Source organism: Phragmites australis, chromosome 10, assembly GCF_958298935.1.
Source record: "Phragmites australis chromosome 10, lpPhrAust1.1, whole genome shotgun sequence".
Classification (NCBI taxonomy): Eukaryota; Viridiplantae; Streptophyta; class Magnoliopsida; order Poales; family Poaceae; genus Phragmites; species Phragmites australis.
In genome coordinates this window covers 22,067,562-22,211,740 of record NC_084930.1, presented here as the reverse complement: position 1 = coordinate 22,211,740, position 144,179 = coordinate 22,067,562, and the positions used below count along the sequence as shown (strand labels likewise).

Here is a 144,179-nt window from a genome sequence, read left to right as displayed (position 1 = left end):
TTTTATCAAAATAACATTTTTTGAAAAGTATAATATACATTAAATAATTAATGGACATGTTAGAAGAGATTAGACATCTAATAATATAAGATTCTGCCAACTATATAAAGCATGTATCACCTTTTACTTTTAACTATTTACCTATAGACCCACTTGTCATACTTTTTTCTCGGGCCTTATGCGGGAGACGGGGACGAGGGTAGAGGAACGTGCCCACCCCCGCTCTACCCGATGGGGGAACACCTACTCCCATTAACAGCTCGTGGGGTAAAAAATTCCCTATCTCCATCTTCTAATAGAGAAGTTCCCCGACGAGAAGTGGGAAATAAGGCCCCATGGCTATCCTTGGTCAGAGATTCAAGACTGGTTGTAGCGTAGTTGTACCACCCAATCGTAAGCATAGCATTTTCCCTTTTCTTCTAGTTAAAAAACTTTTAATCAATTCATTAAATCTTTTGAATTTCTCAAAAACTGACATATCGAATAGACAGCTCCCGCACTAGGCTGCACACTGTCAAATAACCCATTGCGACCTCTTTGCATCCTTCGCCCAAGCCCACAACAGAGTGACACACTACAAAGAGAGGGTAATCTAAGGGGGTGAGCGCAATCTCATAGGTGAAGAGAGATCACGAAGGTGAATAAACTACGTTGGTAGCAAGGGGTGCTCAAGAAGTTTAGTTGCATGGTCAACATGTTTCCAGGGTTACAACGGTGAGCTTTTCAGGCGATGGCTAGGAGTGGTTTTGGAGGCAAGGCATGCCATTGTGGCGGGCGGTACAATTTCCATGTAAATGGGAGTGATAACACAGAGTCGGGCTTGCGTTTGACACCTATTTGGGGTATTTGGGGTGCTCAAATACTGGGGCATACTTGACATAGAGCTCTTACTCTATGAACCCATTTAGGAATGCACTTTTGACATCCATTTAGTACAGCTTGAAATCTTAAGATGCTAAAAATGCAAGAATGATCCTAATGGCTTCTAGTCTAGCTACCGGTGCAAAGATTTCTCCAAAGTCTATCCCCTCTATTAAAACCTTGAGTTACAAGTCTAGTCTTGTTTCTCACTACAAATCGATCCCCCTCCTGTTTGTTTTTGAAATCCCATTTGGTGCCTTTGATGTGAACATTTGGGGGGTGGTTCTATAAGGACCCAAACATGGCATCTCAAAGTTTTCTAGTTATTCATGAATAGCATTTACCCAATTTGAATCAGAAAGAGCATATCCGACATCGTGAGGCTCAAAAGAAATAACGAATGCATAATCAGTGAAATAAGCATGATGAGCAGATTTGGATCTTGTTACCCTCTTATGAAGGTCACAGATCATCTATTGAGGGGGATGTATCCGCTGAGTGTGCCAAGGGGCCTCGCATAGTGAGACCACCTCCCCCTCAAATGTAGCTAGTGCAGGCTAAAAAATAGCTGAAGTTGAAGTAGAGACTGTATGACCCTTTGCTGGTGTAGAACAAGTAGGAGCCAGCTCGGGAGTAGGTGTGATGGAAGGAAGTAGAGGATCATCCTCATCATCACTGAGAGCTAGAAGATCACCATCTATGAAGATGCTATCACCAATCTCTTCGTCACCTGTACACTCGAAGGCAGAACTAGCACATGGGGTTGATTCATCAAAAGTCACATCACAAGATTACATGATGGTGTTAGTGTCAAGATTATAAACCCTGTAAGAATGACTATGAAGAGAATAACCCAAGAGAATCCCATCGGAAGAGTACAACTCGAACATGTCAAGATTGCCATGCTTTAGGATGAAACACCGACATCCAAAAAATCTTAAGTGAGAAATTGAAGGGATCGGTGACGTCCTAAGAGTAAGAGGGGGGGGGGGGGGTGAATTATGACACATAGAACTATTTCAGCTCTAAAAACAACACAAGATAAACTTGCACCAATTTATATCTAAATATGCTTTAGATTTATCTAGTGTGTCTACTCTACTAATCAAAGCGCCTTGCAACCTATCAAATAATATAGATTGCAAGTAAGTAAATACGGAAACGTAAATAAGATAGAGAGAGCAAACTCGGCACAAGGATTTTTTTCTCGTGGTATCGATGGCATGAATGTCACACCTAGTCCACGTTGAAGCTCCACAAAGGATATGCTCTCAGTCATAGCTTTTGAGCCACCAAGTCACAAAGACAAGGCCTCCACCTGGATGAGCCATCAAGTCACCAAGGCAAGGTCTCACTACTAGCCTCTTTTTCGGTTCCTCGCCACTGTGATCACTTTGGAGTTTGAGCCAGCAAGGCAAGGGTCTCTGCGTCCTCGTATATGCTTCTCGTCACCGCTCCACACCAAGTCGGAGGGTCAACAAGCTTGAGTAACTTTGGCTCAAATTGCCGGCGAGTCACCAAGATTCCAAGGCGTCGGTGTACCAAGAGGTACAAGCTTAGATCACTCCTTGATCCACTCTCTAGGCATCAATCACCTAGAAACACACTCTCTAGTCCCATAAGCATTAATTACTCTCTAATAATGTGCTTAATCGCCTTGGATGATCACTTTAAGCACTTTGGTGGCTTGGACGTCTTCTCAGGTATATATGAGTTTCTCTAGACTCCTGTTGCACGCCACACTTTCAAATGACTGAGTGGAGGGGTATTTATAGCCTCAAACCCACGCACAAGCCGTTAACCCAACGATTCTAAAAAGCTGTTAACACCGGATGATCTGGTTAGAACATTAGTACTAACACCGGATCATTCAGTGAGTACAGTTTCACAAACTAGCCGTTGGAACCCTATTCAAGCCACTGTGAACACCAGACACTCTGGTGCATACTCCTTCTTCATCATTGGTCTTTCCGGTGAGTTATCTGAGCCATCTGAGCCTCTGCATCTCCTCCATACAAATTGCTCTGGTGAAGCCTCCGGTGTGCACATATTCATCACTGGACTATCCGGTGGGTTGACTTCAGCCAACCGACCCAATGCAACACTCTCTGGAAATATTACTCCGGTGTACTCATGACTTCATCACCAGACCATCTGCTAGCTTGAGCTTCGCCTGCCTCTTTGTACTATTCATTATTCGGTGTAATTGTTTGTTGTACTCTTGCTTCATCACCGGATTATCTTATGCATTCAAAATATTCTGCCTGGAACCAAATGCTCCAGTGTGTACTGCTTGTCGAACATCGGATCATCCGGTCAGTTGATCTTCAACTCCAACTCTTGAAATTGCCTCTGCTGGAATTGCTCCGATACTTCTGCCCATTTGACACTGGACCATCCGATGAGGCAAATCTGCCTTTGTCTATATGCACTATTCATTATCCAGTGTGTGCAACATATTCAACACCGGACCATCCGGTGAGAACAAAACTCTTGGGACTTCTCCAATTCAACCAAACTTTGTCCATGCTTCAGTGGCTTCTTCATGTATTACGTCCATGAGACCTACTAACATATATTTTTGACAAACATGTTAGTCCCATTGACTATGTTGTCATTAATCATCAAAATCACAAATATAACCTAATAGGACCATTTTCCCAACAATCTCCCTCTTTTTGGTGATTGATGACAACACAATCAAAGTAAATGGCAAATAACAAATGATACTAAATGTAAAGATCATAAATGAGCATAAAGTCTTACCATATTGCTTGGATGCATATTCTTACCAATTAGTCCCCCTTTGTTGTGGCTCTCCCTTTCTCCATTGCCACTATCTCCCTTGATCGACCTATGCAAGAGCTTCTCTTTTGTCGATCTAGGCGCCTTATGTTGCTTCTGGCTTCTTTTTCTTCTCTCCCTTTATCAACTTCGGTATTCCTAGACCATCTTGCTTGTTGCTACAATCTCCATTACCTTGTTACTTACTTCTTGCTTTGGTCGTCCAAATTCTCCTCCTTTATCAATAATCCCCAAAAAGGACTATATGTACATGTTGAACTCAAAGAGAAAAATATTAGAGCTTATGGGAGAGAGCTTCAAAAATCATGATCCAATTGAAAGTATACCACTTGAATGGATATCACTACAAATGAATGATACATATTTTAGGGTATGATACCAAATGTAAGCTATGAAAGCATATGGATCGTAATTTATGAAAATCACATAATATAGTCTAAAATCCCCCAATATGTGTGCAGACATATGATGAGAATAAAACATATGCACAAAGAAATAATATGTGAAGATAGGAAGTTTAAGCTATATTATGCATGGAGGTTGCTCATAGATAAAAGAGAAAAACAAGCAACCTACCATATGAGACTTACATTAGGTATTGCAATAAATTAAAATAAGCACATGCAATCCTAGATGATGTAAAAAGAGCTACGACAAATGAAGGAATTTTGCATCTAGCTTCATTACCTCTTCTACCTTTCGATGGAGATTTGGGTATATGATGTTCATGATCTTCATCAATACGCCCAATCTTATACACTTAGCTTCTTTGCTTGAATGTTTACTTCATCTTGTGAGCCAATTCTCCAAATCCCCATAGTCGCTTCGGGGCTTCAGGTCTTCTTTGGAACCCAAACCTATTGGAGCCCCTTCCATGTTGGTGATGACTTCTTTGGACACCCAAATAGGTTGGTTTCACCTCCGGTCCTTCTTCCTAATAATGTGTGCAATCACTTTGCTATTTTTCTTCTTCTTGAGCTTGTAGTAGTTGCTCTTTATCTTATTCTTGTAGTTAGGCTTGGTGTAGAGGTTGAAGGTCTTGTTGAAGAGGTTCGTCATCTTCTTATTCTCCTTGATCTCCTTCTTCACTTACTTGCATTGGAAGGACTTGTGGCCTTCTTGATGGCATTTGAAGCATGTCACGGTTGACCCTTCCGTAAGCTTCTTCACCATGGAATCACAGTTATCTTGAGGAGGTTGGACATGTTCCTTGCCCTTTAATCTTGCCAAGTGCTTCTTGAGCTTCTCTATTTCTTGCTTAAGCTCATCATTTTCTTGTGCAATGTGGTTATTATATGATTCTACAATAACATTCCCAACATAAATCTCATTGCGAAGGGGTGAGCTAGATAAATCAATTAAATCATCACAAGAAGTGAAAGAATCTACCTTATGATTGTAATTAAATAGAAAGGTAGATAGCTTTAAAGGGACCTTAGTTTGAGATTTAATGCACTCAAATTTAGCTTTAAGCTCATTATGCTCCTTGTTTAGAAAATTAAATTTGCTCAATAATTGTTCAAAATTAGAAACAAAGGTAGCATGAATGTCATTAAGTGTATTAAATTTCTTAAGCTCTTTTGTTTGTTTCTTAAGGGCCCTTTTTTGCTTATTGATCAAATAAAAGAGTTCATCATAGGACAGAGAATCCTCATCGAATTCATCATCACTTACATCGCTATTCATACCTTTGGTCATAAGACACTCGTGAGATGACTTGCGCGATGACGACTTGTGTGATGATGTCTGTGAGGAAGAGCTTTTCTTGGATGGGAGGATGGTGAAACTTTCATTACTTGAGCTTGATTCTTCATCGTCGCTTACCCATCTTCCTATGCTTGCAAATGCTTTAGCTGCTCCCCTTGTCTCCATCTTGTTCTTGGTCATTTTCTTCTCCTTCTTGATATGATCAATTATTTTGACCAAGTCTTTCATGGAGATTGGGTGATCAATCTTGGTATTGATCTTCTTAATGTTCTGCTCCACTTGTGAGATGAGCTTGGCGACTTCGAGATCCATCTTTTCATCGCTTGAGGTGCTTTGCTCATCTTCTTCGTAGCTCTCTTCATCTACATCTTCATCATCTTTACTTGAGCTTGACTCTTGCTCTTGTTTCCTCATCCTTGCCTTCATGTGTTGACATTGAGCTTGCTTGCTTGTGAGAGCAAAGTTCTTGTCATCGGATGAGGAAGAAGCTTCCATCCCCATGTTCATTGTTATCTCATAGGTGGTGATCTTGCCGAGCACATGACTTGGAGTCATCTTTTTGATGTCGTTGTTGTCGTAGATGATGGAGACGATCAACTTGTAGTTTGGAAGAAGATATTGAAGTATTCTTCTCACCACTTGATCATCTTCAATTGGGCCTAATCCATTGATCTCATTAACAACAAAATTCAAATGTGAGTACATATCATTAGACTTTCATGGGGTAGTTGCTTGATGCCATTAAGCTTAGTAACAAGCACATGATATTTCTCATTGTGCACATCCTTTGTGCCTTCATGTATTTCAATGAGACTATTCCAAATATCATGTGCATTGGTGAGAGAATAAATACGATTAAATGCATCAACACATATAGATGATAAAAGGATACTCTTTGCCATTACATTTAATTGCCTCTCCTTATTTGTGATACGTTGTCTCATCCCTTCCTCGGTGACTCTCCAAATATCTAAGCCTCTAGCTTGCAAATAATAAGACATTAGAATTTTCTAATGTGGAAAATTTGTGCCATCAAAAAGTGGAGCACGATGGGAATCCATCCCAACCCTGGACGTCCTAAGAGGGGGAGGGGGGTGAATTAGGACACTTAGAACTATTTTGGCTCCAAAAACAACACAAGAAAAACCTATATCAATTTCTATCTAAATGTGCTCTATCTTTATCTATTGTGTCTACTCTATCGATCAAAGCTCATTGCAACCTATCTAAGAAGGTAAATTGCAAGTAAGTAAATACGGAAACGTAAATAAGGTAGAGAGAGCTAACTCAACACAAGGATTTTTTCCTGTGATATCGATGACATGAATGCCACCACTAGTCCACGTTGGAGCTCCACAAAGGATATGCTCCCAGTTGGCTCCCGGTCACAGCTCTTGAGCCACCATGTCACAAAGACAAGGCCTCCACCCGGATGAGCCACCAAGCCACCAAGGCAAGGTCTCACAACTAGCGTCTCTTTCAGTTCCTCGCCGCCATGATCACTTCGGAGCTTAAGCCACCAAGGCAAGGGTCTCCGCATCCCTGTACACACTTCTCGTCGCCGCTCCACACAAAGTCGGATGGTCAACAAGCTTGAGCAACTCCGGCTCAAGTTATCGGTGAGTCATCAAGACTCCAAGGCGCCGATATACCAAGTGGTACAAGATTGGATCACTCCTTGATCCACTCTCTAGGCAACAATCACATAGCAACACACTGTTTAGGCCTATAAGCACTAATCACTCTCTAATGATATGTTTAATCACCTTGGATAATCACTTTAAGCACTATGGTGGCTTGGATGTCTTCTCAGGTGTATATGAACTTCTCTAGACTCCAGCTACATGCCACACTTTCAAATGACTGAGTGAAGGGGTATTTAGAGACTCAAACCCGTGCACTAACCGTTAACCCAACAACTCTGAAAAGTTGTTAACACTAGATGATCCAGTGGGAATAGTAGACTAACACCAGATTATCCTATGAGTACACTCTCACAAACTAGCCATTGGAACCCCACTCAAGCCACTGTGAACACTGACACTCTATTGTATACTCCTTCTTCATCATCGGTCTTTCCGGTGAGTTATCTGAGCCATTCGAGCCTCTGCATCTCCTCTATACAAATTGCTCCGGTGAAGCCTCCGGTGTGCACATCTTCATCACCAGACTATCCGGTGGGTTGTCTTCAGCCAACTGACCCAATGCAACACTCTCTGGAAATATTACTCCAGTGTACTCATGAATTCATCACCGGACCATCCGATGGCTTGAGCTTCGCCTGCCTCTTTGTACTGTTCATTGTCCTGTGTAATTGTCTGTTGTACTCTTGCTTCATCACCAGAGTATCTGATGCCTTCAAAATCTTTTGCCTGGAACCAAGTGCTCCAGTGTGTATTGCTTATCGAACACCGGATCATCTGGTCAGGTTATCTTCAACTCCAACTCTTAAAACTGCCTCTGTTGTAATTGCTCCGATGCTTTTGCCCATTTGACACCGGACCATCCGATGAGGCAAAACTGCCTCTGTCTGTATGCACTGTTCCTTGTCTGGTGTGTGCAACATATTCTACACCGGACCATCCGGTGAGAACAAAACTCTTGTGACTTCTCCAATTCAACCAAACTTTATCCATGAGACCTACTAACATATATTCTTGACAAACATGTTAGTCCCATTGACTATGTTGTCATTAATCACCAAAATCACAAACATAGCCTAATAGGACCATTTTCCCTACAGAAACCTTCGGCTTCCTCCCAAAACACAACTCGTAAGAAGTCAAATTCGAGATCGAGCGCAAAAAAATCCGATTTGAGATATAACAAGCGGTGTTAATGGCCTTGGCCCAAAAGTTTCTAGGTGTCCAATGCTCATCGAGCATCATCCTAACCATGTTCACCAAAGTATGATTCTTCCTTCCAACCAAACCATTCTGCTGAGGAACGTGTGGGGTAGAAAATTAATGCTCAATGCCATGTTCAGGGCAGAAAGCATCAAAGGGATAGTTCTAGAATTTGGTGCCATTATCAGTGCGAATTGCTGTCAATGCACTGAGGAATTCTTTGAACAATCTTAAAGTTAAGCTCTGAAAATATGAGAACACTTTATCCTTACTCACAAGAAAGAACACCCAAGAGTAGCGAGAGAAATCATCAACAATAACAAGTACATATCACTTATCACCCGCCGAACGAACCCCGGGAAGGACTAACAATGTTCATGTGGAGAAGTTCTCCTGGTCGTTCAGTCATCACCAGATTGACTGGTGGGTGGGAGGCAACAACCATCTTGCCATGCCGACAATAAGCACAAACAAGGTTCTTCTCAAACTTGAGTTTGGGCATTCCTCGGATCTGGCCTAGGGCATTCAAATGAGTAAGCAAATCAAAACTCATGTGCCCTAGTCTCCTATGCCACATCCAAAGCTCAGAAGAAGGTTGAGCAATCAGACAACAAGAAGAACCAAGACACTCAGAGAAATCAGCTCCAAAAACTCTCCCAATTCTAGAAATCTTACAAATCAAAGCGTCCGAAGAATCAAGAACTCGATAAGTATCGCAGTTGAAACACACTTCAAGTCCTCATCCAATAACTGAGATACATAAAGCAAATTGTATCCCAGATAGTCCACCAACGTCACATCTTTGAGAGTGAAACTCTCATTCACCTTTACAATATCTTTGGCTTTCACCCTTCCTTTCTGATCATCCCCAAAAGTGATGTACTCATGTCACGTCGTCCGGGTGAGGCTGGAGAACCATGATGCATCTTCGGTCATATGACGTGAACAACCGGAGTCGATGAGCCACTTATTCTCCAGGCCTTCGCTTGCCACCTACATATGACAAGAATAATAGGTGGATGGCTCAGTACTGGGGTTAAACAAAACCTTTTGGAAATTCAGTACTGAGTCATCCGCCTTGAAGCAGTAAAGGTAGGTGCATGCAAATCAACACAAGTGTGTTGAGGGTGAGTACCACGATAGGGAAAACGTGGTCCACCATAGCGCTGTTACTCGAAGTACCTCACATGTGAACCAAAGCTATATGAATCATGATAAGATCCACGCTAGGCACCACCTCTAGGAGGAAACTGAGAAGCACAAAAACCTATGGGAAAGGGCGAGAAGCAAGCTCATGTACACAAAAAAAGGGGCAGTACATGTACCAAGTACTTCACTCCCACTCATGCTGCTCATCCCTCCTATGACGAAAGCAAAACTCAACAAGGTAACTCTCTCTCTGGCAGTAGGTGCAATGGTAACATCTCTAAAAAATTGGACTACCGATCACTCTAGACTCTCTCATAGGAACTTTCATGTTTGGCTGTGGAGCTCTCTTGGGTTGTGGTGTGGCTTTCTTCTTTGTGGGATGTGGAGTGGGTTTCTTGATGAGTTGTGGTGTGGCATTGATTTTGGACTTCTCAGCTTTTAGGGTAGTAGGTGAGGTGGAAACTGTCTTACTGTCCAAGTTGTAAGCCACCCTCTCAAAGCCCAACCCCAAGGCTAAACCTACCTTATCTACGCACATGTGGTTTTGGCCAAAATCAAGTTCATTTTGCTCTTGCCTTCTGAGCATTTCTCCAAGGGAGAAAGGAGATACTCATTCTCGGCCATGAGCTTCTCAACTTACTCTCTAACCCAACTGAGCTTGTCCTTAAGGGTGATGTAGGTGGAACAGTTTGGTTGCACACTCTCACCCCTCTCCAATCTAGACTCTAGCTCCTTTATGCGCCTGGATTTTACATCAACATTCTTTGAGAGAAAAGGGCAATTCTCGCAAGTTCATAACAGAGTAGGTCTAGACTCCTCAAGAAGCTTCTTCTCGGCAAGCTCACTCATGACCATAAGGCAACTATGATACTCCTCATCGCTGGCTCTACACTTAAGCAACTAAAGCTCAAAAGATGAACACTCTAGCCCAGACTTGAGTTCCTTAACCTCCCTAACCTACTTCTTGAGAAACCTATCCTGGCTAACAAGCGCATCATTCAAGGTATCGATCTGAATAGAAAACTGGTCGTAGAAAGGTGACACCTCAGAAGAGTCAAGCTCGGGGTCACTGTCGTTCTCGTCCACCATGAAGCAAAGACCGATGAAGTCCTTTGTCTTCTTCTTGTTCTTCATGGGCTGCTCCTCCTCCTTTGAGCCCTCTTCCTCACTTGAGGAAGTGTCGACATCGCTGAGCACTGCCACAAATGCTCTTGAAGCCGCCTTGGCCAACTTCTTGGCCATCTTGTTACGGTTCTTGAAGAAGGGCTTCTTAGACTTCTTGTGCTTATCGTGATCTTGGTTACGGTCTTCCCTCTTCTTGAGCCTAGGGTAGTCCGCCTTGAAGTGGGTGGTGTCACCACACTCAAAATAGGTCCAAGAACTACCCCTCTTCCGGTCTCGGTAGTTGTTGTAGAAGTTGGTGAACTTCTTCACAATTAGTGTAAGATCCTCATTTGTAAGGCACATCCACCTGCTCCTCTATAATAGAGACCAAAGAAGGTAAAGAAAATCCACCAGTTAAGGGGTTAGCACAAGAAACACCAACTCCAGATTGACTACCACCGCTAGGTCCTGAAACCAACACCATGTTCAGAGACAGGGGGTTTCCTAGGCCTATCCAAGCCGTGTTGGCTATCTCAGTGGATTTGAGATTGCTGAAGAGTTCATCACAAGTCAATATGTTATAATTAGATGAATCTTTAATACTCGAGATCTTCACTTCCCATATGATACGATCAAGAGCATAGGGAAGTTTGATTGCAATCTCATGATCAGAGTAGGGCAAAACACTAGTGGATCTAAAGTTGCTAACAATTCTATAAAATCTAGCAAACATAGCATCCAAAGATTCTCTAGGTCCTTGCACGAACATATGATATTCTTCGTTGTACGTGCTCTGGTGTTGAGCCTTGATTTGGTTAATGCCCTCATGGAAGACACTAAGAGTAGTCCAAATTTCTCGTGCAATCCAGAGGTGCTAGACTCTGTCAAACTCATTACGACTCAATCTTGTGAACAATATATTTCGAGCCTTGCTGTTGGCTTCATATTTTCAATTTGGACCTGAGTAGTACGAGCAGCAGGGATCTCATAGTTGGAGTCTATATCCTCCTATATTGCACTTCCTTGGTTTAGAAGATAAGCCTCCATGCACACCTTCTAATAAGAAAAGTCATGAACTTTAAAGAGCAAAATCTTCCCATGTCTCTCCATTGTCGTCTACGGATCACAAAACTTGTTAGAGTCAACAAGTGATCAAACCAGCTCTGGTACCAATTATAGGATCGAGAATAGTGACTAGAGGGGGTGAATACGTGCCTAAATAAATATCTTATGAAATTGATGGCCTTCTCCTATTCTATAACCTAATGCACCTCAAAAGCACAAACGGAAGCAAGAAGGATAAGAATACTATTGGGCGAATATAGACCTGCCTAAGGATAAGGGTTGACGATCACTATCAAAGGTCCCTCCGGAGCCTTCGGCCTCCGGACTCTCAGCAGGAGGCCTGGCCCTCAGAGGCTGTAGATCCCTTCGGACCACCTCTTCGGCACATACATGGCCTTCCGAAGACTCGGAGCTACAGCAAGTCCCTCCAGAACCTTCAGCCTCCAGACTCTAAGTAGGAGGCCTGGCCCTCAGAAGTTGTGGACCCCTTCGGACCACCTCTCCGGCACATACGTGGCCTTCCGAAGACTTAGAGCTACAACAAGTCCCTCCGGAGCCTTCGGCCTCTGGACTCTTAGGAGAAGTCCTAGCCCTTAGAGGCTGCGGACCCCTTCGGGCCACCCCTCCGGTGGCCATGCGACCTTCCGAAGCCTAAAGATGCAGCCGACCTCCGGACATAAAATTAGGGAAGAAAAGGACACCCCCTGCAGCCAACCCCGACGTGAGGTGATGGGCGATTAATGCTAGTGCAAGTGGTGCTTATCCTAACTCCCCAATGCGATAAAAGTCATCCTGACACCCCCGGCAGTAGGGCGCTGGGCCGCAATTGGCAACCGGCTCACCCCTCAGGGGGCAGGTACCACAATAGTTACCACGGTAGATATTTATTTTCTATGTAGGGTAAAAAGTAGTTATCCAGGATAAAGATCAGTAATTCGGCCAGGTCCTAGATATTTGTACATCGTGATAACTTGTACACTAAGCTACGTACCACCCTATAAATAGAGGGTAGTGGTCATCTGGGAAGAGGAGGTCACAAGGAGAACGCTCAAGGCAACACACAGTACACAAAGGTGCCCAAACGCTAAACCACGCTATGATACTCCCCCCACACCGATCCATTTTTCTACTATCAATACATTTGTGGTGTTCCTTCCTCTCAAACTTCTTCTCCAAGCTTGAGTCTCCTCCTTAGAAGAAACTCTTGCCGTACTTGCTGGGGCAAGACGAACCCTTGCTCCAACACTAAACCTCTGGAAAAAGGAGAATCCTCCAAAACCTCCGCAAGACGGAGAGTCTTACCAAACCTCTGCAAAAATAGAGAGACTTCCAAAACCTCCGCAAGACGGAGAGTCTTACCAAACCTCCACCAAAACGGAGAGCCTTCCAAAACCTTTGCAAGACAAAGAGCCTTCCACAAAACCTCTGCCAACACGGAGAGCCTTACAAAACTCTACAAAAACAGAGAGTCTTCCAAAACCTCTGCAAAATGGAGATGTTTCGAAAACCTCCGTAAAGAGGGGATGTTTTAAAACCTTGTCACCGATAGCATAGCCTTGGTGGCGGAGAGGTCTTAAAGACCTATCATCTAAAAACCCTCCGGCATGTAGAAGGCAGTGCCTCCATGCCGGACAGGCATATTCCCTCCTCCATCTTTAAGGTCTAGCTAACCTACGTGGTGGAGAGACAAATACCGCTCTGGCATCTTGAAGGTATAGCCTCCGTGCCGGACAGGCATATACCCTTTGCCATCTTTAAGGCCTAGCTAACCTACGTGGTGGAGAGATAAAAAAACCCTATGGCATCTTGAAGGCAAAACCTCCGTGCTGAAGAGGTATAACTCTCTACGCATAAAAATGTGTGGGCCTCTCTACGCACAAAAAATGTGTGGGCCACTTATTCATACATCATACATACATACACTCATACATCATATGTACATACATATCTACGTACATATACATATGCTTACAGGTGGTACAACCGTCTTAGAAGCTTCCCTGCCTTGGCTAAGGCCATGACAACAGCGCTAATAGAACGCGCCCTCCGCCTGCTCGCGACCAAAAGGTGTAAGGGGGGCCGGGGAGTCAGGGAGCCAGAAGGCTCGGTCGATCCTGCACAGGTTGCAGAATTTTGCTATTTCCTGTTAGAGCACATTATGTTCAAAAGCAAAACCCTCTGGTATCTTGAAGGTAAACGCCTCCGTGCCGGAGAAGTGTGAAACCCACTAGCCTCCGAGAGGCACAACCAATGGATCAAAGGGGTATAAATCCTCCTCCCCACAGGAAGAGGTATGGCCCACATGACTCAAACATGTATGGTAAAAGGTAAAATCATTACCCTACAGTCTCATCTATGACACGACTCATACATCATTTATAAAGACTATGCTGATATTAAGCAAAAGTCCACTCTGTGTGGTACGAGAAATAGAACGGAATCCCGAAACTATTCATTACAGAGGCACAATTTTCTAACACACCGTCGCTAGGCTTCGAACGGATTACCTCTGGAGTCAGGCAGCAGCTAAGGTCCAAGGGGGTCGAGGACCACCTCTCCCGTCTTGCCTTCGGCTTCGCCTCCGACACACTGTAGCTAGGCTCCGGACGGAATACCTTCGAAGTCGGGCAGCGACTAAGGGCCGAGGGAGTCGAGGACCACCTTATAACACCCTAATTTTCAATTTTTTGAAATAGTAAATAATTTTTTTTGTTAAAATTAGAGGTGTTAAGTTTAGTGTTGGAAACCCTAGGAGAAAAGTTTAATTTCTAAATAATATAATCTATCTAGGTTATATTGTTTTGTTGCATTCATGCTAGAGTAGATGCATTAGAGTTTTATGTGTGGAAATGAATTTTTGAAAACCTTAGGGCGCGTCGTTTAATTTTGGAAAAGATTTGAAAATGCTTCATTAAAAGAAAATCCAAATTTCCTTCCTGGGCCGAATCTCTCTTCCTTTTCTCTTTTCCTTCTTTTTCTGTGCGGCCCGCTCCTTTCTCCTTATTGGGCCGAGCCCGCGTCGCTTGTTCCCGCCTCTTGCCTGGGCATTCATTTTTGTATTTCTTTCTGTTAAAATGAAATAGCTCTCTTGTTTCATCATTTGAACACGCCGCGTTTTACTGGGAAGGATCGAACCATGGGCGTCCCGGCCCAGCAGGCCGCCCCTCCCTCCGCTCAGCTTCGCCTTTGCGTTTTTGCCACACCACTGATAGGTGGGCCCCGCCTGTCAGCTTCATCTTCGACCCGAGCCCGGGCTTCGACCAAGTCCGCATCGCGCCCGACGCGTCGTCACCTCTCGACAAAATCTTAACGAACCCGCCGAATCTGAGTTGTTTTCTGCGTATATCTGTTTCCTCGTCTATATAGGCCAGCCCCTCTCTTCGAACGGTTCTTCGCCTCAAATCGAGCAGCCTCGAGATCCGCCGCTGCCCGCCATTGTTGTGCTGTGGCCAAGATCGCCGCCGCGCCGTTCGAGTGCCGTTCAGCTGCACCTAAGCCACCCAGAAGACTCGCTGGCCCTCCTCGAAGCTAGTGTCACCCTCGCCTTTGCCTCTTGGCCGCCGGAACTGCCTCCCCATCGAGATCTGAGGTCCCTCGCTGCCTCCGTCGTCACCGACCTACTTCCTGAGCCGTGTTGCCCTCGGTAAGGCCCCAATCGGACTCGCCGTGTTCCCCTTACTGTATTCTACCGTTCATCGTCGTTTTCTGAACCCGACGATATTGCCCTCGTGATTCCCTCGACTCTGTCGTGTTCATTCTCTCTGGCAGCCCCACTAGCCTCAGCCGTCAGATCTCATCTCAGCGGTTTAGATTAGATCTAGATGTACCCCTTCGGTAGCCTATAGCACGTTGCAATGTGTCATACTTGAATCCAGTCAGCCCAGGCTTGCCACATCATCCTTCCATGTCAGCATATTCGCTGATGTAATAGTTCAGTCAGCCAGCCACGTCAGCCATCCTTATACCAGTAAGTCAATTTATTTTAATTCGGGAAAATAGCCAATTTTGCAAATAAGCCCCTGAACTTTTTTGCATTCACCTATAAGCCCTTGTCTTTTTACATCTGAGACCCTAAAAATTTTCATATTTTCAAACAAGTCCCTCTATTTTTACAAAAAAGCCCATAAATTTTCTTTTTAATTCAAATAGGTCCTTTTCTTTTTCAGATTTAATCCAAAACTTGTCTTTAGCGTAACTTTCTCGTTCTAGCTTTGATTTAGGTGATTTTTACGCTCACGTGTTCGTAACAGTGTGTACTATCTTTTAGTGCCTTTTTCATAGATGTTAGATATCGTTTGGTATACTGTTCTTAGTTGGTTTTGTTGTGTATTTTTCCAGCGTGTTTCAAGAGCAGACAAGGAGCAGTTTGAGAATCTCCAGGACCAAGTATTTGAAGAGTTTGAATAGCAAGTTGGAAGAGGCAAGTGTCCTTGAACATTTTGATCCTAGTTTTCAAATGCTTTCTTTATTTCAAACATGCATGTTGTTAATTCTGAATCCTATTTACTTATAGTACCCTGTTTCATATATTTCCTTGTCGCCTAGTTGTTAGTAATGGTTATGATGGGTAGTTATGCTCAGCTTTGCACAAGGGGATGGCAGGGTTAATTGTTAAACATGACTAAGGAACTATGCAACTATGAGTTTGGAATACTAGTGATGGTATAGCAACATGAAACCTTAGGCCTTGAGCAAAGTAGTGTTTTTGATGATGATGGTTATGTGGTTGGCTTAGTGTTTGATTGAGTGACCTAAGGACCGGTTTGTGGAGCGACAACCCAAGAAATATCGTACCAATCACGAGACCTAGTATGGAACAGGCTTGGCCTATTAATTAGTGGATTCTGATTTTTGTGCATGCCAAACAGAAGTGTGGATGTGTGGGGATGGCTAAGGCCAGAACCATTTGGTTAGTGGTATGAGATATGTAGTGGAAGGGAAGGGTGAAAACTTTTTGGAAACTACAAAGCGCAAAAGGGGGCTTCTAGGTGAGGCAAAAACCACTTTTGACGGCGGTAAAACCTAGCGGGCATGCACATAATGGATGAAACTTTGTTACAGCTTTGAAGTGACTTTTCGGGCGACACACCACTGGCGTGTGTTAAATGTTTCATGGATACGGCAACAAGGAAAATCACAACTCATGGGGAAAGCTGGACAAACTTTGCAGAGTGTAAAATCTAATATATCAACTGTGCTCACGGTTATGAGAGACGTAGATCCTCACATGATTAGTTGGATGGGTTTGATTTGGTTCGGTTGGTTTGGGAACCTGATGTGGGATTCAGTTGGTTGGGAAACATGTGGATATGTTTCTAGGAGTTGAAAGTCTAGAGATGATTCACCTAGTTAAATAGGATACTTTTATAACTCTTCGTTAGCATAGTCGGCATTTATACAAATCTAACCTGTTATAGCCTGTTCATTTATATAAGCTTGAATGTCATTTTTTTCCCACACTTGTGGAGTACTTCATGTACTCACACTTGCTATTTCCATCCAAATGTCCTTCAAGCGCTGCTCAGACAATGAAGGAGATCCAGACTTCTACGTCGATGGAGATGAAGATTGCTAGACTGGTGGACCCCCGTCAATTGCCTGTGGAAGTTGGAGCTTCGCTGTGTTTAGTTTGTGTGCTTTAGTTAAAGACTTTGAGGTCTATCTATTTTGTTTAAGTTATAAACGTTGTAATAATGGCAGTGTGTGTGATACACTGGTGAAGTCACTGCATGTATGGAACTTGATCCTGGAATGTATGTAGTTTACATCTGGTTTTGTTCCTTTATAAAACCGGGTGTGACAGAGGTGGTATCTGAGCTGTGTTGACCGTAGGACACCAGCCTAGTTAGAATGGTGGAGTCTTAAGGATTATTTTTGTTAAGAAAACTATTTCCGAAAACTCTACCTTGACTTTTCTGTGATTTCCTTGGCTTATTCTATTTAAACCCTATTACTGACTCTTGTTGTCCTCTTCAAAATGTTGTAGATGGCCCAGTCCCATAACACTGCATACAAGAGCATTGGTGCTCGTCTCCCTGCTCAACTATTGACCCCGACCCGTGCTATGGCTTTTTCTAGGCCGTAGCCACCCCATGTTCAGCGTTGGAGCCATGTCTACCACTCTGATGGACGCCGTGCAGGATGGTTCGCCGCCAAACTTTGGGAGATACTTCACAGTCTGGGATCTGAGAAGGCACCTGTGTACGCAGGAGTAAAAACTGAGTATGCCGATGCTCCTCCTGAGTGGAAAGTCAAAGTGGAGATCTTCGGTTCGCTACCAGAGCATGGAGCCTACGAAGTGACGAGCATCCACCACGCCATCTCACCAAGAGCTACCTTCGAGGCTAGAATTTGTGACGTCGCATGCCAAGCCCTTCTGATCCTCTGCCACTACCACAGTGAAGACCTGATCTTCACTCAATTCAACCATTACCCTCAGTGCATTAGTGGCTTCAGCGACATCACCGCTACACTCGTCATTGCAGAAGGCACTACCAGGCTTGGAGAGCAGACCGTCCTGGCCTTGGAGCTGAGTCGGGAGTTGGATTGTACCACTGAGGAGTTGTAGTATGTCAGAGGCAAGCTAGCTCAGGTGCAGAGTGAGCTACGCAAAAAGAAGCGTCACCACTCGGATTGCTGGGAATCTTCTTCTTCTGACTCTGAGTCTGAGGAAAAGACTCCGCATTCCCCGCACCATCTTCAAGCTTGTCATTTCCCAGCACCAGCACCTTGAAGCTTCAGTAGAATTATGTGTCATTTAGGAGGTTATCCTATAGTTGTTATGAGTCGTTAGAATCGTGTGCCAGTTTGTGAGTTAGTTGAGTTTGGTGGTGTGCTATGTAATGATTTGGATCTTTGTTTGCGTGAGTGATGTATTGTAAAGAGCTTCTTAACGAATGCATCCTTATAATAATAGTAATATATTGGTTAGTTTGGGAGTCTATCTCTGTCTTTTTTCTGTCTGTTCTTGCTTCTGTTGTTCTACATATTTCCTTGTTTCCTCATCTTCCTGCACCTACCTCAGATGGTGAACCAAAGGAACCGCGCCAACGCTAATGGCAATGCTTGTGATGGACAAGGCAATGATAATTCCCCTCCACCGCCACAGCCTTCCCTCGAGCAGCTTTTGGCAGTGCAAACTCAGATTCTACAAGGAGTGGCCTGGACCATGGCCCAAATGCAACGGAATCCCCTCGCCGCCACCCCTGCACCACCACAGCAACCTCGTGATAGGCTCAGATAATTCCAAAGGACCAAGCCACATACCTTCTCTTATGCTGTTGAACCTATGGACGCTCATGATTGGCTCAAGGTCATTGAGAAGAAACTTTCAGTCGCTCAGTGCAACACCAGGGAGAAGGTTTTGTTCTTCTCACACCAGCTGATGGGACCTGTCGTATACTGGTGGGATGCCTATATCGCTTCTCATGAAGAAACTTACAGCATCAACTGGCAGGAGTTCAAGATTGCTTTCCGTGCTCATCATGTACCCCAAGGAGCTATCAAGATGAAGAGAAAGTAATTCCTATCACTCAAGCAAGGAGGAATGATTGTGAGTGAGTACATTACTAGATTCATTCAGTTGTCCCGGTATGCACCGGAAGATGTAGATACTAATGAGAAGAAGCAAGAATGTTTCTTGAAAGGACTGAATGATGGACTGCAGTATTCTCTGGCTTCTCGTGATTTCAAGAATTTCCAGGCCCTTATAGATCCTGCTCTTATCCTGGAGCATAAGAGAAACAACATTGAGTGTAAGCGCAAGATGGACCGCCCAGGTCAGTCAGGCAGCAACACCAGGCCCCATTATGACACTTCTCAGTTTGGATCTATGAATCGTTTTGATCAGTAGTACAATCAACCCAGGACCCAGTCTACAAATCAGAGCTCATCCAGGAATGCAGGACAGTACCAGTGCTCCAACTTTCAAGCGCCCCGCATTTCAAGTCAGATCCCTTAAAGGAACAACAACATTGGCAACAACACTCAAGCCTCTGCCAAAGGAAAACCTTGTTTCAATTGTGGAGTAGAGGAACATTTTGCTTTCCAATGCCCTCATAAGCGTCCAAATCATCCACCCGCCCAAGGAGCAAACCAGTAGAACCGCAATGGGAATCAGCCCCAGAATCAAGCAAAGCAGAATGATGCTAGAGGCCGTGTGAACCATGTGGCAGTTGATGAAGCTCAAGATGCCTCAGATGTTATGATTGGTATGTTGCTTATCAACTCTAACCTTGCTACAGTGTTATTTGATTCTGGAGCATCGCATTCTTTTATATCAACCAAGTCTGTGGCAAGATATAATCTACCTATATCTCTTATGAAGCATAGAGTGGTTGTTAGCTCCCTGGGTGGAGAAATGAAAGCAAGGCATGTATGCCATAACCTTAGTATTAAGATAAGGGGGGTAGATTTTCCAGCAAACCTTATCATTTTAGAATTCGAAGGGATAGATATCATACTAGGAATGGATTGGTTAACCAAATTCAATGGAATTATCGACTGTGCAAGAAGAGTCATTTGTCTGTCTGCTAAAGAAGGAAAAGAAGTGGAACACATTGCAAAAGTATCGCCAATGGCTAGAGGAATAATCAATTAAGCTAATGGAACCCCAATCGAGAGCATTCCAGTTATTTGCGAATATCTGGATGTTTTTTCAGAAGATTTGCCAGGTATGCCACCTGACCATAACATCGAGTTTGTTATAGAGCTAGTACTTGGTACAGCTCCTGTATATAAAAGGCCGTATAGAATGGCTGCTAACCAGCTAGCAGAACTTAAGGAACAATTGCAAGAGTTGTTAGACAAAGGTTATATCCGACCTAGTTCGTCACGATGGAGTGCAATAGCAATTTTTGTACCCAAGAAGGATGGACCCAAATGATGTGTATAGATTATCGAGCCTTGAATGAGGTGACCATCAAGAATAAATACCCTCTTCCCATAATCGATGACTTATTTGATCAGCTTAGAGCTGCATATGTGTTCTCTAAGATCGGTCTTCGCTTAGGATATCATTAGTTGAAGATTCGAGCATCAGACATCCCTAAAACCGCTTTCATAACCCGTTATGGATTATATGAGTATACGGTTATGTCTTTTGGATTGGCCAACACCCTTGCCTACTTTATGTATCTGATGAACAAGGTGTTTATGGAGTTCTTGGATAAGTTTGTTGTAGTCTTTATTGCTGACATCCTAGTTTTCTCAAGGAATAAAGAGGAACATGCAGAACATCTGAGATTGGTTCTACAGAAGCTTAGGGATAATAAGTTGTATGCTAAGTTGAGCAAATGTGAGTTTTGGCTAGATCAAGTTTCTTTTCTTGGTCATATCATCTCCACCGAAGGAATAGCAGTTGACCCAAGGAAGGTGGAAGATGTTTTGAATTGGAAGTCTCCCCAGAATGTCTCCGAGATCTATAGTTTCCTAGGATTAGTAGGTTACTACCGCCGGTTCATAGAAGGTTTCTCCAAGATTGCAAAGCCCATCACAAGATTACTTGAGAAAGGTCAAATGTTTAAATGGACCCCTGCTTGTGAGGCAAGTTTTGAAGAGTTGAAGAAAAGATTAACATTTGCGCCAGTACTAGTCATGCCAGATACACAGAAGCTGTTCTTAATTTATTGTGACGCCTCTCGTCAAGGATTAGGATGTGTTCTTATGCAAGAAGGCCATGTTGTAGCCTATGCATCAAGGCAATTGAGGAAGCATGAGGAACACTACCTAACACATGATTTAGAGTTAGCCGCTGTGGTACATGAACTCAAGATATGGAGACACTATTTGATTAGAAAAAGGTGTGAGATATATTCGGATCATAAGAGTTTAAAGTATATCTTTACTCAGCCAAATCTCAACCTCATGCAGCGAAGATGGTTAGAGCGTATAAAGGATTATGACTTGGGAATCAACTATCATCCCGGAAAGACGAATGTAGTTGCTAATGCTTTGAGTAGAAAGACTGATCTCAGAATAATGACCGTACAAGATAGACGACCCGAGTTATGCAAAGATTTTGAGAGCCTCAATCTTGGATTGGTAAACAACACAGAAGCTGTGGTAATGGAAGTCGATTCAACATTGGAGCAAGAAATTCATAAAGGACAACTCGAGGATGAGAAGATTATGGAAATCAAGCAGCGTATTAAGGAGGGTAAAGCCCTAGGTTTTACCGAGGATAAGAATGGAACGGTATGCTTTGAGAAACGAATCTGTGTTCCGAATATCAAATCTATCGAGGAAACTATACTTCAAGAAGCGCATGAGTCTGCGTATTCTATTCATCCCAAAAGCACCAAGATGTATTAAGATCTAAAGGATCGATATTGGTGGTATGGAATGAAGAAAGAAATTACAGAATATGTAGCAATATGTGATATATGTCAGAGGTCAAAGCTGAACATCAGAGATCCACTGGATTACTTCAATCTTTGAAGATACCAGAATGAAATGGGAAGAAATTAATATGGATTTTATCATTGGATTGCCCCGAACTTATTTTGGTTATAGTGGATCGTTTGACAAAGGTTGCTCATTTCATCCAAGTCAAGACCACATACACAAGACCTAGACTTGCTGAGTTGTATATTGCCAGAATTGTGTGTTTGCATGGAGTACCCAAGAGCATAGTGTCCGATAGAGGAAGCTAGTTCACCTCCAGGTTTTGGCAAAAACTACATGAGTCATTGGATACTCGGTTAAACTTCAGTTCAACATATCATCCGCAGACCGATGGTCAAACCGAGAGAGTAAATCAAATTTTGGAAGATATGTTGAGAGTTTGTGCATTGAAAAATAAGACTAGTAGGGAAAAAAATCTTCCCTATGCAGAGTTCTTCTACAACAATAGTTATCAGACTAGTTTGAAGATGTCGCCGTTTGAAGCGTTGTATGGAGAAAATGTAGGACACCATTGTACTGGAATGAGACTGGCGAAAGTCAAGTGTTTGGCCCATAAATTCTAAGAGAAGCAGAAAGGCAAGTTCGTGAGTTGAATTTTGAAGCAGATGATTTCGTATACCTTCGGGTTTCACCGATTAGAGGTTTTCGCAGATTTAAAGTCAAAAGAAAACTTGCACCCAGATTTATCGGACCTTTTAAGGTGTTGGAAAAATGTGAAGAAGTAGCATATCAATTCTAGCTACCACCTCAGTTAGCAGATGTTCATGATGTTTTTCACGTATCTCAGCTAAAGAAATGCCTACGAGTTCCTGAAGAGCAAATGCCCCTAGAGGAAATAGAAGTTGGAGAAGATCTCACCTACATGGTGTTGGTGATATGCCCTAGAGGCGGTTGAGTTTGCGGATTGGATCTGCTAATGGGCTTTAATATTGATTAAAGGACCATTAGGGTTTAGAGTCATAATGGGCTTTAATGTTGATTAAAGGCCCATTAGCGTGCTCTATATAAGAATAGGCAGGGGCCAAGGCGCATTGAGTTTTTAGAAACCCTGGCCGCATCCTATTCCCGAACTCCCTTCGAAACCCTAGCCGGGCGCGCGGTGCTAGCACACCGGCGCACGGCGATTCCATCCTTGTACGTGTGGATACCGTAGAGGCGCTGCTACTATTGCGGTGCTGATCTGCTCGGGAGTACTCGGGACGTACCCGCGAGTACTCGGAAGGTGCTCGGGACGTGCTCGGGACGAGGTTGACGATCGACTACTTGACACGCACGACGTTGGATTGGTCTGCTCCAACTCTTCTTCCGCTGCACTGCTCGTCAAGTGGTAACGATTCATGATCCCCTACTCGCATGGCTTCCTGGTTGAATGCGGTAGAGAAAATTTATTTTATGCTAGCGTAGCCTACCCGCAACCCTTCACATGGAGTATCCTATCAAGATTCTAGAGACGTCAGAGAGAATCACCAGTAATTGAAGGATCCGTATGTGCAAGGTGCAGTGGAGACATCATTCCAAAAAAGAAGCAACCTGGGAAAGAGAATCAGGCCTGGAAGTCGAGTTTTCGCAGCTCTTCTCCGATTCTTCCAAATCTCGAGGGCGAGATCATCTTAAGGGGGGTAGGTTTGTAACACCCTATTTTTCAATTTTTGGAAATAGTAAATAATTTTTGTTGTTAGAATTAGAGGTGTTAAGTTTAGTGTTAGAAACCCAAGGAGGAAAGTTTAATTTCTAAACAATATAATCAATCTAGGTTATATTGTTTTGTCGCATTCATGCTGGAGTAGATGCATTATAGTTTTATGTGTGGAAATGAATTTTTGAAAACCTCGAGGCGTGTCCTTTAATTTTGGAAAAGATTTGAAAATGCTTCATTAAAAGAAAATCCAAATTTCCTTCCTGGGCCGAATCTCTCTTCCTTTTCTCTTTTTCCTTCTTTTTCCGTGCGGCCTGCTCCTTTCTCCTTCCTGGGTCAAGCCCCGCACCGCTCCTTCCCACCTCCCGCTTGTGCCGCACACGCGTCTTGACCCAACAGGCCGCCCCTCCCTCCGCTCAACTTCGCCTCCGCCCGAAGACGCCCCGCACCTTTGCGTTTTTGCTGCGCCACTAACAGGTGGGCCCCACCTGTCAGCTTTGTCTCCAACCCGAGCTCGGGCTCTGGCCAAGTCTGTATCACGCCCGACGCTATGGTGTGGCCTTCTTATATCTATGCTATGCGAATTATCAGCTGAAGAAGGTTCAGGTGGGCAGGGAGGAGTGTGTCGTTTCGTATGATGGAGCAATGACTAGAGTGATTTTTTGTACCTTGCAGCGGTTGAGGTGCCTGCGAAGGCCCAACAAAATTGATGGAGCAATGACTAGACTGATTTTTTGTACTACCATAGGCCTAAAGGGTTGAAGATGTCCTCCACTGCCAAAGAAATTCTCTTCCGAAGAAGGTCGACTGTGGATTTCACAGATATTGTTCAGACAAGGATCCAGACCATCGTGCTAATTTCACAAAACCTCTGCATTCGTGACCTCGTCGAGGAGTACTATGCACCTGAAGCTAGTCCACTCTCCTTTGGATGGAAATTTGATAAACCACCTTTGGAGTCCTGAAGTGTGCTCCAGGATTTCAAGATTCATCTCAAAGGTACATCGGGTAAACCCAGATATGCCATTCAATATGGCTTTTGGTGAATTATTTGAAGAGCTTATTCTTTTATTCAAGGTTTGCTAACGACCTTTTCGTGAAGGCTTCCTCCACGTAGGCTCTCCTTGAGCTCAGGGACGCACTCCTGAAAACACTAGTCGAGTCGATGTCCATAAACTGCACCCCCTGCTATCCTGTTGGACCATCTCTTCATGATACAGATGAAGGTTATGCTTCATGTATTTATTTTTCACTACTGCTTCACCAGTATTAACTTATCCATTTATTTTTGCACAAAAGGCTCTAGTTCTAGCACGAGGTTCCCAAACGATCATCGCCAACTTCAGAGCATAGCTTGATGAGGCTATAACCAAGCACCTGCAAGCTGAGGAGGGGATGAAGTACCTTCGGGCCTACCTCGAGGAGGAGCGCAACTTTGGCTCACTTCAAAGGGTGCCCTTGAGAAGGAGAAGAAAAGGAAATTCACTTCTAACGATGGCCTCAAAGGGGAAAGGAAGCAAAGGCACGTTTCTAATACTACTCTTGAGGCAAAGAAGGAGAGGTGGTGTGACTTGGAGGCCACCCTCGAAGGGGAGAAGACAACTCAGGAGCATGATAAGATAGCCTGTGATGAGGAGTTGGATGGTCTTACAAGGATGCTCATACCACCTCAGTCATGGTGTTCAAGAGGCTCCACGAACTAGGTACCCTCGGGTGGATTGACACTCCTACCCTTACAGCTGAAGCTGATCACCGGGTGCCCTCGGGCGGATCGACCATGCCATCGCCTTTCTGAAGGTTAGTGTGTGAACTTTTGGTGACTTCTATGCCGAGGCATCCATCAAGGCCACCCTTACTGCTCTGAAAGTTGTTGATTGTCCTCACGCTGAAGCTCTTGGCACCCCAAGTTATCAAGTCCCAACAAGAACTATCATGAAGGCTGCAAGTCAAGGGGTAAAGATGGTTGCCCGCACCTTCTTCTAGAAGTACTGGTGCTCCCATGGTTGGGCCGAAGCCTTTGTTGGTGTCCATAATTGTGGAGTCAGTTCCTCGGCCTCGATGGTGGCTGCACCCTATGTGTCGTGGGGTGGAGACACGGAGGAAGGGGGTCAATGCATAGGAGTCAACATTGGCAAAGCTCAGGATTGAATTTCTAACCCTGGTTCCACCAATGTTTTAATTAGGTCTTAGGATAGGTCGTAAGCCAAGGCTTATGCTTTGATTTTGTAATAACTCTTGTCCTCATTAGATTTTATGTAAGGCATACTTTTGGTAATGGAACAAGCTTTTGTTGGTCCTACCCCTTATTTTGCTTCTTCGCTCTTTCAGCATTTCTAATGCACCATCGGCCTGCCCTCGTCCTATTTTTAGGTGGGAGAAGACCCTATCATTGAGCGCTGGCCCAAAGAGGATTGTACAGGATGCAATGCCTTTGAATATGGAGTACAAACGTCTGTATATGCTTTGCACGACATGGTGAAGATTTTTACTTTGGCATCCCAATGAGGACTTCGAAGATAATTACTGCGAGTGGATGTCTATTAAGGATGCCCGCAACATCGAGGTTCAAGAATTCTAGGCAACTTTTGATGATTCAGTTTTAGAAGCCCAAAGGAAATGTAGGGGTGTTCAGCTTTTTTCAGAGGTAGAGCTCCTGATTCCTAAGGAGAAGCATACTAAGAAAGATAGCCAAGCCACACCTGGCATTTTTGCTAAAGCCTCATCCTTTGAGTCCCTTCAGTCCAGGGGTTGGTCCGACAAGGGAGTGGACCCCGAAGCTTCCTTTGATGCTAGGCATGGCTTTGCCTCCCAATTAGCGTGTAGCTGTAAATATAGGGAGATGTTCTCTGACGATCCTTTGGGATCATTGGCTGATCCCCTTGGTTCTTCATAATGTTATGACATTATCTGCTTGAATAATATGTTGGTAATTCTCTCCATGGCATGCCCCACTCGTTTCCTTTGTTTTTAGCAAGGTATCCGACTACGACAGCACCTCGGGTCATCAGCAGTTATGTGTTATCCATCCTCGTGGCTTCAACATTTGTGGCTGCTTTTCTTGCATGATTGCTCTCGTGATGTGATTCCTTGGATCCCATCTATCTGGGAATTTGAAGTGTCCTTCTTTCAAGGTCCCTAGAAATGAAATGTTTTTGAGGTTTGGGTTCCACACCTTCGATCATGACCCTCTGCTAGTATGGGTGAATCCTCAAATGCGGCCTTTTGGGGCCCTAAGGCTCAATCGGCTTTAGGAGTCGAGCCCATACGTGGGCGACGACCCTCCATTAGCATAGGTGAGTCCTTGGACATCAGCCCTTTAGAGCTTTTGGGCTCGGCCGGCTTTAGGAGGAGTGGAGCCCATACGTGAGTGAAGACCCTCTGTTGATATGAGAGAGTCCTTGGACATCAGCCCTTCGGAGCACTTGGGCTCGGCCGACTTTAGGAGGAGTCGAGGCCATACGAGGGTGATGACCCTCCATTGATATGGGTGTGTCCTTGGACCTTAGCCCTTCAGAGCCCATGGGCTTGGTTGACTTTAGGAGGAGTCGAGCCCATACGTGGGCAACGAACCTCCTTTGATATGGGCGAGTCCTTATACCTTAGCCCTTCGGAGCCTTTGGGTTTGACCGGCTTTAGAAGGAATCGAGCCCATACGTGTGCCCCGACACTACGTTGATATGGGTGAGTCCTTGGACATTAGCCCTTCAGAGCCCTTGGGCTTGGCCAACTTAGGAGGAGTTGAGCCCATATGTGTGCAACGACCCTTCGTTGATATGGGCGAGTCCTTGGACATCATCCCTTTAGAACCCTTGGGTTCGGCCAGCTTTAGGAGGAGTCGAGCCCATATGTGGGTGATGACCATCTATTGATATGGGTGAGTCCTTAAACATCATCCCTATGGGAGCCCTTAGACTCTACCCTCTTTTGTTACAGGTGAGCCCTTAAGTATCAACCCTCCGGGGGCCTTAGGCTCGTCCAGTTTTTCGAGATGTAGAGTCCTTACATCTCTTCTGCCATAGGTGAGTCCTCAGATAATCACCTGTTATCGCATGAAGAAGAAATGTGTATTCTTTTTTTGGGGAATTCATTTTCATTCCTCTAGGGATTACATAAGGAGTCTTCCTCGTTAAAAACCTTGCACCCCATGGTGGGGCTTCCCCTACTAGGAAAAGAGTACTGCTCTGAAGATACTTGTGCATTCTTGTAGAAAAGTAAAGTTCCTAGCTAACCCTAAGGTATATAAGGGATGGTCCTTAGACCTAGTACCTGCGTAGCAAATCCACATTTCATGTGTGAGTCAGTGTTTCACCCTCTAGAGTAGCTAGGCTACATGTGCCTAGCCTTCATGATTCCTTCACAATGAATGGGTTGTCCCATTTAGACTGGAGCTTCCCCACTGCTTTGTGGTTTAGCTTGCGTCGATGTACTAGGTCTCCGGTCCGATAGGTTGTGCTGGTGACCTTTTTGTCGACCCGACGTCTCATCTCCTCTTGGTATTTTGCAAGGTTCACTGTGGCCACCAAGCAAGACTCCTCCACGAGGTCCTTTGATAAGGCTTCGTCCCCAGGGTCGGTGCACAAGACTCTGAGTGACTTAACCCAAGCCTCCTCCGGGGTCACCGCCTTGTCCCCAAGCATTAATCAAAAAGTAATGAAACTCGGATGTTGAGTAAGTGTCATGCGAAAGGACCACAAAACCTTTGGCAACTCCTCTACACATCTACCCTTAGGTAGCCCAACTAGTCGCTTGGCCACTGCTACTGAGATACCTCCGTTGGCCCTCTCTACTGCTCCATTGGACTGCGGATGGCCAACTGACGTGAAGCACAACTTAGTCCCCAAGCCATCATAGAAATTTCTAAATAGTGTGGAATCAAACTACGTCCCTTTATCAAGGGTCACTTCTCTAGGGAACCTGAAGTAGCACACAATGTTTTGCCAAAAGAAGCACTGAATGTTCTTTCCTATGATTCGGGAAAGTGGAGCAGCTTCGAGCCACTTAGAGAAATAGTCCACCACCACTACCGTGTATTGCAGGTCCCCTGGCACTCAAGGAAAAGGCCTGATGATATCGATACCCCATCGCACTAGCGGCCAGACCAGGGCAATGGGCTAGAGAGCATATTGCTGAAGGCGTGACTGCCTTCCCATCCATTGGCATCTTAGACATGTGTGAACTAGAGCCTCTGCGTTTGAAGTTGTTGTGGGCTAGTAAAAACCTTATCGTAATGCCTTCACCACAAGGGTCCTTGGTCCTGTGTGAGATCCGCACAATCCATGATGTATTCCCTTGAGCAGCTCCGCGCCTTCGGCCTTCAACACGCATTGGAGCAAGTGTGCGCACACCCCCCTTGTAGAGTACTCTGTCAATGATTTGGTACTTCATTTTTGGGTAGTGCTTAGCTTGCAAGTATGCAAACAAGGGCTCCCACCATTCTTGTTCTACTATCACAGTGATGTTGGCCGGTACTTCATGTTTCCCTGTCGTTGGGGTTTCGAGGACCTCAAAGAAGACTTTTGAGGGCAATGGGGTGACTTGGGCTGCATCCTTCGCCAGGGCATCTACCTCCTATTTCTCTCCCCTCGGTATGGACTTCAACACAAAATCCATGAAGTACTTCTGCATTTTGATGACCATCTGGAAGTACTAGGTAAAATTTAAGTTCTTCGCCTGATAGGTCTTGTCCACTTGGCATACCATGAGTTGTGAGTCCGTCTTTACCACAATGTTCTTAGCTCCATGGGCCTTCACCTTTTGAAGGCCCAATAGAATTGCCTCATACTCTACGATGTAGTTCATGGTGTCGAACTAAAGTTTGCCACATAGAACATCTTTGAACCCCCGGGTGATGTGAGCACAGCAGCCGCACCTGCACCCAAGAGTCCCTAGGGTCCATCGGTGTGTGTGGTCTATATTTGGTCGAGCTATGGCTCCTTCAACTCTTTTGCTCCAGGTGTCTAGTCAGTGATGAAGTTTACTAGTGCTTATGATTTTATGGTTGTGCAGGCCTTGAAGGTGATGCACAGCGGGGAAAGCTCAGCGACCCATTTACTGATACACCCGGTGGCATTGCAGTTCAAGAAGACCTCTTTCAGGGGATACACGGTTGGTATTGTGATTGGATGGGTTGTGAAGTAGTGTTTCAACATCCAGGAGTCCATGACCATAGCGTAAGCCATCTTCTCTAGCTTCGAGTACTACTCCTTCGCACCGTTCAGTGCCTCAAAGATGAAATAAATTGGTACTTGTGGTAGGCCACCCTTCATCTTTCTTCTCCATGACCAAAACAACATTTAATGTTGAAGGTGATGTAGCAACATACAGTAACAATAAATTTCTAGGTTCTGGGCTGGCCGAAGTAGTCAATTTCAACAAGTGGCCTTTTAGGGCTTCAAAGGATGCATGTTGTCCATCCGTCCATTTGAAGGAGTCCGACCCTCAGGGGACCCAAAGAAATATCATGCACTTCTCCACAAATTGGGTGATGAAGCGGTTCAACGAGGTCATCCTCCCCGCTAACCGCTCCATGTCCTTGATAGACCTCAAAGGATTCATGTCAATGATATCCTGCATCTTCTCTTGGTTTTGCTTCATCCCTCTACGAGACACTAAACATCCCAGTAGCTGGCCCAAGCAGATACCAAAAACACACTTTTCTTGATTCAGCGCAGACCCACCTTCCTAAGATTGGCAAAAGTCTCCTTCAAATCGGTTTCACAGTCCCCTTCACATTGTCTTCATACCACATTATGGTCCAGCTGGGTATGAAGCACTTTGCTCACTAATCTTGCGAAGGTAGCCTTAGCATTGCATAGACCAAAAGGCATTTGGATGTAACAATAGGTTCCCGAAGGCGTGATTAAGCTCATCTTTTCCTCATCCTCTTCGGCCATCTAGACTTGGTGGTATTCGGAATATGCATTGAGGAAGTTCATTTAACCGGGCGGTGACATCAACCAATTGGTATATTCTAGCTAATGGGACGTCATCCTTCGGGCACGCCTTGTTCAGATTGGTGAAGTCTATGAACATGCGCCACTTGCCGTTATTCTTCTTCATCTGCACGGGGTTCGCTAACCATTCTGAGTGCATGACCTTGTGAATCACCCCAATTTCCAGAAGCTTCTTGATCTCCTCCCTCGCATCCTCCTAATGATCACAGACATCTTTTGAAGCTTCTGCTTCTGAGGTTTTACCTCCAGGATCACATTCAAATGGTGCTCTATTAGTTCTCTTGGCACACCTAAAAATCTTGAGGTGACCAAGTGAAAATATCCTTGTTGCCTCGAAGGGTAGCCAGCAACTTTGCCTCTTGCTCAGGTGGCAGCTTGGCGCCTATATGCACGCACCTATTGCTATTGTCAGGGTGTAGCAAGATCCGCTTGATGTTAATTTTGGGCTTGGCCCTCGGTAGCACGCTCTCCTGTTCCTTCATGTCTGCTCTAGACAATATGTGCACCTTTCACTGACCCAGAGCGTAGCCATGCTCTATCCTACGAGCTGTAACCTGGTCCCCCAAATAGAGATGATACCCTCCGGGCTGAACATTTTCATACATAGATAACCATGATGTACTACTACATCAAATTTGGACAGCATCTCCCGCCCAGTGATGCCATTGTACTAGTAAGGCACATCCACCACATCAACCAGAATATCCTCCAGCCACACTCCTCTCCCCGTGGAGAAGGATACTAGGAGCAATATCCTTCCAAGAGATTTGATGGGCCTTCCCCCGAAACCTTGTAATGGGGTTCCAGTCGGCTGCAGGAGGCTCCTAGGAATTCCCATATGATCAAATGCCTCTACGAATCGGAGGTCAACGGAACTCCCTCCATCCATCATTATCTTGTGTATCTTTGATCCTGATACATCCATGGAAACAATGAAGGCATCCATATGGGGGTAATCATGAACTTGGAGATCTTCCTGAGAGAAGGTAATTGGTTGGTGCGACCATCAAGACTTGATCATCGAGGAATTGGTTCCCCATGGTTGACCCTGCGCACGTACTCCCTTCGCTGCCTCTTAGACTCGAAGTCGTAACAAGCACCCCTAGTGATGGCCAGCATCATGCTCCTAGCTCCTTCCACATTCTCGACAGACCTTGTTACTTTAGAAGGCGCCTTGATAGCCATCCTGGGAGGGGATGACGACAATTTAGGCACCTACGAGTGGCGCGAGGAAGGGGCTCTGAAGGCCTTGTCGTGCGGCATCTATCACTGTGTCATCACTGAGGCCCTTCGCTTGGCACTTCACTCGCATGAAATGCCAGGTGAACTCCTTCAAGCGCTCACCCTCCTTATGTTTCACTATGAACATATCTCCGATAGTGACCGGGGCCACATAGTTGCTCTGGAAGTGAAAAGCGCCTCCTGAAGCTACTCCTATGAGAATATTGTCCTCACAGGGAGGGAGGTATACCATGAGAGCGCAATTCCCTTAATAGCTTAGACAAAAGCCTTAGCCATAGTTGCCTCGTCTCCCCCCCCCCCCACCCACAGACTCCACTCTAGCCTCAAAGCTCATCACGAACTCCTTAGGATCAGTCTCACCATTGTATAATTGCAGCCGAGGCATCTTGAACCCAGACAACTATGACCGCATTTGTAGGCTTGCGGATAGTGGGGAAGCTTGATCCACTATTTGTAGTCGATGAGGTTCCTTTGATCCTCAGTGATGAGTTAGCTTTGGGTCCCTGCTGTCGCTGAGTCCCCCGAAAGGCTCCTACTGAGAGGAGATGGACTGATAAAGGGACCTGAGTTCTTCACATAGCTCTTGAATTTGCTTAATGGCCTCCTCCACCTGTTGTCGGGACCACGCAGTGTTGCCTTTGTGAGCTCCTGCTCAGTGGTCCCCTAGGGCATGTGGGGTAGCCAAGTGCTTCTCCCGAATATCAGGTGCGACTGCTCGACTATCTTGGGTGCCCAAAACAGTACTGAAGGATCGAGATGTCACCTAGAGGGGGTGAAATGGTGTTCCTAAAAAATTAAAAACTTTGCAGCGTATTAAACAGAATCCGGAAACTCTAGATTCAATCTGGAACTTCCGGTTTTATCCAGAAGTTCCGAGCTCAACCTGGATAATCCGGTCATAGTGAGTAAATTCGAAAATGAACAATGCCTGGGGACTTCGAGTTGATTCTAAATGTTAACACAAGTTATAAAAGATGTAGTGAGTACATTCCACAAGACACCTGCAACAACAAACACATAGCCGTGTAGATTGGGGCAAATTGCCCAAAAGTCAACTAGAATGCGAACGAACACAAGAACACAAGAAAGTGAGCAAGGAGAAAAGTGATTTGTTTCCCAAAGTTTGGATCGAACCCTTTTCCTCATCGAGTGACCATGAAGATCAAGCTCGGCTTACTCAATTGTCCTCTTTCCTTGTGGAGGTGAGGAAATGCCTTCACAAACATACCGCAGCACTCCACAAGCTTGGGTGCTCATCGGGTGATGCCTAGCCGTTAGGAGGATGAACCTCCAAGAGTAACAAATGTGATGTCGATGTGGCTTGACGATGTCTTTCATGTGCTCAAAGATGGGAATGTTGTACACTAGAACTCAATCTCAAATCCCTCACCAATCTCTCAAAATATATCAAGAATTTCAAGCAAAGAGAGTGGGAGAGTTCTAAATGTGCTTTAAAAGCTTTTGGCTCAAGGTGGGTCAGCACCCCCTGGGTGAACGGGTGAGGGGGGTATTTATACCCAACCCCCAGAAACTAGCCATTATAATGCTCTCTGGCTCAATCCAGAATATATGAATTGCCATGAGAATATCTGAATTGCCTTGGCTCAAACCCTACTAACGTAACAAAATCTGTAGGTTTCGGAGATATCCTGAACTTCTAGGTTCAAGAAATTAATACTACTCGAAAGCCCCAACCAGAGATAATCCAAAACTTCCGGAAGTCTATAATCCGAAGGTTCCAGAATTATCCGAAACTTCCAGGTCCAGAAAAAAAAAGACTCACCCAAGACCCTATCCAGAGAGAGCCCGAAGGTTCCGGCTATCCAAAACTTTCAAAATAGAATAGAACTTCTGGGTTCAATCATTACACTAGAATTTCTCTGTATTCATGGGGTCTTTTGTGTCTCTCACAAATAGGCTAAAAGGCACTTTGAGCACTAAAACATCTTCAAGTGTATCTAAACGCATCTCTCTTGATAGTGCAGCATGCATATACTCAAATTCAAAAAATAAAAGATAATTTTAAATTTATTGAGTATCCACAAGCCGCTTCTCTTTTCCTTTTTAAGGGACTCTAGCATCATTTAACACTTCATGAGACTGACTTGTTCATAAATTCATTAAATATCATTAGTCCCTTAATCCAAAACCCACATAGGGGGTTTAGATGCACTTTCAATATCTCCCTTTTTGGTGTTTGAAGACAACATGATTAGAGCTTACAAATGGTAATTGAATTAAAGATTTTGAATCCTTCGATATATGGTGAGCTCCCCCTAAATGTATACATTGATTAAAATATGAATTTGGCATCAAATGCACATATTTAAAAGATTTTTGCAAGAGCTTCCCCCATACTTTAGCATTCATGGGGTGCAACTAGTGTGAGTGACCAAATATAATCGTGATCCATATGACAAGATACATCACGCAATGAAAGATAAAACCAACATTATACCATAGAGTAAGATAAAGATCTCACACTAACATAATTAGGACTTACAAATGTAAAGTTCAACTACTAAGAAGCACACCACATAGTTTATCAAATATTACAATAAAGTCTTACGTGTCCAACCTCACAAGAAAATGATAGTAACTGAATATGATAAAGATAGCATTATCTCCCCCTTCAGCATCAAGTCACCAAAAATAGAAAGAGAAACACATGACTAGGAAGATCAATCGTTGTCCTGCTCATAGTCCTCATGTTCGTTGCTTCATTCTTCTTCCTCTTCTTCAGAAGATTGGGCACCCTCATGCGATGTTCTGGCACCTTTTACAGCAGTTTGGGTAGCATCATACCAAGCCTATGGGTCCTCAAACACCTCGGGCTCACTCTAATCCTCAGATACAACTGGAGAACAGGTGCCCAAGTGGAGATGAATATCCTTTTCCTCATCTCAATCTTCTTCAACTTAGCATTGGTGCTTACTTTGTATTCTCGAATCTTCACATCATTACTCTTACACATGCTAAAGCTGACCTTGAGCGTAGCACGGATCGACGATGAAGAAGATGAGGACCGACAAGGAGGAGAAGAATCCCTCCTAGGTGCTGCTTGAGAGGAAGGCATAGATGTTGATTGGGATGAGGATATGGTGCTCACCAATCTGATCCTTAATGGCTCATGCTTTACTTCCTTGAAAAATTATTTCTTTGTCAATTTTTCAACCATGAACATAATATAGGGAGCATAAGCACAATTCTTTATTTGGGTGTGGGAGGTCGTATGAATCTTTTCCCAAATAAAATCAACCACACTTGTAATCGATTGAACACCTGTGGCATCACCACTTTTGGGAGCTAGACTAGTATGGAACAAAAGATTAAGATACTTGCAAAATGGCCTCATGCCCTTGGTTGTTCCATACACCACTTCACCAAGATGATTATCATACATGAAATCAACCTCATTGGTGGAAAGTTGCTCCTCATTATGAATCTTTGACTTGCAAGTGTCACGAACATCAAACCCAAATAAGTGACTAAAAGCACTATATTTGATCTTCCAACCCAAATACCTTTCACCTTTAATCATCCGATGCATGGTTTGGTTGGTTTCATGGTCATAGTGAAGTGTAGCGTAGAATTGGGTAATCACTTCAACAATCCAATCGTACTTTAGAGCCATGATCTTCTTGACCTTTTTCTGCTCACAAGCAGTTATGACCTCATTGAAGATTGGGTCATTCTTCTTGGCCATATACTCCCAATCTATCGATTGCATGGGTGTGACGGGCTTCTTCTTTGGAAGGATCACATTTTTATAGAGATCACATTGAAAGTTATTCCAAAAACATGAATCTAAAACATTCTTCTCATACTTAAAAGGATACGCATATCTTTCCTTCTTGCATTTTCCTAACTTGTCTGAGTAGTTTATCACTTTCCCGCCCAATGCACTTGAACTTGAAGTTGCATTGAATGGCTTGCATTCAAGGTGGCAACATACTCCTCTGCTTGCTGCTCTTCAGCCTCTTCCATCCCTTCATCTTCATCATTGGAGTCATTTGTTATCTCCTTTTCCTTCCTACTACCTCTAACAGCTGCTTTCTTCCCTCTCTGTGGTGGTAGAGCACCACCACAAGGCACATTGGTGGTATGAGCAAGCTCATTAATATGAATGCCCCCCGTGCGTGACTCGGGTCGTTTTTGGACGTCCTTGTAGACTCCTTGCTTTACACGACCAGTTGGAGATACAAACATTAGATCACCATGTCACACCCTGATTTCCGGATTTCTCAAATTTCTAAAATTTTCCAAGATTTGATTATAGGTTGAATAATTAGAATAGGAAAAGTCTTAATTTCTAAATTTAAATTCAAATTTGAATTAGGATTATTATTTGTTTGAATGCATTCATGTTGAGAATAAGTATATATGTTTTATTTGGATTTTGTTGGATTTTATTTGAGTTCTTTTGGATTTATTTGAATTTTTTAAGCTAAAAAAAGTTTTATTTCCAAAATGTCAAAATATTTTATTTGGCTTCTAAATAATTTCAAAAGCTTGGTGGAATTTTTCTAGAATTTTAGGTTTCATTTGATGTCTTATTTGGATTTTATTCTCTTCTAGAAGTTCCAAAACAAAATAGAAACCCTAACATATTTCCTAAAATCCAGCTAGCCCGGCCCAACCCTCTCTTTCTTTTGGTCAGCCCGTCTCTTCCTCTCTTTTCTCTCTAGCCCAGTCCAGCTGTTCTGCCTCAGCCCAACTCCACATCACCTCTCTGGGCCCGTTCTTCTTTCGCCAGCCTACCTAGCCCATCCTTTTCCCGAGCTGAGTCGGCCTACCATTCTCTAACTCAGCCTGGGTCACCAACCCGAGTTCCCAGCCTGTTGCTGCTCTCACCTGTCCTCCCGCCTGGGCCACGCTATCGGCCCAGCTCACCTCCCTCCAACCCGCACCGAAGACGCCCCGCATCTGATCCACCTTTGCCCGCTGTCTATGTCTTCGTTCCGGACTCACCCTGCGCCATCGTGACCGAAACAAAAATCGTCACCGCCCTAGAGTCCTAAACCGCCTCGAGCCTTTTCCGCCCGCCTATAAAGTCCCCCGTCGCCCTCTATGTTTCCCATCAAGCGAAACCGCCGCCTCCCAAGTCAATCTCGCCCAGTCACCAAGCTCTAGCTCCGTTGGCTACCATTGATGCTCCTCGATGAGCTCATCTAACTGTGTTTCCCCTCACAATTTGCCGACAACAAACCATCCTAGAGCTTCGCCATGTTCCGACTCTCTTAAATTCATTAAGTCAATTAGAGCTTTAGCTCATTCAAAATTCATCATCATGGAGCAAACACTGATTTTCAAAATCAAGAGTAATCTAGCAAGAAAATCTAAAAACAAATGAAATGTAGATGAAATTACTAACTTTGTAGCACCTAGGTCACATGAATTCTTCCAAATTTTGAAGCCTCGCCACGCAATGTCGACACAAAGAGCCCCTGTCGAGTAGAACAAAGCTATTTTTTGTTTTGCTCCGGCTTAGGGATGGACAAGTGATTATATGATGTTACACATCACTATCGGTACTAGGCACTAGTAGACAGTGCTTCATCATTGTCGGTTCTAGAAAAAAACTGGTAGTGATAACAGAAGTATCATTATCGATCCATGACACCAATCGACAATATTGTATCACTGTGGTTCTAGGAAGTGGGTGTCGTTGTCCTTTCTTAACGGCTCAGTGATTGATCGACTGTTGGAGCTTGTGAACCAAGAATGATACCTTATCATTGCCAGTTATTTTTGAACCAACTGTGAAAAGGTGCATGAATGACTCATTCTGTAGTAGTGCAAGATGATAAGGATGAAAGAAGAGTCAAGGTCAAGTGAAGAAGAAGAAGAAGAAGAAGAAGAAGATGATGATGATGATGATGATGATGATGATGATGATGATGATGGTGATGATGATGATGATGATGACGACGACGAAGAAGAAGATGAAGATGATCAATATGACATAAGTGAAGATGAAGTTGAACCAAAAGTCATCAGTATCATTGAGAAATTGGATAAGTACATGAAGAAGATCAAATCCAAGGGATATCCAATTTCAATCAATGAGCTAGCCTTTAATGCAAGAAAACCCAAGAATACTTGCTTTGAGTGTGGAGAAATGAAGCATTTTGCCATTAATTGTCTAAGAAAATCCAAGAAGAAGAATAGGGGCAAGCTCAAGAAAGAGAAGAAAAGAAGAGAAATGAAGAAGGAAGGCATATGCATGCATAAGGGAGTTGGTGGATCTAGAGTCAAGCCCAACCTCAAGTGATTGTGAACAACATAGCAAGATGGTTGCACACTCCATCGAGAAGATGACTTTATCCACTTCATCATCATCTCATAAGTGCCTCAAGGCCAAAGATAATGAAAGTGATATAAGTGATGATTACTCCAATTTTGAATCTGAATCTCCCGCATATGATGAGCTTGTTAAGATAATTCATGAGCAAAAAAAGACCTTAGCAAAGTTAACTAAAAGGTTTGAGATCCTTAGATAAATTTATGCTCCATTTGTTTCTAATTATGAAGATTTAGTTAGTAAATACAACTTGCTTAATAAGGAGCATGAAGATTTTAGTGTAAAATTTAAGGATCTTGAGCAATAACCTAAGGCCTCCAAGAAACCATCCATTTATCTTTTTCATGTTAAATCCAAAACATATTATTGTAATGATTTAATTGATATATCATGCTTATGTACTTGCAATAAAAATATTTGTGTTGAGACTAATCTTACAAGTGAGAACAACGAGCTTAAGTAAGAAATAGAGAAGCTCAAGAAGGACTTAGAAGAAATGAAGCAAAGCAATGTCAAACATCCTCAAGATATTGGTGGACATGGGCAAGAGCCTGAGTTGGCAGTTCATGGGAGTAGCTCAAGGCAAGGGAAATGGTCCACCAAGAAGAAGCTTGCGAAGGGAGCAAATATGACTTGCTATCTTTGCCATGAAGAATGCCACAAGTCCTATCAATGCAAGTAACTCAAGAAGGTGACGAAGAAGAACACCTCCAACACCTACATCAAGACCAACCACAAGAACAAGAATAAGGGAACCTCCTACATCCCCAAGAAGATGATCAATGACAAGGTGGTGGCTTATAAGGTTGGTAAGCAAGACCGGGGGTGGAATTCACTTATTTGGGTACCCAAGGACATCATCTTCAACAACATGAAGGGGTTCCAAAGGCAACTTCAGTCTGTGAGACTTGGGAGGATTTGAAAACTTAGCTCACAAGATGAAGTGTAGGTTCAAGCTAAGAAATCAAGTACAACAATCGAGCGTATTGATGAAATCATTAATAATTATATGCCCAAATCCTCCATATAAAAGTAAAATAGGTAACTAGATTTAATTCCATGCATTTGTTTCTTAGTTCTATAAATATTTAGGATTGCAAGAGCATGTATATTCTTCTTGCTATATGCATTTAATTGTTGTATTTATAATTCAGCATTATTTTCCTTTATGGAATCCCTACTTGTCTCACTCATATGGTAGGTTGCTATGCGTTAATTCTTATTCTTGAGCAATCTACATGCTTTATTAGTTGTAAGCTAGTTTGTGTCATATTTGTTTAATTCAAATGCTTGATGCGCTTGCAGGTTTGCTGAACAGTGAGCAGACTAGATGATGGAGGAAAGAGCATTTTAAGGATTTCATGTTTACCAGCAGCAAGGTTAGAAGTTTGGTTACAGACCGTGTTTGGGTTCTATGGCATGGAAAATGTGTCTTAGCAAGATGTATAATTTAGTGTTCTTAATTTGAACTGGAGAGCTTGGATGTACTCTGATGCACTGAAGTGTTATGTCGACATATCTTCATGAATATTGCAATTAATGGGGTCACTAAGAATATCAAAAGCATGTTATGATGTCATCTTTCAGAGCTTGTCCACCAAATTGTTCGCTGAGCAAAGGATGTCTACAACTAATAATAAACTCAGAGCGTTTGACTTTTACAATAGATTTTAACATCATCGAAAAAGTAGTGTGATAAGCATCCTTACTATAGTATATGCTATACTTCTTAGACAAGATGGATATACATCATCATCTTTATATTAGTTGGTTCACTTTGTGCGGAAAATAAAATATTCCGTGTAACAGTTTGAGAGCCATTACAACGTACAAGTATTTAACTAGTAATTTTAAAAAGAAAGTATATATATGGTGTGGGGGCATGCGATATTCTCTACGAATGTGATAGTGAAACAGAAATGAGCTAGTTAACACTCATGTCCTTACTGGTTATTACTATTATTCCCTCTATTCAGAAATAAAAGGTATATTTTTTTAGCCTTGGTCTTTAAAGTTGGATTTTGATTAAGGTTTTGTTACAAAATATATTATTTATAGCTACAAAATATATATAATGTGAAATCATTTTAAATTGTGAATTTAGTTGTATGATTTTTATCCACTAGACATTCTAATAATTTGATTTAATATTAGTTAAAATACATAAAATTCAACTTTTTAAAAAAATATACATATTATTTCCGAACAAGAAGTAACTTCTACTGCACTTTTGTCAGAAAAAAATGTTCTTTACCCCTAATGTCAGGTGTCAAAGTGGAATTTTTATTTTTAGCCTTTTTTAAAAATATTTTTTACATATAAACCCTCAAGAAAATAATGTCCAGAAATAGATCCTTCGCATGGTGCCATGACATGTGGCGTCGTTGGTACACATCACAACGCCTTGATATTTGGCGCCGTTATATTCCATATAAAATATGGGCTAGATCGGTTGAGATTACGTGACAACTCACGACACCAAATGTTATGGCGCCGTAGTTAATTAACATGGCGCCCTCACGTTTGATGGTCTTCTATGGAGTAAAAAAATTCAGAGTAAAGAGATTGTCAGGCGCAAATTTATTTCTGAGCATTGCAGCAGCCACTCAGCCATTATGCATGGGCTTGCTTGTTTTACGTTCTATCTATTCCATCCATCAATTGGTCCATGCATCCATACATATTTACTGTTTGCTTGCAGCTGTAACAGTGTTATGTCAATCGATCGCTAGCTCTCGCACGCATGAATGGAATACTGTCACACCCAATTTTAAAAAGGGATAAATTGAGATGTAAATCACATATATGTCAGGATCAAGTTTTATACATGCAGCAACTTCATCAGTATATCACATACAGTGTTATTATTACAACGTTTAACTTGAATATAAATAGAAATATCTCAAAGTCTTAAACAAAAGCTGACCTAACCTAGAGTATCCGGTGAACTCCGGAGACTCCGGCCATCATTTCAAAACAGGCTCAAAACAGTGTCAGAACTAGCTGTTACAGTTCTGTTGAACTGACCCGGTGTATTCGGTGTACACCGGAGACTTCGGGTGGCACTTAGACGCCACAGAGAATAGACCCGGAGACTTGCCGGAGTCTCTGGTCTCTCTAGATACTGGAGTATCCGGTGAACCCCGGAGACTCTGATATATTTAAGATAAATTCGAACCGAGACTCTCTAGCAAAGTATCTCTCGGAGACTCTGGCCAAAAGCATCAAGCACTGGAGTATCCGGTGAACACTGGAGACTCCGGACATTTAAAATTAAATCGGAACCAAGACTCTCTAGCGGAGTCTCACTCGAAGACTCCAGCCAAAAGCACTAACTACCGGAGTATCCGGTGAACACCGGAGACTCCGGACATTTTAAAATTAAATCGAAACCGAGACTCTCTGGCGGAGTCTCACTCGGAGACTCCGGCCAAAAACACTAAGTACCGGAGTATCTGGTGTACACCGGAGACTCCGGACTCAGAACACTTTAACCTATTTCCCGGTGTTCGTGGGTGAATGTGTCTCTCAACATTTGGTTCTAAAAGGTTACTTTGAGCACTGAGACACCATCAAAACTATCAATTACCTTGAGAGTATAGCTTTCCTAAACTCAATTTCAAAGATAAAATCAAATTAAATCCTATTGAGTACTACAAACCGCTTCTCTTTTCTTTTTGAGGAACGCCTCGTATAACTTCACCAATGAAACTAAAACATGTTCATAGCTTCAATAAACTCATTAGTCTCTTAATCGTTTTGTCATCAATAAGCCAAAACCCACTTAAGGGTCCTAGATGCACTTTCAATCTCCCCCTTTTTGGTGATTGATGACAACACGATTAAAGCTTACAAGAGATAATTGAATTTAAAGATTTTGAATTCTAGAATATACGGTGAACTCCCCCTAAATGCGTGCATTGATTAAGAATTTGGTTTGAAATCAAATGCACATATTTACAAGAAAATTTTGCAAGAGCTCCCCCTATATCTTAGGATCCATGAGGTGCAAGTTTGTGTGAACATGAATATCCATGATGCATATGGCAAGATATATCACTCAATCTAAGATAGAGAGAAACAAACATTACAACACAAACTTGACATGCATCACACTAACATAAATTATCTTACAAATTTAAAGTTGCCAAAAGCACACCACACAGTTTATCACAATTATTACATATGTCTTAATGTCCAACGGAGATGAAACGATACAAAGCTGAAACTAAACTAGCTGACCCGGAGTATCCGGCCTACCCCGGATACTCCGGTAAGGAGCAGACAACAGAAAAACTGACTTCTCTCCCCCTTTGGCATCAAACACCAAAAAGAGAAGAGAAGCACAATGAAAAGCTACTCATTTCCTGCCTGATAAATCTCATCTCCATCATCATCGTCCCCGCTACCATCACTGTCACCATCATTGGAGGAACTCCCTCCATAGACCTCTTCCTCGTCAGATGAGTCAACAATGTGTTGGGCTTGTGAGCTCTCGGCAGCAGCTTGGGCTTCATCATACAATACCCAAGGGTTTTCAAACTCAACTTGTGCACTTTCTTCTTCTTCGGAAGCGATTGGAGAACAAGGCGGCTGAAGATTCATAGATGCATACATAGCTTTTTGCCTCTTCTCCATCTTCTTTAATCTTGCATTTTGCTCTTTAATTTGTATCGCATTGTGAGTAAAAACATTGAAAATAGCCTTGAGAGCACTTTTGATGAAGGAATATCCACGAGAGGGAGCACGTCTTGAAGCGGTCTTCCTAACACTCGGGGGAACACGAGGTGGAGAAGGTGATGGAGAGGGAGCCTTAATGCTCAATGGCCTCATCTGATAAGGCTCATGTTTGATCTCTTTAACAAAGGTTTTCTTGGTTACTCTCTCAATCAAGAACATGATATAGGGATCATATCCACAACTCTTTATAGGAGATTTAGATGTGAAAATAACATTAGGACATTAAGACTAATCATCAACAATTACAAAGAAATATTTGTTACCGCCAATGCTTATGTAGGTGATTAGACCGAATAAATCCATGTGAAGAAGCTCCAATGGCCTTGTGATCGTCATCACATTTTTGGTGGGGTGAGGTGCTCCAATTTGCTTCCCGGCTTGATATGCACTACAAATTCTATCTTTCTTAAAAGAGACATTTGTTAGTCCTAGAATGTGCTCTCCTTGAGAAGTTTGGATAAATTCCTCATGCCAACATGAGCTAGTCGGTGATACCATAACCAACCCATGCTAGACTTAGCCATCAAGCAAGTTTTAGGCTTCACTTCATCCATTGAGAAATCAACGAGATAAAGTTTACCCTTCAACTTGCCAGTGAAAGCTATTGAGGAGTCCTCCCTTCTAGAGACGGTCACACCCTCATTAGTAAAAAGGCAATTGTAACCCATCTCACATAATTGTGACACGGACAACAAATTATAACTAAGAGCTTTAACTAGCAAAACATTTACGATAGAGTTATCATTGGAAATAGCAATTTTACCTAGACCAATTACCTCTCCTTTGTCATCATCTCCAAATGTGATATTTTCATGTGAACCACAATTTTCTTCAAATGAGGTAAACATGCTCTTCTCTCCGGTCATGTGATTTGTGCAACCGCTATTGATCACCCAACTTGATCCACTGGAGGAATAAGCCTTGCAACCTTTAGCCATGAAGCACTTGGGGGAGTCGTCGTTGCTCATTTCACCAAATAATGATTTTGTTGGTGTAGACTTTCGAATGGCGATTGTGGCAACCCCTTCATCATCGGAGTCAGAATCGGAATTGCAATCCCACTCCTCTCTAATGTGTGCTTGACCCGAGTACTTCTTCTTGTGGGTCTTGTACTTGTCTTTCTTGAATGGCTTGCTTTTCTTTTCTTATTTGTCTTTACCCTTCTTCTTGTTGGGGCAATCTTCAATGAAGTGGCCAACTTCTTCACATTCATAGCATGCCCTCTTGGATGTTCTTCTCTTGGGTATATCTCTCTTGTATTTGTCATAGCCACTCTTCTTCATGAATTTCTTGAACCTCTTCACGAAGAATGCCATTGCTTCATCTTCGGAGCTCTCATCTTCACTTGAGCTAGATTCTTGAACTTGTTTGCTCTTACTTGCCTTGAATGAAATCTCCTTGTTCTTGGAGGTGGAGCTTAGCTTGGCATGGCTCTTTACTTCATTTGCTTCTTCTTCCATGAGCTCATGTGCAAGAATCCTCCCGAGCATATCACTCTGTGTGAGCCTCTTGTAATCTCTTCTTTCTTGGAGGAGTGTCACCAAAATGGGATTTCTAGGTGCAAAAGCTCCAAGTAGTCTCTTCACCACCTTGTGATCATCAATATCTTCACTCCCAAGCCCTCTTAGCTTGTTCACAAGCACCATCATTCTATCATACATAGCTTGAGGAGTCTCGTCATCCTCCATGATAAACCTTCCCAACTTGCCTTCTAACAATTCAATCTTGGACTCTCTCATGCTTGTGGTGCCTTCATGAGCAACTTGGAGAGTGTCCCATATTTGCTTGGCCTCCTCAAGCCCATCAGCCTTATTGAATTCCTCAAGGCTCAAGGCACCAAGTAATACACTTGCGGCTTGTGCATTGCGATGAAGATTTTGCTCTTGTTCCGGAGTGAGCTCTTGGTCTTCATCCGACAACTTAAAACATGTGCAAACAATCTTTCAAACACTTGGATGAAGAGATATTAGATGCAATTTTATTTTGTGCCTCCAAGCGGCATAATGTGTACCATCAAAATATGGTGCACGCCCGGAAGGCACGGAGATATAAGAATTAAAAGAATTTAAACAATCGTAATTGAAAGGTATTTCATTTCCCTTACCAATACCACTACCTTTGCCGTTCTTCGACAGATCATCTATGGGAGACTTCGGGCTCCCGTCGTCTTTCGAACCTTTTGCCCCGGATGTGGACATCAAGAAACCTCCAAGTGGTGAAGCCTTGTAGGAGGGTTGGCTCTGATACCAATTGAATGTACTTGATGTCGCCTAGAGGGGGTGAATAGTTGTTTCTGAAATTTAAAATCTCAGCAACGGATTAACAGTGTATGGATACTCCGGTGAAGTTCAGATACTCCGGTGTCAGGAGTATCCTGTCTTATCCGAATTATCCGGCTTATACAGGATTGCAAAAACGAAATGAATCTAAGAAAGTCTACTAGAGTCTAAGTGTTACCACAGGTTCTACTAGATGTAAAATGACCTTATCAACAATACCTTGCAGTAAAACACTTAGACTCTATGAGAACTAGTAAAACTTGCACAAAAATTAAAGGAGACAAAGGATTTATCCTGAAGTTCGGCCACCTTACTAAGAAGCGCCTACGTCTCCGTTGACGAGCTCACAAAGAGCCTTCAACCCTATCCTCTCCTAGCGACCACAAAGATCAAGCTAGGTTTTCTTACTCAATTCAACGGGTGATTACAAATTTCCCGTGGCACTTCACAATTCTTGGATGCTCTACGGGCGACGCCTTGCCACCTAGGAGCACGAGGCTCTAAGAGAAAAAGATCACAAATGAATGCTTGACGACGAACTCAATGCTCAAAGAATAGATTTTGGTTCAACAACTCAAGTCTCTCTTCCAAACCCTATCTCTCAATTCTTGCAACAATCTAAGCACTAGAGAGGTTTGGAGGGGCTCTTGAATGCTTTGGGAGGCTTTGTCAAAGAGTAGATCAGCAGCAATAGCAAACATTCAATGCAAAGAGGTGAGGAGGTATTTATAGCTATCCCTCAAAAACTAGTCGTTACTGTTCTGGTTGACCTAACCGTGAGTATCTGGTGAACAGCAAAGACTCCGGCCATCATTTCAAAAGGGGCTCAGAACAGTGTCAAAACTAGCTATTACAGTTCTGTTGAACTGACTTGGAGTATCCGGTGTACACCGGAGACTCCGGGTGGCACTTAGACACCACACAGAATAGACCCGGAGACTTGCCGGACTCTCCGGTCTCTCCAGATACCGGAGTATCCGGTTAACCCCGGAGACTTTGATATATTTAAGATAAATTTGAACCGAGACTCTCTGGCGGAGTATCTCTCGGAGACTCCGGCCAAAAGCATCAAGCACTGGAGTATCCGAACATTTAAAATTAAATCGGAACCAAGACTCTCTGGCGGAGTCTAACTCGTAGACTCCGGCCGAAAACACTAACTACCGGAGTATCCGGTGAACACCGGAGACTCTGAACATTTTAAAATTAAATCAAAACTGAGACTCTCTCGCGGAGTCTCACTCGGAGACTCCGGTCGAAAACACTAAGTATCGGAGTATCTGGTGTACACCGGAGACACCAGACTCAGAACACTTTAGCCTATTTCCTTGTGTCCGTAGGTGAATATGTCTCTCAACATTTGGTTCTAAGAGGTTACTTTGAGCACTAAGACACCATCAAAACTATTAATTGCATCCCTTTTGATAGTATGGCTTTCCTAAACTCAATTTCAAAGATAAAATGAAATTAAATCCTATTGAGTACTATTAATCGCTTCTCTTTTCTTTTTGAGGGACGCCAGTATAACTTCACCAATGAAACTAAAACATGTTCATAGCTTCAATAAATTAATTAGTCCCTTAATCGTTTTGTTATCAATAAGCTAAAACCTACTTATGGGGCCTAGATGCACTTTCACCATCCACTACCCATCCCATACCACTAACCAAATGGTTCGGGCCTTTGCCGTCCCCACACATCCACTCTTCCGTTTGGCACATGCAAAACTGGGATCCACTAATTAATAGGTCAGGCATATCCCATACTAGGTCTCATGGTTGGTACGATATTTCTTGGGTTGTCGCTCCACAAACCGGTCTTTACTTAGGTTGCTTGAGCAAATACTGAGCTAACAACATAACCATCAACATCAACAACACTACTTTGCTCAAGGCCTAAGGTTCCATGTTTCTATACTATCACTAGTATTTCCAACTCATAGTTGCATAGTTCATTAGTCATATTTAATCATTAACCCTTCCATCCCCTTGTGGAAAGCTAAGCATAACTACCCATCATATCCATTGTTAACAATTAGGCGACAAGGAATTATATGGAACAAGATACTATAAGTACACAGGATTTAGAATTAATAGCACGCATGTTTGAAGTAAAGAACGCATTTAAAAACTGGGATCAAAATGTTCATGGACCTTGCCTCTTCCAACTTGCGGCTCAGACTCTTCAAATACTTGGTCCTGGAGATTCTCAAATAGCTCCTCGTCTACTCTCGAAACAAACTAGAAAAACACACAACAAAACTAACTAAGAACAGTACATCAATAGTAGTTAACATCTGAGAAAAATGTACTAAACAATAGTACATGCTGCTACGAACGCAGGGGCATGAAAATTGTCTAAATCGGAGCTAGAACGAGAAAGATATGCTAAAAGCAAGTATTAGGGTTGTTCTGAAAAAGAAAAGGACCTATTTTGGATAAAACAGAAAGGTTAGGGGCCTTTTTGTAAAATCAAAGGGACCTAAAAGTAATTTTATAAAATTTTAGAGATTTAAGTGTAAAAAGATAGGGCTCTTTTGTAATTACAGAGAAGTTTAGGGACTAAACTATAAAATACATGGGCTTTTGGTAAATTCAGAAAGGTCCAGGGGCATTATTACAAAATTGACCTTTTTCCCGAATTAGAATAATTAGGAATAATGACTGGATAAAGGGCTTACTGACGTGGCAGACACGTCAATGGTTTGGATGACGTGGCCGGCTGAGGTGGACAATGACGCGGCTCTGGGGCAGCTGACTGCATTAAGGGGGCCACGTGGCAGCACGTGATTGGCTCGGGCGAAGGGGTATTTTGGATCTAATCGCAACCATCTAGCTCCGATCCGAGGAATGAGATTCTGGGGAGAGTTTAACCGGCCGACGGCGGAGTGGACTTGGCGGCAGGAGAGAACCCGCGGTGGCGGGCTCGCTAGAGAGAGGTGGAAACCTCATCGCAAAGAATGGATGACGACGGCGAGTGGTGCAAAATACTCAGGAGAATGAGAGCTTACCGAGCGCGGCGCGGTCTGGGAAGGTGGTCGACGGCGAGAGGGGTGGTGGCGACGCACGGTTGCCCGTTGGGGACGGAGCTCCGGTAGCTGGGACGTGATGAGGAGCGGTGGAGTTAGCTCCTGGCAAGCACGTGGTCCCGAATTTGCGCTCGAATGCAGTGGAGAGGCGGCGGTCGACGAGCTTGACCGAGAGCAATAATGGCGGCGGCAACGGATTGGCGTGGGCGAAATAGATGGAAAAGAGAGGAGGGGGCTCGCACTAATATAGGCAGAGGTACACGCGGGCGACCAAATTCGGTTGGGGTTTGTTTGGATTCGGTCAAGAGGCGGCGTTCAGTCGAGCAGGATGCGGACTCGACCAAAGCCCGAGCTCAGGTCGGAGACGATAACTGACAGGCAGGCCCCACACGTCAACAGCGCTGAGAGGTAGCAGGCGCGGGCAAGGAGGGCAAGTGGCAAGCATCGCGCCACTGGGCCGAGCACGACTGCGGCCCACGTGGGTGGGGAGGCGGAAGGGAGAAACGAAGCGGGGCTCAGCCCAGGAGAGAAAGAAGGGTTGGGCCGCCGGGAAAAGAGAGAAAAAGAGAAAGGAGGAGAGATTCGGCCTAGGAGAGAAAAAGGATTTTTCTTTTAAAGAATCCCTTTTTAAATCTATTTTCTACATTAAACGACGTGCCTCAAAGTTTTCAAAAATTCATTTTCACACATAAAACTTTAGTGCATCTACTCCAGCATGAATGCAACACCAAAAATATAACCGAGGGCAAAATTCAATTAATTTTTTTAGAAAATAGGTTTTACCCTAATTTGTAGATTTAAACCCTACCAAAAACAATTCTAGCAAAATTTTGGGGAATTAAAAACCAAGGAGTTACAAATGCAACTACATGTACGGGGAAGCGCATTGCAGTGTAAACGTGCATATATATAGGATTGCAGGATCATGTTAACTTTTAGCTGTTTGTCTTTACAATTGGCATCTATTTAATTTCATACAATGCTTAGTTGTTTCATTCATATGGTAGGTTTGATGCAAATTTAATTGATCCAAGTTCAAGCGCTTGAGAAGTAAATCATTTACAATTCGGCAATATAGATCATCATTCAATGATATATATTTGAAGGCTTGACACCGAATCTTTCTATCAGCACTTTTGTTTGGATCCTTCAATTAATCAATAAAAGGTCTTCTCCAATCCTTAGATTCGACCAATGTCGATGTATTGGGTAAGGGGGTGCCCTGTCAAGGGGGCCCACATCACCATTGTGGGGCCGGCAGTAGCTATCCTCGGAACTACGGCCTCACCACGTGACTAGGGCAGGGCTCACATGATCAGCCCTTTGGTCATAGTAAGTGACTCTGCAACCAACCCTGGCTGGTTGTAAGGCAGGTACTCACCTAATCTATCAAATCTCATTTAATACCATCCACTCAAGTGTGTTTTCCTTCCTCAAGCAATCCCTTTTGGCGGGCATGGTTGTGAGGTGGTGTGGTGTTACAGTGGCCCATCTCATAGCATTTAATATTGTGGAATGGGTTAGTCGGTGGGCGTGACGGCGTTCGATGATGAGACAGAGTGTGCAGGACGACCATAGTAGGGTGGGCGTGCTTACCCACTATCATGATGCGCTAGGATTAGTTAGGCCATGTCAAGTGTAGGTCTATCTTCCGGTTTAGCACAATCCATTTGTATGTACACCTTTTCCTCTGGTATGTAACAGGGTGAGTACCCGGGTAGTAGGGGAGAGAGGACTACGTAGAATACTCTATAACAAGTTCACTCAGTTCATATGTAAGTACACAGGACTTAGGACTATTATCCCACGGGAGGCCTAAACCTAGATAACCTTGGTGTTCTTGAGTCTGTTCAAATCTCACACACCCATAAGAAAAGTTGATCAACGCATTCGTCGTCTGGTATACCCCGGATACATTGTTAGGGATCAACCCCCGATAGCCACTTCAACCTTTTCTCCTACTGGAGATGACATAATCGAACCAAGAACTCATGTTTAACTACACAATGATCAATATTATCAAGCATCGGTCTTTTGTTCACAAAGAATTTACTTCTATTAAGTTGATAACTAGATGCTTGTCATGCTAAGTCATTAGCTCTAAAATTATCATCTCTAGACACATGACTGACAGCAAAATCATCCAAGATGGCAATGATGTGTAGACATTTATTAAGATAGCTATTTAGTGATCCGTTAAAATATTGATAATTACCAAAAACTTGTTGCACAACTACCAACAAATTACCAAAAGCTTCTATATTCAATACACCCATGGAGCTCAAAATTTCTAACCCAAACAAGAGGGCTTCATATTTGGCTTGATTATTAGTACAAAAATACTCCAAAGCGACATAGACAGAAGTATCTGTGCGTACCACTTCTACTTCATCGTCGACCCACTGAATAAAAAAATAATGCAAGTAGAGGGAACACAGCCATTTGCATGAATCCAATCCTATCTGAGAATAACACTATTATAACCTTACACCTCGATGACAAAGAAAGCAGTACATAATAGCTTGCTTCCAATGTTAAGCTCCACAGAAATAGCATCTTTGGCATCATTCGAATCACCCGCGAACCCATTAAGCACCAAGTTAGTCTTTATTAATTCATCATCATTCCTGCCAAGCTTCTTAAAAATTGAGTATGACATCAAATTCACTGCAGCTCCACCATTAACTAGCATCCTTGAGATCAGCTTCCCATTAATATGACCCTTTACATATAAAGGCTTCAAGTGTCAATCCGTCTGCTTTGACTTTTCAAAGAGAGCTTCCTTCAGTCCCAAGTTCAATTGAGCCACATCTTCTTTATCTATACCACAAAACTCCAAAGGTAACATAAAAACCAACTGGAATTACTTTATGTGAACCAACTGGATTTAGGGTAATGTAGTAGTGTGTGTACGCACATACATTGCTTTATTTTTAAATAAATAAATAAATAAGTTGTGTGTGCAAATTGACATGAACCGAAGATGGGTTGGTGCTTACCAATGATATGATAGGTACAGGTCACTGTATGTGGATATTAATTAGATATCATCTTACAATACATGTACAACATTGTTGTGAAAGGAAAAAAAAAAGCATTTCTACAAGAAATTATATACAACCACTAACACTGTATCTCTCTCCTTATTTTCATATATAGTATTGGGGTGAAAAACCCTATATGTATTTTTTTTACAACTTGTCAAGAGTTAATCCCAGACAATGATTCCGATGTGTACCAAACGATAGGTGCATGATCAATGTCTTGGATGGGTGTGTGTCTATTGGAACTCAAGAACACACAGGGTTATCCAGGTTTAGGCCTCCCTTAGGATAATAGTTCTACATCCTGTGTATCTATTATAAGTATTTGTGAACTGGTTCCAGATGAGTTCCTTCCCTTACAAATCGGTTCCTCCTCTCTTTATATACTATAGAGAAGGAGGACTTACAAATGGGTCCAAAGCAGTAGACCTATCCTCTGCTAAACCTTCCACCCTTAGGCTATTAACGGGCGGTGCATGCACCCCTATTGCTATGATGATCCTGCTGAGCCTGTCCCATCCGTTGGACTCCGCCAAACTTACCTCACCTCGGTCAGCCGGTCTACCCTGTCCCATCACTAGTCTCGCACGTGCGCCTGTGAAGTAGCCTAACACGCCTACGAGCCCATCCTGTAGCGTTTAATGCTATGGGACAGGACATAGCACCTTTGCGCTGGTCACAACCAGTCGCTAGGGAGGAGTGCCTAGGGAAGGAAAAACACTTTAGTGGAAAGCATTTAATAAGAATAGATTGGTTTGGTGAGTGCCTGTCCCGTGACCCGCAAAGGCTAGTCATGGGATTTCCTTATGTGGTAAGGAGCCTGGTCGTGAAGGCGCAGACTAGTCACGCGGTGGGACCCTAGTCCAGGAAAAATATTATGCGAACTGGTATTGGCTAGTGTGGGCCCTTCGAACAGGGAACCCCCCCCCCCCTATTCTATACACCGAAAGTAGCCTCCAAGTTCCCTCACGGATGTGGTGGTATAAGTGGTTTACCTCATGGTCATGGGTGGACCTGGTCATACCACCTAGGCCCCAGGTGAACACAAGTTCACCCCAGGAGTGGCCATTGATGTAGTCTACTTATGAGGAACGGAGACATCCTTAGAGGGGGGTAAATTAGGACGCTTAGAAACCTAAACCAAATTGGCTCTAAAAACTTCACAAGATAAACCTATATCAAAATCTATCTAAATGTACTCTTGGTTTATCTAATGTGTCTACTCTACCGCTAAAGAGAGTTTTGCAACCTACTCTAGCAAGGTAAATTGCAAGTATGTAAATGCAGAAACGTGAATAAGGTAGAGAGATAAACTTGGCACAAGCGGTTTTTATCCCATGGTATCGATCATGAATGCCACCTCTAGTCCACGTTGGAGCTCTACAAAGAATATACTCCCGGTCGCCAAGTCTCTTCCGGTCACGGCTCTTGAACTACCAAGTTACCAAGACAAGGTCTCAAGCACGATGACCACCAAGCCACCAAGGAAAGGTCTCACCACTAGCCTCTCTTCCAATCACTTGCCATTGTTATCACTTCAGAGCTTGAGCCACTAAGGCAAGAGTCTCCACGTCCCCATACACGTGTCCTGCCGCCGCTCCACACCAAGTCAAAAGGTCAACAAGCTTGAGCCACCAAGGCCCAAGATGCCGACGAGTTACCAAGACTCTAATGCACCGATGTACCACTCGGTACAAGCTAGGATCACTCCTTTATCCCTTCTTCAAGCTGCAGCACCTAGCTACAACTCACTCTAGACCTATAACCACTAATCACTCACTAATATAGTACTTAATTTTCTTGGATGATCACTTTAAGCACTTTGGTGGCTTTGATGCCTTTTCAAGTGTATATGAGCTTCCTCTAGACTCCAGTAGTATACCATACCTTCAAATGACTGAGTGGAGGGGTATTTATAGCCTCAAACCCGCCAATTAGTCATTTTCCCAATGGCTTAGAAAAGCTGTTAGCACCAAATAATCAGGTAAGAACAGTAGTATAAACACCGGATAATCAGGTGAGTGCAAACTCAGAAACTAGCCGTTGGAACTCCACTCAATACCTCTGTGAACACCAGACACTTCTATGTGCCTTTAAATCCATCACCACACCAGACCTTTCGGTGAGTTATCTTGAGCCATCCGAACCTTTTCGGCTTCTTTGTGTAGAATGTTCCGGTGCATTCATCTTCAGAGCACCGGACCTTCCGATGGATTGTTCTTTATTCTTCAACACTTGCAGTCGCATCTGCAAGAAATGCTCTGGTGCTATAATCCGGTATGCACAAACCAAGCATCAGACCTTTCGGTGGGTTGATCTTTAGTCTTCTACACTTGCATTCTTCTCTGCAAGAAATGCTCTGATGTTACCTAGTGCAGATCACTGGACTATCCGGTGAGATCCTCACCCTTCTCCCTCTTTGTCAAAAATACTCTGATAACTTTAACACACAGAGCACCAGACCATCCCGTGAAGTCATTAGCCTTCCCTTTGCCTCTGGACAAAATACTCTGGTGAGTTCAACCCTTGAACAGCGGACCATCCGGTGGAGTCAATTCTCTTAGGACTCCAATTCAGCTTTTTATCCCGGCTGTGGTGGCTTCCTGATGTATTGCATCCACATATATTCTTCACAAACATATTAGTCCAAATGACTATGTTGTCATTAATCATAAAAATCACAATCATGACCTAATAGGGCCATTTTTGCTATACCACTTTCATAGCGGGCCCATAAAACCGCATCCTAAGGGGAGGTTTTAAACTTCTAAAGAGAGAGAGAAACATCATGGGAGAGAGAAAGAAACATTGATTTCTGCCAGACCTGAGGGAATTTCAGTTCCCCAAGCGTGGCCTTTTGAATTTTGAGATGGCTGGGCTCCACGCGAGGGTTGGGATATCACACCAGCCCTATAAATTGGAAAGCCAAAGCTTGCCCACGAATCCTTTCGTCATCTCCCACAGCCTCTCAGCCCTTGCACTCTGTCACACCCAGTTTTAACAGACAAAACCAAGTGCAGCTTATGTGTGCCTAGGAAGTTTAACACACATAAGGACATCACATGTGAAGTAATAAAAGCAATACTTAATAAATATTAAACTCTTACAACAATTGACATATATTATCTTCTATATAGATATTTGCAGTGGAACAGAAGCACTGGTGCCCAGCAACACCGCAGGAAACCGACAGGGAGACATGCACCTAGAACGCCACAACCTCATCTTGATAACCTTCAACATCTTCACTCACTGAGCAGCACCATGCTGTCGCATGGCATAGAGAAAATAGCAAGTGTGAGCACATGACGCGCTCAGCAAGTGTGGGAAAGATAATGATATGTAGGCTTACAACAAGAATAGGCTAGCAGTTTTATGCACCGAGAGAAAAAATCGAAAAAATCCATATGTCCATAGATTTAGATGATTTGATCAATTGAAATTCTACTATATTGAAAAATGAAGATCCCAATATTAAGGAGAATGTGTGGGATTGCACGTGTTTATGGATTGAATGAGATTTAAGCTGGAGAAATGGTGGAATTTGCCAGCATCGATTCCTAATCTCCAGTGGAAATCAAAAATGTGAAGGAAATCTTAGGTTTGAAAAGTCTTCCAGTACCTCCCGCGTGGAAGCCGGGGGAATATTAGGCTCTATCGAACATACAGGGAATTGGAGGTAGCATTTTACTTCCAATTCGACCAACTTTTCTCTAACAAGGAGGATTTTGCTGCCAGTGTGATCCGGAAAACTCTTATACTTAGGTCAACTAATAGAACTATAGCCCCTCCGGCCTAGTTGTTGACGACATAGAAGGTTTTTCACACCAGTATCCCTTACCACAGGTTCATCAGGCACTCATCCTCCGCCTCTAGAGGTGTGGCTGCTTGTGTTTCACCTCGCACCTAAGCATCACTTGTGAAGAAGCAAGCTTATTGCCCCACCCCCCAAAAACAAACCGACCCAGCTCTAGGCAGTCTCGCAAGCTTACAGTGTATCATACCTTACCGCTTGATGCCACTACTTTGCTCACTGCCCGACCCTACAAAAGCATGCGTATGTTGTCAGTGAAGATTTTGTGTGAAGCCTTGGAGACGACGTACCCGGAAGCGTTGAGTTGCAAATCTAGGAATTCTCCAAATCACCTGGTCCAAGAGCTCTTCCTGAAGAAGTAACTGAGCTATCAGCGTCTAGGCCGAACAACTCATGGCTAAGGTCCATTCGTCGCATGTGGTTGGCCTTCTGGTGTGGCCTATACCTCAAGTTCTGGATAGGCTGCAAGCCTATCAAACCATAGGCGCCTTACCGCCCCCCCCCCCCTTTCTTTTTTGAATCAGTCGGACCCATGCTGACGGCACCGAAATCCTGCCCTTCAGACTCACTGAACCTTCTCAAAGACTCCTTGTTAGTATAGAAAATAGTAATGTAATTCAAAAGAATTAAGCAGTTATTAAGTGATTATAACCCAACAACTAGACATTACCTAATACTAACCACCTTACAAACCATAACCATCCAACCATCACCCGTATCACCAACCTATAGCTAAACCATTACCATGACCAACTAATCATGTGAGGATCCAAATCTCCCATTAGTTTGTTGTATCCAGAACCAAAATCCAACTCTTCGTTTGATCCACGCAGAAGTAATTTTAGTTTGTGCCTGTCAGTTGAGTTGCACTCAGTTGTCCAAGTCATGAATTTCTTGTTCACCTAATTGATGGAGCTCTTATAATAGTTTTACACTCTATAGAGGTTGTCCAACTTTTATCCACGAGTCTTGATTTCCATGTTGTCGTATTCGCGAAACACTTAACACACGCCAGTGGTGTGCCACCAGGAGAATCACTATGAAGCATGGTCCATCAATTAGGTCTTGGTACCCAACGAATACCAGTCATGTGTCTAATTGATATGCTAAGTCTTACACATATCGGCCTCGTGTTTGAATGGTATTCGGATATCATTCCATGAACCGGTCCTTATATGTGACACTTGGGCAAAGACTACCCACAGAGAAATAACCAACAAAACCTAACACCTTTTCTTGGACCGTATCCACAGGCCTACCACATGAACCACAATTATCAAAGCAACTCTTTGCCCAAGTCCTATTGTTCCATGTTACTATATCAAGTTTATTATACCCATTGCATTAGTCTATTAATCAGGTATATGACACTTCCCAACATCCCAAAAGCATAGCTAAGCAAATCTACCCAAGAGACTCATATCAGCTACCACTAAGGCTTCAAGGAATGTAAAATCCCTACAACATGAAGATTTTATTTTGATTAGTAAATTTATGGTTGTCACAATGACGTATAAGGCCTGGCCAGATCTATATGTCATTGATCATAAACATGAGTTTATGATATTAAAATAATATATTAATTTTGTAAGTCACATATGTTAATGCTTCAGTCAATCCTTTCTACCATTTCGTGCGAAACCTTAGCCCTAATTCCTGTCTCTTTATCTTTCTTCGAAAGAAGTCCAGTCAATTCCGTTCTCTTTGCCTAATTCAATCAAAGACCCTAGTCCATCATTCTATTCCTATTGTTTTTGCTATTTGGAGTTTATTGGTGTTTATTCAATGTTGTTTTGTTTGTCGATAGAATTTGCGATTAGTCGATAATGCTTCAGATCTATTCGAGGGACTTCAAGACCAAGATTTCGGCAACATTGAGCAGCATTGAGTAAAAGGCCAGCCTTGATCATTTTGAACCTATGTTTTAAATATTTTGTTTTACAATGTTGCATGCAATGTCTGTTAACTTGATCGGTAGTCACCTATGTTAGGATTTACCGAGTTCTTCCTAGATGTTAATGAAGGATAACTACTATAAATATATGTGAATTAGTACTTGAAATCGGCATGGTTGGATAGATCACGACTTTAGAAAAATTTGAGCGCGAGAATCAATCAAATCGGAGCTAAAACGAAGAAGTTATGGCTAAAACAATTTTATGGTTTAAATCTAATAAGAAAAGGGCTTAATTTGAATAAAACAAAAAGTCTAGGGGCCTTTTGTAAAAATAGAGGAACCTATCTGTAAATATGGAAAAGTTTAGGGGATGATCTGTGAAAATAAGGGCTTAATTGTAATTAAAGAAAAGAGCAGGGCCTAAATGCAAAAGAGTTATTCTATGGAATTTCTAGAATTATTTTTGTACTGGAAAAGATGAATTTATGACTGGACATGATGACTAGGCATATTGGTGATGTGGCAAAGTGACTGAGTTGACATGTCAGCAAAGATGCTGATGTGGTACCCTGAGATGGGCTAGCCTTGCTAATTGGATTATGTATGGACCAGTGACAACACGGAATTGGTCAGTAAAAGGGTAAGTTTTGGATCTAATCTTGGGCGTTTAGATTGGATCCAATGGCAGAGATAGAGGGCAGAGACTTAGGTAGTCGATGATAGGGAAAAACGGCGGAGCAAGCTTGGGACGGCCGTGACCTCGTCAGAGGATGGCATGGACCTCAACGCCGGCCTTGGTATACGACGGAGAGCGGAGGAAAAGCTAGGAGAGGGGGAGAGGAGTCTGTTTGACAGCTTACCTTGGGTGATACGGCACGGGAAGAGGTTTGGCGATGACAGAGACGGCAAAAGCGTACGGGAGCTCAACGACAGGGTAGTTCCAGCAGCCTGGAAGCAAAAGAGATAGTGGAAGAAGCTCTGGCAGGTGGCGGTGGAGCTATTGGGTGGCTTGGGTGGTGCTAAGATGCGCTGGCGGCTTGGCAGTGTGCTTGACCGAGGGTGGTGGCAATGGCGACGACAGCGGGGAATTTCGGTGAGTTAGGCTCGAATCTCGGTGGGATTGCTTGATTGGAAAAGCTTAGGGCATGGCGGCGAATATATAGGAGAGCGAAGAGGCTCGGGGTAGGGCAAGACTCTCGATCGGTGGTAGACTCCAACTCGTACACGGCGACGCGTTCGAATCAGAGACGGAGACATCGCGGTGAAGGCGAAGGCGGAACCGGCTTGGGTGCGTTTGAGCGACGGGCTGACGAGCGGGTGAGCAAGCACGCGGGAGTGGGTTGTGGCGTGGGTTGCGGCCGAGGCAGGACACAGGCAGGCGGTAGGGAGGAGCAGGCCAGGTGAGAGGGAGAGCGGGCATGAGCAGGGTGGTGGGCTGGTTTCGATCGGCCCAGGTGGAGAGGGAGGGGCTTGGGTTGGGCCAGACGGGTGGGAGAAGATGGGTCGGTTCAGGTAGGGTTTTAGGCCGAGCTGGATTTAGGTATTTCTATTACTTGGAGATTTTTAGAAAAAGAGAAAGCAATTAAAATCCAAATAAAATATCAAATAAAGCCTAAAAATTATAGAAGATTCCAACAAGCTTTTGAAAACATTTAGAAGCTAACTAACCATATTTTGAACATATAAAACATTTTAGAAATTTTGAAATTTTAAATAACTCAAAAGAATTCAAATAAGCTCCAAAGATGCTCAAATAAATCCAGAGAAAATCAACAACTCAAAATAAAACCTAAATATCTATTTATCAGCATGAATGCATTCAAACAAATAATAACCTTATTCAAATTTGAATTTAAATTTAGAAAATAGGATTTTTTTTTTCTATTCTAATTATTTAATCTATAAACTAATCTTGGAAAATTTTAGAAATTTGAGAAATCTGAAAATCAAGGTGTGACATGCTCAGAGCCCATCGTCTCCATCTCCACCCATGCTCCTGCCGCAACTCATATGGCATCGTGCACCGAAAAAGAGCCTAACTTCCACAAGTCCAGGTGCACCACTGCAAAGCTGAAACTGATGTGCGAGAGTCATCTACTTCTATGTCGCCTATCTTGTGGATACCACCCTGGGCGGACATTTCTGCTTCCCGCCAGGGGGTGATCGTGATGTTTGCCTCATTCTTCCTGGCTGGCCTCGTTCTTTCCTTCTTCGAATTCTTCACCACGATCATCTTGTTCTATGATATATGCCACCTCCACCTCAACCCCAATTCCATCATCATGATGAGCGTCTTCTCTCATTTGTACGAGAATTTCATCAGGGTCGAGCCATGCGTTGACCTTTTTAGGTACTTCTACACGGCGAGGTTACAGACCAGACCAGCTAATGGAAGCTGCAACTTTCGTCTCCATGATAGTTTTGTGGGCTCTTATATTGAGATAGGCATCAATTCGTCATGGTCAGGTTAGAGGGAGGAATGGTTCTATCTCCCGATCAAAGATTCCTTGGACAATCTATGCTTACCGGACGCGCCAGTGCGCCTCAACGAGAACTAGGGGAACTCCCCTACGTTGACTCCGAAACTGCTGACCATCACCACTCAAGGCAAACACCTTGCAAACGCCAGGCTGTCAGGATCAGACGTCAACTATGCTCCTTGCGAAAGAGAGCACATCCGGCCTATTAGTACACCGGAAGTGACAACGCCACCTAGGTGAGCTCCATAGGTAACGTCACAGCCATCCTTGTGGCATTTGTTGTTGGTCATGTGGTGTCTTAGTATTCCCCTTATCCAGATCTCCCTATAATGTCGTTGACTTACGGGCAAATTACTAATGGCGGCGGCCGCGAGGAAAGATGGCCCCCCACACGACGCTCCTCTATTGTGTGATCTCCCTCCGCCAGAGAGGGCTCGAATCAGACTGGTATGCTTAGCAATTTCTTAGGATTTCTATCTCTAAATCTTCTCCTGGGTTAGGGTTTTATGATTTGCGTCACCACAGGATCTTTCTGAGGTTGATGTATTGAGTCCGGTAATCGATGAGGTTCGACCAACGCTTAGAGACACCATGACCGGTCACATCAACTGGTTTTTGGTGCTTAGGATGGCCCTTAGCATGACAAGCCCTTAGGGGGAAACCAGCACTCGACCCGATCTAGGACTTGTGGCCTCGTGGTCATTATCCCTCGGACGCCCATACCTTTGACACTGCGCGAGCAACAATTTTGACACCCACCCCAACAATATGATCAATCAGGTAGAACAAAACCTGCACATTACACAAAAACAAACTACAAATCCTAAAAGCTCTAGCCCCTGACCACCTGGTCGGCCAAAAAACTACCGACCAAGCGTTCAAGCCTATGAATCGGAAAAACTTACAATTTTGTGAGACCGTTCATACTCAGGTTGTCCTGCAAAATAGAGTCTACTTTTTGAATTTGAAAAAAAACTTAAAGACATGTTCCACGCTCGTCCGAAAGATCCTACAAAAGAGAAAAACAGACTCGTCTTCGAGCAACCTTACACATAGAGCTCGTGTTCCATGAGTTTCTGTAATTTGTGGTCGGCCTCTATGGCTAAGTCGATTGTGTAAGGTTAGGAAATGCATACCACTTTGTAGGACCCCTACCCCTTGGGGAGGAGCTTGTTACAACCTGCCCTATCCTAGAATCGCTTGAGGTCGAGGTTGGCTTTGACCAGTGTCCACTCTCGTACCCTGTGGTCGTGGTAGCACCTGAGGATCTGTTGGTATCGAGTTGCTCAAATTTTGAGCACGTTCATAGGACCTTTCACTCGAGTTTGTATTGTCCTCTCACCGCCTCCTGGTCGCCGCGTGAGTAGTTGGTCATTCGAGGCGACCGATGTGCATTCTCTATCTGGCTAATTGAGTTCTGTTTGTTCGTAATTATGCAGTTTGGATGACCAAATCGCACTACCACTACTCGTGTGAACTTAATCACTGTTGTGGTGGCGAATTTCCTGATAGGCTTGGCCTCGATCCTCTTAGAGAATTTACCAACTGCCACGAACAGGAATTCAAAACTGCTTGGGACTTTTAGGGAAAGGTCCCAAGATAACGAGCCCCAGATAGTGAAAGGATAATAGAGTGGTATGGTTTGTTATGCTTGGGCTGGTAGTTAGGTATATCGGTCATGGTTCTTACATGACCCGCACCGTTTCACCAGCTCGCAAGCATCCTGGCGGGCCATGGGCCAATAGAATCGTTACCAGAATGCTTTCCCGACCAGAGTGCAGTATGAAGCTTGGCTACCACATATGCCTCCAAGATTATCAGGGAACGTTGTGCTCCCCCTTCCTGAGTGATGTATTTCAGTAAAAGGTAATTGCCTCTTTGGTGGTAGAGGCATCCCTCTACTCATGAGTATTTGTGGCCTTGCCACGTGACCCTTTCTGCTGAGACATCATCATCATGGTTTGCTTGATTCTGAAGGTAGTCCAAGATCTACGAGTAGTCTAGAGCTACTGGGAAATAGTGAGTTGAGAAAGGAGATAATCCATCTAGGTCGTATCCAAATCGAGCAGAGCAACCACAAGATGACCACCCAAGGTCGACGGCATCAAAGGAGGCGTTGCCTCCAAAGGTGTTGTCTCTGGTGCTCCATTTCCAAACGGAGCATCCCTTCCACATTGGCCCGAGACCACGGTGGGTGGTCGTGTGAATCTTTTTTCAAAGACTCCGACTGGAACAGGTGTGCAAGAAGAGACTAGACGGGCCAGCTCATCAGCTCGGAAGTTCTCCTTGCGAGGGACATGCATGACTTCAAAACCGATGAAGCGTCGCTCTAGCTTTTTCACTTCGGAGAGGTATCCTTCTAGCTTTTTCACTTCGGAGAGGTATGTCGCCATCGTCTGGTTCGTGCACAGAAAACCCTTCTCACTCAGTTTACAGCTAGTAGCGAGTCCCTCATAGCTAGTGGACGTTTTACCCCTCGTGTGGATGTTGCTCATATTTCAGAGAAGAGGCCCTCCTACTCTGCAACATTGTTTAGTGGTCTGAAAATTTAACTGAAATATGTACCCGAAGGTGTCGTTGGCTTGTGGGGTCAAGATCGCTCTAGCACCCAGCCCATTCAATGTGCATGGCCTATCAACATGTGTGATCCTATGCCTATTCGTCTCTGGTCATAGAAAGCCTCACTGCTTGATGACTAGTACCGCTCCCGCGACCTATGGTGTTAGCTGTAAAATAGGGTAATGACTCCTCATTTGCTCAAGGAGTGGTCAGTACAGGAGGAGAAAAGGGGCACCTGTTGAGATCCTAGAAGGTTGCCCTCGTTTCTGGTATTTGTTAGAAGTAGGTGTTCTTTCTATTAGAAACTTAAAGAGCGGAAGACCCTTTTTCCTGTCCTTGAGATGACCCTGCCCAAAAGGTCACACACGTGATTAGTTTCAGGGTACCCTCTTACCTGTTTTTTATCTTGCTTGGCTGATGGCTCTAGATCACTTTGCAAATGTCATGTATCTAAGGAGGCAAAATGCACAGGTCTGCGGACAGTTTACCGAACGACGCTATAGATGAAAGGGCGGGCTTTCCCAAGGCGCACATCCTGAAGCCTACCGCCAGTACTCTGAACATGAGGGTCTCCGACACCCCCTAATTCATAGTCGGGCTCTTCTGGGTTGTACCTAATGGCGAATACCTTGTGACGGCCGATGTCCATGGAGTGGGGTTCGGTGGTTGCTGTAGATCTAGCCATGGATAGCCCAAACAAACCACCATAACTTACCAAAACGCGAAAACATGCCCCCTACCTGGCACAACAGATGTCGAGGGTTAATCCAAGACAATGATTCCAAAGTGTACCAAACGACTAGCGCATGATAAATGTCTTGGGCGGGTGTGTATCTATTGGAACTCAAGAACACACAAGGTTATCCAGGTTCAGACCTCCTTTAGGATAACAGCCCTACATCCTATGTATTTATTATAAGTGTTTGTAAACTGGTTCTAAATGAGTTTCTTCCCTTACAAACCGGATCCTCCTCTCTTTATATACTACAGAGAAGAAGGACTTACAAGTAGGCCTAAAAGACGTAGACCTATCCCCTGCTATACCTAAAAGCGGTACATGTACCCCTATTGCTCTGATGATCCTGCCAAGCCCGTCCTATCTGTTGGACTCCTCCATGCTTACCTCACTCCATTCAGCTGGTCTGCCCTATCCCATCACTGGTCTCGCACACGCGACTGTGAAGCAGCTTGACACGGCTGCGAGCCCGTCCTGTAGCGTTTAATGCTACGGGACGGGACATAGCACCTCTGCGCCGGCCACGACCAGTCGCCGGGGAGGAGTGACTAGAGAAGAAAAATACTTGAGTAAAAAATATTTAATGAGAATACATTCGTTTGGTGAATACCTATCCCACGACTAGTGAAGGCTGGTCGCGAGATTTTCTTACGTGGTAAAGATTCTAGTTATGAAGGCATAGACTGATCATTACTGACCATAAGATTTCCTTATGTGGTAAAAATTTTGGTCACGAAGACGTATACTGATCACACGATAAAATCCTGATCAGAAAAAATCTTCTACAAACTAATATTAACTGATATAAGTCCTTCAAACAGAAAACCCTATTCTATACACGGATACAACTAAATCGTAAAATTGACGCCCTAGCCATCATCGACTTGATCACAATCACAAGCTATGACTGCTGGGATGTTGCGTGAGGGGCAAGAGATGTTGATAGATGGACAGATGGATTGAGTAGCTTGTGTACTACGTTGACCCAAACAAGCAGTTACTAAGTAATTCGATCGGATGTGGTGCGTATTTGCAGATCAATCACGTTGCTGGGAGCCTTGCACGCTGACACTGCAATGCGCTTCTCCGTACGTCTAGTTGCATTCCTTCCATGCATGCAAGAGCTGGCGATCGATTGACACAACACTGTTACTGCTGCAAGCAAACAGTAAATATGTATGGATGCATGAACCAATTGATGGATCGACCAGATAGAACCAAAAGCAAGCAAGCCCATGCATGTTGGCTGCGTGACTGCTACAATGCTTAGAAATAAATTTGCGTGTGACAATCTATTTACTCTGAAATTCTTTATTCTATAGAATGACATCAACTTTATGGTGTCGTGCTATTTAACTATAGTAATATGATATTTAGCGTTGTGAGTTGCCACGTCACTTAATCGATCCATCCCATAACCTATATGGAATATAACAGTGCCAAATATCAAGACGTTATAACGTGTATCAATGACGCCACTGGTCATAGCGTCAGGCGAAAGGTCTATTTCTAAACATCGATTCCTCAAAGGTACCTTTATAAAAGTTATTTTTAAAAAAGCTAAAAAATATAAATTCCACGGTGTCGGACAGGATGCTTGACTTGTCTGTACCGTCATGGAACATGCTTGTCGATTTCTGCGGAATCGAGTCGTGCAAACACTGTTGCTCCGTTACGTTCGATTTGGGAGGGAGCTAGGTGCTACTTTTGGCTAAACAGGACAAGCCTTCTTTAGCCGTCGCCCATGAGGCCATGAGCGATCGAGCATCTTTATTGGGTCCCTTGCAACTTTATGGTGCAGTGAACACAACGAAGTAGGTATGTGTTACCACAGTGGCATGCAGTGCATTGCACGGTTAAGCGATTTATAGGATTCTATACCCGTTGCCGGCGATGGCAAATCTTTTATTAGGTTCTCTTGTCCCCACTAGTGAAGGCTTTAGATTTTACAGATATACTTCATTTAATTATAAATATTTGTCACTTTTAATTTTTTATGGTTTTTTATACAACTTTGATCATTCTTTTTTATTAGGATATGGTTATAATATCTGATAAAAATATAATATTATGAAATTATTTTCAAGTTAAATCTACATATATAATTTTTATGTTTTCAAACTAATTATTTTAAAAATTATTGACGATCGAAATTTTAAAAGTTTGATCGAATCTTAATCAAAACAATAAGTATTTATAACCGAAGAAAATAGTACCTAAGTTTGATGATGTGTATAGTTTGCAAAGAAACTTGACATATCATATTTGCAAACAAGTCCCTTAAGTTTTTGTTACAGGACTAAAACATACTACTAGGTTAGACTCTGTTTTTTTTTTCTTAAGAAGATAACGAACACCCAAATTTTGAGCAGACCGGACTCAAACAAAGTTTATAAGGTCTGCACCTACACTCTCGTCAGTTCGTAAGGTGGCAAGTAGGTATGGCAAAAGCGTTGTTACTACCTTTCCTTAGAACTATCCATCGCAAAGGCTATATATGCAGAAGGCTTCCTCACTGCCTCGCAGTGTTCACACTAAAATGTCGATAACACAAAGACGAAAATACAGATTGAAATAATCTCTATATACACCCAATTATATCCAGTCACCTCGAATTTTTCACGTTGTCATATCTCTGCGTGGATATTTTCTGATCCAGGGTAACACATTCAGAATATACATGCACCTACTGGTCATCCCATTTTTAACACCTTAATTTTTTCAACTTTTGAAATAGTAATAAAATATTCTTTCTTTAGTTTAGGTGTTAATCTTTGTGTCAAAACCCTAGGTGCAAATTTATTTTCTAAATTAAATAATTACTTAGGCTATATTTATTTGTTGCATCCACGCTGAAATAGAAGCATTACGGTTATATTGTGTGAAAAATAAATTTTTAAAAAGTTCGAGGCGTGTCGTCTAAAGTTTTGGAGAAGTTTGAAAACGTTACCACAAAGAAAATGTCATTTTTCCTTCCCACACCGAATTCTTTCCTTTTTATTTTCTTTTCCTTTTTTCCTGGCCCACTCCTTTCTTCTCCCGGGCTGAGCCTGTTTTTCCCACTCTCCTTCCCCGCTTCCCACCTGGGCTTCGCCCGGCCCAACCACGCCCGAGATAGCCTTCCCATGTGCGCCCGCCTCCGCACGAAGGCGCCTCGGCCGAACCCGCCTCCCTCTGCTGCTGGTGTCCGCACCTTCGTCTCCACGCACAGTCACAATCGTCTCCATTTCGGATTCGCACGACCGCTGCCAAAATCCCATCTATATAAGTCTGCCCCTCGCCTATATAAGTTTGCCCCTCACCTCGTTTCCCATCTAGCCACCATCGTTTTGTGCATGCGCCTAAAACCCTAGCTCCGCCCCGCCGCCATTACTGCCTCAGTCGTTCTCCCACTAGCCAAAATTCACCGCGCATTACCCTATCTAGGGTTGGAAATATAGCTCGAAGCACGTGAGCCAGGTCAAGCTCATCTCAGCTCGGCTCAAAAGCAGAACGAGTCGAGCCCGAGCCGCCTCTTCACCTCGGCTGCAAATCGAGCCGAGCCCGAGCTGGCTCGCGAGCAACTCGGTGGCTCGCTTGTGGCCCAGCCTGGCAACCCGCCCAACATGTCTTGAGCATGAGCACCCCCAAATTCTTTTGCAGGCCGCACAGCAGCCCAAAGCCCAACGCCCCAACGTTTAGGCTTTTAGGGTTCCACTTCCACTTCCTAGCATTCTTCTGGCAATCTACACGAGTACACGACTAACACAAGGGCACGAGGCCACCGCCCTTCTAGTTCTGGGCACCACCGCCTCCCTTCTGGACGTCGCTGGCTGCCACGCTGCTAGAGCCGGAGCCCAATTGGTAGTCGCCTAGAGCCCCAGAGAAAGTCATCCCGCCCTTCTGGAAGTTAGCCTCTAGTCACCAAACTGCTGCCCTTCTGGACTCCAACCGTGCCACCCGCCCACCACCTCTCTGATCGCACCGGCACGCTGCCGCAGGCCATGGAACCGAAGCGGCAGTAGCGGCATCTCACGTGTCGCCACCACCGCGCTAGGAGGGAAGGGTCGTGTTTCATCTGTCGATGTTGAGGCCACTGTGATGAAGGCTGGTGCATCCCGATCAGGCGCCATGATGGACTCTTCACCGGCAGCCAATACAGGTCAGGTACACCAATGGGTCGATTTGCACAAATGCACTCAAGTTTTGTAATTCATGAATTGCTTATGTTGAATGTTGAGTATGTCTATATGTGTACGTCTCTGATTCCAAAATTGGTTAATGAAGCTTCAATCTGATTTTGTGTGCATTTGTTCTTGTATCAGCTATATCATTGGTGTGTGACAGTGTGAGTTTACACTCATGAATGAAATAAGTTTTTTCCAAAATAGCACAAATCAACAGTGTGTGGATTTCAAATTTTAAATGCCGTGCCCGTTACAATACTAGTTTCTTTGGCCCTTTTAAATGAATTCCTAGTTGAGTTAAGACTGAATTATTTGATGTAAGTTCATGAATTCATCTTTTGTAGCGATATCTTTTGTAATTTTTTCCAGCTCACAGGTTAGGATGTGGGCATGTGTGCATGTGGCAACATACTCTGGATGGAATTTGTATATTTGTAGTATCTGTGAGTTGAACTAATATGACTTGAACTCTTGTTTCTATTTTCATATGCTATGACTTGAACTAATATGACTTCTACAATTGGGTACCCTTTAAATGTCTATTTCCATATGCTATGATTTGAACTAATATGACTTGAACTCTTGAAACTAAGTCTTACAGACCTGTTGTCTTGTTTCTGCATATTTCTGCATCAATCAATTTGTTTCTGCAATGATGAATGATGGCATTTGTTTTGTATTTGCAATTGTCGAACCCAGACGAGGAAGACCAAGAAGAAAATTCTTTTGATAAGAACGATGACATGTCTGATATGTCAATGCCACCCGAGGGAGGTTCTATTGATATTTCTGATGATAGTTTGATCTCTCCAAGACATAAGAATCAAAAAGGGTTGAAGGTTGGCAGTTGAAGGTTGGCAAGCGGTCCCAATCTTGTTCAAAAGTTTGGAACAATTTTGAGAAGATCAAATTGCCATCTAAGACGGAGAAATATGTGTTTTTTCTGAAGGCAAAGTGTTTGTACTGCCATAAATTGTATTCTTATACTCAAGGATCAACTAGTTCTCATCTTGGAAGACACATTAAAAAGTGTGATGCGTACTTGAACAAGTTGGCGAAGAAACAAAACCAAGCTCTTCTCAACTATGCTCCATCTAAGGCAGGTGATTCTGGTCTTCCTATTGTAGTTTCTCCTAGTGAGCATAACCATGAGGAAACTCGAAAATTAATTGCTAAGATGATAATAGTTCATGAGTATCCATTTAGGATGGTAGAGCACACATGGTTTAACATCTTGATGAAGTACTTAAATCCTGCTTATGAGTTTATTGGTAGAAAGACCATAAGAAATGAATGCATGAAGGTTTTTGAGTCTGAGAGAGAAATCATTTTGAAAAGCCTTAAAGGTGTTAATAGCATAAGTTTAATTACTGATTTGTGAACATCCAACTAGACACTTTCCTATATGTGTTTAGTTGCACACTATATTGATAAAAATTAGAATATGCAATGTCGTGTGCTGAATTTCATTGAGTTAGAGCCCTCACACACTGAATCTGTGATAGCACAAGCTATGTTTAAATGTGTTGTTGCATGGAAGATAGAGGATAAGATCATCTCAATCACTCTAGATAATGCTTTCAACAATGATGTTGTTGTTCGGGGTTTAAAGGCTAAGTTTGCTGCTAGACAATCAACTTGTTCCATTGCAAGATATTTTCATGTTCGTTGTTGTGCTCACATTGTTAATTTGATCGTGGATGATGGATAGCGGTCATATCACCTTTGATAAGCAATGTAAGAGCATTTGTGAAGTATATAAAGAAGTCTCCATCTCACATACATAAGTTTGTAAAAATTTGTAGATCTCTTGCATTGAAAATTGGAGAGCGACTCAAACTTGATATGTTAACAAGGTGGAATTTGACATACAATATGTTAAAAATAGTCATTGCCTATAAGGAAGCATTAGTCTCTTATGATGATTCGGATGCAAACTATAGATGGGCCCTGGTTATGAAGAATGGGATTTGTTAAACAATTCAGCCAATACTTGGATCTTTGGCAGAACTAACTAAAATATTTTCAACTTCAACATATCCTACTTCAAATATATTTTATCCTCACATTGTTAATGTCAAAATTGCATTGAGGGATGCAAATGCTTCTAGTAATGAACATTTGAAGGGTATGGACATTGCAATGATGGATAAGTTCAACAAGTATTAGGAAGAAAAGAATAATGTCATGGTCATTGCTACTATTCCAGACCCAAGGTACAAGATGAAATATGTTGAGTGGTGCTTTAGGAGGATTTATGAATCCTAAAAAGCTGAAATTGAGATATAAGATGTTCATAAAGAGTTAGAGAAGCTATATGACAAGTATGTGGTGGCTCAACGGCATAAGAAGGCGGCTGCTTATAAATGTAGTTCATCCTCAACTTCAACTATGGATACAAATACCTCATTACCGGAGTTTTAGTCCTTCTTGCAGTCATCTTCTATGGAGCCATCTAAGAGCGAGCTTCTCATAGATGAGAAGAATGAGAGTTTACAAAACAAGGATGTCGGTTTTCTTCAGTGATGGAGGTTCAATTCACATAGATTTCTGGTAGTGTCAAAGATGGCACATAACTTCTTGACTATACCAGCAACCACCATGTCCTCAGAATCCACTTTTAGCACCGGGGGTCGAGTTCAAGATGATTATCGGAGTTCTCTACAACCATGTATGGTGGAAGCATTGGTGTGTGCTTCTAGTTGTATTCGAGGTTCCCATAATGATTTCATAGCTCCTATGCCTGTGGTATGTTCAATTGTTCATTTCTGCTATATATGTCTTTTAAAATTTTCTTTTGTTGACATCATGGGCTCATGGCCAACTTGATCATTATGAATTTGACTCCTTAGGAAGAAGATGATGAGGATGATGTGGAGAGCATTCCATTTCCTAAAAACGTCGTAGAGAGCAACTAGAATTTGTCTACTGGAGCTAGTCTGGTACTGCTTTTGTTGCTTTTGATTTTGGATGTGTTATGGAATGTGGTCTGTGGCTCTGTGCCTAAGTGGTGGTATTGCTAGACACACTGTCCAGCAAAAACTTTTCCTTTTGCCATTTGCTTTTGGATGTGTTATGGATTCTATGTTAGTGTGTGGCTACTGGATGTCTCAAACTTGTAAGTTAATTCTTGTTAAGTGTGGAAGTGGAACATGGAACATGGTTAGTGTGTGCCTGCTAGAGTGCTAGTTAAGCTTACAACCTATTTCATTTTCATGTTTTGGATTATATGGTTCAATAAAATGGTGCACGAATATCACATATGTTTTGAAAAGTGAAATGTGCATGTTCAGTTGTTCAGTTCTACACAAATATTACATATGCTTTTGCAGTTTTGCTTTTCTGGCTTCCTGCCTTCCTGCTGGGCGTGTGGTAAGTGGTAATGAGCACTGAGCACTGAGCGGCTGAGCATGCCTACTCAATGTGTCAATGGTGAGCACTGTGGCACTACCCCAGCAGGTGAGCAAGTGAGTAACTGAGCATTGAGCAGGGTGTGAATCTGGAATCCGGATGTGTATGTCACTAATTCATTATGTCAGTATGTGTTCGTAATATGGATGTGTATGTGTGCAAATCTAGAATCTGGAATTCTGGATGTGTATGTCTGGAACTTCTGTACTTCTGTTGAACAATTGAATATGTAATATATTATACCATATATTATCAATTTGTAAATTTGCATGAATTGTAAATTTGCGCCTATGAATTAATTGAACAATTGAATATGCAATATATTATACCATATTATTAGTGGAACAATGTATATCTGTATGATGTTCATGCAGAGGCAAGTCAAAGTTGGTTGCAACAGACTTGGCTCGTGAGCCAAGTCGAGCTGGCTCAAGCCAGTTCCGAGCCCGAGCCAAGCTACTTTTCAAGCTCGTCCAAGTAGTCAAGCTGAGCCTGGCTCGGCTCACCTAAACACAAGCTCATCCGAGCTGAGCCTGGCTCGGCTCGCCTAAACGCGAGCTCATCCGAGCCGAGCTGAGACTGGCTCGGCTCAGTTCATTTCCACCCCTAGCCCCATCTGAGCTGCCCGTGAGCTTTGTCGTTGTCCGCTGAGTGCATGGGTGCACTCACCTTCGCGTCCTGGCCATCAGAGTTGCCTCCTTGATGCTCTCTCGTACGCCACCACCGCCTCCACCATCGCCGACCTTCTTCCCATGCCGCACCATCCGAGGTAAGCCTTCAAATGGGTTCACCATGCCCCTCACATTATTTTCCATCACTCGTCGTCGTTCCCCGTGCCTGGTGACAAGGTCTTGGCTCTCTCCGGCAAGTCTGTCGCTGCTTGTTTCCCCTTCCACCGCCATGCCAAAGTCACTCCACCGTCGGCTGGTTCGAGAGCACCACCCCTCTCCCTTGGCCCTTAGATCCGAGATGGATGGTTGAGATTAGATCAGTTCATACCCCTTTGCCATCCAATCATGCGCTGCCACATGGCTACATAAACCTAGTCAACGCCATCGCCACGTCATCGCACCACATCATCGCCACGTCAGTCAGTGTGTTTACATGTCAAGCTCAGTTAGCAACCACATGAGCAGAGCCTAAACCCAGTCAGCCTGATTATTTTTAATTTGGGAAAATTAGCAATTTTGCACTTAACCCCTTAACTTTTCTATTTTTGCCTAAAAGCCCATGTCTTTTACAGTTTAGTCCCTAAAATTTTCTATATTTACAAAAGGTCCCTCTATTTTTATAGAAAGGCCCCTATCCTTTATTTTTTATTCAAAATAGGTCTTTTTCTTTTTCCGATTTTAACCCTTAACTTGTTTTTAACGTAGCTTTCTCGTTCTAGCTCTGATTTAGATGATTTTCACGCTCTCGTGTTCGTAGCAACGTATACTATCTTTTAGTGTCTTTTTCATAGATGTTAGCTATTGTTTGGTGTATTGTTCTTAGATATTTTTGCTGTGTTTTTCTAGTGTGTATCAATAGCAAACGAGGAGCAGTTCAAGAATCTCCCAGGCCAAGTCTTTGAAGAGTCTGCATAGCAAGTTAGAAGAGGCAAGTGTCCTTGAACATTTTTATCCTAGTTTTTCAAAGGTGTTTATTTAATTCAAATATGCATGCTGTTAATTCTAAATCCCATTTGCTTATAATACCATGTTCCATATTTTCCCAGTCGCCCTAGGTTTCAATTGTGGTTGTGTTAGGTAGCTTACGCTTAGCCTTGCACAAGGGTATGGTTGGGTTGTTGGTTAAACATGACTAATGGTCTATGCAACTATGAGATGGGAATACTGGTAATTGTTGTAGCAATATGGAACATAGGGATGTTCAGCGGAAGGTTAGATGATGATAGTGTGTGAGGCACAGGTGCGTGAAGCACTATGGTTGGTGGCAGTATGTACTTGGTATCTTAATGACAAGTTCATAGAACTGGTAACCCCGATTAATAGTTCAACTATGAGGCTTATATGGGTATAACCTGGCCAATTAATTAGTGGTCCTCAATATAGAATGATCCAATGGTGGCATAGTGGAAGGGAAGAGTGATTCTTCCTGGAGCTACAAGGTGCAAGAGGGAGCTTCTAGGTCGTGTGACTCTATTTTGATGGAGGTAAAATCTTAGCGGGTTTATTCTTAGTTGAAGGATGCTTTGTAATGGCCTTGTAGTGATCTCCGGGCGGCACACCATGGAAGTGTGTTAAGTGTCTTGCAAATATGACAACATAGAAATCGTGACTTGTGGGTAAAGTTGGACAACCTCTGCAGAGTGTAAAATTGATATATCAGTCGTGCTCACGGTTAAGATTGGCATTATAACACCCTAAGTTTTAGCATATAAAAATATAGCAAAATTCACTCCAAATTAAAACTTTTTCTAATTATTAAAACAGTATAAAATCAAAGAAATATATATTTGAATATTTATATACTTGTATGTGTGTATTCAAATATATTATTTTGGCTAAGTATTCCAGAGATCACTAAATTAATTTCAAAAGAAATCCCTACAATAAATTGAGCATATGCATTTTTGGTTTAGTGATTCTTATGGTTCTTTGTGTGGCGATTTTGTGTGGCGATTCAAATTTGAAGTTCTCTCAAATTCGAATATGTTCTAGTTCCTTTTGGCAATTTTCTAATCCAAATCAATCCGGGGAAATCGATCTTCCAATCCAACTCAAATATTCTTTTCGAATCAATCTCAAATCCAAATCTTAAATTTAAATACTTCTATTTGAATTTTTAATCCCAAATATCTCAAAGCTAGTATCATTCAAATCATCATCGAATTCATATTCACATGCAATTCGAATCCTTTTTTCGAAGTCCTTTCGATCTCTAATTCAAATACAATTTGAATTACTCGATCCAATTCAAATTCAAGTCATTCATTGAATCATCCATTCTGATGTAATACAATTTACTCAATTTGAATATTTATAAATTCAATTCAATTACATTCAAAATGAATCATACAAATGCAATTCAAATTCAAATACATCTATTTGAATTATCACACATTCCATTTAACATTCAAATACTCTCTCTCTCTCTATCTCTTTTCTCTCTCTAAGATCTTTTCCCTCTCCCATTCTCCCGTGCCCTGCTGCTCTCTCTCTTCTCTCTCTCTCTCTTCTCTTCCACCGGCCAACTCTCTCACGCCCACACCACAGAACAACAGTCCATACTCCTCCCCATGCCCATGCTCTGCCTTGATCTTTTCACAAGCAGGCAAAAGCCATTTCTTCTCCTCCTTTCCTTCACCTGCAAGGCTCCCAACTCCATGCCATAACAACAACAGCACCTTCTTCCTTTCCTCCTCTCTCACACACAAGCATACATACACACAAGCATGCATACATACACACAGGCACCCATACCGAGCACCCTGTCTCCGCGTCATTCCTCATCTACGCCGCTCAGCTGGCCGGCCTCGCTCCCCGCCCTCCTCTGCTCCTTCGTTGTCACTATGCATGCTGCATCGCCGTGCCGCCCAGCCATGCATGTGCCGTCGTCATGCCACGACACGCCGTCACCACCCGGCTGAGGCCACAGCAAGCCACATCGAGTCGTCTGCACGTCGTCTGCCACCAATGAGCTCCCTGCTCTGCTCTCCTTCTCTTTCTCTGTGTGTGTTCAGCACAGCTGGTCGCACTATGCTGCACTGCTCGCATTGCGTTGTCCTGTCCTGCATCGCCGCTCTGCCACGCTTGTGCCACCTCCTCCCCGCCACACGCGTGCACATGCAGCCACTCGCGTGTGCGTGTCCTCCCGTTGTCGATGTGCGCATAGCCGCGCCGTTAGCCCTGCCAGTGCATGCATCACCCCGGTCACGCCCGCGCGTCCTTCCACCTTCGTGCGCGCTCCTGTCACGCAGCTCCACCACGCCACTGGGCCTCAAGCCGAGCCATCGTCATTCAGCTGTGTGCCGCACTCCACCTCCCGGCGCGCCACCACTAGCTCCCCGGCCATCTATCTCCCCGGTCGACCCCCTTCCTCTCTGACCGGCCCGCTTCCTTTCCGACTGCCATCTCCTCTCGGCCATCTCTCTAGTCGCCGCCTTCCTCCTTTGCCAAGCCTTCCATTCTCCTCAGCATCATCCTAACCGTGCTATCATGCTCTGCTCTCACTGCCGCCTGACCTCACACCGCACACTGTCCTAGCCGCAAGCCCTGCCGCCGGTCTTCTCCCTTCCCCGGCACCCTCCTCCGGCATTCCCCCTCTCCACTAGCCACCTCTTCCTTCCTCGCCGCCAGTCTCCCTTCCCTCTGGACCGCCATCATGCCCCATCCTCCCTGCCGCCGGCCTCGCACCTCTGAGCTCCCTCCGATCTCCCTACTCTCTCTCTCTCTCTCTCTCTCTCTCCCTTGAGCCTCAGGGCCACACAGGCCTGGCTGGCCTTCTCCTTTGGCACCCCCTCCTCACACCGGCAGGTGGGCCCATGGTCCGATCCACCTATATGGTCCATGGTGGACCACACACCCGCGCCCAACACCAGTCCATGCCCATGGACCAAGCCCACCGACAGCACCAATTCCTCCGATCTATCGTGCACCCTCCTCACCGTCCTCACCGGTCCACAAATTCCGTAGCCCAAGTTCATGAAATAGTGTCCTTTTCTTCTTTTTTTTTCAGAATTTCCATTTCCGGCAAACCTTCTAACATCGGTAACTCCTCCGTTTCAACTCCGACTTCGGTGATTCTTTTGTGAAGTTCATTTATTTTTCTCATCCCGTATTTATTTTTGTGTCGCGACGTTTAAACCTAGAATTAGATGTTGCCTTTAGTATATAAAATTGAGTTAGATAATTCAATAACCATAGTTAGGTTATAATCGTAATATAGTTGCATATGTTAATCTAGCTTAAGTGTAGGTTTAATCCCTTTGCTAATTAAAGAACAGTTCTAGAATTAGAATAAACTAAAGAATTAATCTTTAATTAGATGTGTAGGAATAATTGTTATTTCATGCTCTAAGTTATAGATTAGCTTTAGTTTAATTAATGTAATAAGATTAACATGTCTAGCTGTTAAATAATTACCAGTCATTAGAATATGATAGAATAATTTAATGTTGGTATTTAATTAATTAAATACACTTTTAATAATTAAGTTGTTAGTTTAAAGAATATTTTAACGTAGTTATTTAATTACATGTATCCTTTTGTAACAGCAATAGTTTATAGCTTAATTAGTGTGGCAGTTAAGCAACGCTGGGTAATTAAGATTAATTACTAGATAAACCTAGTTTAATGTTGTAGATAGACTTTTAATCTCGACATTTAAGTACATATAATCATCCAGAGTTATACTTACATATATATGTATACATGCTCATATACATATAGATGTAAGTATCATTCGTATGTTTATGTCTATACACGTGCACTCACCTACATGTAGAAACACTAATTGTCGCATTCTGGCAGTTAAGTTAGTAGACGCTCACCTAGTTGTTAATAACTTATTTATGCTTCTCTTAAGTTAATAAAACAACTACTTAATAACTTGACCTAGCTTCACTAGATAATCTTGCTAGTCTTAGTATATCAATTCCGCTTAGCTAGAGTTGTCGATCGTCTTCCCACTAGGTTAGTTTTCATCTCTTTCCTTATTGTTCTTCTTTCGCTTTGGTGTTTTCCTTGGTTTTGCTCTGGTGTTCCGTTGCTTAGTTGTTGTACACTTTTTCGCCATTAATCTGCATAGGCTCGGAACCGAGAATCTAATCAAGGACGTGAGGAAGGATCTGAAGGCGAGGCCTAGTGATGAAGAACCCGAGATGCTCGAATGACAAGACCAATTGTGAATTAACCCTCGTCAAGGCAAGTCATAATTCCTTGATCATATTGAACCCATGTTTGCAATATAATAACATGATGAACTAAAAACATGGTAGTTATATTTGTATGATATATAAAGAATTCTCTTTAAAATCCTGGTATTAGTTATAACCCATTTACTGAGTCATACTACAATCACTACTCGCAATACTCAAATGATAACCCTAAATTGCTCCCAATACATGATATAATGATATTGGATGAACCCTTGCTAACTAGTATGCTTAGGGCTGGATACATTGCTCTCTTTGGAGACATTTGATCTCTCCTCAAAGAGTATTGAATCACTTTTATTATGATCATATGCTTTGCAAATGAGTGAAATGTGTTGAGGTGTTTGATGGTGTGAGTAATGGAAATGGTGTTGGTGTTAAGAAAAACCAGGAAAATTGCTTTGGCAGGGGTGAGCAAAGTAGTCCTCTGAAAGTTGGAGGCTATCTCATGTGGGTATTCCTTTGGGAAGGATGCTCTTGGGGGCTTGAGGTGATACTCAGTGCCAATTTTGAAGGTGCTTGCCCCGGCCATGTAAGGACCGAATCAATTGTAATCGTACTAAGCCACCCTGTGCAACCACACGTCCTATAAGGGCAGGACTTGATCGCACACCCCATTAGCTGAGCTCGGTACACACCTTGGAGGTTGTAGTGCAACAGGAGCTAGGAAAAGACTTGCAGAAATCGAAGTCAGCTGGCGATATTGAATTGGCTGGATTTGAGCCATTTTCAAAAGGAGGGTGGAGTTTTAGGCCCCTGGTAAGTAAATCCCCATGGGTGGTTACTGTGTGGCAACATGCTCGATGGGTACGGGAACTTGTTATGATTTACTCCTCTGCTTGCAACAGTTGAAGGCTGAGCATATCGTGTTGGTAAAGTTGTACAACATCTTCTGAGTGTAAACCAATTTAAATAGATATGTCCATGGTCATGGACATGCGAATGTTACAAACTCACAATGGTTAGTTTTGAGGTGTGCGTACCCTTTGGTGTGTGAATGGGCAATGTGCCCGTGTTTTGGAGAAAGTCAGTTATGTGCCGTTGAATCTAGTTGGACTAGGTGTCAACCAGCTAAAAGATGGAAACTGCAGGGAACAGATAGCTTTCCCCCAGGGCCAACAACCTTTATCAATCAAACCTGGTTTTGTTCAACTGGTTTAAACTAAGTGTTACACTTTAATTCACATTGCATATAAAACTAGCTTTGCGCCCAAACTATAGCCATATGGCTTTTATTCTTGGTTATCTCCCTTATGCATCTACTCAACCCCCTTGAAGTAGTATTAGGACTTTTTAAGTACCTTTCGTACTCAGTCTTGTTGCTTTCAGATTGTTGAGATGAAGATCAACCTCAACCAAGATGAAATTAAAGAGAAGAAGTCTAAGGTCACTCCGCACCTGAGTTGCTTGTGGCTTGGGTTGTGCCGTTGTTGCGCTCTGCTTCGCTGTAGGCTCTTCTGCCTGGCTGGTCTGCTGTGGATCCTTATCCACAAGACCATCTTTTAGTCTTTTCTGGTAATTATTTTACTTTATTTTATTTGAAGTATGTATTTGATGTCATTCTGGAGAATTATGTGCGTATTAGCTACTTGATCCAGGGACTGATATAGGAGACACTGGGGAGCCCGAGGTCGGGGTCCTGACAGGCGTGGTCCCTTCACATGATTAATTGGTTTGGTTTGGGTTGGTTTAGTTGGTTTGGTTGGTGGGTTGTTACCAGTGATGGGTAGCTTTTGGTGGGTTGTTACTTGTGATGGGTAATAGTGGATGTTTCTTGGTTACCTGCGGTGGGTATTAAGTTGGTTTGTTTAAGAGCGTGATGTGGATTTCAGGTGGTTGGGAAACATGTATAGATTTTTATAGAAGTGGAAGTTTAATGATGAATCACCTAGTTAAATAGGATGGTTTTATAACTCTTGCATTAGCATAGTTGGCTTTTATGCAAATTGTACCGGTTGTAGCATGTTTCTTTATTCAAGCTTGCATGTCATTTATTTTCTACACTTGCGGAGTATGATATGTACTCACACTTACTATTTTTGTACAAATATCCATCAAATCGTTGCTCAGACAATGAAGGAGAAACAAACTACTTCATGGATGAAGATGAAGACTTCTAGGCTGATGAACCCCTGGTCGATTGCCTATGGAAGATGGGAGTTTCATTGTATTTTGCTAGTGTGCTTTGGTTAAGACCTTGAGGTCCTTTCTATTTATTTAAGTTAAACGTTGTAATATATAAAACTTGAGAAATTTACATATATGTTTGATACACTGATGAAGTTGCTGCATATATGAAACTTGATCGTTGTATACATGTAGTTTACATCTGATTTTATTCCTTTATAAAACCGGGTGTGACACCCTTTCCTCCTTGAATTTTCTCACCCATGATTTGTCTTTGTATAAACAAAGCTCCCCCAGCCAGGCACAACCCGTCCGTGGCACCCGTGGCACAACACCGTTACGTCCTGTCAAGCGCTACTACACAGTGCGAGCAGCAATGCGAACGACGGGGAACCACATCTTGGTGTGTGGTGTAGTCGTATCCAAGCAGGGTTCAAATCCTGGTAGTCAATATTTATGCACATTCGAGTATTTTTAGTGGTATTATATGTATGCGCGTGATAAGGGTGCACTCGCAGATAGGGATTAAAATTTCACCATAATCTTGGTGAAATTTAGCGAATTTTGAGAATTTTGGAGAGAAACAAATTATCTAATTTCAGAATTTTCTTTCACTGACATGTGGGATATAAAGAGCAGAGCACGAAAAATGATTGAAATTTCACGAATTTCACTCTTTTCACCGGTGAACGAAAAAAATTGTTTAGCGAAATTGAAATCCCTGCTCGCGGGTGTATGAGTTTTATGTGCATGAGTAGTGGTGGTATGTGTCACCTTGTAATCGGGAAAAAAAAGCAGTGCGAAGGCGCATTTGACTCAACAGTTTACGGTGACAAACACCCTCCTATATATGTGCCTACCCTGTATTGATACTCTCACACGTGAAAGCTTCGACTCTTCGTTTGAAAGGTGCAAATAACTGAAAATTTGTTTTTTTAAATGGAATATTTTTCAATTCAGGATCTAAAAGTTTGATTTTGTGTGAAAAGTTTGGGGACCATTAGTGTCGACGATGAGACAAAAAGTTTGAACCTACGCATTGGGAATCGTGTTTTATTGTAAAAGTGAGAATTCGCCGTGTTAAAACTTGTCGATTTTTAGTTCTTTTTAAATTTTGATGATTTTCATTTCAACGTTTTTCTTTTCTTTAGTCAGAAGAGGGAGAAGCGGTTCTTCCCCATATCCGTAGCTAGCTAATGCACGCCTGCATTTTAGTAGCCAATGATAAGAGTTTCTCGATACAAAATACATAAATAGAGAGAGACAGAAATAATTAGCACCCTTTTATCAACGTTTGCTGCATGTGCATCAAAATGTTTTATTTCGTGGCTAGATCCTTCCTCGATTGCAGAGTCAGGAACAGTACCATGATGGAGCATGCATGCCTCCATGCTCTTTTGTGTTGGTCTGCGAATCTCACGAAACACTTGACAATGCGCTACTGCCACTTCTCTTCGGCACAATTTGTCCTGTGAGGCTGTGACCTCTCTAAGCAAAGCTGGAACTGGCTATCATGATTAATTATTATCTTAACCTTTAACAACCGAATTTGAAGTCGCGCACACAGGTGAAAGCAATCAGAAAATATAGTCCATCACATGGACTCTTAGATAATCAGCTTTGGGATCGACTCTTACAAATGCATTTCAGCCATCAAAGTTCAAAGCAGAGAACTACAATTTTCAGTAATGGTTGCCTTCTTAGGCTTTATGACTTGTGAGCAACCGGTGCACATTTTTGCGTCGGAGCTAGGTGCCTTATGATCATCACCACAATGCCGAGCTACAACCTGAAGCTTCTGAAGATGGCCGCACATATAACTGAACACATTGCAACCTGAACGCATGCAAAGCGCCGTTTGGGACTAATGGGAATGTAGCGTCGAGCCATGATATTACTGAATCCTAACTTGACCCTGGTGCTGGTGCAATGTCATAGGACTCGAAGATGGAGGCCAGGATATCCAGCTTTCGCCTTGTACTTCTCAAACAGCTCTCGCAAGGCGATGATGAAGTTCTCATGGACTTCATTTATCTGTCAGCACCGGAAACATGTTTTTCCAGAATTTGAACAGATCAATAATATGAAATCAAGCTTGCTACTGTAATGAGATAAACACCATATCAATATTATTGTGGCAAAACGGCAGCGCAAGAACCTCATTTTCCTTCAACAACTCCGGTTCATGGAAACTAGTAATTTTGTTTGTGCAAGTTTGGGTTGTTCTTTTTTTGTTCGTCAAAAGAATGTTTGGGGTGTTTTCAGGGTGATGACACATGAGCACAAATGGATTAGATCATGAGCCTTCTTAGATGGTCCTATAACCTTGATTTGTTCTACACTAGGTTCTCAATAGATTCGCAAAATTGTTTCTGAACATAAGACCAGATGGGTTCTCACCTCATCAATGGTAGGCTGGGGATTTTTATCGACCTGGATAGGTCTACCCACAACCACATGCATCGGTCTTGGAAAGGGGAAAGGTGTCCTGCATTCAAATATCACTAGCTATGTAAAATTCTCTAATACTAAGATAACAAGGAATGGAAGTAACCAAATATGTACTCCCTCTGATCCCTAATATAAATCTATTTAGGTTTGTCATCTTTTTAGCTTTGACCATCAATAGCTAAAAGATCATATTAGATTAACAATATAAGGTTGATGCTACTAATACATAACTCTTTTTAATTGAAAGAATATATTTTTATATACACTATTAGTCAAAATGCCATATTGAAAACCATGTCGATGTCCTAATAGATTTATATTTGGGATTAGATGGAATATATTTTAAACAATCATGTCCAAAGAAAACAAGAAACTATGAAAGATGGAGTTACCCGTATCTTCCCCAGAAGATAATAGGAGTAAATTTAATTGCTCTAGCAATATTAACAAATAATTTGCCACCAGGCCTCCACCACTTGTATGCGTAGCTCTGACCAGATGATAAAATAGAGAGATCAGCAATAGGAATTATCACAATTGCATTTACTGATAAGATACCAAGAAGATGAACTTGTGAGACAAGCTGCAAAACTGTTTCATTGCATCAAACTTTTCAAGTACGATGAACATCTCTGTTTCCTTCTGCTTTGCTTTCAGCGCCCATATTTAAATAAATAACATGTCACTTATCATGAACCAAAGCAATATAGGTACCTGTCCAAAGCAGAAAACAGGGACTAAGGGGCAGCCAGACTGCATTGCTATCTTGACAAACCCTTTTCTTGATTTAAGGAAAGCAACCTGTAAAAGACACACAAACATAATGCATGTGATGCAACACTGTCCAAAGTATGACAACATTAGTACTGGACAGTAGGCAAATAAACGGACAAGAATTTTCACTGAAAATACAACACTACACGTGTATGAATAATCCAAAAGAGTCGTTGACAGATCACAAAAACAAACCTCTGATTCACGATTCATATGAAGCATTTCCCGTACACCACCAGGCACAACAATACAACTATAACCAGCTTCAAGGTAGGAGTAGAAATTCTTCTTTGTCGCAGGTATTAATCCAAGCCATGTCCAAATCTGCCTCAAGAACGGGGTGTAGAACACCTAACACCAATTTGAAATCCACCAAGTCAAGTCAACGATGAAATTGCGTCTGAAGGCACTTAGTGGACTTACCGCGCTGCTCGCAAGGACCTTGATTTTAGTCAGGGGCATAAACCCGATAAGGTCAGCAAGAGCTGAAAGTCCTATGGGCAGGACGGAGTGGGGCTCATAACCAAACACTGCAAATACAGAACACTAGCATCACTATACCACAAACTTTCATAATAGATTTGTGACAATGGCTACTAGATAACTACCATATCCGGGCTCTCAGGGTTTCCTGTAATTCTCAAGGTATATCTTTATCTCTAGGAAGGGAGTCTCTAGATGAAAGAAAACTACCCGTAAGTACCCAGAGTATCCTGTAAAATAGAAAGTTTATTTCCAAGAACGAGAAGAACGACTCCAGAGGATATACCCCCATATATATACGGAGCCTGGAGCCTTGCGGAGGAGGAGGAGAACAAGCGCCTACAAGACAAAAGGCACCACAACTTGAGCAAAAAAGTCGCTGACTAAGTTTAGATCTATCTAGGCAAGCCACGCACCCCTTGTGAAAGCTTATATCAATACAAGACAAACATAACGTAGAGTTATTATTCCAAGAGAGGCCCAAACTTGTCTAAAAAACTCTTCATATGTTCCTGTGATTCGTCTACTCAAAGCATACTCTTTTATTCTGTAAGTTCATAAGATCGGCGGTTCACCCATCACCAACAGTTGGTGCCGTGTGTGAGGATCATGACAATAGGCATTGAAGATTCTGCACATTACATACCGTCGACTTCGCCCAAGTCTACACCGAGAACTAGTTTTTCAGATGAGGGGTTCTATGACAACTTTACCTCTCCTCCCGATGAGCCAACGATCGATCCCGTGAATTTCGACGAAGATCTTTCGAGCGACGATTCTAGCGAGGAGGTAAGTCACTTTATGGATGAATGCGCCAAAGATTACGGTGTCGAGTTCGAACCACTCGGCTGCAAGACAGTGAATGCTCAATTCACCGCAAGTCGGGATCTTCCCTCGCAAATTCTAACAACATGGATTGTCAAAATACCTATCCGAAGCAATCCGATGACAATTACATGATAGATTTGAACACTTCCACTAGTGGAGGTTACTCCCGAGAAGTCTTTACCATCGTAGATGAGAGTGACGGTCTGAACCATCATGATGACGACCCTACAAACAGGCAAGGCCCTCCCGCTTTGAGTCCAGGTGTTGGCCAACCACAGATGACCACATTGTCCCAAAACCTGAACCCTAACTGAGCGTCGGTTTTACCGTCTCCCGACCTTCAGCAGGGGAGATCTACAACTGCCAAGAGTCTCCTCCTACAAGAAACCCTCATGCGACTGCCAACCACAGATCTTACGACCCTGGACTGCAAGGACTGGATGAACTCGGTGATCGACTTGACCAAAGAGGTTCTCATTCAGGCTGAGAACTCGCATCAAGCCCTAGCCAGAAACAGCGTCACCCGGGGTAGATTGCGTAATCCCCCGTCACGAGACGTATCGGATTCAAAAAGACGTAACCTCTGGAACAAGTCTTCCCGGGATGACAACTGGGCGAATAACCGCCGTCGAACCTCCCCAATCAAAGATCATCCAATCAACGACTTGCGTGAGGACATCGACAGCTGGCGAAGACATCTGAGGACCCCTAAGGTGGCGTCATCTGCCCCTCGACAATCTGATTGGGGGACGTCTTGACACCGTTCAAGCTGGGGCCGATCCCTGACCCCATGGAAAAAAACACCTAATGCTACTGGAGCTAAGCAGGGTGCCATCAACATGTGCCTGGCCTTCTCTCCAGATCTATAGAACGTAAAGTGGCCAGCAAGGTTCCGTCCTGGGTCGATCGAGAAGTACAACGGGAGCACGAATCCTGTTAAGTTCCTCCAGATCTATACCGCGACCATCTAGGCAGCTGGTGGGGACAAGAAAGCCATGGCAAATTATCTCCCCACAGTCCTTGAAAAGGCACCCAGGACATGGTTGACCAATCTAGCGTAAGGAAAAATCTACTCGTGGGAGCAATTTTGTGACATATTCCGAGCTAACTTCCAAGGTACGTACATTCACCCCAGCAAGAAAAACGACCTCCATCGTTGCGAGCAGATGAACAATGAAACCTTACGCAAGTTCGTGTGCCGCTTCAGCAACACCCAGAACATCATCCCTAAGATCAACGACTACGATGTCATCCAAGCATTCACTCAAGGGATCAAGAGTCGATGGTGTGTTGAAGATATTGCCATAGAAGAGCCCAAAACTATCAAAGAGCTCATGCCGATCGTCGACAAGTATGCTAAGGCCGAGGACACCTTCCTCTACGTCAATGAGAAGATCCAAGGCATCAAGCGTCACAAACTCAGGCTCGATGGCAACAAGGTCAAGAACAAGCGCAAGAAGAACACCAAGGGAGGTGAGTGCAAGAAAGCTAAATCTGATAAAGTTTTTGTAGATCTGCCTAGCATCCGCCCTGACAAGTGCTCCAGGTCTTCCCAAGGCAAGAGCTTCACACCAGGCTCCAGCGAGCGCAACGGTAAGCCTTGGTGCGACCTCCACCAGACTGACAACCATAGCCTCCACAAGTGTCGCATCTGGAAGAAGATGGTCTAGTCAGAGGTCGAGAAAGCGGCTAAGGAAAGAAGACCCAGGTCACGGTCCAAAGTAGGGACACCAGTTCCAGCAGCAGTGGGGACGACACTGGCACGATGTCTTTTCAACCGAACGAGAGGATGGCCGGCCACACGTTTGGTGGCTCAGCCTCCGATGAGTATCAGAGGCAGTACAAGACTGTGACCCGAGAAGTCTTAGCTGTTATCCCTAAGGGTCGTCCGGTCGTTAAGTGGTCAAACGCCGAGATCTCCTTCGTCCAAGGCAACCGCCCTAAGAACTTTGTATGGTCAGGCTGCTTCCCAATAGTGGTCAAACCTACGATAAACAACTACAGGGTCACCCGAGTACTCATCGACAGATGAAGTTCCTTGAACACCCTTTTTCGCTGGCGCACTCGAAGGGATGCAAATCTCCCGATCTGCTATCAAACCGGTTAGTCAAGCCTTTCACAGTTAGTACCCGGATCTTCGGCCACTCCTATCGGCCAGCTATTGCTCCCCGTTATCTTTGGGAAGCACAATAACTTCCGGATGGAAAAGGTCATGTTCGAAGTGGTCGACTTCGAGATGTCATACAACGCTATCTTGAGAAGACCTACTCTAGCCAAATTCATGGCCGCCACACATCATGCTTATCAGTGCGTGAAGATCCCGGGACCCGAAAGTGTCATCATCGTTTGAGGTTGCCCCAAAGCAAGTATCCGTTGCGACAAGCGAAATCTTGACATGGCAGCTCAACACCAACCAAGCGAGGAACTCAAGAGGTCAAGGATTAAGGTGGGCAAGAAGCCTTAGTCATGACCGCGACCACATCGTCTCGAAATGCATGTAACGGCGCTTACGCTACCCCTAAAGTAATAAGGGTCGCTGCTTATTGATTTAATCTAGTTTGTGTCATTTAAGATTAAGATAATAGGTTTACAATAGCTCGTGAGTCGTCAATAAATTCTATAAGTCTCAAGTGTAAGTACTAAGAGTACATTTTCGTAATAATATAAATTATATTGCTTACAAAGTTGATCAAATTATTTTCCCGCTTTACTTGTCCGCTTGTGCATCCTCTTGCCCGATAATTGGGGTAAGCCGCTTCTCGGCTTCTTCATCCCAAACGCGCAACCAGGGCGGACAAAAGTTTTCTCAAGCCAAAGGCAATATGACCTCTCTCCATTTTATTACGTTCTTACTATTTAGACTGCTCACCCGAAAACTTTTTTCAAGTACATAGTCGGGGGCTTCATAAGTACTAGGTGCTAGAAATCGAAAACAACATATTGTATACCTTCTGAAAGCAGACTCCAACAAGAAGAGAAGGATCGTTACGTTGTAAACTCATAATTGCAAAAAAGTATCCTTATCACGTTCCACGAGTGACTGGGGACTACAACGTCTTCCACTCAAGCAGACCTAAGGTTGGTCGTAATAAACACTTTGACTAGCGATTAACACATCCCGAACTAATCGAAGGAAAAGGTCAATAAGAAGACCATGTATGCTATCAAAAGCATCCAACACGAAGTACTCCCATCAAATGTGAAAAGCATTTAAATTCCTACTAAATTGACAAAAGCTACCAAGTGTTTATTACAGACTACAGGTTCAAGGAAAAGAAAAAACTATTGTGAGAGCACAACCCCAAAGTCCATCTGATCCACAAAGGCTTTAGCTACCCCCAGTCGCCTCCTCCACCTTTTGCAACGACAACTCCTCCAGCTCGTCCCCGAAGCCCTCTCGAAGAACGTCGATGTTGATCCCAAAGTAGTGGGCTTTTAGTATGGTCAGGATGAAGGCAACTGCTTGCTTCGCGCTCCGTCGGGACTGGCTCGAGAGGTGCTCGGCCACCTTCCCTTGGAGTCCCCCGAATGCCTCAGCGAGCTTGGTCGCTTGGATGGCCAGCCTGGCGGGATTATCATCGCCGGCAGTTTTCGCCTAGATCCCGACTCCGGCAAGCATCTCCTAGAAGATGTTGAGGGCCATGACAAGTTATTGGCGGGTGGCTGATATCTTGGCCTCCTCCTAGGCCACGGTTTCTCGAGCCACAAAGATGACAAATCGGGAATACCAAAGACATACCCTTCATCTTGCCCTCCAGCTCGGCGATCGCCCTCTCCTTCTCGACGGTCACCTGGAAGAGTTGCTGGCACAACACAACGGCCTCTTCAAGCATGGCTACTTGGGTGGTTGCTCACCGAGCCTCCTCGTGGACTCTCTTCAGCCGTACCGCGTACACCTGCAAAATCTCAGGTCAGTACCAGTCATTCCATCAACTAAGTAATTATTTTGCAGGAAAACTCTAACCATGTAGAAGGATGCGAAGACATTATCCGGATCACGACCGGGAGGGCCCTCAACGATCTGCCTCCAAGTTAGATCCCCAGGCAGCTCATACACCAGGTTTGAGGGAACAACTCGGGGAGCCGAATGATTGTCTTCTTGGCCGTCGACGGCCGATGCCAGGGGCTCGCTGGGCGTCCACACATCTCCTTCAGAGGAGGTCACGACCAGAGCTTTGGAAGACTAAAGCTTAAGAGCTACAGGTGGCACTCTGAGTAGCTTGCAAAAGGAAAAGTTTGAATAACGTGCTCCTATCAACATAAGAAAGACGCTCACAGCACTTACGCATATCTGGGCCGCTTCTTAGCCAGGGAAGGTTTCACCGAGATTAGGAGGGGCACCGACCTCTTGAGTGTCTTCTCGGGGGCGCCTCTTTCGGTCCCCAATCCCGTCAAGGCCGGGGGAGTAGTGCTCGATGAACCCGTGGTGACGATCGCCTTCCCGCGGTCCTGAGCCGAGGGCTAAACAAACCCGAAGTAAAAAATAATCCAACTACAAAGGCTTTCGATAAAAGCTAAACTTACCAGAGTCGGGGCTATTGCTCTGAGTGCTCGCGTCTCGACTGAACCCCCGGAGGCCATTGCAAGGGTCAGATCCCCAACTGGCGGGGCTAGCACCGAGTCAGCGAGAGCTGAGGGGGCAGAGCCATTGGCATCGGCAGCCTAGAATCACCCGCCGCCAACTCGACCTCCGCATAGTCATCCCCCTCCAGTGCCACGCTGCTGGCGAAGGATGTGACTCGCAACGCGACACCGCCGCCACCACTTTCGTTCACACCCATGCTTCCCGTGATGATAATTTCATCCAGGTCCGCAGCTGGGCCTCCCATGTTCTCGGCCTTCGAGTCAGGCTGCCCACGCTCGGGAAGCTTTGCATGTCTACGACAGCCGTCGCTATAGTTACGACTACTCAGAAAGAAAACAAAATCAAGAAAATAAGAAGGTTCATGAGACTTACCGACATGATCCTCCTTTGGGCATCGGGATCCATCTTTACGATGGGGACCGAGATGTTCAGGCGGTTAGAAGAAGGGATTGCATCGATGAGGAGCTTGGTTTTCTTGTCGGTTGCCTCCAGCGAGATCACTGCGGAAAGCAACAAACAAATTGTGAGGACCAAACTCGTAGTTCCTTTAAAACTTGCTACCCGGGATCGAAGGTACCTGTCTCACCTTCTCAAGCTGGATCCATCTTGACCAGAAACTGCCAGGCGCCGGTGATTCTTGACTTCAGAGGACTCAGGCGACGCCTGATGAAATCTCTAGCAACGTCATACGCTATCAACTTCCTCTCCATTAGATGTCGGATCTCTCCGATGAGACTCCAGCGGAGGGTGGTCATCGCTGGCTCTTCTGTCTAGGTAGGCCTCGACAGTGACGCAACACCTTGATAAGGGAGCCCCGGTGAACTAGGTTGGCAATAGAACCACTTCCTATGCCACCCCGACCAGGAGCACTTGGCGACAAGTCGATGTACTTTGCCAACTTGCCCTCTCGAAGCTTGTTCTGGAAGAAGTCGAGGAACATCACTGTCCAGGTGGTGTCCTGGCTCGAGATCGTCTGCCCCAGCGTGGGCAAGCAAAGGATTAGAGCCCGAGGAGGGATCACCTCGTCGATCTCCGCCTTAATCAGAGCCTCCTCCGTGATTTCGAACTCCTGTCAGGCTGGAATCGTGCTCACCATCTCGTCGGTTTTGGAGCTTTCATTCTCGTGACGGCACAGGGATTGGAGGAGGGTTTTTGGGGGGTTTTGGAGGCAAAGGCTTGAGGAGCACAAAGAGGATGACGGAAAGCAAACGATGACGATGAGGTGAACACTAAAGTGGGTTCCACCTATGTTTTTAGACAGGGCGACGGTGTTTGGGGACGTCTCTTCGACTGACGTCGTGGCACGACTGGCTACGATCTTCTGCTTTACCGTCATGTCGCATTTAATGCCCGACGCATGGAGAGCTTTTGGAACGTTGGTCCAAGGAGCTCGGCGCACCACACCGCCTAGTGTGCTTGTTTTCCCACTGTAATCATGATTTTCTGTCAGATAAAAGATTCTCACCACCACCCAAAATCTCTGCTGCAACGGTCCAACTTTCAAACCCATCCAATGACAAGTTTTTTCCTCCCTATCATCTCGAGAGAATGGGGTAAACCGAAAACCTACTCGGATGAGACACCTTCTTGAGGATTCGCTTGAGAACTAGAAGACATTTAAAATCCCGAGTAGATGATCTGAGAACCCAGAGAACCCGATTGGAAGCATCATCTTAATCGGGAACCCGAGTCTTACTCGATGACACGGTCGAACAAAATGTTTATCTTTGCTAGCCATGTACTTGACCCGTCGAAGCCTCATTTCACATATAGATAGAGGGCTTGACGATGACTACTGAATAATTATCATATCAGGGCATCTCAGGGTTTTTCGTAATTCTCGAGGCATATCTTTATCTCCAGGAAAAGAATCCCTAGATAAAAAAGAACTACCAGTAGGTACTCAGGATATCCCGTAAACAGAGAAGTTTATCTGTAAGAACGAGAAGGAAGACTCCCGAGGACACACACCCTCCTATATATACGAAGCTTGGGGCCCTGCGGAGGAGGAAAACAAGCACCTACAAGCCAGAAGGCACCACAACTTGAGCAAGAAAGTCATCGACTAGATTTAGATCTATCTAGACAAGCCACACACACCCCTTGTACAAACTCATATCAATACAAGATAAACAAGATGTAAAATTATTATCCTAAGTAAGATCTGAACATATCTAAAATCCCCTATATATGTTCTTATAATTTGTTTATTCAAAATATCCCCTTTCATTCTACAAGTTAGTAAGATCGATGGTTCACTCATAGTCGATAATTTGGTTCACATGTCCCCCTTTATTATCGTCGGCAACAAAAAGGAGGCAAAATTGACAGCTACAGCGAGGACTAGCCTCAGGGTTCCACTCCACGTAACAGATTTCCTTCCTATCTGCTCCTTTCCATTTCCCCCATTTCGTTATCGTCAGCAACGAAAAGGTGGCGAAATCTACACTTCGATTCAACCCAGGCTTTAGCCTAAAGAATCCACCAGATGGTGTGTATGACGATTGCAGAATTTATCGATGAAAGGTAACAGGATTGGAAACACACCGTAAGCCCTGCTGGGATCGAAAGCCTTGTAGTCCTCCACATGCAGACTGATCGGGAAGTACCCTATTGCGTGCCTGCATATGAATCTGCACGGCCCGCACGCTGTCAACCAATCCAACAACCAAGAGACGGGAAGCAAATTGCGACGATTAGAAACAAGAGAAGGCCAAAATGGAGGAGCGAGTACACGGACCTGGCGATGTTGCGGCCCCATTTGTCCCTGTCATTGACGGGGAAGAACATGAAGAAGAGCTGGAACGCCACCACTCTGCATCGAGAAACGAATTAGTAACAGACGCTGACATGAGGAGAAATGGAGGATAAAAGAGTCTCTTTTTTTGTCCCCAAAAGAAAAGACGGCTCCTTTTTGTCAAATCGAGTAGTAGGTGGAAGGGAAGGGAAGGGACGGACATGGCGGCGGCGCGGCGGGAGAGAAGGAAGAGCGAGGCGAGGACGAGGACGACGTTAAAATGGATGCCGCCGAGCCAGAGCGCCAGCGCCAGCGAAGTCCTTGGCAGCGAGTAGTCCTTGCACCGGAACACCCTCGCCCCGCCTTCGCCCCCTCCCTCCCCCTCCTCGGGCTTCCCCGCCGCCTCGTGGCCTAGCCCTCCGTCCGCGCCCATCTCGGCGGCGAGGCTCCCGGCCGGTCTCTTCTTTCCCGGGAAGGGGGGGGGGGGTGCGAGTTTGATCGGGCGGCCGGGGTGGCGTTCCGTTGCTCGCTTCCCGTTTGCGTCGGTTGGCCGGCGGCCTTGCTTCGACGCCTCGCCCCGCGTCGGCCGTCGGATCCGGCGGTGCCCCAGATCTGCACGGTGTTTTATAAGGATCGCGCTGCCGTGTGCGTGCACGCAGGCATGATGTGGCTGCCCGCGCGGTGCGGAGAGGCGCGGCAGAGACGTCGATGTTTCGTCTCTCCTCTGTAGCGGCGTGCGTCTGGGTCAGGGGTCTGACCTCACCTGCACCTGCAGGCTGCCACCATCTCGCCCGAACTCTCTGTGTCGCGGGTTGGGTTGCACCGTAACAGAAAATCAAACATAAGCTAAAATCAGTGTGAGCTTAGTGTGTAAACGCTAAAATACATGTGTTCTTTAGAATGCATTTTTTGTTGCCTTCTTGCATTGCATAGGCACCTAGCCGTGGCAAATCAACTCATGCGATAGGGCCTACTTGGTTCAAGTCCCAAGAAACCTAATTAGAATTTGATAATGACAAAACTAATGGCTCGTCAAAATCATGTCAAACAAAATAGTGTATGGTTTGTGGCCATGCCAAAATATTAGCAGGCCAAAGTTGGGATGGACATTTTGGCCATCGAAAAGTTTTCCTAACTTTGCTATAGAATGGCCAAAAGTTTTCCAGGTGTAGCCAAAGTTTAGCCTCAATTAAAAAAAAAGTCTAAATTTTCTTGACATGATCAAAATTTGGCTTACCTCAACTGAGGTCCTAGGACCTAATTTTGTGGCTTTGGCTCAGGCTGTAGCTGCCTAGCCCGGGCAGGGGTTTCTGACTTCCAACCAGACACATATCTAATAAGGAAAACTGGTTGTAGAACACCCTTTAAATGTGAAATTGGCCAGAAGATACCATTCAAAATGGTTTTGCTCGTGGACACTGCTCCTTCGTGCTAATTTGCTTGAAGACAATGCAGCCAATAAAATATTCATTTTCAGTTTGAGGGGTTGAGAAAACTAGCAAAAGGACATAAATGCCCATGTCCTCTCTTGTCAGTTGCCGCTCGCCACCTCACGCGTTCATGCCCCGCCACCATCGGCAATGGCTGCCATGGCGGTGACCTCGCCTGATCCCTTCACGTTCCACTGCCCCCGTGGCACCGTCGACGACGGCTCCGGCTGAGGTGGACGACGACGAGTTTGAGTTCCGCATCATCCATGTCGCCGCGGCCGCGCTATCCGCGGCCAACGAGCTCTTCTCTGGCGGCAAGCTCGTTCCACTCCTCCTACCGCTCCAACCATTGTCTCTTCCTTGCTCCCCTCCACTGTGCCTAGAGATGAAGCCTGCATCCGAACTGATGTCGCCTTGAGCCCTAAGGTGTGCTAGGCAGCGATGGAGCGACCTCCTCCTCCTTGTGTCCAGCTCCAAGAAAGAAAAGCCTAGCGGTGGCGACGACAAGAAGTGCGTGGATGAGTGTCTAAAGCGTTGGGAGATGCATTTCCGGATTGTCTAGTTGACGGAACCGGTGCACAGCAGGTCGCCGTTATGCAGGGCGAGGCAGGAGCATCATGGTAGTCAGCTTTGCGCCATTCATTGGCGGTGAGCTGAGTTGCATCGTGGTCGGAGGAGGGCAGCAGTGACACCAGCGCTTCGTGGTGAACCGGCACAGGGGCTTCTTGGCTAGTGGGCCCAATCGGAGCATGGCGAGTGATGGCGAGACAACTCGGCGGTGCTCAGACCACTGGTGAGCACCACACCGGCTACGGGCCAAGGGCAAACCGACGCGCGTGTTAGGATTCTCCGAGAAAGTAGAAGCTCAATGTGATGCTTGTTGGAGTGAAAGAGCTTCAGAGCGACGAGTTGTCCATGAAGGTCCTTTGGTGGTGGCAATGGTGACCGGAGGAGGGGAAATGGCAAGGAGACCCTGTACAACAACGGATTTACATGGACGAGCTGTCAAGGGAGTCCGTAAGACAATATGGAGGTCACGGCCATGAGGAATCGAAGGAGGAGCTCACCAGTACGATGGATTTGGGGGCGTAGTGCAGTGGAGCTCGGCCCTTGACCGGAGGCGGAGAAGAAGGGAAACATCACGACAACTTCTAGCAGGGAAAGAGGGAGTGGGTGGTGGCCACGGCTTCAGGAGCTCCTAGCACACCTTCTAATAGAGTTTGCCCCGATGGGGAGCGGCTGATGATGGCGGGCGAGCTCAGCCCCTCGTGGCGGCCGGCAAAAGGAGGGGAAGAAAAATTGACTTGTGGGCCCCATCGTAACCAAAGGTCAAATAGACTTTTCGTATCTTTTCTCTCCTTACAAGTAGGAAATGACTATTTTATTTTCTTCAGTGTCCACAGGGAAATTTACATAGGAGCGGTATTCACGAGTAAAACCACGATTGGGCAGTGTCCTCCAACTAATTTCACATTTAAAGAGTGTCCTATAGCCAATTGCCCCTATCTAATACTCCTATATTACAGGAGATTTTCGGCCATGCAGTACTGTCCTATGCCTTCAATTGTTCAGACTCTGAGTTGGCTGGCTATGAAGTAATCACAATATGTCATGGCACCTAGGACTGGAGCTGAGGAAAAAAAAAATCAAATTTCACCGACGACTCTGCAGTTTGAACTTGTCTTCTATTCTTTCCTTTATTGTTTGTACCCTTTCCTTGATTAGATTGTCCAGAGCGGTTGGAGGTTGCCAGTCGGATGTAATAAGCAACGCGAATAAACTAACAGAGTTCGTCCTTAGCCGGTTGATACCACAGCTCCAGACGACTATTTAAAAACGAAGCAAGAGATTAGGATAATGAGAAGACAGAGAAAACCGGAGTTAATGCCTACAAACAATTGCACGGTGCCAATATTAAAAAACTATTCCTTTTGTTCAGAAATAGTAAACGTATATCTTTTAAGTTCAGTTTTGAAGTTAAATTTTAACTAATGTTTTCTCGTAAAATATATCATTTATAACTACAAAACCTATATTATAAAATTATTTTTAATTATAAATCTAATTATATAATTTTTATATATTAGACATTATTAGTTAAAATACATAAAACTTAACTTTTTAGAAAAAATACATCTGCTATTTATAAACGGGAGAAGTAATCACCACATTCACGTGATCCCGGCCAATACGCCGGCACAGCTTTTGCATTGGTCAAGCGTGTTTTCTAGATGCTCCGCATCTCAAGTCTCTCTCTCGCTTTTGTTATCCGGATCCGTAATCTTTTCTAGCAAAATTCGTTATGCAAACATTGGGACGAGCTAACCTTAGGTTCAACTTGAGTTTTCATATCCAGAGGCTCCTCGGTCACATCGTCACGCTTATCTCGAGAAGCAGCTCCACTATCACGCTTAAAGGGCATCTTTGAAATGCCGCTAAAATGTTTGGTCCCACATCTGTTGCACAATTATCCAGGTCCAGAGAACCGGAAAAGGATGATCACACAATGAAACTATGGCTCACAGGGATAAAGCGCAAGCTACTCGCCACTTTCCTCTATAAGAAAACCAGGTCAACAAAAAAAGCATGGACCAGCACGATAGCCAGATTTGGTTTAACCAAATGACTGGCCATGCGAGGTATACTTCCACAATTATGAAAGGAGTATTAGATTTGATGAGTAACAGGCCTGTTATTACAATGAAAATGAATTAAAGAGCAGAGGCACTCAATTCCCGATGAACTCTTTCATGTTCTTCAACCAAACAACATACTCCTTCTCATCCTTGCGCATCATGTACTCGTACAGCCATTCATGCAGTGCGTGCTTGATTCCCCTCACCTCAAGGTACGTGTGCAATGCCTTCTGCAAGCTCTCATCCAAGATCCTGCAGCAAACAGTGAGAAACTGAAGGTTAGCGGAAAAAACGTACAAAAGAAATTCTAGCCCAGAGCATCTGTCATCTCGTATCAAAGCGTGGTCGACATGGTAGATTAGTTCAATCTTTAACCTTAGCACGTTCGGAAAAAAAGAAAACCTTAACCTTAGCAGTAGATTAGTTCTTTAGTTTCACTGCACGGCCTACAGCCACAAGAAACACTGAAAAAATTGCACGTTTTCTATATCTAATGAGTTTTATCAAGATTTCAACCATTAGATTGAAGTATTTAGCTGCTGACTATTGCATCTCTGCCTGTTCTTTGCATCTTCGCATCTGTTATCAGGTATTCTTGTCCTAACTGCAACTAAGATAGGATCAGTTTGCGCAATCACTGATGAAATTACTTCAAAAGAAAACATCAAAGTGATGCAGATAGTTGCATGCACGAGGGCCCTTCTAGATTGTAGATCAAATGCTTGGGTTACATGAACACTTGCTGGCGTTTTCACGCTTTTGTGTTTATTGCATGACTTGTGATGCATGACCGAAGCATGATATGCTGTATGTACATCCATTTTTTTCCATGCATGTCAAGTTGCCATGTTTTGAGACACCTAGACCGCTACATGCTGCTGCAGACTGAGAGACACCATTTGCCTGCAGTTAGTAAGCACATGTAGACAAACAATCTGTCCTAATGTGTGCACATAAGTCCTGACATCATATCTACCTATTGTGCCAGTTAAACCCATGCCGAAATATTTATCTGCACATAAGTAGATCAGCACCATTGTCATGGTTGGGTCTTGTAATCTTGTGTCTTTGTTAGATTGAACCAATCCGATACCTTTGCAAAAAAATTGTATTGGATTAGTGTTCACAACTGATAGCCAATTGATCGTTCTTATTGTTGTTTGCATCTAGTTTCCATATCCCTCATTGTAAAAAATAAAAGATAAGAAAATAAGAAAAGGCAGCACCAAAGCCACAAAAAAAGGTGGAAAAAAGAAGGAATACACAGGTGCGAAAATCCCCAGAACATACAATGCTACAGAGCTAATGAGCAAGAATGACTTCCAGATAATATGCATATGCACACATAGGTAAAAATTTGTTGAGTTAAGCCATTTCTAGGACTTCGGAGAAAGCAATCTAGGCGAGAATTTTTATATGGTCACTGTGCAAGTGGTTTATGGCTAAGGTCCTTGATGGGAATATTATTTTTTTCTGATTATCATTGGTTTGCATAGAGCTTATTTTTATGCCTGAATGAAAAAATAGCAAATAGATATGAAAGAACTTACGAAAATGGTGGTCCATCGTACGTATTCTGAGCATCAGGATTATCACGGTTCAGCATCCTCATATTTTCAATCGCTAGTTCATCATCATTGAAGTTGCAGTCAAATTCCAAGATTGGGCCTTCTGGTTTCTGAACAGTGACAACCATCTGAATTGCTGGCTTGGAAGATTCCTCATCATTGTCATTCTCGTCATCCTCATTTAAATCTTCCTCTGTATCAAAGTTGGTGTAGCGGCAGCTTTAATAGTCTCCTCAGCAAACTATCTTTTGAGGGTTATGGATTGATCACCAGGATTGTCGATGACCTCAAAAGGGAAGTCATCTGGTAGATCAATATGCTGTTCACAAATATAACCAGACTCTGAGTTGTTCAGACTCTGAGTTGGCTGGCTATGAAGTAATCACAATATGTCATGGCACCTAGGACTGGAGCTGAGGAAAAAAAAAATCAAATTTCACCGACGACTCTGCAGTTTGAACTTGTCTTCTATTCTTTCCTTTATTGTTTGTACCCTTTCCTTGATTAGATTGTCCAGAGCGGTTGGAGGTTGCCAGTCGGATGTAATAAGCAACGCGAATAAACTAACAGAGTTCGTCCTTAGCCGGTTGATACCACAGCTCCAGACGACTATTTAAAAACGAAGCAAGAGATTAGGATAATGAGAAGACAGAGAAAACCGGAGTTAATGCCTACAAACAATTGCACGGTGCCAATATTAAAAAACTATTCCTTTTGTTCAGAAATAGTAAACGTATATCTTTTAAGTTCAGTTTTGAAGTTAAATTTTAACTAATGTTTTCTCGTAAAATATATCATTTATAACTACAAAACCTATATTATAAAATTATTTTTAATTATAAATCTAATTATATAATTTTTATATATTAGACATTATTAGTTAAAATACATAAAACTTAACTTTTTAGAAAAAATACATCTGCTATTTATAAACGGGAGAAGTAATCACCACATTCACGTGATCCCGGCCAATACGCCGGCACAGCTTTTGCATTGGTCAAGCGTGTTTTCTAGATGCTCCGCATCTCAAGTCTCTCTCTCGCTTTTGTTATCCGGATCCGTAATCTTTTCTAGCAAAATTCGTTATGCAAACATTGGGACGAGCTAACCTTAGGTTCAACTTGAGTTTTCATATCCAGAGGCTCCTCGGTCACATCGTCACGCTTATCTCGAGAAGCAGCTCCACTATCACGCTTAAAGGGCATCTTTGAAATGCCGCTAAAATGTTTGGTCCCACATCTGTTGCACAATTATCCAGGTCCAGAGAACCGGAAAAGGATGATCACACAATGAAACTATGGCTCACAGGGATAAAGCGCAAGCTACTCGCCACTTTCCTCTATAAGAAAACCAGGTCAACAAAAAAAGCATGGACCAGCACGATAGCCAGATTTGGTTTAACCAAATGACTGGCCATGCGAGGTATACTTCCACAATTATGAAAGGAGTATTAGATTTGATGAGTAACAGGCCTGTTATTACAATGAAAATGAATTAAAGAGCAGAGGCACTCAATTCCCGATGAACTCTTTCATGTTCTTCAACCAAACAACATACTCCTTCTCATCCTTGCGCATCATGTACTCGTACAGCCATTCATGCAGTGCGTGCTTGATTCCCCTCACCTCAAGGTACGTGTGCAATGCCTTCTGCAAGCTCTCATCCAAGATCCTGCAGCAAACAGTGAGAAACTGAAGGTTAGCGGAAAAAACGTACAAAAGAAATTCTAGCCCAGAGCATCTGTCATCTCGTATCAAAGCGTGGTCGACATGGTAGATTAGTTCAATCTTTAACCTTAGCACGTTCGGAAAAAAAGAAAACCTTAACCTTAGCAGTAGATTAGTTCTTTAGTTTCACTGCACGGCCTACAGCCACAAGAAACACTGAAAAAATTGCACGTTTTCTATATCTAATGAGTTTTATCAAGATTTCAACCATTAGATTGAAGTATTTAGCTGCTGACTATTGCATCTCTGCCTGTTCTTTGCATCTTCGCATCTGTTATCAGGTATTCTTGTCCTAACTGCAACTAAGATAGGATCAGTTTGCGCAATCACTGATGAAATTACTTCAAAAGAAAACATCAAAGTGATGCAGATAGTTGCATGCACGAGGGCCCTTCTAGATTGTAGATCAAATGCTTGGGTTACATGAACACTTGCTGGCGTTTTCACGCTTTTGTGTTTATTGCATGACTTGTGATGCATGACCGAAGCATGATATGCTGTATGTACATCCATTTTTTTCCATGCATGTCAAGTTGCCATGTTTTGAGACACCTAGACCGCTACATGCTGCTGCAGACTGAGAGACACCATTTGCCTGCAGTTAGTAAGCACATGTAGACAAACAATCTGTCCTAATGTGTGCACATAAGTCCTGACATCATATCTACCTATTGTGCCAGTTAAACCCATGCCGAAATATTTATCTGCACATAAGTAGATCAGCACCATTGTCATGGTTGGGTCTTGTAATCTTGTGTCTTTGTTAGATTGAACCAATCCGATACCTTTGCAAAAAAATTGTATTGGATTAGTGTTCACAACTGATAGCCAATTGATCGTTCTTATTGTTGTTTGCATCTAGTTTCCATATCCCTCATTGTAAAAAATAAAAGATAAGAAAATAAGAAAAGGCAGCACCAAAGCCACAAAAAAAGGTGGAAAAAAGAAGGAATACACAGGTGCGAAAATCCCCAGAACATACAATGCTACAGAGCTAATGAGCAAGAATGACTTCCAGATAATATGCATATGCACACATAGGTAAAAATTTGTTGAGTTAAGCCATTTCTAGGACTTCGGAGAAAGCAATCTAGGCGAGAATTTTTATATGGTCACTGTGCAAGTGGTTTATGGCTAAGGTCCTTGATGGGAATATTATTTTTTTCTGATTATCATTGGTTTGCATAGAGCTTATTTTTATGCCTGAATGAAAAAATAGCAAATAGATATGAAAGAACTTACGAAAATGGTGGTCCATCGTACGTATTCTGAGCATCAGGATTATCACGGTTCAGCATCCTCATATTTTCAATCGCTAGTTCATCATCATTGAAGTTGCAGTCAAATTCCAAGATTGGGCCTTCTGGTTTCTGAACAGTGACAACCATCTGAATTGCTGGCTTGGAAGATTCCTCATCATTGTCATTCTCGTCATCCTCATTTAAATCTTCCTCTGTATCAAAGTTGGTGTAGCGGCAGCTTTAATAGTCTCCTCAGCAAACTATCTTTTGAGGGTTATGGATTGATCACCAGGATTGTCGATGACCTCAAAAGGGAAGTCATCTGGTAGATCAATATGCTGTTCACAAATATAACCAGACAAAATGAAACCAAATATTATTGCCCATAACAAATAGTCACAAGCATAACTTACGTATAAAAAAATTAATAACCCTTCAAAGCAAAATCAAAGAGTTGGAACCGATCAGCAGGGGTTAAAAAAGGCATCTATCTCTGTAGCATAAACAAATTGCATACAATGCTACAGAACATAAACAAACATATATTACAATCTATGATTTGCACCAGTAGTCATGTGCATGACCACCCTTGCAAGGCCCAGCCATGCTACTATAAAGCTTAGATGTTATGGAACTTACGGTAACTAATATTACATGACATAAAAATTACCCTGTTGTAACCCTGAAAACAAACACATACATTTCAATTATTTGCAAACTCCATCTGTAACTTGATTCAATTGGACTCCCAAAAGAATTCAGAAACTGGGTACTAAATATCTGAAGAGCAAGACCATCTTGTTCTAAACCTATCAAAGTTAACTGTGTCTACAATATAGATCAAGCTTGTTGTATGCAATGCTAACCAGGATTCTCAAACACTGGTTACAACAGAGAGAGTGCAGTCCCCACTGGTATTCTAGCAACCAATTATAGATAGTCACAATATAAAGTTTGTTTGTTTCGTGTTTAATCAAGCAAGCCTGGATAGCCAGTTGGCCACAGCGTTTTTAGTTTTGCAATGGCAGAAGACAAATAAAGATCTACTGGCAGATAGCAAGCTCCTAATGTGGCTCTAGCCTCTAGGTCTGGACAATAATTCTAGGAGCAGGTACGGTGAATTATAAATAAGAAGCAGCAGGTCTCTGCCAGGAGACCAAACCATAGTGCCAAGAGCCAAGTAAGCAATTCCTACTCCATCACAACAGCACTAGTGCCATCAGTCTTATGTTGGCAAACAATTCCTTCTGGACTCAACTGAAACCAGCATACTGCAAATGCATTTCAATCTTTAAGGGTTCCTAATCATTTCAAATATACCCGAATGCTAACATAGTAGTAATCTTTAAGGCTTGAGCCTAATCCCCTTCATCCAGATGAGGATGAGGAGATTTCCCCAGGTATTCATAAACCATGATACCGAGGCTAATCCTATCACCCAAACAAAGGACTGAATTATTATACTCCCTCTGGTCAAAGATTTTTATGTTTTCAAATTAAATATTTTTAAAAACTATTGATGATCAAAGTTTTAAAAATTTGACCGGATCTTAGTCAAAGTGTCAAGTATTTATAACCGGGGGAGTAGCTAGGAAGGTAAATGAAACGCAGATATGGTGTTAGTAAATGCTAAGGAAGCGAAGAGACCTTGTCGACGATGCTCTCCTCCGACTGGAGGACACACTCGATCTCGGAGTCGATGACCCGCCTCAGGTTCCCGCGGAGACCTTGGAGGATGAGGATGACGCTGAGGACTGCAACGCTAAGAAGCGGCGGGCGCCGGTCCAGTGCGACAAGGAGGCAGTGGTGGCGGGGAGACGACTCGTGAGAGGAACCGGCACGGAGGAGTGGAGGCAGCGGCGGGCAAGGGCGGAGAGAGGAGAGGAGGATGCGGTGGCGCGGCGGAGGAGCCGGCCTGCGAGGGACGCCGGCGACATGGCTCGGGGCTCTTAATTCTCTCGGGGCCGGGGGTGGAAGGACGGCGGCCGTTTGTCTGGTCTAGGGTTTTGGACAGGTTTAGAGGGTTGGGGTGATTTCTTGGGGAGAAGGAAAGAATGAAGCGAGCCCACCTCAAGTAGAGGAGGCTTGTAGCCCAGCCCAGGGAACTTGAGAACTGCCTGCCGCTCCATAAAGCCTAGCATTCAGTACAGTGACCTGGAAAAATAAAGGAAAAGAAAATTGCAACAGAAGCCCTGAACTTGCACTTTACTTTTTCGTTAAACTACAATTCTTATGTTCATATAGAGAAAATGATTTATAGGGCTAAAAATTGCACCAGAAGTCATTTTTCTTCAAGCACGAATTTTTCCTTAACTCGGATCGGGTTCGGATTCGGGTATGTTTTTTCACCCGTGGGTGCCACCCGAAACCCGAAACCCCGCCCCACCCGCCCGCCCGCCCTGCCCCGCCCGCCTGACCCGCCCCGCCCCGCCGCACCCGCTCCGCTCGCCCGCCCCAACCCGCCCCGCCGCCGTTACACTGTCGGGTTTCGGGTTGCCCGTCGGGTTTCGGGTCCCCGTCGGGTTCGGGGACGGGGGTGGTTTTGCGCCCGATATGGATTTCGGGTTCGGGTCTGTTCCAGCAAAATCCGACGGGGGCAGACCCGTTGCCACCCCTAATCGGATCTGTGGCGCAAGATTGAGTTTGTGCATATGCTCACCAATATACATTTATGCATTTGATACTTTCTCTGTCTATAGAGTACAGATATGGAAATCACGTACACTATCAAGTATAGTTGTTGATGTCTAAATAATTCATTCGTTTTAAAAGATGCACAACGCTAAAATAGACTAAGAAATTCAAATATTCGAAATAAAAGTTTATGGATCTTAATAAGTATTTACAACTTATAATAAAATATTTAGTTACATTAGGTGCTTCTATGGTTATGGAAATTGTTAACAAGCTTTTATAATTTAATGAAAAATCCACATAATCTAAAAATTAAGAAAACCGTAATATTATCTTATATTATACATCGGATTCTGAAAATTTCTTAGATGTTAGACTTCATGAACTAAATGTTGCAGCTTGCTAGTGCTTATGCGATGAGCTATCTATACGTTTCCAAGCAATGTTATTTGGTAAATATATATTGTCTCATGCAAGGCGTGATATATATCCTCTTGTTGTTCTGTTTGTTCCTAATTTCCCAAATTTGATTATCTATATTGTTTTAGAACGTGGATTTTCTAAACCTTGTCTCAGCTGCACCGACGTCCCTGCCCCATGATTCTTTTTCTTGTTACCAGAGGTACGGGATATTTGAGCTAACATTATGGTGTGCAAATCATCCTATGTGAGTAGGGATGTAGTTTGCGGCAATATATATTTTTTACTTTACTTTTTTATTACATCTTAGTCATTATCTATCTATTTAGTTGATTCAAACAACATGCGACTAGATTTGATCCAATTCTTGGCGACAATTGGTTTGTAGTTAATTCAATCAGAAGCACAGAAACCAGGTAATCACATTTTCACCAACTAGCAAAATTGCTCGCGCAAATTTGCACGGCTACATTTAATGATAGACTCTTGTACCATTGTAGGAAAAAATCTTGGTTACTGTTAGTTTGCTTATTTTGGTCTAAAATTATCATGATAAATGATAAATAAATACCAATACGATTATTTACTTTAAATTATCTAGTGTCTACGTATTACTTCTTCTTAGTAATTGTGCAAGCTGCATTGACAAATAACATTACTCAAAAAGATTATATTGGCACTAAATATGATCTAACATTAATCTATGGGTTGAGGAGTTAAGGAAAGCGTGCGAGGGGCAGAGGGCGGGATTCGTGTGGAGAGCCTTGGTTTGAGTGGCGCGTAAGGTGGAGTAGAGTTTTTGCACTCAGTGTGGTGGGGCTGCGAGCAGCACGCGGGGGCGGAGGTTTTCTCATGCGAATCTTCTCTTGTTTTTTCAGATGATTTTGTAGGGCAAATCGTTTTTTAACAATGCTGATGGGAGGGGAGGGAGGAGGTGATGCATAACCACATCCGTGCTTTATATTAGTAGAGATAAAGCAATTCTCATCCGTGCAAACAAGCCGACCAAATTTTCCTAATTTCTTGCATATACATATTGTACCCTATAAATTATTTCCTTCTATGCAGATATTGACTCATCCGTGCTCACATTTCCTTCTAAATTTCCTCACTTTTTCCTCAATGCACATGCATCAATAACATTAAACATCAATTCCTTCTCTCGTCTTTTACGTGCATGCAACATCACTATGCCATTCAATTGACCATTTTTCTTGGTAATGTACATGCAATAATTATTGGTTCCACAATTTACATGTTTTTGGGGAGAGAATTAATTAAGCTCTGTAAATGTATGGGTTGTCCAACTATCATTTTAGCCGTAGGATCAAGATATGTGGACAGTAAAGATTGTTTAAATCTATCAGAACTCGTCTATTTTATAGGAGTATAGATTATAGATATATAAGATGTGTTGTATCATGAAATAACAGATCGAGTTTCACAAGAATATGCATAAACCCTATGGAGATTCTACGAAATTCCCACATTGCAAACGGGGTTTTAACTATAATTTGCAAAGTGGTGGCTGGCTGTCTACAAACCTCGTTGGTTTGACAATCAACAGCGAACACTAGAGCTGTGGGCACAGGTCATATGTAGCAAAACTTGTTACTTCCGTGCCGTAACCCATTGAATTCCGAACAATCATTTATGTTCCAAACTCATCCTCAGCCAACTATAACACGCCTATCAGACTCAAAAATGAGAAACACTCAAAAACTAAGCAGAAATTGAACAACGGACCTATCAAGATGGCACTTTCAGATATTCAGAAGATGGCAATTTCAGATATTCAGCCGACCCAGTCAGAATAAATATATATATCTCAGAACATGAGATAATCCATCATATGACATCTTTGTGTTGGCGCTCAGATGGTTGCCTGGCCTGTGAAAGACGGGGAAGACATGATGGCGAGCATTTCTGTCACAGACGCCATGGCGCTTAGCGCCGCTTTCAGGAGATCCTGCGAGCACCCGGGTTTCAAATGCTTTTCACCTTCATTGTGTGCAAGTAAATACAGTGATAAGCAAAGAATGAAGATGTAAACCGACGCAATGTAATGTTTTGCAAGGGGAGCAAAAATTCAAATACCAAAGAAATTTAAGTACCTTCTCTAAGTGCTCCTGCAACTGCTTGATCCTTCCCATGTAGTCTCGATCCTCAACGCACAATGAAATAGACTTTGTCTCAGCACCTGGTCCATCGAATTGAAGGGGCCCAGGGTTCTGGTAGATGTCTTCCATAAAGAAGCTAGAAGAATTTTGTCTCAACAGACTGGAAAACAAACAAAAGAGTAAATTTTAATAAACAAGAGAAGAACAAATTGAGCGCAATACAGATGTAAAAAGAAAAAAGAAAAAAGGGTCCCAGAGCGCACAAAATAGGTGATGTTTAAATAACATGCTAATTTTCATGCTTACTCGTATGCTTTTCCTTTCAAGTCGACACTCGCCATGTGGACAGCAGGCTTGCCAATCTGACTGGTGGAAGGACCACACGACCATCAGCTTCACAGTCATCATAGACTGGTAATGAAGAAAATGTGAAGACTTGTTTTTTTAATTTGACCTGAACTTGCGGAAAACTGATTCATTAAAAAGGGACTTTTAATTGTCCAAATGCGCATCGTAATAGGAGCAGCACCGCATTTCCACTTGTTCACTGGGCTCTTGAGTTCTGTCACAGTGGCCATGTAGCCTTTCAAACCAGCTGCTAAGATGTGATAACATACGTGTCCGAGAACCTAAAAACAAACAATTCAATGGCGATTTAACAGCATAACAATATTATGAGGAAAACAGTAAAAGTGAACTCGAACATACATAAGCATAATCACAGTCGAATTTGGAAGGCAGGGCACCCCTGGCTTGGTAGCCAAAAAAGTGGCAAATTGCATTGAACTTCTTTCGTTTAGAAGTGCCTTCCTTCTGCAAGAGAAGCCAAAAACAATGTGCAATGGTAAATCTAGCACTTACTTTACAAATACACTGCATTGTGTGAAAATCTGCCACTTGCTTACCAGACGTTTGTTCATTTCAGTCTCAACTAACTGTGCTAGAAGCTTCTCAGTCTCAATCTGCAATAAGCAGATAAAGTTTCTGTTAAAAAAGGAATGTGCGATGAACAGGATAAGTGAAACTCACTATTATTTGAGTGAATTGCCACAGTACCTGAGAAAGTTGAGCGGAATCGTCAGATTCAGGATGGAGAAGTAGCTGCATCACAGAAACAACATGATTGAAGCAACAGTAGTCGTTTCTAAATTATTGGTTTTCTGAATATCAAAAGAGAATATTTTTACCTGCTTTCTAATAAACGAGGGCAAAAATTCAAACAGAGCAGACGCCCAAGGTGAAAGATGAGAAGAGATGTTCTCAACGAAAACACCTTTATTATGTAGCCCATTAATTTCCTGTAACAATTAGCTCAGCTCAGTACAGCTGTTAAAGGGTAAAGCCAGTACTTACACTTCCAGATACTGACACTGACCTGTAACAAAGCATATAGTTCAGGAATGCTCTCAACAAGACCCTCAGGAATAAGTACAACCCCATGATATTTATCTGCACAAGATAATAAGATCATCAGAAATAAGTGCTACCTACATTATATTTATGTGAGCAAGATAATGACTAGTTGACTACAGGGAATTCTGTAAAGATCACTTAATTCCTACCTTTTTCAGCCCTTGCCTGCACAGCATCACATATCTGCTTTGTAATATAAAAAATTGTAAGTTTTGACGCAGCATGATCCGTGTGAGATGAATGAGTAAATTTGCATATATCAACTACGTCAATACAGCAGAAAAGCAGGATTTCTAACCATATTTGGATGTGATTGAAGAGCACATTCTAATGCCACATGAGATGCTTTCCTCCCCATCAGCCGAATAAAATAGTAATACTGCCAAGAAGAAAAATAAAGTTTTATGGAGGCTAAACAATATAGCCTATGAGCATGAATTTAATTGTATCAAAATTAAGAAGTATTATGTAGGGAAGTTAGTGCCGCCTAATAAAATAAAATACAAATAAATTGTGGACACGAGTTATAAGGCTCACATATATTGAAAGCTCTGATAAAATCATAGAAGTCCTCTAGCTATGATCAGTTGATAATTCCAGAAAGAATACTGTCCACATGGAACCAATGTTGTAGACCAGCCACCCAGCATTGGCATCCTGAATCACACTTCAAATTGAACAAGTTGGTTGGATTATTTCTATTTAAGAACAACAATAAATAACTTTCTTTGTTTCCCTTCTATGGTTACAACATTTATATAATGGGAACAATTTATCATACTTTATTTCAGTCCATAGCACCAAGAAAGTATTTACGATAACAAAATGCATGTTAGGATGATATCTGGTGAACGCAGAGCCCCACCCACGTGGCGGTGGTGCGACTTCTCAAGACAGCTTGACTTCCTAGGCGCCCCCGAGCGCATCGAGGCGCGTAGGGACGCAGCCTCCCACGCAACTACACCTCCCTGTCAAACCAGCCGCCCCTCGTTGCCTCTAGCATGCTTCGACATCAATCCACACGCCAAGCAGACCATGCCTCCTCAGATGGGGATGGGGGAGCCGCCGTTCGACCACGATCCCATGTCTCTTGAGTTCTGCATCATCGGTGTGGTTAACTCCCCGATCAACATGCCATCTTTAGGTTGCCTCCCGTTGCTGCTGCACGGTGAACCGGCCCACCGGCTACGATAGGGTTTTACTTACCGTTTTTTAAACGGTAACCGCTCCCCAGATGTAACAAAAAATGCACGGTTATCGTGATAACTGCTCGAAATTCGGCTAAAATTCGTATAAATTTATTAGCTAAAATTTGAAATTTGGACAAAAAATGCAGATTCTCCGTTCAGTAACCGGTCGAATCGAACCGGTTACCGAGCGATTTTCTCGATTTGTCGAGCGGTTTTCTCGATTTTTTCGCATTATCAGTAACTGCTCGGTTTTCTCGATTTACCGAGCGATTTTCTCGATTTTCAGTGAAGTTCAACAAAAAACCTAAAAATTGGTTTAATCTTGTAAAATTAATAACTAATTCATCTGAGCTTCAAATTAAGTGAAACAAATTTTGTTGGTCTCCTTGTAACATGATCTACACGATAAAAGTATTTATACTCATAAAAAAGTTGAAAATTTTCTGTGAGAAAATGTATTTGTTAAACCAAGTTAAATGCATACAATACTCTTTGCTAATCCAAAAATTATGAAACTAATTTTTTTAGTCTTCTTACATGATCCTATATCTTTTAAAAATACATGAACTCATGAATTAGTTATTGTAACATGCAGGATTGTGTAAATATGTTGCGACTAGATTAATTCATAACTGACACATCACACCTCCAAAATTAGTGAAACTACTTTTATTAGTTTATTTATACTATAATTTATGTAGGAAAAATAATGGTAGACATAAAAAAGTTAATTACAGTGCTATTTCTTAACATAATCACTTTATGCTTGTGAACTTTGTAAAAATCATGGAGAAATTAATAAAACTCTAAATAAAGTGAAATTAATTTTAAAGATCCTCTTAAGATATGTCCTACATAAGAAAAATATGTGTTTTCATGTTAAGATTTTCCTTAACATGAGTTAATAACTGAGCCGCATGCTTCAACTTTTTTCATTTTTTTCAAACCTCCTCCCTATAGAATATGATGTAAACGATATTATTTTTGAATATTTTTTCACAGAATGTCTTAGGATTGTCTCTAGTTTTTTTAGAAATTGTTTTGAATTTTTTTATTTTTTCAAATTCGGTTACCATTCGGTTTCTGAAATTGGATTGGAGCTGTAAGCTTGGTAACTGCAAATTTCAATCTGTTATCGTCGATAAATTGAACCATGGCTATGACATTGGAAGCCAAGCTGGGACTTGCATTTTAATTCAGCCCGCTACAGCCTCCAGACCACGAGTTTTTTTTATTTTTTGTTTTACATATTTAAATAAATAGATTCATGTTGGAAATATTTACAGAAATACTCGTCTACGCCCTCTGAAAAGGCTGCAGGGCGGTAAGGATGCCACGGTAGCACCGCCATCATTTACTGCCCTCTCAGAGGATGGGTGGGGCCCACCCCTGCACCCACCGTCCTTACCGTCCTCTCAGAGGGCGGGTAGGGATCTCCCCTCGCGCTGCCACCCTTACCGCCCTTTGAAAGCGTGGTTAGCTCCCTTACCCCCCCCCCCCCTCCATCACTATATAATGGCCGAAATTCAGCCAAACTCCCCATTATAATCTAGAAAAAAAGAAAGGAATAGGAGAGGAGAGGAGGGAGAGAAGAGGAGAGGAAAGGGAGGCAGCGTGACGAAGCTCTACTGTTTTTGATCTGTGGATTTCTGATCTCACTTTCTGGTAATTTTTTTGACTTATGTTTTATTAGTAATTAAAGTACCACTAGATCTAGGGTTTAGCAGTATAACAATAGTTATATTATATGCGACCTAGGGTTTAGAAATGTGGGATATGCTGTATTTTATAGTATATTGTAAAGATCAATTTTGATATGGTAGGATAGCCATCAGATGTATAGTAGTATTTAGAGTATGATAGTTTTGAATATTTAGATTTTACAGAATAATGATGTAAGTAATAATTATAGCTAATTAGAAACTTTATTAAATAGACAGATGTTTAATTAGTTTAATTTGGTTAGTTTGCTTAGGAGCAATATTAAATAAACCTATTGTTAGGTGATCATCGGTGTTGGTAATTTTGTTAGAGTTTCGATAATCAGAAATATAGTTTTTCGGTATTAATATTTGATATATTTTTGGATGTTTCAAGAGATGTCAGATAAATTATATTTTCAGATATATTATGATGAATGTCAAATTAGTTATGGTCCTAGCGATGTAGATCTCTCTGGATTCCAACATGTCATCAAGGGACTTAGTAGAGCTAATGAGAGGACCATAGTGGGCGTGTGAAAGTGGCTGATGCGCCATTTTCAACTGAATCTCTAGCAACATGAGCTTAATTTGAGAGTTGTGCTAAGCTGTGCTACTCAAGAGTACTTTGGGGAGCTCGTCCCGATTAATGCGACATCTACTTAGGTAGTATGTAGATATATCGCGTAAATGTGGTCTCCCTCTTGTGTTGCTAGCTGAGGCGTACTAGAAAGATCCAACAGAGATAAACTTTGCGGAAGAACTAGCAGAAACAAGTCAGGTAGTGGTGGATGAAGCAAAACCCGGCAAATGTGCGGGACGAGCAAGATATTGGGGATGTGCGTGAGATGTAACCGAGGGGTGTAGATGATGAGGGGGAGCATATCCCTAGCATAATTGAAGAGATAGAGATGGAGGATCAAGAGCTGGAGGAAACCATTGCCAATGAGGATTCATCTAACGAGAAGGGAAATGCTCCTGTTCCTGCAGAGTGGAGGAATTAGGAAATTTCAAAGCTAGTGGTCGGTGAGGCTCATCGAACACTGTGGGAATATCATGAGAGCGAGGTGTCCCAGAGTGCTATGTACCCTAGTAAGGAGGTTGTTATTGATGTAGTTAAATTCTGATCGCTGTCTCTATGGAGGCAGTTCAAGGTTGTGAAGTCGAGTAAAAGGGAGTACGATGTCAAATGTTTGGTGCCTGATTGTCCTTGGTGGGTGCACACACTCAGGGAGAAGTGGGTTGACTACTGGGAGTGCTCAATAGTTAGGGAGCATAATTGTCACATTGAGGAAATAGAGTTCTCCCATCTGAACCTGTTATCTGCTTTTGTTGCGGCAGCAGCTTCGGGACCATGATGGTGGGAACGGTCGACGGCAGCGGGGAAGACAGCATTAGGATTTTACCTTTACTTTTGTAACTTACATATTTGTTTCATGATTCATCTTCGATTCGTGAACTAGTCTTACATATTCATACGTGTCTAGTTTCTATGGTCTACTTACCATGTCATAACTGCATTTCTTAATCCCATGTGATCGCACGCTAGTTGCATTTCTTCAACAGGTTGTCTCATTCCTCGTCCTCGACTTTGTATGAACCATTCACGACAGAGCTAGAAAAGCAGTTCTTAAAAAGCTACTTATACATGAAGTGACCACACGACACCTCTGTTGGGAGTCTGGCTTTAGACACGAAGTGACCACACAACTCAGCTTTAACTATGAAATGACAACAACTCTGTCCTGATGTAAGCTATAAACACAAAGTGACCACATGATTCAGCTTTAACCATGAAATGACAACACATATGTCCTGACGTAAGCTGTAGACACGAAGTGACCACACGGCTCAGCTTTAACCATGAAATGACAACACTTCTATCCTAACGCAGGCTGTAGATATAAAGTGACCACACGAGAGAGCTTTAACCATAAATTAAATGATAACACATCTATCTTGACACAGGGAATCTCTGCCCAGTATCAATGCCACAATTTTTCCATATTTTAACAGGGAATCCAATGCTCAAGCCCCTAGCCAAGCCCATGCACTCACTCTATGTACCAGCCCCCAGCCACCATAAATAACCCCACCTTTATCCATGAATAGACCACTCTTTCCTCAACTCTCTCAACTGCAATATTTTCCTCAGCTCCACCAAACCCACCCAAGAAACATTGGGGGATTTTCATCATTTAGGGGGTCGAACTATCGATGTACTTCTATGGCGATCTTTGTAAGCTTCATGAGACCTAGAAAATCTCCTACACCTATGGCCTACGCTTATTCATGTGTGCCAACTACCAATACGAAAAGCCTCAACATGGACCGTATGAGTACCCACCGGTATAACGACATAGACCAATCATGTGGCACTTTTCACATCTTGTTCCTGATTTCATGCACTGTTTTACTAATCTCACATCTTGTTTTATTTGTCCAGTCTCCTCCACCTATCTGTGACTTCATTGAATGGCCCGACATGGAGCAAAATGAAGACCAGAGTAGTGGTCGACATGAGCATACGGTGGAGGAGGGAAGCGTACACACGTTGGGAGTACGAGCAACAACAGGAGGAACTACGGTTGAAGCGATAGGAAGAGGAGCGCATGACGAAGGCAGCATAGGACCATACAGATACTCAAGCCCGCGAAGCAGAGAGGGAAAGGAAGCGAGAGAGGACCCGTCGCACTAAGGCGGCTGGCCCTGATGCCCTGAGAAAGGGCAAATATCCTAGGTGCACTCAGTAGAGAGCATCTAATGTAACCTGGTATATTTTCACTCCTTAAGGCATGTTAGGATCAGCAGCGGCACGCTATTAGGTTGGTCTTTAGGCGTACAGTACATGCCACCATTTGTTGTTGTCGTGTCTTTATGGTTAAGGTCCCATGTAATGTTTGTCACCGTATGTAACCTCCGTGTCGGGTAATATGTTAAGAGTGCTTCACATCTACAATTGTTCAAAAAATTAGATTTTGTATTCTCCCAATAATACGTCACTAAAAAATTACTCATACAATTTTACATCAAATACATAAACAAATATCGACAAATTTACATCAATCCAAAATTTCCAAAAAGTAACTACTCCGTGATGTCGTTTTGACCACTTTTTGACCATTTCGATCCAAAATTTCTAAAATATCGACAACTAACATTTTTCACCGAATAAATGTGCACTATTTGTAAAATTGACATATACAGAAGTTAAACTAAAAAAAAATTCCCACCACCCGTTAGGAGGGCGGCAAGAGGCTACCCACCCTCTCATTGGGCGGCCAGTGGCTACCAGCCCTCTCATAGGGCGGTAAGGGGGACGACCGAGGGGGCGGGCCCTACCCGCCCTCTCAGAGGACGGTTAAGCCCTACCTGCCCTTTGAGGGTGGTAAGGGGTGGCCGTGCCACCATGGCATCGTTACAGACATCTGAAAGGGCTGCAGCCCTTTTAGGGAGCGGTAGGAGCTTATTTCTGCAAATCTTGCCATCATGAATCTATTTATTTAAATATTTAAAATAAAAAATATAAAAAAACTCTCAGACCACACTCCATCTCAGATCCAAGCCATTCAAGGCCATCTAGAGCAGGTCGTGTGCAACGGGCTTGAAGTGCCTCAGCTCAACCAAGAAGGCTATGCTGACCACGCTAACCCAAGTCTAGCTGTTGTGCTGGGGGGCGCCAATGTTGTGTTGGTGGCCCAGAATGAGGCCCAACTCAAGGATCACTTGCACGCTGTCTCTCTTGTAACATTGGCTGTAGCCCAGGTCTCACCTGCGGCGGCAACAACACCACCAACGGCATCTACAGTGGCAACAACAACACCTGCGGACTTCATCGCCACATGCTCCAAGCAACTCAAGCATCCTCTCCTAACCATCCTGCCCAAGGTGGCGTGCACGCCCAGCCGCAAGAGGAGCAAGAAACCTGCGGTTGTGCCCTCCTGCTTGAGCAGCTGGCTGGCCAAAAGAGCAAGTCCACTCACAGTCATGCAGAGTGCGCAAGCCAGGATCACCCAAGCAAGGGAGATCATACCGAAGGCCAAGAACTTCGATGAGGGAGTGCGCAAAGCTTATGAAACATCATTTGATGACCCGTTGGATGACTCTGGGATCTTGGCCCTTAATGCACTTTGTTGCCACCACAACAATGCGATGATCAACTTCGATGTCACATCCGGTTTTCAAGAGAACAAACTAGTTGTCTTCCACATGTATACCAGAATCAATTTTCCATACATGCGGCGACTTCATAAATGATAACATAACAATGTCATTACATAACGATAAGATTCATTACAAAAGAACCCATAGGTCTTAATTTCCAGCGATAGCGGGTCTTCCATCCATCCACAGCTGTTGTCTAGGGGACTGCCAGCCTAGAACATGGTCTTCAGGTTGAAATCTTCCTTCACTTAGAACTCAGCTCCATCAACTGGGATGTCCTTGAAGTCCTCACCTTCTGAGCAGCATCAAGAGGTTGGAAGAAGGCAAGCGTAAGTACATGGGGTACTCAGCAAGTGTGGGAAAATATGACATGAAGGCTTAAGGCAAGAAATGCTTGACTCAGGTTTACTGCAGCTATACCATCCTAATCTAGGACTCAAAAGACATAACAATCCTATTTACTATGTGTGATGATACCAACATTAAAGGAACAGTTCATCGGATTCCATCCGACTACCAGACTCACCAGATATTCCATATCCGGCTACCAACTCATCGGGATACCACCCGATTACCCAAAGCCAACCATCCAAGATCCCTCACTAATCATAAAAGAAGTTCAAACCCGTTCTTAACCATGAGCACGACCGATCGATCAGTTTTATACTCTGCAGAGTTTGCACATTTTACCAACGAGTCGTGATTCCTATTTTATTTCACACTTCCGGGGTGTAGAGCCGGGGTCTCACTATAAGACCTTTACAAAGCGCCTCCAAATCCATATGCACCCACTAAGGTTTCACCACTAACAGGGATTCCATCCACTGTAAAGGCCCCCCCTTGTGCCACTAAACAGCTAAATGGTGCATACAGAATAAGTAAGACATCTAAATAATTGGCCAGACCGTGAAAGCCTCGTGGTTGCGCTGTTATGCCAGGTTACAGGCTTCACAAACTGGTCCTTAAGATCTAAGCAGGTACTCGCACATTTCCAATGCGCACACAACAGCCATACCAACCAAACCAACCTGCCTAGATCCCTATGATCCATGTTGCTACAAAATATTACCCAAACTAGTTCATGTTGCATAAACCATTATTCAGATTAACATTTAACCCACCCAACTTGACAACACGACTAAGCATTTCTACCCTTTGACACATAGACTACAACACAAGCGACAAAGATAATCACAAAAATACTAATAAACCCTAAGCATAGGATTCATATTGACAAGCATGCATCTAGAAAAATAAAAGATACACCTTCCTACAATGGGATCAATGTGATCAAGGACACTTGCCTTCAACTGCGGGTTGCTCAAACTCCTCGAAAGTTTGGTCCTGCAGTTCACGAACTGCTCGTCTCCTATTACAATTACGCACACCAGAAATAAACAAGCAAAAATATCTAAGAACAGTACACCAAACCGTAGCAATGCACTATAAAAAGATTACTAACGGATAGTACTCGCTGCTATGATCACGGGAGCGTAAGAATTGTCTAAATCAGAGCTATAATGGAAAAGTTACAAAGGTTTTAAGCTACATGGGCCTATCTGTAAAAGAACATGAACGTTTTGGTAAAAATAGAAAGTTTAAGGGACTTATATGTAATTAAACAAAGCTATAGGGGGGCCAAAAGTAAAATAATAGGGGCTGACAAGGGCTTATTTGTGAAAACAAAAAAGTTTAGGGTTAAATTGCAGTAAGACCTAATTTCAGAGAATAAAGAAATTATTTTTTATTGAAAATCCTAATTATTGCGTCATCACGCCGATTGGGCTCAAATGGATGAAGTGGCGGATTGCGAGGATGCTGACTGGGTGAAAACACCTAACGTGGCATCTACAGCCCTGCTGACTAGGTTTGTGGACCGGCGGACCGGTACCGTGGATAGGGTCCACTGGTCCATGATGGATCGGTTACACACCTGAAGGGGAATGCGATCTCAGCCGCAAATCTGAGATCCGAGGGCCCAGGATGATTGGGGAAGTCGGCGGTCGACGGCAACAAGAGGATGGTAGCGCCACCTTAGACATGGCTGGAACTTCGCTAGCAACACGTGATATCGAGCTATGGGCTACCAAACTCGACGAGAAAAGGCACAACAGGATGAGATGGTGAGGGGAGTCTCACCGAGAGCTTCACGACGACCAGAGATGGCTCGGGGCGGCTGGCGACGGCGAGAAGGCGACGGTGGGGTCGGAGCTCGACGAGGGCTTGGCTGCTGGGATGGAGGTGCAAAATTGGGGGTCGGGGAAGCTTCCTTGGGTCCTGCGGTGTCAAAAGAATTGGTCAGCCGGTCTCGGGGCGCAACAGTGAGAGATGGCGACGGTGAGGGGCGGAGATGCTCACCGGAGCTCGGTGCAGGCTGGCTTGCGGTAGCGGAACGACGTCGAGAAGCAACGGAGAAGGCTTCTCGTGCTCTTTGCGATGCCTGTGGCGACCTTAAAAGCGACAGGGAAGGCTCAGGTGCAGCGGATAGTGCGTGGCGGTGCTCTGTGTGTCGGTAATGGCACTCGACATGTTTGGCGATGGGGTGAGGGAGAAAGGGAGGGCGGTAGGGTGCTGCAGAGGCCGTTTTATAGCGCGGAGAGGGAGCGGCCCATTGCGGAGATGTGGGGTGCAGGGATGGAGGCGTGTGCCGGCAATTTCGAGCGAACGGTTGCGCAAGCGTGGGAGCAAGCATGGCGCAGAAGGAGTAGGAGGAAGACGCTAACAGGCAGGCCTGGGCTGTTAGTAAGATAGAGAGAGAGGAGGAGCTGGCTTGGCTGCTCAGGGAAGACGGGTTGGGTCGGTGAAAAATGGGCGTTACAAACCTACCCCTTAGGATGAATCTCGTCCTTGAGATTCAGAAGGATCGGAGAAGAAACTGTAAAACTATGTTTTTAGAACATCTTCTCTCTTCAAAGTGATTTGCGCTTTTAAATAATGCTTCCACTACATTTTACACTTATAAATTCTTTTATATGAGTAACACGTTGTGATATCTCGAGAATCCTGACAAGTATTGCAGAGATCCTCCGGAATATTCAGTTCTTCCCCGTGCGCCCCGACATCTCTGCCTCTCCCACGCATCTACCTTTCCCCACGCCGCCTCACCACCCCCGCCGCATCCACACATTCCCGGCGGCAGCTTACCCGGACCCCGACTACGCCCATCTCTCTGCACTTCGTGCTGCCGCCGAGTCGCGCCGCACGCGCCTTCCTCTGCTGCTCCGGGTCGCTGCGAACTCCCCCACACTGCTCCGCTCCACCATCTCTGTCAGGAATAAACCACGCCATGGGAGTAGTGGTGTGCGTGGCGCCAATTCGCATGGTGGAAGCCGCGTCGTCCGGATGAGCAAGTGGCTCACGGTGTTGCTGCGCGAGTCCTGCGGATCATGGCGCGAAGGCCGGCATGGAGGCGAGCTCCGTGGCATGTCCTTGTCTATAAGTAGCCATGTACTCCTTCATGTTTTCTTTGCCAAGTCCAGTGAATAAAGTAGCCAAGATACAGGCGAGTTCGTCGCCGCGGCGTTCGTCGCTGGAAAACAGTGTGTCTACTGTGCTTCTTCTTCCTCTCGCCAAGAGTGTTGGTGTGTGTGGTTCCTGGGCGAAGCCAACAAGTGGTATCAGAGCCGGAGAAGATGTCGTCTCCGTCGAAAAAGGGCTCGGGCTCCGGTGACGACGACTCGCCGCGTCAGGTCGTGGTGGAGCGCGTCATCAGCGGCTCGGTGGAGATGCCGATGCTGACAAAGACCAACTACCACGAGTGGGCACTCCTGATGCAGGTCATCCTGGAGGGTATGGAACTTTGGGATGCCGTGGAGTCCGACAAGGTCCAGCGCAGCAAGGATCGGCGGGCATTGACCGCCATTTTGCGCGGTGTGCCGCCGGAGATGAAGTCGGGACTCGCCGGCAAGAAGAGCGCCAAGGAAGCGTGGGCGGCGGTGAAGTCCTTGAGGATGGGCAATGCGCGCGTGCAGGAGGCCAAGGCGCAATACCTCCTCAAATAGTTCGAGCTCATGGCGTTCAAGGATGGCGAGGCGATCGACGACTTCGCCGTGCGGATCGACCCCCTCGCCGCGGAGCTGCGCGAACTCGGGGAGAAGATGGAGGAGGAGCGCGTCGTCAAGAAGATGCTGCGTGTTGTGCCGCCGAAGTACAACCAGATCGTGTGCTCCATCAAGATGTTCGGCGACCTGAAGGAAATGTCGCTTGAGGAGCTCGTTGGGCGGCTGCGCGTGGCGGAGGAGCGATGCGGCGGCGTCGTCGAGTCAGCTGCGGACAGCGTCGGGCGCCTGCTGCTCACTGAGGAGCAGTGGGAGGAGCGCCGGCGTCAGCGCGGCGGCAAGCAGCGGGCGCGCGGCGGCGAAGGAGCATGGCGTGGCAGCGGCGAGAGGCGTGGTGGCCGAAACGATGACCACAGTGACGACAACGACGACGACGATCGTAGCAGCACAAGCTCGGGGAGCAGGCGTGGCGGGAGCCGCTACCGAGGGCGATGCTTCGAGTGCGGCGAGCGCGGCCACAAGGCCAAGGACTGCCGCGGGAAGAAGAAGGAAAGGGCCCTCCTCGCCGACATCGACGACGACGAGCCGACGCTCCTGTGCGTTGGGCGTTAGGGGGTGTCGTGGTTTAGGGGGTGATTGTCAGGAATAAACCACGCCATGGGAGTAGTGGTGTGCGTGGCGCTGATTCGCATGGTGGAAGCCGCGTCATCTGGATGAGCAAGTGGCTCACGGTGTTGCTACGCGAGTCCTGCGGATCATGGCGCGAAGGCCGGCATGGAGGCGAGCTCCGTGGCATGTCCTTATCTATAAGTAGCCCTGTACTCCTTCATGTTTTCTTTGCCAAGTCCAGTGAATAAAGTAGCAAGATACAGACGAGTTCGTCGCCGCGGGTGTTCGTCGCTGGAAAACAGTGTGTCTACTGTGCTTCTTCTTCCTCTCGCCAAGAGTGTTGGTGTGTGTGTGGTTGAGTGGTTCCTGAGCGAAGCCAACAATCTCCTTCGATGATACCACCGCAATCTCCACGATGTTTGGCCTGGCTGGTCTCCCCCACGTCAACGATTACAGCTGGAGGAAGATGCAACAACATGCAGGCGAGGCGCTTGACAAAATGTGCCACTCCTGGCAGCGGTGGCGGGTTGAGAGCGTGAAGCCTGAAGGTTGCTGTGACGAGGCAGGGGATTTTGTGGTGAAACCCCGGTAGTCTTCAGCATCGATATGCTGGTCTGCTCCTTCAATTCCATCCTGCAGTTAACACCCACAGGTCTGCATCGTAGCATCGGCTCGATATTGCTATCACTTTAACGGCTTAACATCTGTACTGCAGGTCACTCGAATCAAGCCGCCCACCCGCCTGGCAATCAGTTTAATGCAAGCTTCATTAGTTCCATCTCCATTGTGGTATGCTTTGTTTAGGCTTTGATTTGCTTGAGTTGTTCTATCTAAACAAGCTGGAACTAAATTTCCACCGTGAATTAAGTAATTAACAAATGAAAGCTTAAGACAATAGATTGATATAGATCGTAGCTTTATTTGGATTAGAAAATTAAGGAGAGAAGAAATCATGATGTATGTATGAATATGTTTGAAAAAGTTTTCCATTCCTCAACCTGTAAATTGTCACACTTCCCTGATTTGTCAGACACATATCATGAAATATGCAATTTTAGGGAGTGACATATGCATATGCAGTTCGGAGATTGCTCATTTACTGTAAATTCTCATAGTTCCCTGACTTTCAGAATTTTCTTACTGAATAAGGTATGAAATACTGATTCTTTCTATGTGTACTCGCGGGCAATCTTCCTTGAAGCCTCAATTGCTATTGATAATCGGTGCTATCCCTTTCTTTCTTGCTTCTTGCTTGCACTTATTACTCTGCCCTTGCAAGTATGTTCGAAAGCACTAGCTGAGGTACACAAAAAGAATTAACATATTCTATATTCCCTTCGCAGAATGGAATGAAAGAACATACATCAGAGTCGTCCTGCACGCGGATGACAGCCGGAAGCATGTCATATTCTTCATCGGAATGCAGACCAGCACCGCAGCCCGATCCAATCCTAAGATTTGCAAGTTTTTCTATTGGTGTCCTTTTTTTTCCCGATCTGATTCTGTTTGCAGTCAATGCGTTGGATGCTTGCTTTGGCATTGGTTTTGGGAATTTGATAGATGTGTGGAATGTGTTTGAGATAACCATGCTCAGGAGAAGCCGAAGAAGGAAACTCTGGTGCTGTTCTTCGTTGCAAACGTGAGTTCTTACTTTGTTTATCAATTAGTAGATGGGTGAATTCTGAATTGTGCCTTCTTCCACTATCCACCTGCCTTTTGTTGTAAAGCTCACCTGATCTGTTTGGAGTGGTGAACTGCACATCTTAATTCCATAATCCACGTAACTTATGTTGCTGTCAAATTAGAACCCAATCTTTTCAGCAAGAAGAAAGTAACTAACCTGATTGAAATCACCTTCCTTCTCCAGGTTTTTTATTGTTAGCAACTCTATTTATTTCATGAGTCCTGCAGTTTACCTCTTGTAGACAATTCTTTCACCAATAATTTCATGGATAATTATACTCATTTTATACAGATATGGGGAGGTGTGGTGGGTGAGAGGAATACACACATGCCCAGAACTGCCCCACACTCCCCATCCCATCGACAGTGTGTTGGCAGTGGCAAAATATCACCTCCGTGCTGCCACACCATTGCTACCATCATCAAATCCATCCTCTATTAGGTATCACCAACTCACCTTCAAGTCCCACTTCTTGAATGACATGACCATCCCAGGCTGCACTCAAGCTATCAGCTGCATTAGAATCTGAAAGAGAGGGAGAGAACAACAGACTTGCCATTTGCCTAATTGCCCCATCACAACATAGATTTTTCATCTGCTGGCTTGCTGAAAGATTGTTCATCTTTATTACCTCTGGGTGTCTGTAAATCATTCACGATTCCTCTCTTTTCAGTGTCAAAAGCTGAGGTCTTGCAGCTGATAGAGAATGCAATAGATCATCCTATGTGTTAGGATTCTCTCTAGCTTCGACTTTAACGAATTGTAATGCATGCCCTATTGTATGGTATACTTTCCATTTTAAAAGTTTTTTTCATAACTCTAATTTGATAAGCCGAGCCTTCTATATCACAATTCATAGCACGTTTGTACAATTAAATAAACCGAGCTTTATTCTGTTTTTTTTTTCCTGAATGCTTCTTTCAGTATTCTATGAATTTCTCTTAGGTTCCATTTGTATCGTGATATCTCCCCTAAAGTAGTTTCCGCTCTCAATTTGGGCAATGAAATACATGTGTATTGCTGTTATGTAAACTTCACAAATTTGCGTCAGTATTGTGATACTCCTGGTAACAGATAGTATTATTGGTTCTCATATCTTTTGATTCTATGACTAGATCGATTATTCTATGGCTAGATCACCAATAAATACATGGAATCAGAAATATCTGCAATCTGGGTCCTTCAGTTATGTATCAGGGGCTTCATTCATCAGCTTCTTTATAGGATGTGAAACTTGTTTGGTGTGAGGTACACATAACTCAAGTTCGCGTGTGATCAACTGAACGCTTGAGTTCGCTGATTGGTGCCTTAGTGTGCGGTTGCATGACTTAAGATTCATGTTTCCCTCAAAAGTTTACTTGGCAAGTGAAAATCCCTCTTAAAATCAATTTCTTTGGCTTGTGATTAAAAATAGCATTCTAACTAAATATAACTCATAATTTTCCATTGAGACAAAACATGGTAATTATTGGAGTGGTTGGTCTCTCTAGAAGTGCAGAAAGGCAGCTTGTTTTCAACACAAGCTAACTAATGACCCCACTGCTGTTAACTCCCCACTTTGTTCTTTACTTCATGATTGGTCTATATTACAGAAAAGGGGAAACCAAAATGCGCTGTCTGAAGGTACGAGGAGATTTAAGTAGGTGACGCAGTGTGCCTATAACAGAACACTGGATAGGCTGTGTTGTACCGCATGATTGGTGGATGATTGAAGCAACAATGTTACAAAGATTACAAAGACTTGATATGTCTGTGTTTCTGGTGTTAAGCTCCTGGTTATTCTGTTTTCTATCAGAATTTTAGATGACGCATTTGTTAACTTGTTTTTGAAAGCTGATGCATGGTCTCAGCTTCACGAGGAGTGTGTTTGACGGGTAGACTTAAAGTGCTGGTCTGTGTTTTCCCTAGGGTACTATTGCCCTAAGCACCAGAATATCTGCTGAGAACAACTCAGCTAGTCATTGGAATCCATTGCCATGTCATCGGATGATTCCTTAAGCTTCCGGTGTACACATAGGAACATTTGGTGACTGTATCTAGCCATCTTCGAGGCGAACACTCTCTTAGAGTATGTATGTGATTTTAGTGATTAATAATAATACAGCCAGTGAGACTAATATATTTGTTAAGTATATACTTGCAATAAAAGAGAAGTCATCGAAGCTGAAAGAGAAATGAATTGGACTTGTTTCATGAATTTTGGTGTGATCAAATGGGATGAATTTCTCTACAATTATGTAAAATACTTCACAAGCTTTCCATAGAGTCTAAGATCATCAAAATCGGAGTTTGGAGCGAAAACTTATGCCTGAAATACAAATTGCTAGTCGGCTGAAAAATATGCATATCGGGTATTTCGGCATTCACAAGAAAATACTCCGATGTTCACGAAGAAAATACTCTGACGTTCACAAAAAGTTTGCAACAAAGTCTAATATGCGTTGAATGTTCCAATGTTCAAAAAATGAACACGACAGACCATTTTTTCAGAGAGATTGCAAATGTCTCGGTTGGTATCGTATGCACGTCGGATGTTCCGGCGTTCATTTCAAGACATCACGTCAGATCTTCTGGCGTTTATAATGAGTCTGAGTGGATTTTCAATATCTAGTTCGTGAATGATGTACGCATCGAATGGTTTGGTGAGTACAATCTGTTTATACCAGATCATGCGGTGTTTACAGAAAATTTTAGTCGTTGGAGCAATGACTAGTTCATGGGGTTAAGACTATAAATACTCTCACTCGATGAGTTGAAGGTGCTGGAGTTCAGAAAAGGTAACATACACTTGAGAAGACATCCAAGCTACTAAAGTGTTTAAAGTGATCATCCAAAGTAATTAAGCATATGATTAGAGAGTGATTAGTGCTAATAGGTCTAGAGAGAGTTGTGTCTAGGTGCTGCTGCTTAGAGAGGGAATCAAAAAGTGATCCTAGCTTGTACCAAGTGGTATATCGATATCTTGAAGTCTTGGTGACTCACTGTCACCTTAGACCTTGGTGGCTCAAGCTTGTTGACCCTCCGATTTAGTATGGAGCGGTGACAAGACTCTTGTACGTGAATGCGAAGACCCCTTGTTTTGTTGGCTCAAGCTTCAAAGTGAAGACAACGCAAGTGACCGAAAGATAGGCTTGTGGTGAGATCTTATCTTAGTAGCTTGATGGCTCTACCCACTCAAGCTATTGGTGGCTCAAGAGTCATGATCAGGTGCCGTCTGGGAGCTATAGCCTACATGACTGCTCTAGCGTGGACTAAATGTGACGTTTATACCATCAATATCATGAGATAAAAATTATTTGTGCCGAGCTTACTCTCTCTATTATCTTTACGTTTTCGTATTTACTTCTTGCAATCAATCGTTGCATATTTACCTTCATAGAGTGGTTTGCTATGATTAACTATAGCTTGTAAACCATTTAACGGTAGAGTAGATACACTAGGTGAACATAGAGTATATTTAGATAGAAATTGATATAAGTTTATTTTGTGAAGTTGTTGGAGCCGATTAGTTTTAAGTGTCTTAATTCACTCCTCTCTCTTAGTATATTATTGATCCTTTCACCCTTTTTGTATAAATGCTTTGGTGTGATCGTCTATTGATCACCGGAATATCTGTTGATACCTTCCGATGATGTCACCAAAACATCCGGTGAGTAGAATCTTCACATCTTTCTTTGAAAATGTCCTCTGTATAAGTTCTTAGATGCAATTATCCAGTATACATCGGACCTTCCGATGAACCCTTTGGTGCTCACATCAGAAAATTTTATGTGTACATTTCGACATGGACTTTGCCTAATTTAGCTCAAACTTTATCCCGACTTCGATAGCTTTTCTTTTTTGATGTCTTAAGTATTCATCTGGTCTATTAGTACTAGCTAAGCATAAGGGGCATCACTATTAAGTAATTAATCTAAAGATACTAGATCATGTTATTAAACTCAAGCCTTTCTTCGTAAGTACGTGCAAAGAGAAATAAACTTATCTATATAATTGATGCTCTCGATATCATGATCACTTATTTAAATAATATGTCCTTATATGTTTATAAAGCTCTTCTTTGACCTTGAATTGCAACTCTTTGATGTGTTGATACTCCAAGTACATCACATAACATCCATAAGACTAAATCTTGCATACAAATAAACCGAGTTAGTCACATTGACTATATGGACAATAATTATCAAAACATACTAACACTATCAGGTCACTGTTTTGCTCTCTAATAACATCTTTATTTTCTTTTTGTTTCTCCTTATTAAAGTTGCATTTTTTAAGTAGAAATGTTTCATGATGATAACTGACGCCATAGCTTGTGGTAGGAAGTACTTTCATAATATTTTTACTAACTTGCATACGTTTTCAATCTCAATAGTAAACTGTTCTAAGGTGTTCCCAACCTAAAAGTAATGAAAAATTCTTAAAATATTTTATAACGGAAGTTATGATTATATATCCTCCCACAATTTCAACATAAAACACAACTTTACTGAAGATAAATAAAAGATAAATGCCATCGGGGAGTGACGTGACCAAGTTCTAGTGGAAGGTTAAGTGAAACAAAAAGGGCTTAGGCGGTTATCAGGACTGAAAAAGTTTGAGTAGGTAAAATTGATCTTTCCCTCAGAAGATAGCATGAAGGCATCAAGCTCAGGATTCCAACATACTCAATCCATTACAATGTTTCTCAAACTAAATACATCATCCGAAACAATTTTTTCCAAATACATCATCCGAAACAAATTTTTTTCCAAAGTTCCTGCATGAGTTAGCCTTCCTAGCACATTTTAAAATTGCAAGTAGGATGTTAGTCATCTCAAACTGCATCCATAGATTACAAGGCCCACTTATTAACTTTTTGTGTACTCTTTGTTTACCCGAGCTATCCCAAAAGCCATACAACTGCACAAACCAATCTACAGCAAAAAGATTAAAAAAAAACCTTTCCTATCGGTAACTTCATTAGCAACTAAGAGGCCACTAAGACCTTGTTTAGATAAGGAAGACTAGGATCCAAATGAAGCATCCGACACCTAGTTCTACACATTATTATCTTTCAAATATTCGTATGGTTCCATTTCCGTGACATCAAATTTCTGCCATTTTCATATTCTTGTGTTTTTTGTCCCTATCCAATGCTCCAAACGGCCTTAGAAAATTCAGAGAAATCCGCTCTGTACAAACAGGGTCTTAAGAGGTCTCCTTCCTGCAGCTAGGAGGCAGTGGCGCATGTTGATGGTGGTGGCGCCAGGATTATAAATAAGTAGGTGAGCATGACGTTGAAGGAAGGGAAACAAGGCCTGCTGTGACAGAATGGTATTTTGGAGAGCCTTTGGATTTCTTGGTGGTATTTAAAAACAAAATATACATGTGGTATGACCAAGATCTCCTGTGCTATGTACCGAATTTTAAACAAAAGAGTAAACTTCACAAAATTACATTAGTCCTGTCAAAACTCTAAAAAAAGAACCAAAGAACACTTTCAAAGAACCACACAGATGTCTACGTACTTGTAAGCATATGTTTTAGGAAACCTCATTTGTCTTTATGTAGTGTTACATAAAACCACACACTTTACATATTGTTACACGAAGCTGCACTTTTTAGCAATGCCATTGTAAGCTTAACAAGTGGGTGACTCCTTGATATAATAACAATGCTTTAATGCTTAATTTTTAACTTAAAAACACACAGCGATTCTCTATATCTATTGCTTAAAGTTATGGTTTAACCTTACAAGAATACCGTGGATTTGTGAAATATACTATAAATTGAAAAACTAGGGAACCATATATCATTTCACCTCAAAGTAGGATAAAAAATCATCCTTAAATGTGATGCATTATATGGTGTTTGATTTAAATATCAACCCATCTAGAATAAAACAATCCATTATCGATCAGATAACCCATCATCACCATTCCATTAATCAAACCAAATCATCATGCCACTCTCTTCACGCGAATCAATCTATGACGTGATCTTCTTCAACCACAACCACTTTTTCGTCTTTCTGCTAGAGTATTGTGCAAATTTGCAGATTTGTTGAATTAATAAGCTTCTAGGAAATCCTTGTGAACTTCCATTGAAACCTGATTAATCAAACGTTCTATAAACTAGCCTCAAACTTTCTTGAAACTTGCCAAACAATCATAAAACTTGCTTGAAGATGCGCGCTTGAAACTCGTACAGCTCTATTCAAGGGTGTTATCATCCGTGACCGTAAGTTTTGTGTTTAGATGGTTGGAAATGCGGGGTGGGCATAAACCCTAGACTAGAGCGAGATTTTGCCCGAGTTGCCCTGCTTGCAGCCAAATGCTGCCTGGCTGCGCCTTCCCCTAAACCCCGCCGCCGCCCTTTCCCACCGCCATGCTTCTCCTCCCCCTATGCCCCCTTCCGCCTCCCCTCTCCCTGTTCTCCGCCTCGCCCGCAGACCCTCCCTCGCCGCCGCCGCCGCTGCCCGCCGCTACCACTCCGCCCCCACCGTCTCATCCTCCTCCTCCTCCGACGACGAATCCCCCCTCGCCGCCGAGCTCTTCCCCGCCGCCGGCGCGCCCACCCTCCTCTCCATCGCTCGCTCGCTCGCCGTCGCCTCCCCGAGCCCCTCCGTCGCCTCCGTACTCGGCTTCCTCCGCCGCCTGCCCCACGACGCTTCCCCGCACATCTTCCCCCACCTCGTCGCCGCCCTCGCTCGCTCGCCCGCCCCGCTCCTCGCCCTTCGCCTGTTCCTCTCCCCGCCCAACGCCGCCGCCACCACCCACCACTCCTTCAACTCCGCGCTCTTCCGATTTCCTCTCCCGCCGCACCTCCTCCCGGCCTTCTTCTCCCACTCCCTCCGCCGCTTCCCCGGCCTCGCCCCCACCCTCCTCTCCTTCAACCTCCTCCTCAAGTGCGTCTCCTCCTCTCTGGTCCCAAGAAACCCCAGCATCTATCTTGCAATCACTATGCGAATTCTGCATGATTGTATTCCGGCGCGGAATCTTGTGCCGGATAAGTTCACCTACTCGACGGTCGTGTCAGCATTGGCGGATGCAGGGCGGGTGGAGGATGCGGTGGCCCTGGTGCATGAGATGGTGGTGGATGGGGTGGTAGCGGCTGAGGCTTTTAACCCCGTGCTTAGGGCGATGCTGCGCACAGGAGATGTCACCGGTGCAGCCAAACTGTTTCGGTTTATGCAGCTAAAGGGGTGTACAATGACAGCAGCGACATACAATGTTCTGCTGCATGGTTTGTTATTGTGCGGCAAGGCCAGGGCCGCGACGGGTGTTATGAGGAAAATGGAGAAGGAGGGGGTAGCGCCAGGATTGATGACCTACGGGGCAGTGGTGGATGGGCTGGTGAAGTGCGGGAGAGTGGAGGATGCATGGAAGGTGGCTGAGGAAATGGGGAGTAAGGGGCTCGCACCTAGTGAATTTGTGTACTCGGCTGTGATCTCTGGGTTTTGCAAGTCAGGGGAGGTTGACAGGGCATTGAGGGTCTGGGAGACAATGGTGGCAGGTAGAGTAAGGCCGAATGTTGTTTTGTATTCAGCAATGATTGATGGCCTTGCCCGGTGCAGGAGGATGAAAGAGGCCGAAATGTTATTTGGAGAGATGGTTGATGCGAAATGTATACCAAATGTCATGACATATAGCTCAATGGTTCAGGGATATTTCCACATTGGAGATTTATCACGGGCTCTCTCTTTCTGGGAGGAGATGTTAAAGGTTGGATGTGCACCAAATGCTATCAGTTACAGCATATTAATCAATGGGTTATGCAATGTAGGGAGATTGAAGGATGCTATGATGGTCTGGAAACACATGCTTGATCGTGGTTGTGCACCTGACACAATCGCTTATACTTCAATAATTAAGGGGTTATGTATGTCTGGCATGGTAGATGGCGGTCTACGGCTGTTTTATGACATGCTGGCGAAGGATGATGCCAAGCCAGATGCCATCAGTTATAATGTACTATTGGATGGCTTGATCCGGGCAAAAGACTTTCCGCAGGCAATGGATCTGCTTAACCGGATGCTTGACCAGAGGTGTGATCCAGACACAGTGACATGCAATATTTTCTTGCGGGAGATTGGGATCGCAGAGGGGAAAGGGAGGGAATTCTTAGAGGGACTAGTGATGAGGCTATGCAATAGAGAAAGGTATAGGGCAGCCGGAGATGTTGTGATGTTGATGCTAGCTAAGTATATTGTGCCAGAGGTGTCCATTTGGTTTACTGTAGTGAGAGGAGTTTGTCACTCAAAGAGAGTTCGTAAAGTATTTGACAAATGTTGGGATGAGATATGGAGGCCTTGAAGATTTATTTATAATTGTTCATACACCAAATGAGCACATGATTTGGAGCTCACATGCTGGAGTGCTTTTATACTCCATTTATTGTAAGTTGTAACACTAACTGATTCATTAATAACAAAGATTTTGTTACAATAGAGTTATTTCCATCCGTCGCTATGCATATTTCTTTCTAGCACCTTATGTCTTTGAATTTGCATGTATTGATAAAAAGATGTTTACTCTATGGCAACGGTTTTCATCCCGACCTGTATAATTTTTTTTTTGTCCTAACAGCTTACCTTCCATGAATTGATTAGGTTGCTTGCAAGTTATAACCTTAGTTATGTGTTAATTTCTCAAAATTCAATATTGAGTTGTTACCTTGATATTTTGTTTACCAAATGAACCCTAGAAAACAAATGAACTAGTTGTAACTGTTATCAGTCCAGACTAATACCAACTGTGTCACCATAGGATCTGTAATCTCCCTATCAGTCCTCTACTAGATGCATCTAAGGATGGCGAGGAAAAATGGTAGTTTAAGCTTATTTTAACATATCTTCAGGAGGGAATGTGCAAACTGTGTTAGCAGACATGTTCCATTGGCACTTTTTCCCCCAACAGAAGCATCGTTGGCACTTTAGGACATCAGGTACTCGATTAACTACTATTAGCAAGTTCTTGATCAATTCTTCCCCTTGTCCATCTACAGCAGTTAGAGCTAGGTAGGTATTCTTAATTATCTATTGTCAAGTATTTATTTAATGACATTGCACTCATGGGAAGGTTCTACTTTCTTCTTTGCAGAGTTTCCTACTATTCCTGACATTTTCCTTTGGTAACTGTGCATGTCATAGCCGATGGCATAAGTTCTATATGCTGAATTTTTGTTCATGTTGTTGATGCTAAAACAAGAGTAGAAGGTCTAAACAAAGAAGTGTTTTCGACCTTACCCTTCCTTTTTTTCATTACCTGTTTCAAATTCTGCATTGATGGTTAATTCCTACAGGTACTTTCTTGATTCTCTATCAATAGTGTATATCTTACTGCTTATGTGATAGCGCATTAGACTAGTTGTTATGTTAGGGTTATGGCTATTCAGGTGATAAGACAAGGCGTCTCACCCTGGCCACACTGCCAAGAGCCTAAGGCGTAAATGGTAAGAAAACATATACCATCACAAGTAGTATGTTTTGAATAGGATACAAAAATGGTAGCTATGCTTTATGATGGTCAAGTGGACCATTTAGATTCTTTATGTATAGAAGGCCAGACATACTTTGTGCCGAGTGTATCCACATCCCATAATGAGGTGGCAAAACCTGAATATTGTTAACAATAGTCAATACTGATTATCGTCTCACTTTTGCCATGGAGGTCTGTGAGACACCGAATATGAATTAGTGGTGGATCCACCCAATTTTCTCGTTCATGCCATTTGGTGATGTTTTCCAGTTCACTCTTAACAACGACATTCATGTTGAATGATTCAGCTTATGTACTATTGGTTTAACATATTTGCAACAAAAAGGGTCTTGCTGATTTTTTTTTTCACATATGTTATGCTATTGGGATGGTTCTCTATGTAAGGTCCCTAGGCTTTTTGGGTAGTTAGTACGCGACAGAAGAATCCCATTAGAATATTATTCTGATGGATGGCAGATATGCATGCATAGTAGCCTAGCTTTTTTAGTCTCATTTCTGAGTTCTTGTATATCTGTTGTAAATTTTTATTCTGTTCAGATATTAAATTAAGTCTAGGAATTTGTGTTCTCTCTCTGGCCTTGTTCTTGTGGTGTCGTTGTTGTACCTAATATGTTGTTTGAGTCAGTTTACTAGTAAAGTTGACCGAAGATTGTCTTGGAGTAGGCCAAGATCGGCTTTATCATCGTTCAGTGATAATCTACTAACTTACTCAGCTGTTTTCAGGTTGCTATCCTCAATCTATGTTGAGGATGGGAAGGCCAGGATGGGCAGAAAAATAACTAGCTTAGTACAGCTAGGTAAAATTTCTGGGTTATGACCTGGCGATTGTTAGGAAGCCAATTGCAGCTTGATACCAACAATCACAGGTCGACTCTCTTTGGGTAAACTAACTGACATAACCATGTTCCATGTCATAGATGAATGAATTAAATGCAACTATGGAGGGATCATAAGACAAAGGCAACATGACATTTGAGCTTGTGGACTCATTGTCTGTAACAAGGATAAAAATGTAGTGAAACGGATACAATAATATATAATTCATCAGATATTGTAGCTATGATGCCTCAAAGTTTCCTTTTTTTTTTTTTTAAATTTTTACTGCTAAGGAAGTTTTTTTCCCCCCAAAACGAAGTACTGGAGGTTTCCATCATCCTGATATTAGTATTTTATTTACTTTACATTTGTTTTTTCTTACCTCTCGTACATGGGACAGTGAAGCAGACATGTGCTGTGTGGAAGACACCATTGCCGACTAATTTACAAAGAGTCTTTGTCAGTAGCCCAGTACTGTTGACAACAATCTGGGGCTTAATAATGTTGCCTATAAGCTTGCTATGGTCCCTGTAGAACATTGGGATCGACCGGACGATCTGTGAAAGGCAGTGTACGCATCTTTCACTTCATGACTATTATCCTTAAACAGTTATCCGTAAAGTAGCGTATGCAGAATCAGCTAGTATTCCAGTGGCTAACGATCTGTGAAGCAATTTCTTGGCATTTGAAGGACTGCAAGGTTTCCCCAGTTAAGTAAGTTCAGCGCCCAAATTTTATCTGCTTATACTACAGTTCATTCTTGCATAAGAACTCCAAAGTTATAAAACATAAGGCTCTTTAAATTGTCGTAGTTATGAAAGTGACAAGCGATGGAGTCAAGGAGCGAACCATAAACCATGAACTAGTAGTCTGTGACGTCTTGCGTATCTTGACCGGACAAATATGCCACTTCTAGGCATTTGTTAGTGACTACTACCGTGCCGGGCATACAAATGCGTGTTATTTTCAACATCCTACCAAACATTGTAAACTTTGACCACCAATGTCAGCAAATACGATTCGATTGATCAAATGAATGTAACAGTGACTGTTGGGGATCATCTTCCGCCACCCCCTAACTCGAAGGGAACCGCGAAGTCTATTGGAGATGCTACGTGATAGCTTTCGTGCTGTTGCAGGAAGTTCGTTCGCCAGCTGCGGAGATTAGGGAGCGAAGTTGGTCGAAGGGTGCGGGCGCCCCCGCATCTTCAGGCTCCCGAACCGGCGACGGGAAGGCTCACTGCCTTCGACTGGCGAGCGAAGCCCCGGTTCGCATCCCGCATCTTTTGGAGCAAACGAAGGCGTCAGCTGACCTTCACCGGGAGGCGAAGGCTGCCTGGCATGCGACCGAGCGAAGGAGGCTTCGACACCCTTCGAAGGGATGGCTAGCTCGATAGTGGACCCGACTACGGTCGTCCTGAGTACTATTATAATTATGGGATCATGCTCATTTGTACCATAATGCCCCTGGATATTCCGGGAATGTAGCAGGTTAGAGGGTAAGATATGTAAACAGAACCCGTGGTCGCCGGGTACGGGCTATAAATAGAGTCACAGTGTAACCGTAAGGGGTAATCAAAACCGTTCCGCTTCCAGCACGTGTCACTCTAAGGGACCTTCGATATCTCCGCTCCCAAAGGCCCACCTTGTCTGGGACTTCGATCCCAACAGACTTGATCGAAATCAGAACAACCCCTCAAGCGGCAACCAAGCAACCTTTGAGCTGAAATGGGAGGTAGGCAACCTGAGACCGGTCAAAAAACTAATCAATCTCAGCTATATATTGAGCATCTCAGCTATATATTGAGTTAGGAATCAATTTTAACATATAGTGATGTTATAGAACCTTCAAGGATAGTAGAAACAAATAAACCTGCAGCGAATCTAAATATAGTCTTTATTCTTCTTGATGGCTCCACAGGTAAATCGACGGAGTATCACCTTAGAATGCACCATCGTTCATAGACTTCTCAAAGTCTTCTCCAACTGAGTGTGTTTGGGTATAGCAAGTATGAGTGCATATCGTACTCCGCAAGTTGTGAGAAAAAATATGCATATAAAGGCTTGGACAATAATATGGATAGCATGACTCTTTTGCGTAAAAACAATATTTACTTTAAAACAGTTAAAAGCGATTAAGTAATTAAATGAATGACAGTAAATAAACCTTAACTTTAAGATTTCAACCATCTTAACTTAATCACAAATCTGATCACCTCAACTAAGGTTCTCACCACCAAGGTTGATCAAAACCAACACCTCAATCATAATTCCCACTACTGTGATGGATCAAACCAACAAAATAGTCAAGTTCTAATCATGTGCCTTTCATCGTTGCTCTTGACCATAAGCATGACTAATTAATCAGTTTTTACACTTTGCAGAGATTGTACACTTTACCCACAAGATATATCATCAATTTATGCTGAGCATCCGTTGACTCATGAAAAACTCTTACACATTTCAGATGTGTGCGTTAGGAATACATTGCAAAGCCTTTACAAAAACATTTCCCCACATATGCATGCCCACTAAGGTTTCAATGGCGCGGGAGTACACCTCCACAATGATAGCCCCCTCTTGCACCAAATAGTTCCACGAAGTACACCATAGAGTCTCTTTACCATCATCTGGCCTATACTATGTTGAGAAAACAACCAATTAATCAGCTAGTCCCATCCCATACAAGCCTTATGGTTGTATTGTAAAGCCAGTCCAAATGCACCATGAATCTGTCCTTAAATGATTTGAGCAAGACTACCAGCAACCCATCCATGTAACCTGCACCTGTCTCATCCAACCACTTGCTCAAACCCTAATTTCCATGTTGCTACAAAACATTAGTCCATCACTTTAATCATAGTTGCATAAGACTATTACGCCAGTGTAGTTAAACAATTAGCGTTGTCACCATCCCAAAATGAGACTGAGCATCGTCTACCCTTCCATAACCATGGCAACAAGGATGTTAAAGAAAAACTAGGGTATAACCTAACTTGAGATTCCTGGTAATATTATTAGCATGCATGTTTGTAAAATAAAATATTTAAAAAATTGGGATCAATATGGTCAAGGACACAACTCACCTTTCTAATACATAATTGGATATTCAAAGTCTTGGTCCTGTAGTTCTTCTTGCTCCTTCGGAACGTTGGTGTTTACTTGTGAAAATAAGCGGACAACGAATAAATATCAAGAACCAAATAGCACACAACAAACAACATCACAAGATAGGTTAGGTTTTTCTTTGAGTATTTGGTGAAAGAACGGATCAAATCCAAGCTACGGTTGACAAGTTAGAGTTTTTATATATTAAAACATGACACAAATATTAATTAGAGGTGAAACTAAGTGATTATGAATTTTCTAGAATTCTCTGGCGTGATATAGGATTTTCTAGGATTTTTTTTAGCATTTATTGTAATTTATTGGGATTATTTATTAAAGGAAGACATTAAACATAATTATTAACTATTTATTTATTAAATAAAATTATTATTAAAACTATTATCAAATTAAACTTAATTAACAAAATTAATTAAATTATTTTACTACTGGACAAAATAATTATTGTGTAAGCATGATGTCATGCTGACATCAGTAGATAAATTAAAACGATTAAAAATGAACTGCTAACTATGCTAGTTGACTAGACTGTCACGTAGACGAAAGGGGTGACCTTGTGTTAATGTGGCTGACCATGTGGCTAATGACACAGGCGGCTAACTGTGCTCAGGCTCATTAAATCTAACATGTTCATCCCCGATCCGATGAATACGATTATTTCAATTGAAGAGTTATTAACAATCTAATCCTAGCCGCACAAGACCAATTGGACGACTACACCCTTACCTTGCTTGCCTTCGGCGATCAGAATAGTGGCACGGCTCCTTCCACGACGGCGCACAATCGGAGTTCCGCCAGAATCGCACTATGGCTCTTGGATTTCTCTGATAAGTGATGGAACCGGACGAGCATGCGATGACGAACTCAACTGAGGCACTTTGAGGCGTCGGCGAATTGCACTAAGCGCAGGTGACAACGTAGGCGAACGATGAAACTCGACTTGATGAAGAGGTCTCTCCATTGTCGGTTTGGCGTAGGGATCTTGGGGGAAAACTTGGTATGGTTTGGCGAGTCCCATGGTTGCCCTTATATACCCCCAATGGAGGTAATGGTCCATATAGAGTTCAGTTTTAAGTTTAGGGATAGTCCAACGGTGGTGGAGCACTATCCGAGTTGATTTCCCCTATTACACGTTTTTTGGTTATGGATAAGTCTCAAGGTCCGGGGAGGAGATACAGGTGAATCCATTGGAGCCCTTCGAGAAGACCTTCGCTCTTGATTCTAGAAGGATTTTGAAAATTGTTATCATGTTGAACTCGGATGGAAAATGATGGGAGTATGGCTTGATCTTCCGAAAGATAATGTGATATGTCTATTTGTGGAGCTTCGACGTTGATTATCCAAAGGCTTCGACTAGAACAGATCGAATCCCTTGCAACCACTACACTACTATTTCATAGTTATCAACCATGCTAAACACGATTGACCTCACCAAGAAGGCTTTCCTGCATGCGAATGGAGAATACAAGCAAGAGAATAGAACATGCAATGAGACACTATTGCGAATATAAATGAAGTTATCAAGTTGGGGTTCCTCAAACCGAACAAGCGATGAAACCGCAATGTGGCAGAATAATCTAAGAAAAACCTGAATCTAAACTATCACGACTACTGAATATATAAGAGAGAGATGTGAATAGGTCAACATAGGGTTGTGCGGTCATGGGGAGGGGGTGCACAGAACCTGTACTTGGACCCTATCTCGCTTACAAGGCCCGACATGGCCCAAAACGATGACACATCAAATTATTCATTGATTCTGATTGATTTCTAAGGAGTCTAGACGTGGGACCAGATCCGTTGGAATGGGCTCGTCGTAAGATTTTTGAAAAGTATAAGAAAACCTCAATTGGCCTATGTATGCAAAAGTTATGCCTGTTTTATTGATGTGTTATCCTCATACTCTGAAGTGAATTTGGAGTCCGATTTGAGAACGACTTGGAGTACGATTTTGACCGTGCCTTCGAGGGGTGACGTCCAGGTGATGTTGTGGTGTTTCTCCTATATTCCTAAGCAACAAAACATCACAAGTTAGTATCATCCCATTCCTTACCAAGAAAGCATGAATAGAGAGGAACAAGTTCACCTTGTGGTTTAATTATCGTGCACGTGCTCTTGTAATTGGCCTTTGTGTATCTTGAGGAGGAATATTAGTGTTGCACGTATCTGAATGAGTGATGTCCTCATCATCCGCCCCCTCTTGAATTGGAGTCATCTTTGACTCAAGCTCATCTTCTTCTCCCACATATGGCTTTAAATCTGAAATGTTAAACGTGAGACTAACACCAAAATTTGTAGGTAGATCAAATTTATATGCATTGTCATTTATCTTCTCAATTATCTTAAATAGTTCATCAACTCTAGGCATCAACTTTGATTTTCTTAATTCCCAAAACCTATCCTTTCATAAATGTAACCAAACTAAATCACTAGTTCAAATTTTATTTCTTTCCTACCTTTACCTCCAAAAACTATATAGTTTTCAGTCATATGCTCTATATTATCTTTATTTGTTTCATACAACTTAAGAATAAATTCAACACGCTTCTTAGCGTCCAAATTAAGTTTTTCAGAGGTGGATAATGGTAGTAAATCAATAGGAGCATAGTGATTAAATCCATACACTACCTGAAACGGGCTTACCTTGGTGGTGGAGTGTACCAACCTGTTCTAAGCAAAATCAATATGCGCTAAATACTCTTTCGTGATCCTTAAGTTCTTTCTTAAAACATCCTGTAACATGGTGGATAATTGTCATTGATGACCTGCATTTGTCAATTAGTTTGGTGATGACACGTTGTAGAAAACATCAGCTTTGCCCCTAATTTGTTCCAAAGTGACTAAAATACTTTGCATCACGATCTGAGACAATAGTATTAAGTGCTCCATATAGGCGAACGATTTCCCTAAAAAAATAATCAGCTATGCTTGTAACATCATTGCTCTTGTGATAAGGTATAAAATGTGCCATTTTAGAAAATCGATCCACAACTAAAAATATACTATCCCCCCCCTCTTTGTCTCAGGGAACCCTAAAACAAAATCTGTAGAAATATTCTTTTAAGGCACACTAGGAATAGGAAGGAGCATGCAAAGACTTTGTGGATTTAAGTGGGACTTAGCTTTATTGCAAATAGTGTAGCGTGACACGTAGCACTCGACGTCATATCTCATCTTTGGCCAAAATAAGTGTGGTATCACATCTTTAATCTTCTTTACTCCAAAATATACCATCAAACCTCCTCCATGCGCCTCCTGCAACAACAGAAGATGAACGGAGCTAGCTGGAATGCATAGCTTATTAGCACGATAGAGCAAACCATCATTCATCATATATTTATTATATGTTTTCCTTTCTTTACAATGTTCAAAAACTTATTTAAAGTCCAAATCAGTAGAATTTAAGTCCTTAATAGTCTCTAAACCAAAAATCTTATCATCAAGTTGAGATAACATGATATAACGCCTATAAAGTGCATCAACAATCATATTGTACTTATCTTTCTTATGCTTTATGACATATGGAAATGACTAAATATATTGTACCCATTTAGCATGTCATTTATTCAGTTTAGTTGGACTCCTAATATGTTTTAGCGATTCATGATCAAAATGTATAACAAATTCTTTATGCAATAGATAATATTGAAAAGTTTCAAGCACACGAACTAAAGCATACAATTCTTTATCATAGATAGAGTAATTTAGACTTTACACACTTAATTTATCATTCAAATATGCAACTGCTTACCTTCTTGAATTAGCACACCTCCAATTTCAATCTTGCTAACATCACACTATAACTCAAAAGTCTTACTGAAATCCGAGAATTGGAGAAATGGAGTGTAGGTGAGCTTCTCTTTCAACAACTTGAATGCCTTTTCTTGTACAAGTTCCCATTTGAAAGCCACTCCTTTTATTGTCAACTCGTTCAACGGGGCAACAACGGTGCTAAAATCCTGCACAAAGCGCTGACAGAACCCCGTAAGGCAATAAAAGCTTCCCACTTGTGTGACAGTCTCAAGGGCCGGCCAGCTCTTTATGGCTTCATTGTTTGGTTCATCCACCTCTATTCCCTATGGAGTAAAAACATAGCTAAGAAAAGAGACTCAATCCATACAAAATGTACCCTTTTTGAGGTTACCAAACAACATTCATATCTTGAAGCCTTAAATACAACACATAAATGATCAAAGTATAGTTTATGTGACTTTCTATAAATCAAGATATCATCAAAATAAACCATCAAAAATTTTCTAACGAAAACACATAAAACTTTGTTCATCAATCACATAAAAGTACTAGGTGCATTAGTTAACCCAAAAGGCATCACTAAGTTAAACTTAGTTTTAAATGTAGTCTTCTATTCATCTCCAAGTTTCATTCTAATATGGTGGTATTCACTTCGCAAGTCAATTTTAGTGAAAATTGTATAACCACTCAACTCATCAAATATATTATCTAGCATAGGGATACAATATCTTATGGTAATATTATTAATAGTTCTACAATCAACACACATACACCAACTACTGTCTTTCTTAAGAACTAAAATAACAAGAATAACATAAGGACTAAGACTTTCTCGTACGTGCCCATGGTCCAAAAGATATTGGATTTGTTGCTGAATTTCCTTAGTCTCCTTTGGATTGATTCTATATGGACCACGGTTTAGCAAAGTCGCTCCTGAGATCAAATCAATTTTGTGCTCTATACCTCGAATAGGTAGTAATCACAGGGGTATCTAAGCTAGAAATACATCCACATACTCCTGCAAAAGGTTAACAATAGCAGGAGGAAAAGAGCTAGATATATCCTTAATTGAAAATAAAGCATATTTCCATATCAATGCATAGCATGACAACTCATTATCATAAATTTTAGCAATATCAGATTTAGTGGCAAGCATAATACACCCTTTCAATTTAATTCCCTTGAATTTAGAACTAGGTATCGCTTTCTCATTTTTTTGGTGGAAAAACATATTTTTCTACTTTCTAATTTTCAGATTCATGCTCACGCTCTCTTCTTTCATTTTCAGCTATCTCTTTATCACATTTTACAGTTTTAGCAGGAGTTAAAGGTAGCAAAATTATTTTCTTTCCTTTATGCATGAGGGTGTACTTATTACTTATACCATGATGTGTTGCATTAGTATCAAACTTTCATGGTTGGCTCAACAAAAGAGAACATTATTGCCTGTACACTACATCGAAATCAACAAATTTATGGTACAAACTAATAGAAAAATACACCCTACCTATTTGCATTATATTCACCTTAACACTGTTGTTGAACCACTGAATGTGGTATGAGTGAGGATGTGTTCTTGTTACCAAGTCAAACTTCTTAATCAAATCTGAACTCACCAAATTATTGTAGCTCCCTCCATCAATAATGACACGAACATGGTATTCCTTAACTATGAGAAACATATAAAATAAATTATGACGTTATAGCTTTTCTGCTTGCTCCATTTAAGTGTTTAGCACTCGCTGCACAATAACGATCCTATAATTCTCCGTGGCAGCGGCACCCAACACTTCCTCGCTATCGCTATCCATCTCATTTTTGTCCTCATCATCTGCATAGTTAGCTACAAGAGTATAATCATCCTCAACATTACTAGCACTTATATAACAATCTTCTTCTGTTGCAATGTACACTCGCTGACTTGGGAAATCCTTCATGATGTGGCCTATTCTCTTGCAACGACAGCAAACAATCCCAGTTGTACTGCCCATGGAAGTAACCAAAGAAGAGCTCTTAGCTGGAGCATGTACACTTGTAGATTTGCTTACCTCGGGTGCATGTGATGGTTTCAGAGGTGCTGCTGAACACACCATACTCGAGGAGGGGTAACATACCATGTAGCGGAAGGTGGAGCCGTTTTAAGTTGTCTCGGCATTGATCTTGGTGTAGACATGCTTCAAAAATTGTTCCTTAACCTCTGCTATCATTCCTGCAATTCTTTTTCTGCCAAACATGCAAGTTCACAATCTAGGAACACTATCATATTATTTGTAATCAACTAAGTTATGAATTTCACGTGTTAACCCTCCATAAAAATGTGCTATAGCAACATTTTCGTTCTCAATAATATCACACCACAACATACTAATTGGTATCTCCTGATAATATTCTTCTATAGATCTATTGCCTTAGTTTAAGCGATGTAATTTCTTATGCAAATCATGTTTAAAAGAGGGTAGAAAAAATATGTTATGCATAACAACCTTTAAAGCATCCCATGTACTATACGCTAATGCATCGTTGCATACCTTATTCCACTAGATGGCAAAATCTTTAGATTCATTAGTGACTTGCCTAACTCTATACACTTCAGGAACTAAGTGAGCATTAAATTTATGTTCTACTTTCATCTCCAAATCTATATATACTTCAGCATCATAAACACATGCAAAAAGATGGTATGGTAAACTTCACTTTAGCAAATGGGTCATCATTAACATGTGCGTTATGTTGCTAAAAATTATTACGTCTCATACCTCGATGGTTGAAGTTAAGTCAATTCCTTTAGCGTGCATCTTGGGCAGCTAAGGCAGCATTGGCGTCGCGTTCTTGCCTCATAATATCATCATCCATGATAGACTCCTCATGTTCAGCAAAAACATCAACCTATGACACCTCATTCCGAGATCCATTTGCACCAATGGGATGGCCGCCATGAACAACATGTCGTATTGGGGCTGCTCTGGAATACAAGGCTCTATCCTGTTCAACCTATCAGTGAGATTAATAATAATGCAGTTAGTAGAACCTAGTGCATCATCCACATGATGAGGTCGGGTCTCATGGTGCCAAAGCATTTGTTGCAACTCATACATCGTCTCAGTTTGAACATTGATGCTCTCAACCAGCTCATCGATCTTCTGTCCTTGAATCCTCATGAACAAGAGCCAATAAAATTATATTATCCCTACCATGGTTAGTAGAAAACAAGCGACAATAAAATTATATTATCCCTATCAACTACTAGGTGGTGAAAGTGGAATCGCACACTCTCAAGTGTCTTGCTACGCTCTTGCAAGTGCTCTTACCATTCACGTCAGGTGGCATAACCGATGGCTTATTCGTGATACCTTAATGGGCGTGAGTGAGGTGGTTGCAAGGGGAAAACTTGTTCTAATCAAGAGAAGGTGGAGCTCGGGCATGCAATATTTAGTAGCAAAGAATAACAACAATAAATTCAAATTAGCAAAACTGAATAAAAATTCATGATACTCATCACAGTTGCTGGCTCGAACGTGTTCCTAGAACTATCTCAAGCAAGCCGAAAATGCAAGCATAATAGAATAAAATACACAATGCATATTATTTCTTTTTGTTTTTTTACTCCTTTTTCGCACCCTTTGCTTCTTACTTCTTATTTTTTCTCTTTTTTTTAATGTGAAACAAGCTTAAATCTCTTCTACTTTTCTAGGTCCATGAAGGTAAGTGGGTCACAAACTTTTTCCGAAGGGTAGGGGTATAAAGGTAATTAAAAGATATGATGAGTGTGTGGGGTGTCCGATGTCAATAAGAAACAGATGGAGTCGGATTAGGTTGTGGTGGTTGAATCTGAGTAGGCGGTCAAATCCGAGTAGAGGGTGAAAGTGGGTGGTGATAAATCTTGGCTATAGAAGACAAAGCCCTAGTTGTAACTGGCGGAATCGATGTAGAAGAACAATTGGCGGTGCAAAATAGCAACACTTTCACAACCTAGGGCAACAAAAGCTCTGATACCACTTGATGGGAGTATGGCCTGATCTTCCAAAAACTAATGTGATATATCGATTTGTGGAGCTTTGACGTTGATAATCCAAAGGTTTCGACTAGAACAGATTGAATCCCTCACAACCACTACACAACTACTTCGTGGTTATCAACCGTGTCGAACACGGTTGACCTCACTAAGAAGGCTTTCCTACATGTGAATCGAGAACACAAGAAAGAGAATAAAACATGTAATCTGAAATACAATTGTGAATATAGATGAAATCCACAAGTTGGGTTCCTCAAACCGAACAAGCGGCGAAATTGCAATATGATAGAATAATCTAAGAAAACCTGAGTCTAAACTATGAAGGCTACTAAAAATATAAGAGGGAGACGTGAAGAGGTTGTCCTAGGGTTGTGTGGCCGTGGGGAGAGGTGTACGCAACCTAAACTTGGACCCCAACTCGCTTACAAGGCCCGACATGACCCAAAATGATGACTCAATATTTTATTTTTTAATTATAATTGATTTCTAGGGAATCTAGAGATGAGACTAGATCTGTTGGAAAGGGCTCTTTGTAAGCTTTCCCTCAAGCACAAGAACACCTCAATTGGATTTCGTATGCGAAAGTTATGCCTGCTTTATTCACATAATATCTGTATACTCTGAACTAAATTGGGAGTCCGACTTGATTTGGCCTTTGAGGGGTGATATCCAGTGATATTATGGTGCTTCTCCCATATTCCTAAGTAGCAAAATATCACTAAGAAGTTAGTAGCATCTCATCCTTTACCAAGAAAGCATGAATATAGAGGAATGAGTTCACCTTATGGTTTAATTGTCGTGCATATGCTCTTGTAATTAGCCCTTGTATGTCTTGAGGAGGAATATTAGTGTTGCATGTATCCGAAGGAGTGATATCATCATCAGAAAACAATGCAACAGCTCATTCTCGCGTTTGAAATCTAATTTCCTGGAGATAGTAGAGCGAATCGGTTGAGATCTCCACTCTGAACCCGGTTGGAGTCTTCCAGAAGCTCTTCCCTCATAGTCGTTCACAGATTCGACAAGGAGTCCTTGCCATATAGATTTGGTTTCGGATGGAGTACATGGGTAGGGCACGAGGAAGACGATCGTTCTGGTTCACATGCAGAGAGAGAGAGAGAGAGAGAGAGAGAGAGAGAGAGAGAGACTTGGGGGAGGGTAGCTAGGCTGCTGCCGAGTCTTGGCCCAAGATGTGCGCGTGGAATCAGGAGTTTTTTTTTATATTTTTTTGATTAAAAATTTAAATAAATAGATTTCTCGACGCAATAATTGCAAAAGTAGGCGCCTGCAGCCCCCTGAGAGGGTTGCAACCCTCTTAGAGGGCGGTAAGGATTCCTTACTGTCCCCTGAGAGGGCGGCTGGCCTAACTGCCCCCTGAGAGGGCGGCAAGGGGGCTAACTACTCTCTCAGGGAGCGGGTAGGGTCTCACGCCCAATGAGAGGGCGGGTACATTTTCAACCGCCCTTTCAATGGACGGGTAGGCTATTTTTTTTAAAGTTGCAAAATTTACTGTAAAACATTGCTCAATATTTGAAATTGGTTTTTTGCAAAATTTGGAATTAAAATGGTTAAAAAGTGGCCAAAACGGCATATTGGGGAAGCAAGATTTTGGAGTAGTTTACGTATTATTCGGAGGATAAAAAAATCAATATTTGTGAACAAATTATATATGTGAAGCACTCGCAGCATATTACACGGCAATGAGGTTGCAAACGGCGACAAACATAAGATTATATATATGGTGAAAAATATTACGTGAGACTGTAATCACGACGATACGACAAGAAAAAAGGTGGCATGTACGGTTCGCACAAAGACCTACTTAATAGTACGCCGCTCCTAATCATAACATGCCTTAGGGAGTGGAAACATATCAGATTACATTAGATACTCTCTACTGAGTGCACCTAGGATATTTGCCCTTTTACAGGGCATCGGGACCTGCCACCTTAGCGCGATGGGCCCTCTCCCGCTTCCTTGCCCTCTCAGCTTCCCGAGCCTGAGCCATGGTATGGTCCTGCGTTGCCTTCCTCATGCGCTCTTTTTTCTGCTGCTTCAGGCGTAGTTCCTCTTGCTGTTGCTCGTACTCCCGGTGTGCGTAAGCTTCCCTCCACTGCATAGTCATGTCGACCCACCGCTTCTGGTCTTCATTTTGCTTAATGTCGAGCCATTGAATAAAGTCACAGATCGGTGGAGGGGACTAGACAAATAGAACAAGATGAGAGATTAGTAAAATAGGGTGTGAAATCGGGAAAGATGTGGCTGATCTTTGTTTCTATACCGGTGGATACTCATACAGTCCATGTTGAGGCTTGTTGTATTGGTAGTTGGCACACATGAAGAAGCGCAGCCTATAGGTGTATGAGATGTCCTGGGACTCACGAAGCCTACAACAGTCACCACATAAGCACATCGGTGGTTCGACCCCCTGGGGGATGAAAATCCCCCAATGTTTCTTGGGTGAGCTTGGTGGAGCTGAGGAAGACACTGCAGTTGAGAGAACTGAGAAATGAGTAGTGTATTTATGTATGAAGGTTGGGTTATTTATGATGGGGGAAGGCAGGAGCATTGGATTCCCTTTTGAAGAAAGGAGTGGGTGGAAGGGCTTAGAGGGGGGCAGGAGCATTGGATTCTCTCTTGAAGAATGAAAAAGTTGTGGCATTGATGCTGGACAGAGATTCCATGTGTCAAGGTACATGTGTTGTCATTTAATTTTTGGTAAAAGGTATCCCGTGTTGTCACTTCCTATCTATAGCCTGCGCAAGGACAAATATGTTGTCATTTCATGGTTAAAGTTGAGCGGTGCAGTCAATTCGTGTCTGCAGATTATGCCAGGAAAGAGTGATGTCGTTTAATGGTTAAAGTTCAATTGTGTGGTCACTTCGTGACTAAAGTTAGACACCCAACAGAGTTTTGAGCGGTCACTTTGTGTATAAGTGGCTTTGTAAGAAATACTTTCCTAGGTCTGTCGTGAACAGTTCATACATGGCCGAGGATGATAGAAAGTAGCGTGTGGTCACGTTGGATTAAGAAAAGCAACTAGCGTGCAATCACATTGGAATAAGAAATGCAGTTACGACATGGTAAGTGGATCATAAAGATTACACGCGTCCGAATATGTAAGAATAGATTGTGAATCGAATATGCATATGTAAGTTACAAAAATAAATGTACAATCCTACTGCAGTCTCCCCCACTGCCATCGGCCATTCCCCCATCATGGTCCCGTTGCCACTGCCACTGGTTAGCCCTCACGTGGCCCCTAGAGTAGGTCAGTGCGTCCGGTGGACCGACCTGCTTGGTAGGCCTAGTAGGGAACACCGGTGTCGAGGCCTCCTCCTGGGTGTGCTGTGTTAGAAGTGGAGCATTGGGTACCTGGGACTGCTGGAGGACGTTGTAGTCTGGTGTGCCCCCGAAGAAGTCCCGGACGAGGTCGAACTTGGGGGGGTCTCGCCTAGGCTCATCCTCCTAACTCGGGTATGAAGACTGAGAAGGATACGCGGGCGTCCATGTGTACTGGCTGGAGGGTCCTACGAACAGATGAATGTATTAGATATGGAAAATATGGAAATGAAAGTAGTTGTATAAAATGTACTATTGTACCTATGTGGTATGCCAGTGCAGCAGCAGATGGCTAGGCGTGCGTGCTGTAGTAGGGGTCGAACGGTGGTGGTGGGATCGGTCGTGGTGCAGCTGAAGACAGCTCGACCTCATTACCGAAATAACCTGTGGATAATATTAGATGTACTATTGAATATATTGAATACGGCAATGTAGTGTCGCCGAGTACCTGAGTGGCCTGCGAGTGGTGAGGGTGTCAGCACTGGGCTCGGTCTAGGTGGTAGCGTCGAGACGTGTGTAGGTGCATCTAATATTTCTTTAAAATCAATACATATGAAAAATCCGTACCTATTGGGCACGGGCCTGCAGATCGTGGTACAGGGGGCCGTGTGGGTGCCGACACCAATGGACGGTGGCGTGGACCCCACTCGACCTGGGAGGTGCTCCTGCGACGTCTGTGGTGGACCGGCAAGAGGTAAGCTTCAAGGCCCACACGGTCTTATCAAAAACCCGCTTGACGAACCCTGCTACATCCGCCGCACTGAGGTGCACCCCTTGCCTGAGGTGGTCCATGGTACCATCTGCGTCCCTATAGATATCATAAATGATATCAGCCTGTGGAAACAAACAAGAAATAAGAATTTCAATTTATAGTTGTTGTTACGCGAGTATGTGGTACTGAAATGAGATGTAAATTACACATACCGCCAATGCAGCGTCCTCGTCCCAATGGCCTGAGTAGGCCTCCGTAGTCGACGTGATGTGGGGCCGGAGACCCTCTGGGTGAAGGTGACCCGTGTAC

At 43.2% G+C, this 144,179-nt stretch overlaps 5 protein-coding genes and 2 pseudogenes across 10 annotated transcripts; 2 read left to right on the top strand and 5 right to left on the bottom strand.

Annotated features, from left to right (window-relative positions):
- Positions 1–42,432: 42,432 nt before the first annotated feature.
- On the bottom strand, positions 42,433–44,276 carry LOC133930160 (uncharacterized). The gene is made up of 2 exons (XM_062376843.1): positions 44,090–44,276; positions 42,433–42,737 (listed from the first exon to the last, which is right to left on the bottom strand). Exons 1-2 carry the CDS (start codon positions 44,274–44,276, stop codon positions 42,433–42,435), a joined length of 492 nt encoding a protein of 163 aa, XP_062232827.1.
- Positions 44,277–79,803: 35,527 nt separating this feature from the next.
- LOC133930345 (diacylglycerol O-acyltransferase 2D-like) lies at positions 79,804–90,875 on the bottom strand. Of its 2 annotated transcripts, none has more exons than XM_062376983.1 (9): positions 90,315–90,875; positions 90,097–90,171; positions 89,904–89,989; positions 81,884–81,990; positions 81,656–81,784; positions 81,401–81,487; positions 81,079–81,176; positions 80,636–80,723; positions 79,804–80,269 (listed from the first exon to the last, which is right to left on the bottom strand). In XM_062376983.1, exons 1-9 carry the CDS (start codon positions 90,524–90,526, stop codon positions 80,168–80,170), a joined length of 984 nt encoding a protein of 327 aa, XP_062232967.1. In that variant the 5' UTR covers positions 90,527–90,875; the 3' UTR covers positions 79,804–80,167. The 2 variants fall into 2 exon arrangements, with proteins under 2 accessions (XP_062232967.1, XP_062232966.1); XM_062376982.1 differs by having other exon boundaries at positions 81,656–81,811; positions 90,315–90,869.
- Positions 90,876–94,112: 3,237 nt separating this feature from the next.
- On the bottom strand, positions 94,113–96,932 carry LOC133930159 (uncharacterized protein At2g39795, mitochondrial-like). Its single transcript, XM_062376842.1, is given in 4 exon segments — positions 94,113–94,411; positions 95,710–95,941; positions 95,944–96,046; positions 96,837–96,932. Coding segments are annotated over 4 exon segments (591 nt in total). The 3' UTR covers positions 94,113–94,251.
- Positions 96,933–97,099: 167 nt separating this feature from the next.
- Positions 97,100–100,672, bottom strand: LOC133883621 (uncharacterized protein At2g39795, mitochondrial-like; annotated as a pseudogene).
- Positions 100,673–103,622: 2,950 nt separating this feature from the next.
- On the bottom strand, positions 103,623–112,161 carry LOC133930158 (pyrophosphate--fructose 6-phosphate 1-phosphotransferase subunit alpha 2-like; annotated as a pseudogene).
- Positions 112,162–117,236: 5,075 nt separating this feature from the next.
- Positions 117,237–120,480, top strand: LOC133931155 (uncharacterized). Of its 4 annotated transcripts, none has more exons than XR_009911850.1 (4): positions 117,237–117,555; positions 117,659–117,732; positions 118,287–118,582; positions 118,919–120,202. XR_009911850.1 is itself a non-coding variant. In XM_062377965.1 (4 exons), exons 1-4 carry the CDS (start codon positions 117,550–117,552, stop codon positions 120,272–120,274), a joined length of 471 nt encoding a protein of 156 aa, XP_062233949.1. In that variant the 5' UTR covers positions 117,237–117,549; the 3' UTR covers positions 120,275–120,480. The 4 variants fall into 4 exon arrangements, 2 of the variants coding, with proteins under 2 accessions (XP_062233949.1, XP_062233948.1); XM_062377965.1 differs by lacking the exon at positions 118,919–120,202 and adding an exon at positions 120,220–120,480 and having other exon boundaries at positions 117,237–117,595; XM_062377964.1 differs by having other exon boundaries at positions 117,238–117,595; positions 118,919–120,204.
- A 4,373-nt stretch (positions 120,481–124,853) lies between these two features.
- LOC133930341 (pentatricopeptide repeat-containing protein At4g20090-like) lies at positions 124,854–129,107 on the top strand. 2 transcript variants are annotated; one of them, XM_062376978.1, is made up of 3 exons: positions 124,854–127,007; positions 127,469–127,555; positions 127,711–127,745. In XM_062376978.1, exon 1 carries the CDS (start codon positions 125,014–125,016, stop codon positions 126,922–126,924), a length of 1,911 nt encoding a protein of 636 aa, XP_062232962.1. In that variant the 5' UTR covers positions 124,854–125,013; the 3' UTR covers positions 126,925–127,007; positions 127,469–127,555; positions 127,711–127,745. The 2 variants fall into 2 exon arrangements, with proteins under 2 accessions (XP_062232962.1, XP_062232961.1); XM_062376977.1 differs by having other exon boundaries at positions 127,469–129,107.
- The last annotated feature ends 15,072 nt before the right edge of the window (positions 129,108–144,179 follow it).

Bases quoted from the DNA above. Each gene is read 5' to 3' on its own strand.
- LOC133930160 (XM_062376843.1), bottom strand. From the start codon at position 44,276: ATGGAAGAAGAAGCAAATGAAGTAAAGAGCCATGCCAAGCTAAGCTCC. The intron at 42,738-44,089 runs GTGGCTATGACA...TACAAATTAAAG, and splicing joins CAAGAAATTCATGAAGAAGA to AGCAAAATGCAAGATTAAAG.
- LOC133930345 (XM_062376982.1), bottom strand. From the start codon at position 90,526: ATGGGCGCGGACGGAGGGCTAGGCCACGAGGCGGCGGGGAAGCCCGAG. The intron at 81,488-81,655 runs GTTTGTTTTTGT...TGTCTTTTACAG, and splicing joins ATATGAATCGTGAATCAGAG to GTTGCTTTCCTTAAATCAAG. The intron at 80,724-81,078 runs GTAACTCCATCT...ATTTGAATGCAG, and splicing joins ATCTTCTGGGGAAGATACGG to GACACCTTTCCCCTTTCCAA.
- LOC133931155 (XM_062377964.1), top strand. From the start codon at position 117,550: ATGCTGGTCTGCTCCTTCAATTCCATCCTGCAGTTAACACCCACAG. The intron at 117,596-117,658 runs GTCTGCATCGTA...TCTGTACTGCAG, and splicing joins CCTGCAGTTAACACCCACAG to GTCACTCGAATCAAGCCGCC. The intron at 117,733-118,286 runs GTATGCTTTGTT...TTCCCTTCGCAG, and splicing joins TTAGTTCCATCTCCATTGTG to AATGGAATGAAAGAACATAC.
- LOC133930341 (XM_062376977.1), top strand. From the start codon at position 125,014: ATGCCCCCTTCCGCCTCCCCTCTCCCTGTTCTCCGCCTCGCCCGCAGA.